The sequence below is a fragment of the Mandrillus leucophaeus genome, unplaced genomic scaffold (assembly GCF_000951045.1).
Source record: "Mandrillus leucophaeus isolate KB7577 unplaced genomic scaffold, Mleu.le_1.0 Scaffold76, whole genome shotgun sequence".
Lineage (NCBI taxonomy): Eukaryota > Metazoa > Chordata > Mammalia > Primates > Cercopithecidae > Mandrillus > Mandrillus leucophaeus.
In genome coordinates, this window is record NW_012108252.1 from 770,588 (window position 1) to 914,766 (window position 144,179).

A 144,179-nucleotide genomic window follows, 5' to 3' on the forward strand; every position below is an offset into this window, starting at 1 on the left:
AGTGTAAGAAAAATAGGTACTGGAAAGTGTGAGGAAGGCCTGAATATATACCTGAATGTTTGTTAGGCATTGGGATTTGGGCTTTACATTATTAAGAGGATGGCTCCGGAGCCAGGTCTGCGGTTTTACTATTTATAAGCTGTATGAGCTGGGGTAGTTTGCTCTGTCTACATTTCTTCATCTGTAAAATAGAGATAACAATTGTACTTCTCTCACAGGAGTATTGTGAGGATTGTGTTTTGTTTTGTTTTGTTTTGTTTTGTTTTGAGACGGAGTTTTGTTCTTGTCGGCCAGGCTGGAGTGCAATGGTGCAATCTCGGCTCACTACAATGTCTGCTTCCTGGGTTCAAGAGATTTTCGTGCCTCAGCCTCCTGAGTAGCTGGAATTACAGGCGTCCCCCACCACACCTGGCTAATTTTTGTATTTTTAGTAGAGATGGGGTTTTACCATGATGGCCAGCTGGTCTCAAACTCCTGACCTCACTCAGGTGATCCGCCTGCCTCAGCCTCACAAAGCGCTGGAATTACAGGCTTGAGCCACCGTGCCTGGTCTAGCGTTCATTTTTAAAAGCCACTTAACAATGCCTAGCATACAAAAATACTGTTTAGCTACTGCTATTAATTTAATAATCCTAACTTCAAATTAACTTTCTTCTTTTAAAATTCAGTGTAGACATTTTTCCTTTTTTTTTTTTTTTGAGATGGAGTCTCCCTCTGTCGCCCAGGCTGGAGTGCAGTGGTGCGATCTCGGCTCACTGCAAGCTCCGCCTCCGGGATTCACGCGATTCTCCTGCCTCAGCCTCCCGAGTAGTTGGGACTACAGGCGCCCGTCACCACGCCCGGCTAGTTTTTTGTATTTTTTAGTAGAGACGGGGTTTCACCGTGTTAGCCAGGATGGTCTCCATCTCCTGACCTCATGATCCCCCTGCCTCGGCCTCCCAAAGTGCTGGGATTACAGGCGTGAGCCACTGCGCCCGGCCCGACATTTTTACTTTTAAAGCATATTTTCTGCTATTATATCTGTAAGAAACGATTCACATGGTGGTGCCAGAGAAGAGTTGTTAGGTGCCAGAGAAGAGTTGTTAAATTCTAATAGGAAGAGGATTGGAAGTTCTGACTCATGCAGGCTGACAATAGAGGTTAACTAGACAGTCTTACAGAAGCTTGATGGTGGCTAGTCAACAAATGAATTAGCTTGACCAGCTGCTTTTTTGTCTGTGAAAATAACTTGGACTTCAGTGTTAATGTTAGCAACAGATGCTCTGTTTGAGTAGAGGAAGAAAACATAATAACCCCGGGTATGTAAGGCATACTGTTGGATACAGAAAACCACAGTATTAACTCCTGGAAATAAATAGAGGGGTTTTGTTTATATCGAGTTTCTGGGACGCTTTTGTGAACAGGATGTGTTATGGATAGGTGGCTTTTGTTTGATACTCAAACCTTTTGATTATGTCTTTAAACGGTTTTAAGATAAAATCCCAAAGGTTTCTTTACCGGATAAAATGTGCACGTTCAAAGAAAACATTGAAACAAATAAGACATTTGTACCTTTTTAGAATCTTGGAGCTTGAAATTTTATAGTTTAAGTTAAATTTTTGTACAGATTATTCACATGCATAGGGATCACTCTTTCTAAGAAAGGTACTTACTGTAGGAATACGAAAGGGTGGAGAGGAAGGGAGATGAGAGCCCAGAGGAAGGAATTCACCAAGAGCATGTATTGTCACTTGTTTGCTTTTCCCCACTATTTTTCCTGCATATTCTTCCTACTTGGAAAGGGGTAGTGAGTGACAGGTGAGGCTTGACTGGACAAAACTAGATTGGGGAGATTGAACTGAGCAGGAGGAGTTTTAAACATGACAACCTGCAACAAGTAGCCTATCTACACTCAGTTTCCTTATGCCAGTTTCCTGCTCCAAGCTATGTGCTATTCTTTGCCTTCCTCTTGTACCTTACGAGTTCCAAGAACCCCACCACACCCATAACCAACCAAGTGTTCCATGTTCCAGAATTACTCCTCAGTTAAAAAAAAATTGTTTCCTGAGGAAAGAGAAATGAAATTTGACTATTGTTCTGCATCCAGTATTGTGTTGAACTGTCACAACAGTTCTTATTCCTATTGCACTGTTAGGGAAAATGAAGCCCAGGGAGGCTAAGTGTCTTGTTCAGAGTCACACAGCTAGCAAATAGTAGTCTGGATTCAAGCGAAGTTTTTCTTTACAACCCAAAGTTTTTTCATTACCACCGTTCTTGCCTGAATTATTTGCATTTCAATGGTGGTATGATTAAAGTAATTAAAACTTAAAATGGAACAGGGATAAGTCCCTATAAAGCAGGGTTCCGTCCCTCTTCCTCTCCCCCCTCCTTCCCTGTCTCCCTCCCTTCCTTCCTTTCTCCCCCCTCTTCCCTACCTCCCTTCCTTCCTTCCCTCCCTCCCTCCCTCCTTCCCTTCCTTCCTTCCTTCATCAGAGTCTCGCTGTCTTCCTCAGGCTGATGGCTCACCACGGCAATCTCTGCCTTTTGCACTCAAGCTATCCTCCCAGCTCAGCGTCCTGAGCATCTGGGACTACAGGTGCATGCCACCATATTGCCTGGCTAATTTTTGTGTTTTCTGTAGAGACAGGGTTTTGCCGTGTTGTCCAGGCCAGTCTTGAACTCTTGTGCTCAAACGATTGGCTCGCCTTGGCCTCCCAAAGTGTTGGGATTACAGGCATGAGCCATCACATCTGACCTAAAGTTGTTGTTGTTTGTTTTTTTTAAGAAGCTAAATAGTTGAAGAATAGTGAAAATAGTTGATAGATGATAAAGAACATGATTTAGGTAAAAACCTGGAATTCGGTCTCTCTTGTTGCCACAAATAAAAATCACTATTTTTTTTTTTGAGACAGAGTCTTGCTCTGTCGCCCAGGCTGGAGTGCGGTGGCGCAATCTTGGCTCACTGCAACCTCTGCTTCCTGGGTTCAAGCGATTCTTGTGTCTCAGCCTCCCTAGTAACTGGGATTATAGGCGCCTACCACCACACCCAACTAATTTTTAAAATTTTTAGTGGAGATGGGGTTTTGCCATGTTGGCCAGGGGGGTCTTGAACTCCTGCCTGACCTCAGATGACTCTCCCAAAGTGCTGGGATTACAGGCATGAGACACCTCGCACAGCCTAAAATCACTATTTTTATTGTGTGTGTGTATGTGTGTATGTGTGTGTCTATACATATCTCTCCCCTTTTTTCAACTCTTTTGAAGGAATGTCTTAGCTATCTAAAGTAGAACTGTGAGCAAGAAAGTAGAAATGGGCTGGGTGTGGTGGCTCATGCCTGTAATCCCAGCACTTTGGGAGGCTGAGGCAGGTGGATCATGAGGTGAGAAGATCGAGACCATCCTAATACGGTGAAACCCCCGTCTCTACTAAAAATACAAAAAATTAGCTGGGCATGGTGGCGGGCACCTGTAGTCCCAGCTACTCGGAAGGCCGAGGCAGGAGAATGGCATGAACCCGGGCAGTGGAGCTTGCAGTGAGCCGAGATCACGCCACTGCACTCCAGCCTGGGCAACAGAGCAAGACTCTGTCTCAAAAAAAAAAAAAAAAAGAGAAATGAACACCATGTTGACATACTTACGACCATTATATGTAATACAGATATCTTCATTTTTCAATTGAACTTGGCAGTTTTTAAAAATTAGAAAGATAGTGAAGCAGACCTTTTTATAAAAAAATTTAACATAGTGCTTGTTTGCAATACTTGGCTAAATGTAAGGAGGATTATTCATGCAGTAAACACATATTGAATGTTTGCCATAGTGATAGATATTCCACTCTAACTTATGGTGGAAAATATTTTAAAGTTGGTGGATTTTATCTCCAGACTTTTAAAAATACGTTTTTCACCCTTTTTTGGCACTTCTTCCCAGCCACAAGGTTCTGATAGAATCTGATTTCAGTTATTGATGCTTGTTAATTGCTATTAATTGCATTTTGAACTAATTTATTTAAAAAGTATTAACATAGCCAGTGTTTGCATTTCTATTGCATTATAAATATAGGTAATATAAGTTTATTGTAGGAAAATAGGAATATAAATAACATGAAAATAAAATAAAAATGACTCAATTCTGCCACCCGGAGATAATCTCTTCAACATTTATATCACCATCTAGTTTTTTGATATGCATATAAAAACTTTTTAAAAATTACGGTATCATGCTATATATGCTGCTCTATAATTTGCATTTCACATAATTATGGATATTTTTCCATATTAATCATTCTACAATACTTTTAATTATTCAACAGAATTCTTTTGTATGCATGTTTTACTTGATTTTATTTAATCAGTACCCTTTTGTTGTGTATTTTTGTTGATCCCAACCTTTTAATGTTATAAATGTCACAGATGAGCATCCTTTTAGCTGAGTCTCTGCTTACACCCTTAATTATTCACTTAGAATAAATTAGAAATAGAATTACTGAGTCAATATATATATACTTCAAAAATTGTATTTGATACGTATTGTCAAGTTGCCCTTGAGAAGAGTTGTTAGTTTATACTAATACTCCCATCTCCACTCCAATGCCACCTTCTTTCATTAAATGGTAGGACCTCTGGTTTCTTTGGCCGACTATGAGCCTCCTTGACTTTACTGGGTAAAACAGCCAGTTCAGAGGCCACTGAACATGGTTAAGGCTTCATTATCCTCTGGTGTGCTTTACATCCCTCAAATTCTAGATGGGAGATTACCTCCTCTTATGCCGTGATATCTTAAACTGGATTCAGGGCAGAAAGGCAGCATTCCCCAGCCAGTTCTTTTACTAGCATTTAGATTTTTTTCTCAGCTGGTAAGCTAGACTAAATCAGAATTGATTGTAGGCTGTCTCAGTTACATCTGTGTACAGGTAGTGTTCTCAACTGTTTCACTGTTACAGAGGGTGTAGCCTTCCATCTTTTAGGTATATTATGATGATTAGATTCCTGAATTTCCCAGTTCTCTTTTTTTCACCTTCTTGCATCACATCTGAGCATGATACTTTTGTCAAAATAACTGGCGAGATTCTGGTTATCTAGCTAACAGCTGGATAGAGCTTTCTGGATTCAGCTCTTATCACTGTATGGTAAACCTACCTAACAGCGATAGTTTAAGCATACTATTAGAATGAGCCTGTATGGCAGACTCACCTGAATGAGTGTTCTGAGTTTCACTGGGCTGTGTAGTTATCTTGTCCAGCTCACTGTCACTGGACCTTTTCTGTATTTAAGGCAGTTCTGCCCAGCCTGCCACCACTGGACTCTCTCCCTTGTATGTAATCCCTCAATAAAACACCATGTCTCATTTGGTGGCTCTCGGTTTCTTCTTCAGCCTCTTGAACCTGGTGCCATCCCATTGGAGTCGATGGAGGGGTTTAGCATGAAGTCACTTAATTCAAAGGACAGGTCTATGTGTGGGATGATGCAAGTGACATCATTTCTGGTGGCAGTTGGGCATTTTCCAGGAATGTTACATGCTGGTTTGATCAATCCCTTTCCTCTGGTTGCAGGAACCCTGTGATTATCTCGTATAGTCCCCAACAGTTTAAACAGCCTAGAGTACAGGCTCTGGAGGCAACCTCCTGGATTTGAAAAGCAGAGGTTCTGGGGACAACCTCCTGGATTTGAATCGTGACTGCCAGTTGATAACTGTGTGACCTAAAACAAGTTTCTTAACATCTTGAATCTTTCCTTTTTCCAACCATAAAGTGTGAAGACTAATACTACTATTTTTTTTTTAATCAGATGTGATGATTAAAAAGATACTGCATGTTAGCAGCACAGAGCCTGGCACGTAGAAGGTGCTTAATGAAATTCTAACTAAATTGGCTATAATAATAGTTTGACCCCCTTAAATTATAGATCTATTTGTGGTATTTGCAGGGGCTCTAGATTTTTGTATCTTGATTTTCTGGAATACTGCTGTAGAATTTGACTCAGAAATCTTCTCCTGGTCAGAGAAGATGCTGGTGGGAAACCCATATGTCAACATTTCTCTAATTATGATCACATGGATGCTGATGCCCTCTGATTTGGGGTTATAACCTGTTGATCAGTTCCAGATTTCTTATCTTGAAGTAAAATCTTAGTCCTTTGGATGCCTTTAGCCATTCTGACCTGTTCATGAACCTCTGATCTCTACTTTATCAGGCAGTACAGTGTAGTCCTTTAAGAGCATAGACTCAGGAATCAAACTGTCTTAATTTGAATCCTGACTATGTGACATATTAGCCTTGATATTCTAGGCAAGCTGCTTAACTTCTCCATGCGTCAGCTTCCTCATTGGAAAACGAGGATAATTATAGTATCTTACTTCATAGGATTCTTGAAAGGATTAAATGAATTAATAATATGTAGAGAGCTTAAGATAGTACTTGGCACTTAAGAGTACCAAAGTGCTCTTTTGCTCAGTCTATTGATTATCCTTTTACTTGATTGATAGTGATTATAAACGTAACTTTAAGCTGTGCTGCATTGAAGGGAGTAGCTCATGTCGTGTACATCTTAGATTACTTTGATTCATTCCATGACGATGACAGTGGTTGTGCTTGTGCTTGGCTAGGGTGTATATAATGCTTTTTCTTGTTGGTGTAGCAGTTGCCTTAGTCTAAATCCATAGTCACATCATTGTATTTTTTTGTTGTTATTATGAGGGTCTGGTAATTGTGTTATATCACCAAAAGACAATTGCTGACATTGCCTGTGCAGACTTCCTATGGAGAGTTATGTCATATATTTTACTATGATTTAGCAGAATTGGCATTTGTCAAAGCATGTCTTCAGACCTGCGTCACCTAGAACTTTTAGTTATCACCACCTGAGTCTTACATAATTTTCTAGATAAGCTTTAGATAATTTATATTGCCTTTATTCATCTATGTTTATCTATTACTTTATCCATCAGTGTTTAGAAGGTAATGGGAGGCTTGAGATCTGATATAAAAATCTGAGAACTTCGCAGGCATCCTTTAAGGTTGATAGAATCCCGTGGGGCAGATGAAAGTTGTCTTTGCCCTCCTTCACCCATAGGCTTTGATGAAAAAAAAAAAAAGAAATGAACATATGTAACATGGGCTCATTCTATAAGTACATTTTTGGAATTTGTTTTGTCAGTACATTGTGTATATGTTTTAGGACAGGGGTTATAGGTAGAGGAACTGATAAATGAGAGGGCTCCTAGGAGGAAGCAAGTCAAATGAGATAAATTCATAGCCAGCTATGCAGCTGGAGTGTAATAAGAGAGAGGAAGTCTGGGGAGATAAAGCAGGTGAGGTAGGCAGTGCACAGATCATTTGAGATCTTATAGGTCATGTTAAAGATTTTCAGTTTTATCCAAGGTACAATGGGAAGCCATTGAAGAATACCGATCAGGAAGCTTGATGCCATCATTACCCTGGCTGAAGTATATAGAGAACTGATTACTGGGGAGAAAGATTATCATCAGAGTCTGATTAAGAAGTTTTGCTACAGTGAAGATTGAGATATAGGTTGAGATATCATGGTAACTTTTACTAAGATAGTAGTAATAATTCTAATGTCACAGGATACTTTGGATGTTTCTTAACCAGCTGGAAACCTCTGTGGCTGGCAGTGTCTCTCCTTGAGTTTCACTCATGCCTGCTGGGCTCGTTCTGCTCACTTGGCCTGGCAGGCTGTGCTCAGCTCATACTACTGGCCTGGATCCCACACCTGCCAAGGGCGATCCAGGCATGGAGCAGTGAGGGATATGTGAGCGAGCAAGTGAGCTTGGGGTACGGCCACTGTGGACAGCCTAGCATGCTGGCTGCTGTGGCCATGCGGGCAGCTCCAGGCACTGGCACAGTCACCAGCTCCATGTGAGGCTGCAGCTGAACCAAGCATACTGCAAGTGGTTTCCTCTGTGGGTGCCTGTGTCTGGATGAGGTGAATGCAGTGGTGCCTGAAAACTCAGAGATGCCAGTAACTGTGGAGCCCCAAGGGGTTGGGGGCAGGGGTGCTACAGCGTTCTTGTTCCTGCCACCCGCAGCTTGGCCAGTGGGAGCAGTGGGGCACTCCTGCCACCTCACCTGGGCCTGTGGCTCCCAGGCTGGCCTAGTCCTGTTGTCACCTCCTGTCATGTGGGGCAGCCGCCTGATGCTGGTGGAAGGTGGGAGGGCTATAGTGTTACAGCTCTGGCTCAGGGAATCCTGAGGTCTAGGCCCTTAGAAGTGTTGCCACTCTTCACTTCTGCAGTTCATGTCACTGCCTGCAGCTTGGTGAGCCGGCCGGGAACATGTTACAGCCCCTTTTGCTCCTGTCTGCAGCTTGGCAAGCGAGCCAGGAAAGTGTTACAGCCCTTTCCGCGCCTGCCTTTCAGTGGTTCCTGACTTCTTGTCCAGAGTCCAGGAAGAATGAGGTGACATGGACGACTGGATGGTGAGCAAGGCAGTGGAGAGTTTTACTGAGTGACAGAATAGCTCTTAGTGGTGAGGAGTCCTGAAATGGGTAGTCCAGATATGTGGCTGAGTCCAGGGTTTTTATGGGCTCAAAATGGGGTAGTTTATGCTGATTGGTCCACGGGCAGGAGGAAGTATGTGCTGATTGGTCCATGGGTGGGCCTGGAAAAAGCACTATTTGTTTGACTGAAAGGCATAAAGGAAATTCTCATTCAGGTTGGTGGATTCCATCAGGAACTGGCAGCCCAGTTTTCAGGCTTCAGGCTGTCTTCAGCCTGAAGGTCAGGTTTCACCAGGGATCCGCCCCATCTACCTAGGACTAGATCTGCCTCCTGCTGCTATCAGTTGAACCATTAAGAAGGTACAATCTATAGAACTTTGTGACTTCATGTAGAGCACAAATTAGAGGAGAGGAGATAGTGATGATGGCCTAGCTTTCTGTCTTTGCTCTTGATTAAATTTGGAAGTCCTGGAGGGATAGACTGGGGTAGAAAACTCATTGCATTATGATGTCTTTTAGATCTTTTCTGCTCTCTTTCTCTGCCTTGGCATATTGCCTACCATATCTAGAAAACACTTTTTAAAAATTGCTGGGTTTGATACCTATTCAGCCAGTCTCCCCTTGTATACCTCCTAGATTAGGCACATACTATCCTTATATACACCTTTTACTTGACTCCTACCACTGTAGAGAAAATTTTAGCTTTATGTCACATATACAAGCTAGGGTCAAGTTTCCGAACTCAGCACATGTAATCTTAATTCTTTAGTTTTCATGTTTTGGTGCTGGTGGTAGTTTTGTCTTAAATATTCTAATTCCGTGTAACTTGTTTTCCAGTTCAACTGAGCACCAAGTTCCTTAGTGCTTTTTATCTTTATGTCATTTCCACTTAGTTCCAGCCAATCCCCATTCTTGTGAGGGTCAGAAAAGCTGAAGCCTTGGCCCTCTCACTGATGAACTTTTACTATTTTAGAATGCTAAATATGAGCTCTGGATTACAGTCTTTTTCATTTGCTCATCCTCTCCACAGCAGTTGCAGATTAAAGGGCAAGTGGATCAGAGCTTCTGGAGCCTTTGTCTCAGTAGTCTGCCCTTGGGGAACTTTGCGGATATTTCCTACCTTTAAGCTTAGAAAAGCTTAACAGAGAGGCAGCATTTTATCTGTATTAGCTAACAAGGTCACATTGGTTGCTGTGACTTTCTCTTTATGATCTGAATGGTTGCTGCTTCTGCAACCATGTTTAGTAATGTATTCGGCAGCTTTGAAAATATAGATGATCTTAAATGCTGGGGTTCCAGAGTCCTCTACAGCTGGCTTGTCCATTCTGACAGCATCTCAGTGTTGTATTGTAGCAAAGGCGCTGAAGCCCTCCCCATCTAAAGATTGGAGTGCATCCCCTCAAAATAATCTAGGCCTTTAGTCTTTGCAGTTTTGGCATTAGGGTAAAGCAACTTTTCTCAGAATGTAGACCCTTTATCTAGGTGTGTATTACAGACTCCCATGCTGTACTGGAACTCCTTGTTAAATTCAAGAGCTGTAGAGTGCTCTCTCTTCAAAGAATGAGACCATGTTTCCCAGAAATACTGTATCAGTCTTTAAAGACCTTTCTTTCTCATCCACTTTCTGGGAAAGTACAGTATTTTTACAGCCTTACGCAATTCATATAGGATATCATTCCCCTAAAGGCTTTAACATAGATTGCAGAGTTTCTTTCCAGAAGTATGGCTATTAATACATCTTAGGCCAATACAGTTGAAAAGGGTCTTTCATCTGTGGTAATAGAATTTTGAATGAATTTAGGGGAATGGTAAAGATAAGATTAACTGTAATCACTGGGCGCAGAGGCTCATGCCTGTAATCCCAGCACTTGGGAAGCCGAAGCAGGTGAATCACAGGGTCAGGAGTTCAAGAACAGCCTGGGCAGCATGGTGAAACCCCATCTCTACTAAAAAATACAAAAAATTAGCCAGGCATGGTAGCTTGCACCTGTAATCCCAGGTACTCGAGAGACTGAGGCAGTAGAATTGCTTGAACCTGGGAGGTGGAGGTTGCAGTGAGCCGAGATTGCACCACTGCACTCTAGCCTGGGTAACAGAGTGAGACTCCATCTCAAAAAAAAAAAAAAATTGTAGTCTAAGGATGATATTTTTTGGAGGTATGGGATAGTATCATAGAAAATGGAGGGCATTATTCTGATGATTCTTTGAATTTGTCTAACCTATATGTCAGTTGTCCTCAGGTGCAGTCTTGTTTTTGTTAGCTGCCAACTGTGACATGGACATTTGTACTTTTTGTGATCCCAAGAAGTCTTCTCTTACCAAAAACATGAGTGAACAGCATAAATTTCACAGGAGAGAGGAGTGTATTTGTTTCTTCTGTTATGGTTTTGGATCCCAAAGTGATGTTACTTATGCACCAATTTATTTTGAGAGTTGGTAATTTTAAAATGTCTTTCACTTTCTAGAGTTAATATTAATGTAAATTAAAAACTGAGAAATTAGCGAAATTCTGATAAAGGAAGTTGGTTGTAATATTTTAACTTATATCCACATATAGTTATTATAATTCAAGAATCTGGCATAACATAAGCACATAAAGAAATTCTGGTCTTCCAAGAAAAAGTTCAGAAAGCTTTTAGGTCGTTTATTTTTAATTGCAAATTAATAAGATTAATAGAGGATCTCTGCCCTATTTCCACTCTTAGAAATATATGGTCTGTTTAGATGACATAGACCTCTTAAGTCTGTATTTTCCAGGATGGTAGCTTCTAGCCATAATGTGGTTTTTGAGCACTTGAAATGTGGCCAGTTTTGAATTGAGATATGCATAAGTGTAAAATACAAACTGAATTTTGAAGACTCAGTATCAAAAAAAAGAAAAACTCATTAATTGTTAAATATTGACTACATGTTGAAATGATGATGTATTTTGAATCTATTAAATAAAATATTAAAATTAATTTCTCCTGTTTTTCCTTTACTTTTTTGATGTGGCTGCTATTGGCTCCTACTATATTTATATTGGACAGTACTGCTTTAAGGAGAATGAAAACGTTACAGTTGGTAAAGCCTGTTTTCTGATCTCTAACGTCACTACTGGACCAGTCTGTTAACTTGCAGCAGGTTGGTAGCTCTTAAAGGAGCAGAGGATTTAACCTGAAGATCTGATTCAAAATTAGAGCATTTAGATGTCTTGGACTGTACTCAGTAAAAAACAGGAACATTAAAAAGGTAGGCTTTAGCTGGGAGCAGGGATCATGCCTGTAACTTCAGGAGGCTGAGGTGAGAGAATTGCTGGAGCCCAGAAGTTTGAGACCAGCCTGGGCAACATAGTGAGACCTCGTCTCTACAAAAAATCAAACAATGAGGCAGGTGGATATGGCTTGAGCCCAAGAGGTTGAGGCTGCAGTGAGCTGCAATTGTGTCACTGCACTCCCACCCGTGTGACAGAGCCTCAAAAAAAAAAAAAAAAAAAAGGTTTCTCATTAAAATCTTTGGAGCTCAGGTCTTACCTAGTTGGGGCCATAAACTACAACTATCTCCAGATTTTTGCTATATAATTTCTGAAATGCAAAGCTTGCTACTAAACTTAGACCAAAAAAAAAAAATACATAGATGGGAAGCTATGCTAAGGATATTTTATTTTTTGCTCTATGTCTGCCTTTTTTTTTTTTTTTTTTGGTACCAATGTTTTATAAGTTTTTTGGTGGAAAGTTTTTTTGAGTTTTTTTTTTTTTGAGACGGAATCTTGCTCTGTCACCCAGGCTGGAATGTAGTGGTGTGATCTCGGCTCACTGCAACCTCTACCTCCCGGGTTCAAGCAATTTTCTTGACTCAGCCTCCTGAGTAGCTGGGATTACAGGCGCCTACCACCACGCCTGCCTAATTTTTGTATTTTTAGTAGAGACAGGGTTTCGCCTTGTTGGCCAGGCTGGTTTCAAACTTCTGACCTCAGGTGATCCACCGGTCTTAGCCTCCCAAAGTGCTGGGGTTACAGGCATGAGCCACTGTGCCTGACAGTTTTTTTTTTTTTTTTTTTGAGACAAAATCTTGCTCTGTTGCCCAGGCTGGAGTGCAGTGGTGTGATCTCGACTCACTGCAGCCTCCACCTCCTGAGTTCAAGTGATTCTCCTGCCTCAGCCTCCTGAGTAGCTGGGATTACAGGTGCACACCACCACACCTGGCTGATTTTTATAATTTTAGTAGAGAGGAGTTTCACTATGTTGGCCAGGCTGGTTTTGAACTCCTTACCTTAAGTGATCTGCCTGCCTTAGCTTCCCAAAGTGTTGGGATTACAGGTGTGAGCCACTGTGCCTGGCCTTTTTTCAGCTTTTATTGAACTCACGTATATCATGGTGATTGAAATTTTGTTACTGGGTTGAATTCATTGGGCCTGGCTCCTCTTTTTCATAGAAGGTGATCTTTTCAGAAGATTATTCTACTCTTGTTCTGGTAGAATGTTATCAACTTTTCTCTGAAGTTCATTAGATGTGCCTCCCAGTGAATCAAGCTGTGATTCTCTACTATGAAAATTCCAGCAGTTCTCTGTTATTGAAAACTCTTGGCAAATAGAATATGTACTGTATTGTATGAGTAGACCATATGATGGGCTAATTGATTGGATTTAGAGGCAGTATCCCAAAGTAGTTAAGACCATGGGCTTTGAACATAGATCATTTTTAACTTACTAGCAGTGTTACTTTGAATCTCCGTTTTCTCATCTGCACAATACGGATGTAACTCTGCCATTTTGAGGGATAGAAGGGGAGGCAGATTCAGTTCATTAGCCAGAAACAGCCCTGTCTTATTAACTGAAACCTACTATAAAGTCTGAGTATTGTACAGACCTGTTTTTACTATTCCATTGTATTGCTTTTAAATATGTATTGAGCTGGGCATGGTGGCTCAAGGCTGTAATCCCAGCACTTTGGGAGGCCAAGGCAGGTGGATCACCTGAGGTCAGGAGTTTGAGACCAGCCTGGCCAACATGGCAAAACCCTGTCTCTACTAAAAATATAAAAATTAGCTGCGCATGGTGGCTCATGTCTATAATCCCAGCTACTCAGGAGGCTGAGACAGGAGAATCACTTGAACCTGTGGGTGGAGGTTGCAGTGAGCCGAGATGGCGCCATTGCACTCCAGCCTGGGCGACCCAGTGAGACTCCATCTCAAAAAATAAATAAATAAATAAATAAAATAATAAATATGTATTGAGGCTGGATGCAGTGGCGCCTGTAATCCCAGCACTTTGGGAAGTTGAGGCAGGCAGATCACTTGAGGCCAGGAGTTCGAGACCAGCCTAGTCAACATGGTGAAACCCTGTCTCTACTAAAAATATAAAAATTAGCTGGGTGTGGTGGCACATGCTTGTAATCCTAGCTACTCAGGAGATGGAGGCAGGAGAATTGCTTGAACCTGGTATGTGAGGTTGCAGTGAACCAAGATTGCGTCACTGCACTCCAGCCTGGTTGACAGTGAGACTGTCTCAAAAAACAAAAAGCAAAAAAAACCAAAAACAAAAACAAAAAAAGAAAGAAAAAAGTACTGAGCCTACCTTGGGTGAGTACTTGGAAGATTTAAGTCCTTTGACCTCTTCTCCATTTCTGTATTACCTCTGTTGCTTCTCCAACTGCGTCCACCCCTCCCCCAAGTCTTGGTGCACCAGTTCTTGGGAAGAGTATTGGCAGGATAAACACTTAATTCTCGGTCTTCATTGGTCTTCTTTCACAGTATAACTTCCTTGTGTTACTATATTAAAATACCAACAGTAGTGACAGTGGGAAGAAATAGTGTAAGTGAATAAAACAGAGAACCCTTAGGCAGCCCCAGAGATGATAATAAAAACCTCCTTATCTCCAGGAATTTTGAGACTCAAAGGAGAACTGTTACTGTTAAATTAAAAATTTTCAGCCGGGTGCAGTGGCTCATGCCTGTAATCCCAGCACTTTGGGAGGCCGAGGCAGGTGGATCACCTGAGGTCAGGAATTCAAAACCAGCCTGGCCAACATGATGAAACCCCGTCTCTACTAAAAATACAAAAATTAGCTGGGCATGGTGGTGCACACCTGTAATCCCAGCTGCTTGGGAGGCTGAGGCAGGAGAATCGCTTGAACCTGAGAGGTGGAGGTTGCAGTGAACCAAGATCCTGCCATTGCACTCCAGCCTGGGCAACAAGAGCGAAACTTAGTCTCAAAGAAAAAAAATTTTTTTTCACTACTAAAATGCTTTGTGAACATTTGTATAAAATGTTGCCAGGTATGGTGGCTTACACGTGCAATCCCAGCACTTTGGGAGGCTGAGGCAGGTGGATCTCCTGAGGTCAAGAGTTTGAGACCAGCCTGGCCAACGTGGTGAAGCCCTGTCTCTACTAAAAATGCAAAAAGTGGCTGAGCCATGGTGGCAGGCACCTGTAATTACAGCTACTCGGGAGGCTGAGGCAGGAGAATTGCTTGAACCCAGGAGGTGGAGGTTGCAGTGAGCCGAGATCACGCCATTGCCCTCCAGCCTGGGAGACAAGAGCAAAAAACTCTTGTCTTGAGAAAAAAAACTTAAAAAAAAAGATGTTACCTCCCTTCAGACTATTTCCTGGGCTCCTTATGTATAACCGTTTATCGATATCTGATTATATTTTTTAGGAGAACCTTTATTTCACAAAGTCTTACAGGCTTTATTAAAACATTTAAGCTCATAGGTACTTACAGAAAAAAGTCCTGTGCTTCTGAGAAAATTACAAAGTATTAAAGTACTTGCATTTGATTTTTTTCTGAGACTATAAATAACCTTGTTTGGTTTTGCTATTGCTACCAATGAGTAGTTACTGCAGCTAGACTTGTGCTGTCCAATATGATAGCATTGGTTACATTTGGCTATATAAACTTAAATTAATTAATTACAGTTGGAAAAATTAAATTTAATTCCTCAGTTCTAGTCACATTTCAAGACTTCATTAACTGTGTGTGGCTGGTGGCTGCCATATTGGGCAGCACATTTATAGGACATTTCCATCGCAGTGGAAAATTTTATTGGATAGCACCGAACCAGAGAGAAAATTAACCAAATGTTTTATTTAAATAGGAAGCATTATCAAAGTCTCAGCTATTTGCTACTAAAATTGCTTGATTTATTATAGTTCTACGGCATCTGTAAACATTGGAATGAATGTTGTCATTCTAAATGCACATTTATTATCTAGTTTCATATCTCTAAAATATGTTTATTTTTGTAAATAAATAAAATGTTGATGAATTTATGTCTCCTTGCTTTTATTCCTTGGATCCTGATGTTGTATTCCGTTTCCATTTGTTTTTACATCATTTAAAGATTTTGCTCTATTCCATTGCCATGGCCGATGACCTAAAATAATTCTATTGGTATTAAGTTAAACTGATCAGTTTCAATCTGAAAAGTATCATGGGGATTAAGTTGTATATTAGGAATAAGAGGGCTTAATACAGTACAAATATATACCCCATCTTTTCTAATTATAAGCCTTTGGAAGTTTTGAACAATGAGAAATTTTACATTGCTCCTATTTGTTGTACTCTTACATAAAGTTTGTTTAGAGAATGCTTGTTAATGAGTTTTATAACTCTTTCATTGAAATATAGTGTTTTAATGTTTTTCTTAATTCTAGGAAGCTCTACAGAGGATCATTTCAACTCTGGCAAATAAAAATGATGAAATTCAGAACTTCATTGATACACTAAATCATACACTAAAAGGAGTTCAGGTATGATTTTTTAATGAAAAATTTTATATAAATACGTCACAACTAATGAGTCAAATCTGAAGTACAAATATACTCTATGAACTTTGGGTTATAAACTAATGGAGGTGAGAGCAGGGTTTTAAAATAGCAGATAAAGTAAAAATGTTTTCATTGCAATTCCTGTTTTGTCCATGGAAAAATCAAAATAGTAAGAGAAAAGGAAAACTCTGGAATAGTAGTTGTTAGGGAATACCAGAGTGCTCACTTTAGTCCTTTTCCATTTGACATTTTTTCTAATATAAAGAGCAATTTGTACTTTTTCAAAAGTACTGGCAAGTAAAACATTTCTTTTGCAGTCAACAATGGAAGAAAAATGTTGGCCACATGTGATGGCTCATGCCTGTAATCCCAGCACTTTGGGAGGCTGATGCAGGTTGATAGGTTGAGCCCAGGAGTTTGAAACCAGCCTGGGCAACATGGCAAGACTCCATCTCTACCGTAAATAAATAAATAAATAAATAGATAAATAAATAAATAAAATTTTAAAAAAATTAACTGGGTGTGGTGGCATACACATGTAGTCCCAGTTACCCAGGAGGCTGAGGTAGGAGGATCGTTTGAGCCTAGGAGGTCCAGGCTGCAGTGAGCAGTGATTGTGCCACTGCACTCCAGCCTGGATGATAGAACGAGACTGTGTCTCAAAAAGAAAAGAAAACGTTATTGGTAAGGGGTCTACTTGTAGAAGCAGATGAAATTAAATAAAAGGTAAAGGGCCCATTGAGGAGGGAGAGGAATACTTAAGAAAATAGTTCCAGGTTTGGGGAGATAATTTATGTTGTAAGTAGTGACATACTGATTGTGGAAGAGAGAACTCAAGATAATCTGGTTGCTAGAAACGTAAAATCTACCAAGACTGAATCAGAAAGAAATAGAAAATATGAATAGGTCAATAATGAATAAGGAAATTGAATCCACAATAAAGTCTTCCATCAAGGAAAAGCCTGCAACCTGGTGGTTTTATCGCTGAATTCTACCAAATATTTAAAGAACTACTATCAGTTCTTCTCAGCCTCTTCCAAAAAAATCAAAGAGGAGGGAGTACTTCCAAATCCATTTTACAAATTCAACATTACCCCAATAATGAAGCCAAACCAGGGATACTACAAAAGGGAGAACTACAGGCCAATATTCCTAATCAACATAGATGCAAAAATTCTCAATAAAATATTAGCAAACTGAATTCAGTAGCACATTAAAAAGATCATTTACCATGATCCAGTAGGTTTCATGCCTGGGATGCAAGGATGGTTCAACAGAAGTCAATAAATGTGATATACCATATTAACAAAACTAAAGACAAAAAAAGTGTATGGTTATCTCAGTAGATGCAGAAAAATAATTTGACAAAATTGAACATCCTTTCATGATAAAAACTCTCAACAAATTGGGTATAGAAGGAATGTACCACAACACTGTAAAGGCCATATGTATAATAGCAGTCTCACGGCTACCATCTTATCAAAGGTGAGAAGTCAAAAGCTTTTTCTGTAAAGTCAGGAACAAGACAAAGATGTTTACTCTCACCACTTTTTTCTTTTTTTTTTTTTGAGACAAAGACTTGTTCTGTCACCCAGGCTGGATTGCAGTGTCGCAGTCTCGACTCACTGCAACTTCTGCTTCCCAGGTTCAAGCGATTCTCCTGCCTTAGTCTTTAGAAAACTCCAAAGACTCTACCAGAAAACTATTAGAACTGATAAATTCGGTAGAGTTACAGAATGCAATATCGATGCACAAAAATCAGTATTCTGTACACGAAAAACAAACTATTTCAAAAAGAAAATAAGAAAACAATCCCATTTACTGTAGCATAAAAAAATAGGAATAAATTTACCTAAGGAAATGGAAGATCTGTATACTGAAAGCTATAAAACAGTGATGAAAGAAATTTAAGAAGACATAAATGAATGGAAAAATATCCCATGTTTGTGGATTAGAAGAATTAACATTGTTAAAATATTTGTACTACCCAAAGTAATCTACAGATTCATTGTAATCTCTATCCAAATACCAGTGTCATTTTCCACAGAAATAGAAAAAATCCTAAAATGTATATAGAAATACAAAAGACCCAGAATAACCAAAATAATCTTTAGCAAAAAGAACATTCATGAGAGGCCGAGTTGGGTGGATCACCTGAAGTTAGGAGTTCAAGATCAGCCTGGCCAACATTGTGAAACCCCATCTCTACTAAAAATAAAAGAATTAGCTGGTTGTGGTGGGCACCTGTAATCTCAGCTAGTTGAGAGGCTGAGGCAGGAGAATCGCTTGTACCCAGGAGGTGGAGGTTGCAGTGAGCCGAGATCGTGCCACTGCACTCCAGCCTGGGTTGATAGAGCAAGACTCTGTCTCAAAAAAAAAAAAAAAAAGAAAAGAAAAAAAGAAAAAAAAATCATTATTTTAGCTGTCTTGAAGGATTTTATTGGAAAATTGGTGAATCAGCTTTCTTTAGATAAGCATAAAGCTAATGACTGTAAAGCTCCTGATCTGTGGACAAGAGAATCATCACATTTGATATCTGGAAAGAGAGATCTTATGTAGATATAGCTCAAACCATTCTTCTGGTTGATAAATTTTTGATTTCTACCTTAATGTTAGAAAAAAAGTAGTGGGGGAATTAAACTACACCCTTGTTGCTGAAGATGGGGGCTTAGTAGTAGGCAAAAGGCAGCAAGATGCCATCTGGTGATTGAGAGGAAAATAGTCTATTTCTTTTTTATGAATTAATAAACTGAGGTCTAGGAATTTAAGTGCCTTGTACAAGGTCATGCTGTTACTGAGTGGCTAGTGTGGGATTAGAGTTAGGTCTTTTCCCTTCCGGACTGCACATTCCACTTCTGTAGTTGTTCTTACCATTGTAAATAGACTAGTAAAATGATTACCACCACCTTTGGTGAGGTGCCAGTGAAATGTCTAGTTTTTATAAACATTATAAGCAAAAGTTTGGACATAATATTATAATAGATTGTATATATTAGTTCTCTTAGTGCCAGTTCGCTTCTCTTAATTGAATGATTCATCCAAGTTGAAAAATGTCTTAAGAGAATTTCTTCTATCTCCTATTTGTTGCAAGTGTGGATATTGCTTATCTAGGGATTTTACAAATAATTTAATTTATTTTTTGTTGAGGTAGCAGCATCTTGCTTATGGACGCAATGGGGAACTCTGAGAAGTCAAGAGACTTGAAATGCCGTATTGACCATGTTTAGTAACATAGTTACTAGTGTGGCTTTGGGCAAGTAACTTACCTGTATTTTAATTAATAAAATACAGGATTTGAATACAAATTCTAGTCATTAGATGATTCAATATTTGATAAATATCTTAGGATCCAATAAATAATTACTTAGTCTTTAAATTTCTGTTTATCTTATATAAATGCAGTGTTTTAGAGACCTTGAAAGATTTTAAAATTTAGACAAAATCTGCCTCATTTCTGTTTGTGCAAAGTGTTCCTCAGAATTACTGAATTAAAATCTCTGGACTATTTTATTAAAATACCTCACCAGTGATTCTGATACGCACCAGAGGTTAAAAACCACTGGCTTAAAGTCTGCCTGAGAGACTGAAGGTCTGGACAAAGTTGGGAATCTTCAAACATCCTTTCATGTTGTCCTGTGGAAACAGTAAAGTGAAGAGCGTATGGGGCTAGTCCATAAAAGGCAACTTAACTGATAATATAGCTGAAACAGTACTGTTAGCATTAGCAGGCAGTTTGTTGCATTTATCTCTTTTGAAAGCCTTAAGTCAAATATTAGAATTATGTTCTTTTTATATTAGGCCAATATAGTTTATAATATAAATTTATTCTCTCTTTTGGGCATACCTATTAATTTTTAAATGTTTGATAGCTCTTCAGTAAAATTGTTTTGTTTTGTTTTTTAAACAGGAAAATTCGTCCAACATACTCTCAGAGTTAGATGAAGAATTTGATAGTTTATACTCTATACTGGATGAAGTAAAAGAAAGTATGATTAACTGTATCAAGCAGGAACAAGCTCGTAAATCCCAAGAGTTACAGGTGAGATCATACAACTGTTAAAATATGGATAATTTTAGTCTATTTAATGCTCGATTTATGGTAAGCAAAGAATAGTGAATTTCTTAGTATACCTTGAAGAATATGGTTTTTTGTTTTGGCCATAAGTATTCTAAAATTATGGTTTAAAAAAAACCAATTTATTCTCTTAACCTTTTTTTTTTTTTTTTTTTGAGACAAAGTCTGGCTCTGTCACCCAGGCCAGAGTGATCTTGGTTCACTGCAACCTCCGCCTCCCAGGTTCAAGTGATTCTCCTGCCTCAGCCTCCCAAGTAGCTGGGATTACAGGTGCCCACCACCACGTCTAGCTAATTTTTGTATTTTTAGTAGAGACGGGGTTTCACCATGTTGGCCAGGCTGGTCTCAAACTCCTGACCTCAGGTGATCCACTTGTCTTGGCCTCCCAAAGTGTTGGGATTACAGGTGTGAGCCACTGTGTCCGGCCAATTCGCTTAACCATTTTAAACTGTACAGTGTACAATTTGATGGTGTTAAATATATTCACATTTTTGTATAACAGATCTCTAGAATTTTTTCATCTTGTGCAAGTGAAACTTTATGTCCCTTGATCAACAACTCATTTCCCTTTCTTACTAGCTCCTGGCAATCATCATATTATTTTCTGTTTCCATGACTACTCTACATGTCTCATAAGTGGAATCATAGCATTTGTCCTTTTGTGACTTATTTCCACTCAGCATAATGTCCTCAAGATTTATTCATATTATAGCATGTCTAGGATTTCCTCCTTTTTTGTGGTTGAATAATATTCTACTCATGTATATGCCACATTTTCTTTATCCATTTATATGTCTATGGACATTTGGGCAGCTTACATGTCTTAGCTATTGTGAATAATGGCGCAATGAACGTGGGAGTTTAAATATCTCTTTGAGATTCTGTTTTCAATTCTTTTGGATATGTATACTTAGAAGTAGGATTGCTGAATCATGTGGTAATTCTCTTTTTAGTTTTCTGAGGACCCTCTATATAATGTTTTCCATAGTGGCTGCACTATTTTACATTCCTACCAGCCCAAGGGTTCCAGTTTCTTCACACGCTTGCCAATGCTTCTTATCTTCTGGGTTTCTTTTGATAGTGGCCCTCATAATGGGTATGACATGCTATTTCATTACGGTTTGGCTTTGCATTTCCCTAGTGACTAGTGATGTTAACCATCTTTTCATGTGTTTGTTGGCCATCAGTGTATTTTCTTTAGAGAAATGTCTATTCAGGTTCTTTGGCCATCTTTTAATTGGGTTACTTGTAGGGTTTTTGTGGTTGTTAAGTTGCAGCAGTTTTCTATACATTCTGGATATTAACTCCTTATCAGGTATATGATTTTCAGTCCCCCCCCCCCCATTTTGTAGGCTGCTTTTTTACTCTGTTGGTTGTTCCATTTGATATGGAGAAGTTTTAAAATTTTACGTCGTCTCATTTGTCTATTTTTGCTTTCATTGTCATATCCAGGAAATCATTGACAAACACAGTGTTATGAAGCTTTTCCTGTATGTCTCCTTCTAGGAGCTTTAGAGCTTATGTTTAGGTCTTCAATCCATTTTTAGTTAATTTTTGCATGTGGTGTTAAGTAAGGGACCTACTTTATTTTTTTGCTTATGGATATTCAGTTTTCCTAGCACCATTTGTTGAAGAGAGTGTCCTGTCCCTATTGTTCAACCTTGGTACCTATGTCAAAGATCATTCGATCATATATGTGAAGGGTAATTTCAGGGCTGTCTGTTTTGTTCCATTGGTCTGTGTATCTGTCTTTATGCCAGTACCACATAGTTTGGGGTCCTATAGTTTTGTAAGATATTTTGAAACCAGGAGTGTTGAGGCATTCAACTTTTTTCTGTTTCAAAATTGTTTGTGCAATTCAGGGTCCCTTGAGATTCTACGTGAATTTTATATGTATTTTTTCTATTCCTACAAAAAAATGTCTTGGGATTTTGACAGTGATTACATTGAATTTATAGATTGTTTTGGGTAGTATGGACAGTTTAACAATATTAAATGTTCCAGTCTATGAACGTGAGTATCTTTCCCTTTATTTTTGTTGTTTATTTCTTTTAGCATTGTTTTGTAGTTTTGGGTGTATAGGTCTCATGCCTCGTTGGTTAAGTTTATTTCAAAGTATGCTGTTCTTTTTGATGCTATTATAAGTGGATTTTTTTCTTATTTTCCTTCTTGGATTGTTCATTATTGGTGTGTAGAAGTGCAAATTTTTGTGTTTTGATTTGAGTTATAGATATCTTTGAGCACCTAAAAGCTATGGAAAAACACGTATGTTCTCTTTCTGTCTTACATACACACTGTACATGCACAGTTTCCAGGGATCAGATACCCTCTGAAGCGTGTCCATACTCCCCAGGTTGAGGTTTGTTGTTCATATTTGGGGGCAAGGGATGTACTACTTAAATAATTCAAGGACAATTTGTTTATTCATAAAGTTTCCATACATTTCAATAAATACTAATAAGAAATGAATTCATTTAAAAAACAAAACACTGTAGAAGAAAGGACAACTCAGCGTCTTCTGAAGATCCAGCCGAAAACTCATCCTGTGCAGAATTCTGTTCTGTTTTGGACCCAGACCCTTCTTTACAGCACCACTCTGGAATGGCCTTTAGGCATCCAGTTGCTTAATCTCCAATCTTCCCTTTTCCCTCCCCTTACTTCTTTACCAGAGCAGCTCTAATGGTCTTCATCTACCACTAGCCAACATTTCTGTCACCCTAACTCGTACCACATATTAAACCTGCCACAAAAATGGCCATGGGTCATGTCTTTTCTCCTGCCTTTCCTTCTTCCCATCAAGTACCAAAAACTCTTGCATATTGATTGTGCGTTATCCATTTCGATCAGCCCCCTAGCCATTCCTGGTGTGAGTGATGTTCCAGTGCTGCTGGTAATATTTTCCCTTTTCACTTACCTCTCAGTTCCTAGTACCTCATTGATATCTGTTGTTTGTCAGGACATTCTTTCTGCTTGAATATATGTGGACAGTTTGTTCTTCTGGCATTGTTACAGGGGAGCTAGGAGCAGCCAATAGAAACATTTTTAAAACTTGCAGTTTGTTAGATAAAATTGAATTGCAAACATTCATCTTTAGAGCAGGAACTTTGCCATTTAGGTTTAGAAAAATACTTCCTACTTGTCCCATATTCTTTATGTATCTTGAATTGCTAGTTTTTAATTAATGCCAGTTGACTAAGCTTCGCTTAGGTCCTTTTTTGTTTTAAAGGATGGGTATATCTTTCCCTGTATGCAGTTAAGCTGTTTTCAATAAATTATGGAAAGAGGTACAAAGTATTAAGATAATTAAAATTTGTTTTTTATATATATATAAAAGAAATATAACAAGTTTTTTATATATATGTAAAACTTGTCTTGATTATCTTGCTACAATAACTCACTGAAATATTTTTCCTCTGTTATTGCTATTAAAATTATTTGTAAGTTCATTATAACAATATGTATTTAAGATTCTGATGGCAATAGGAAACTTCATTTTAATGATTTATTTATTTTTTTCCTAGAGTCAGATTAGTCAATGTAATAACGCCCTGGAGAACTCTGAAGAACTATTAGAATTTGCAACAAGGTCATTAGATATAAAGGAACCTGAAGAATTTTCAAAGGTACACAAAAACTGCATTAATACACTTAACAAGGAAAGTTGTATTTTTAAAAAGGCGTTTTTGTTTTTCTTTAGTTTTGGATGTCTTTACTGATTTCTAATACTAATAAAGGCTTGGGGTTTCTTGATAAGTAAAATGCTAGCTGTTCATTTATTCCAAAGCAAACACTTAGAAGCGTGTATCTTTAGGGTCATCAACAAATATGTTTAAAAAGTGTTTCTGTGTTTCCGTCTATGAGCTGATTGGGAAAGCATTATCACTTTATGCATATGAGCACTGTAACTGTGTAACTTCTTATTGCAGATGAATGCCCCCACTGCTTGATTTAAGTAATTGAATGTTTCATTAAAACATGGAAATGTAGATCCTTACTTAAGGGATATGTTTAGTATAAAAATGTAAAGAGTAGAGCAAGAAGCCTGCTAATGTTTTAACTTAGATCCTGGTGTTTAAGTGATTGTAAATTCTAAATTCTAATTATTCTTTTAAGTAGGGTCGTTTTAAATGATTACCATTTTGTCAAATCAAACCCAGAAATGTAGAATATATTTTAAAATGATGTGAAAAGAGTTGGAAATTAAGCTATATAATTAGCAAAAATTACTATGTAGTTATCAAGATAATTTGAGTTTGATGTTATTTACTTCACCTTTGTGGAGTATATAGTGAGCTGCATTGGTGTTAGAAAGGTAGCTTTATAATTGATTTATGCCTAGTGATTGTTTTCATTTTATGATTTTCTGTGAACTTGAAGGTAGAAAAAACTTCCTTGAGAAGGTAACCTTTGCCACCTTACATCTTTGGATATTAAAATTAAACTTTAACATGGATATCTTCTTTTAAACAAATGAATCCAAACAAAAGTTCTTTTGCTGTAAGCCAATGCATGAATTAATTCTTTAAATTTGGAGGTGAGTTGTAAAGACACTAATGCACATAAGTGGACTTATTATATAAGGAATTATGAGGGAAATGTACCATACTTAAAAGTACTTTAAAAGTATGATATGTTGGCCAGGTGTGGTGGCTCATGCCTGGAACCCCAGCACTATGGGAAGCCAAGGTGGGTGGTTTGCTTGAGCCCAGGAGTTTGAGGCCAGCCTGGGCAACATGGTGAGATCCTGTCTGTGCAAAATACACAAAAAAATTAGCTGGGCATGGTGATGTGCACCTGTACTCCCAGCTATTTGGAGGCTGAGGTGGGAGGATTGTCTGAGCCTAGGAAGTCGAAGCTGCACCAAGCTGTGATTACGCTGCTGCACTCTAGCCTGGGCAACAGAGCGAGACCCTATCTTAAAAAACAAAAAACAGTCCAGGCGCGGTGGCTGACGCCTGTAATCCTAGCACTTTGGGAGGCCGAGACTGGCAGATCATGAGGTCAGGAGATCGAGACCATCCTGGCTAACCCGGTGAAACCCCGTCTCTACTAAAATACAAAAAAAAAAAATTAGCCGGGTGTGGTGTCGGGCACCTGTAGTCCCAGCTACTTGGAGGCTGAGGCAGGAGAATGGCATGACCCCAGGAGGCGGAGCTTGCAGTGAACCGAGATTGTGTCACTGCACTCCAGTCCAGGAGACAGAGCGAGACTCCACCTCAAGAAAAAAAAAAAAAAAAGTACGCTATGTCACTTACTTAGAGGGCATCCATGTGATAACCTTAAATGTCTGGAACATAGCTAAGAAACATGCAGAAAGCAAAAGATGTCTTAGTCATCAAAATCAACATCATAGAGTTCATGACAAGAGTTAATGTCCTCTATTCAAGATCATTTCTCAGAATCTGTTCACTGTTGTACTTGATACTACTATTATTTTCAGTATTTTTCGTTCTATTTTCTACTTGTCAACAAATTACCCTTTTAGTGGAGTAGGGCAATTGTTAATGACAGGCATAGTCATAGCAGTAAGAATTACCAACTGACAGCCTGAGAGTGAGGAAGAAGACAGGAAAACTATAGAATGTGGAGACTAATACTCAAAAATGCCTTGAATCCAGTTGATTTAAGGAGGGACTGAAACTTGGGGAAACTATGATAAAAGTTTATTTCTCCCATGTTTCTCTTTCTGTTGACATTTTCAGAGTTCTTCTGTCTTCTTTCTCCCAAATGCTACCCTTTTCTGTTTCACTGTCCTTTATTCTTTCCAGCTTTGTTTCTGTTATAATTTGTTCCTGACAGATTATAAATTAGAAAGGTTCTGATAAAGTAAGTCACATTGTGGTTTAATATGCCACTTTGCTTATTCTTACTATTTGGGTCTTGTCTTGCAGCAGTTTATAGTACTATTTAGTAGCTTAAACCATTTGGAGATGCGGTGAAATGAATTACAACCATGTGTCGCTTAACGATGAGGATGTCTTCTAAGAAATGTATCATTAGGCGATTTCATCATTGTGGGAACATTAGAGTATAATGGCACAAACCTAGATAGCATAGCCTACTACATACCTCGGCTGTATGGTATAGTTTGTTGCTTCTATGCTGCAAACCTGTGTAGCATGTTACTGTACTGAATACTGTAGGCAGTTGCAATACAGTGGTATTTGTGTATCTCAACATAGAAAGGGTATAATAAAAATACAGCATTATAATTTTATGGGACCACCATTGTGTATGCAGTCCATTATTGACTGAAATGTAGTTATGTGGCACATTACTGTATCTGTCAGTGTTTCCTAGCCAGAAATCTGGGCTTATCATTTAGGAAAAATGCTTAACTGAGAGCTGCTTGCAATTATTTTCTTCATATGTCCAGATAATAATTTGATTTCAAGTAAAAAACTAAGTTCACTTTCCTAGCCAGCTACATGGACTACAGGCCTGCCTCAGACACCTAGTTGCTGAGTGAACAGGGAGAGATGACTTTGGAGATTATTAGTCTAGCAGTATATTGTTAGATGTCTGGAAAAAGAAATTCATTTAAGGTATACTGTTTGTGAATATCCCATATTAAAGTGCTTAAATGAGATTAATGTGAATGGCCCATGAGGAGAAAAAGATAGCATAGGCTAAAATCGAGCGTCTTTTCATACTTCCATTATCTTAAAAAAGTATTTTAAGTTCTGATATTTAAATTATCACATTGCAGTATCTCAGCATGATAACTGAATGTGAAACTATGCTATTTACCAGCATTTTATACTCTCTGAAAGTAAACAAATACAAATAGCACAAATGCAAAAAGATTTTAGAACATACTGTCACTTTTTTTTTTTTTTAACTGCTAGAAGTTTGGTTGTTAGTTAATTTATGCAGAAGCATCACTAGCAAATGGGATCCAGATCTTTAGCTTTATTCCTGGACTTAGCAAATTGGCAACATCCCACCAAATGTGGGTTCTCTGCTAATAGCTGGCCTGCAGAACACTGCTTAGATCCTTTACCAAAATTAGTATTTCTATTCCCACCCTGACTTTAGACCTTGAATTCTCTCTATAGAAAGAGCTGACAATTTCCAAGTCAGTGTAACTAACTTGCCATCACAATCATGCCACATGTACTCCAGTTGTCAGACTAGAAGGGAGAAAATAGTTTCCTACCCATGGGGTCCCTGTAATGGAATAAAAAGTACAGTTAGGTGAAAGGGGAACAGTGTCGTCTGCATTTGACCACAGCTGAAGAGGGAGAATGGGTTTAGTGTATTTCCCACATCTCACTCATAATGAATGATTCGCCTGCAGAATATTGTCCAGTGAGTGTTAGGCTCTGACCACTGGCAAGAGTGAACAAGAAGAGGAGTGGGTAGAAGCTCACTCAGTACTTTCAAGTAAGCAGAAATACTGCCAGAAGCTCCCTCTGTAGGCTGAAGTTAAGAATGTTAGGAGAGAGGAGAGGACCTTCAACAAAAGCATGAATGTTTCAGTTTTGAGGGCAATATAAAAAAACAGATCTAAATATTTGTTAAGCATAGGTCAAATTGTAGTTTTCACCTTAATTTCATTTCTTGGTGTTTGTGTCTTACAGAAATGCAATCTCCTGTACAGATATGTCTAATCATGAAACAGTTGCATGCAGTACTATATTTCAAAGTGTATTTCAAGTTATTCACTGTGGCTTTTGTGACAGATTCTTTCAAATGATCGTTTTTTGAAAAATAGTTCCTTTTATGAACAGATAAATATATGTCTGCCAAATACAAAACTTCTAATGTATGGAATTAACTGGTGTGCAATCTGTTTTTTTTTTTTCCAAAGACTTATTTTTGCCTAAAAGAAAATAATGTTTTGAGGCTCTTTTTCCCTCTCCCTTTCTATAAAAAGAGAAATAATGATATTAAAGAAGAAAGATAGAAACAATAAGATACTTTATCTTCAAAGTGCTTGATAAATTCACAGAAGAAAATAGTTTCTATATTCACCCATTACAGATTAAGAACAAAAGAGACTGGGAAAAGATCTGTTAACTTTTTTCTGTGTGACTGGGAAAATATCTGGTTTGACTTCTTTAAATTTAATTGGCAGTTATGAAGATTGGTTTGCGATTACTTCTACTTGTACTCATATTACAGTTTCTCTGCATTCATATCAGAGATGGTGCCTTCCTTTCTCCCTCTCTGTCTCTCTTCCCTCATTCCCTCCATCTCTTAATTGTTTCTAAACTAAATCTTACAATTCCATTTCTTTAATCAGCCATAGAAAGGTGTCCCCTGAGACCAAACTTCCTTAAGTAGAATTGTAATGCTGAATTTTGTCAAACATCTGTTTAATTAGTACCAGCTGATTCCAAGATTTACCACTGCTCTGTTGCCAACACATTTATTTGAGCCTCCGTAATTCCAGGTAGTGAGTTATGAAGAAGCTGCAATGAATGTTTAGATTTATTTTCAGGTTATGGTACTGTATATTATTGAAAAGCTTCCAAGAAGCTTAGTTATATTACTTTACTCAACATCACTCTTTAGATCTTCTATTGAAATCCTTTCTGCCAATTTTGTAATTGACAAAAGTCACCATTCTTGAAATAGAGGAATAGAAACTTAGAAGCTGTATAGTGTTGTGTATCTTTTGGATACCTTTCTGTTTAGAGAGAAGAATTCTAGAAAAAAAAATTTTCTAATTTAAGACATTTCTTGAAATTGGGCCCTTTCAAAGAAATGTCTTCAGAATTTGAAACTCTGCCTTCTAATCATTGCTCAGAATAACTTCTTAAACCTCTCTTGCATTTATACAATATATATGCAGTACAATTTGAACCTAAATGAAAGTGGAGCCATGGGAGTTTTCAGTTTTACCAGCTGGGTATATTCGATGTAAATGCATGGACAACAGTTTTTCCTACATTATCTGGCTTTTCATTTATTCCTTTCCTGGTTTTTCACAAACAGCATGGTACATGAAGTGATACCATAAAAGCTTTGCATGCATGCATATGTGCACACACACACTAAAAATTTTCACCTTATTAAATTTAGTAACACTTGACACAAAATTGAATCATCGTGGTCAGTTTAAAAAATGGTAATGGTCTTCATATCATTGGGTTATGCGAGGGTGATTTGTAATATTTCTCTGGGTTTGAAACCAATTAGGAAATAAGATAAAACAAAACTGATAAGAGGCCAAATAATAGTAAAAGGATGTTGGAAAAGATGGCTTTTGTTATTGGGCAAGTTTCCTGATACTAAATACCTAGAATTAGACAGACAAATTCACCCAGGCATGATCAGCAGGGGCTGCCTCAGGTGATGGGCAGGGGAAGCCACTTTCAGTGAAAGTTATGGCACAGAGGGAAAGAACAGAATATATGTTCTCTGGGGGCAAGCAAGCTGCCAGAAAAAGCAGAAGGTCCTGAGCTACTCTTTTCTAGTTTCTCCTTTCAAACCCATTATCAGATAAGTGGTATCATTTTCCTAGGAGAAATAAGGGAATGGAGATGCAAAGAGTAATCCTAGTAGTACTTGTTTCATGTCAGGTACAGAGAAGAGTCCTCTCTTTCCTTCCTTTAACACTTACATTAAAATCTTTGTTTTGTAATTCCATCTTTAATGTCAGTAATTTAAAAAATCAATATAATTAACTTTTTAAACATTTTCTCTCTCTGGTACTACAGTAGTTTTGTGACTTAAGATACATACAGATCCTACAGAATTTGTTTGCTGTAGTATGTGGGCCTTGGAAATGATTTTCGGAAACATTAAGGAGCAAAATTCATTAGAAAAGAAATAGAATGATTAATATACAAGGTCTCAACTGATTAATAGTAGTGCTGAAACTGTATAATATGCAGATCTCTTAAATCTCAGTTCTGTGTTGCCTGGGCGCGGTGGCTCACGCCTGTAATCCCAGCACTTTGGGAGGCTGAGGCGGGCGGATCACGAGGTCAGGAGATCAAGACCATTCTGGCTAACATGGTGAAACCCCGTCTCTAATAAAAATACAAAAAAAAATTGCCGGGCGTGGTGGCGGGTCCCGGTAGCTACTCAGGAGGCTGAGGCGGGAGAATGGTGTGAACCCGGGAGGCGGAGTTTGCAGTGAGCTGAGATCACGCCACTGCACTCCAGCCTGGGCGACAGAGGAAGACTCTGTCTCGAAAAGAAAAGATCTGAGTTCTGTGTTTTTGAGTAGAAAGGGTACTCAGACGAGAATGTTTTAGGATGGATATAAAAATGACCAATAATGAATAGGAACAACATTAGAACTGAAGAAGAGAGGCCACAGAAGCATTGCTACATATATCTAATTAACATTCAAATAAATTTAATAATTATTAAGTATTACTATGTCCTAAGCATTTTTGCTAGGCACTGGGGATACAGTGTTGAGCAAAACAGCCTTGTCTATGTCTGATATATTGTTAACTGTACTGGTTACTGTGGGGAAAAAAACTTTTGTTGGATATATTGTATGTAAATGTAAAAAGGACAACAGTTTTTACTTGTTTTTTATCATTTTGTATGACCATGCAACCCCAAGTAAATAGCTGAGTTCCCTTTCTGAACTTGTGCTTTCATTAAAAAAAAAAAGACAAAAGAGATATATTTAGGTTTAAGTTGGTAGCATCTATGAAATCATCATGGAGAAAGACCCAATTGCTGGAAGTATTTCTCTGGTCTCTTTGTGTCTGGATTTCTGCCATTACAACTTTCTTTGGAGTAAAGGTTTGTAGAATTGCAGCCTAGTTGTATTTGTTAGCAGGCAAGCTTTCAGAATTCCTTGCCCTATAGAGGCATATAGAGAAAACTTGGAACAACGATTATGAAGTAGTGAAAGAGATCTCCGAAGAAAAAGTAGAGAGTAAATCTGACATGTACAAGAAAACCATGAAGGAAGTTGTCCCATGAAGGAGGTTGGTTGCTCTAGTTGATGAGTATCAGACTGAATGAAAGTGGAGGTGTGTTTTGATAATATGAAGGTAAGAAAAAAACATTTATAGTCACCTGGAATTTGTTTGAAGTGTTAAATTTTTCTCCTAAAAGTTGATTTTTATGGGGTCTGGATTTTCTACTGTAATTCTACTATAACATCACATGAAAGCTTATGTGAACTATACACATAAATTTTCTATAGTTTGTGTTTTGGTGAATATGAACTAATCTATTGCAGGGTTTATATCCTAACTTTTCTTGCATGTCACTGCCATTGAAACTTGCATGAAAAGCACTAACTTGCCTTCTTTCTCTTCTCCCTGATTGGCTCCAAGGCTGCCAGACAGATCAAGGATAGGTATGGTATAAAACACATTTTTACTTAAGAATCGTTATTGAAGTCAGAAATGAAATTCAGAAATAGTTTTTAAATTAAAATTGTGTTAGTTAAGATAAAAATACCCAATGACCAAGTACAGAATAAAATGTCCCCTGTATATTTTCTTCGAATAACCATTGTATGAATAAGATTTTTTAAAAGCATAGTTGTGGATAATTATGTGCTTCAGAAGAATTTCATTTCTGGTATAGTAATATAGTTAGTTTTAGTTTTAGAACAGTTCTTAATTAGCTGTACTAATGAAGAGGGAACTATTTTAAATAACTTAAAAATATATACTCCTGGAATGTGTTTTTTGTTAAATTTAAATATAAGTGGGTCTTATTTTCTGTGAACTCACTCATTTTAAGTAGTCCTCAAGAACTAAAGCTCTCCTGTTTCACTGCCCTCCTGTTTAACACCTTTGTATTCTCATTCCATCCTGTTCCTGGTGCCATCTCTTTCTATTTCTAATGCCACCACTATCTGGTTTATATTCTATGGGAAGAGAAAATTAAAGATAATTATTAAAGGTTGTGACTTAAAAGGTCTTTCTTATTGATAAAGCCAGGCTTAACAAAAGAAATTTAGTATTTGTAATGAACATAGAGTGCTAAAGGAGTTGCTAGCAACATTTGGATCGCATTAACACAGACGGAACAGTTTGGATCTGCCTGTCTAGTCACTGAGTGTTGTCTGTATTGAGATTATAACAAGTTTTTTCATTTGAGGATCATGAGATTTTCTGAAAGGCACAGCTCTTCAAAGTACCACTCCAAATCCTAGGTTAAATTATTCTTCAGATAATTCACAAAAATTTTCATTATAGATTATGTGAAAAACAGTGCCTCTATTGTTAATCTTGGCTGAAAATTTTACTTCTGTGTTTCTCTCTCTCTTTTTTTTGAGGCAGAGTCTCACTGTAGCACCCAGACTGGAGTGTAGTGGTGCGAACTTGGCTCACCGCAACCTCTTCCTCCTGGGCTCAAGTGATCCTCCGCCTCAGCCTCCTGAGTAGGTGGTACTACAGGCATGTGCCACCACATCCAGCTAATTTTTGTATTTTTTGTAGAGACGGGGTCTTGCTATTTTGCCCAGGCTGGTCTGGAACACCTAAGCTCAAGCGATCTACCCGACTTGGCCTCCCAAAGCGCTGGGATTACAGGCGTGAGCCATTGTGCCTGGTCCTATATTAGTTTTTGTAGTTTTTATATATTTTACATCAGGCAGTAGCTAAACACATGGATCACTCTTATAAATCCTGAATCTAGAAGGATGATTGTGAAAGTTTGAAGGTGAAAAATACTAGCGGTGTGAGGAATGGATGGTAGGTAGGTCAGTTTTGTGGATAAGGTAGATTTGGGTTGTGTCTGGAAATTGCTATGAGTCATCCATCTTCCTCCCTGGGTATATTATACTTACTGTTTAGCTACCTATCCCACTACATCCTGTTTTCGTTCCTAATTAGAAGTTACTTCCTTATCATGACCTTGCAAAATTTCTCCTTTTTTTCAAGATTCTGTATGGCTCTTGGCATCACAGAATTTTGTCTGTATCCTTGAACTGTTTCTCTTTGCCCAGAGTTGTTTATCAGGATTTAATTTTATGACCAATTTCAGTGGCTGTGTTCTTTACTGAAGCTTGGGTTTTTTGCCTCTTCTAAGCCAGCCTCTTGACTTGATTTCATTAGTATCCAGGTGATCTCAGGAATTAGGGTTCAGGCAAACTCCTGTGTGTGTGTGTGTGTGTGTCTGTGTGTGTGTTTGCATGTTTGTGTGTTCAAACCCTATAGCATTTTTGTGGTCCCCTGCAACATTTTTACTTCCTGCCTGAGGAACATTTCTGAGTCTCAACTTAATTTTTTTTTTGAGTCTTGCTCTGTTGCCCAGGCTACGGTGCAGTGGCGCAATATTGGCTCACTGCAGCCTCTGCCTCTTGGGTTCAAGCGATTCTCTTGCCTCAGCCTCCCAAGTAGCTGGGATTACATGCACCTGCCACCACACCCAGCTAATTTGTGTGTGTGTGTGTATGTGTGTGTGTTTGTGTTTGTGGAGATGGGGTTTCACCATGTTGGCCAGACTGGTCTCGAACCCCTGACCTCAAGTGATCTGCCCACTTCTGCCTCCCAAAGTGCTGGGATTATAGGTGTGAGCCACTGTGCCCGGCCCTTCAACTTAATTTTTAAAATTTTGATATTTAGCTTTGTAATGTTCAGGTTTCTCCGATGTAGTTTTTGGTACTCCCCAAAAGTGAGCTTTTAGAATTCCATTACCATTTAAAATATAAAAATAATTTAAACATATAGTCATAATAAAATGACTACTTTAGCTATTTTCACCAAGTAAAGAAAGGATTTTTCTTTTTTTTGGGCGGGGACAGAGTCTTGCTCCATCACCCAAGCTGGAGTGCAGTGGCACAATCACAGCTTACTGCAGCCTGGACCTCCCTGGCTTAAGGGGCCCTCCCTCCTCTGCCACCTGAGCAGCTGGGACTGCAGGCACATGCCACTGTGCCCAGTTAATTTTTTGGTATCTTTTGTAGAGACAGGGTTTTGCCATGTTGCCTAGGCTGGTCTCAAACTCCTGGGCTCAAGCCGTCCTCGCCCCAGCCTTCCGAAGTGCTGGGGTTACAGATATGAGCCACCATGCCTGCCCTAGGATTATCTTTTTATAAGGGCATAGATGGACTTTAAGGGAGAATGTGTAACATATCTGAGCAAGGAATCAAATATAAAAAATGAAAATATCTGTGAAAACTCATTATTTATCATTTGCTACGGTAAAAGTTACGCAGAGGAACAGCAGGATTAAGAGAAAACTGAGGATAGAAATAAGATAATAGCGCATCTCTACAACTTTATAGAATCACTGGCGTGTACTTCTGGGGACTTAATAATATTGGAATATGATTAGTTGAGGTATATTGCAGGAGTTATTGGTTCTTGAAAGAGAGGAGTTATGAAAGAATCAAGTTAATTAGGTAGTTTGAGGAAATTAAAACTATGTTTTGTAGTTATTTTCTCTTTGCAAAAATCAGGAGCAAAGGATCCTTGAATTTACCTTATGCTAGTAGAAATGAACTAAGAAAATCAAGGGGAATTAAAACATACCTAGCCTCAAGGATCCTGTGGTATAGAGAATTATCTAATGAATTTTAGATATTTAGTTTGGGCTTTGAGGCACATGTCTAAATACATGCAGTTAAAGTTTAATCTTCTGAAAGATTGTAGCATTGTTGCCCATCTAAATTGATTCATGGAAACTTAAGTTTTCATTGTCTAGAAAATAAGAGTTGTTCTTGTTTTTTTTTTTTTTTAAAGCTTTGATAAGCCTTTCTAATGCATTTATGGGGCATATTCTTTTTCTTTGATGTCATGGTGATTGAATCAAATCTTACAGGTTTAAGGTTTTAAGTTCTCTAAAATACTTTCAGATTTTTTTCTCAATATTTCTCAGTGAACATTTTAATATTTAGTCAGGTTTTGAATGAACCAAGTAGGTTCTAACCTATTCACTGATTCAGTGAGCATTTATTAAGTACATATCTGACTGTAGCTCTTTCAGATGTCCTTGAATCAAAAAATACTTGGGGCTGTAAAGAATAACATATATAGGACTTAGTATTTGTTCCTTTTTATTGAAGTTGTATTATTTGAGAGACAAACAGCTGAGCATAATATGCATGAAATAATCAGAATTATACTTGGCATATAGTAAGCCTTCAGTCAGTGTGAATTCCCTTTGCTGTAAATTATATTTCAGTATAGCACTTTCTTCTTGATAAACACATCAACTGTTGTTTACTCATTGTTACTATTAAATTATTACTAGTTTTGAAATGAAGTGAAATAAATACACAAACAGTTTGACATTTTTCATCCTAAAATAAGTGAATATAGCAAGTTTGACATCTTTCATTTCATTAACTTCTTGTGTAGATTTGGCAGATCCAATTGATTTGGCAGATCCAATTGACTAGGCCTAGTATTCCCCTTGTCCCACCAGCTCTGTTTCCTTCCCCTTCCAAATTGTGTACTAGGAGGACAGTGTTCACCTGTAGTACTTCTGATCATTCTTGAACCAAAGATAGTAAGGGGCTTACTTTGTGATACTCATGGAAATGTATTGGAATATGAAAAATTGAAATTAGAGATAAAATTACAAATTAATAGGATTAGAGGATTTCTTTTAATCTCCGGTTTTAATGGACTATAGACTCTCTGTACTTTGGATAAAGTGACTTTATTCTTTTTGTTTTTTCCCTCCACATTCATCTAGTAAATGTTTATTGGATTCCTATTATTTCCATGGCATATAGTTTTTCACAGGGCTGTTTCTTATAGTAGGCTTCCCTGTAGCTGATGTTGATAGATCAGAGTGACACCTAGTATGGTATTCATTGATAATGATTTCACTTCTCTCCTTTCTTATCCATGGCCTATCTTTAGCAACTACCAAACTATACAATATTAGGTCAATCTACCTCTACTCTTATTTGAGGGTACATGGAGTAGCTCTTGTTACTAGGGAGAGTGTTTGAATCAGGGTGTGATTCAAATGAATATAAATGAATTTAAGTTCATTATCTGGCATATGAAAAGGAGTAAGGCTGGCATCAGGAAGTCATTAAGATTGAGTGTACAGAGGTTCAGATGAGTGTTGAGTCTGGTAAAGATTATTTTTATTGGATACTTGTTATGTTATTTGTATATATGCAATTTAATAAAAATTGGGAGGAAAGTTGCTAACCAGTTGTCTTAAATGTCTTTAAAAAGACATTTTGTAGTTTTTTATTTAGTTAATTTTGAAGACTAAGAGCAAATTTCTATTTCACTTTTATTAGAGTCTCTGAAATTATTAGTGATATAATTTGTATTTTCATTTTATAAATTAAATATGATTTGATACTTCCTATTCCTTTATTTTAAAAAGTATGTTTGTGTTTACCATAGAGTCACAATGGCTTCAGCCTTTCGCCTTTCTTTGAAACCAAAGGTCAGTGACAACATGACTCATTTAATGGTGGATTTCTCACAGGAAAGACAGATGCTGCAAACTTTGAAGTTTTTGCCAGGTAAATACATGTACTACATGTAAAGTTTTGTATAAAAACTCTTTTTTTCTACAAGATTTTTTTGCAATGAACATTGGTATGTAAATATTAAGGAAGTACAGTGTGATTTTTTTTTTTCACTCAGCTAAGGAATAATTAAATTTGGTAGTTTTTTTTATTTTTAGAGATTTTATTGGTAGTAAAAATTGCATTTTAAGAATCCTATCAAGGGATCTCTTATTGTTAGCTTGGCAGAGGGAAGCAGTATGGTGTGATGGTTAGCAGTGGGTCTCAAGGCCAGACTTCTTAGGTTTGAATCCTGTTGCTTACTTGCCATGTCATCTTGAACAATTTACTTAACTTCCTTCATTTTTAACATCTTTAAAATGTGATGATATTCTTCTAGGGTGTTTATAAGGATTAAATAAATTGATACCTCTAAAATATTTATAATAGTACCTGCACATAGTTAAAATTCAGTGAATGTTAGGTATTATTATTATTATTATTGTTGTGGTTGTGGCTCAGATGGAACTTTATCTTCAGTATATGTTAACATTGTTTTATTAAAGTATTAATACGAGGATATTGCAGTAGCCAAAACTATTTGTGATTGAGTCCCAAAGTATTCACTTATATGAAAGAACCAATTAAGAACCAATCTTAATCTGTTTTGTGTTGCCATAGCAGAAGGCCTGAGACTGGGTAATTTATAAAGAAAAGAGGTTCTCTAGGCTGAGAAGTTCAAGACTGGGCAGCAGTGTCTGGCACCTTCTGGTGATAGCCTCATGCTATGTCAAAACATGATGGAGCACAGAAGGGGAACCAGACACATGCAAAAAAGGCAAAACAAGAGAGGCAACCTCATTTCGTAAGCACCTTTTTTCACGGGAACGAATCCATTTTTATGAGAACTAACCCAGTCTTTTGAGAAAGACATTAATCCATTGTAATGACCTAATCACCTCTTAAAAGCGCCACCTTCCAACACTGCCATATTGGTGATCAAACTTCAACATGAGTTTGCTGGGGACAAGTCAGGAATATGACTTACAACCTTTTGGTTAGGTTTTTTTGTTTTTTTGTTTTGTTTTTTTTGCATCACGTTGCTGATAACTAAAACTATTTAGATATGGTGATTTGAGGGATCAAGGAATTCTTGAAAGTGACATGTTTTTCTTACAAGTACTTTTGTTTTGGAGGCTAGCTATTTTTGAATAGAGAATGTTGATTATATGGAACCATTCTTTTTTTCCTTGAATATATGGTCAGGGACTTTAAAATATGATTGGAAAAACAAGTTAGTAATTCTAACACTATAATGGAACCTAGGAAGGGTAGCACAAGTGAAATACTAATTTGTGTGATACAGATTAGAAGTTCTAGAGGAGTCCATAAAAGGAAAAGATGAGAGAAGGAACTGTAGTTGTAGAGGAAGAAAGTGTACTTGTCATTGGCTATTTACCTAAACACTGGCCTTTCAGAATTTCTATATTTTCATTCACAAGGCTCTACTTGAGAGTGAAACTGATATTAAAGCAGGAATAAACATTTTTAAAAGTTTTTTGATTACCATATAATTTAAAATGGTTTGTTTTTTTCATTCTGACATGTAGAATTTCATTGGTAAGAACCTGGATTTTATTTTAGTTTTGAAAATTTGAGGTGGCACAGGTTACCAGTTAACTGAGGTTTTACTTTTCAGTAGAACACTCTTACGTTCACTTGTGGGAGATAGGGACTTAAATTTCAGACTAGGGAATATATCTCCAAATGTGAGCTTTCTTAAGAAAGGAAAATAGGAAATATGTTTAGAAGTCACATTAACCATATGTCTCTACTTACCACCAGTATGACTCTAAAACTTCAGAATTTCACCCTTCTTCATATAGCTATCAGATGTAGAACATTCTTAATATAATTTCCATCTGAGTGGAGAGCAAAGAAAAATTTCAGCAACCTAGAGAGGAAAGTTGTTCTTTCCCGCTTATCTGTTTACATATTAAAGTTACTTTAGTATTTTTGTTGGAAAAAGGAATATATGCATGTGATAAACAGTTGAAGTCGTACGAAAGAGTATAAAGTAGCCCTCTCATCTCAGACTGCCAGTTTTCTTCCCTTGGAGCTACCACTGTTAACTAGCATGTGCTTATCTTTCTAGAAACAGTCTGTGCCTTTGTAAAAGTATCATCATATAGACAGAATCATGTAATTGGTAACTTTTGGTGATTTCATGTGATTAAAGCTAACATACAATTCACCTCCTTTAAAAAGGTGGAAGCACATAGTACAGCAAGAACTCAAAGGAAGCATACATATACACTGTTATATAATTTTGCTTTGCCACTTAACAGCATGTTGGAGTTCATTCCAGATCACTGTACATCTACTTTATTTTTTTTTTCATGACTAGATAGTAGGAATGTAATTAGTTCTGGATGAGTATTTAGGTTTGTAGTCTTTTTATTAGAAACAATGCTGAAATGATCAAATACTTGTATATATTTACAGAGAGGTGACACTATCTCTTGAGGACAAATTCCTGGAAGTGGAAGTGCATGTTTATTTTAAATTTGAGTAGATTTTAAGTTGTCAAAGAGATTTCACAGTTTATATGTACTAGAAAATATTTGAATGCATGTATTGTTATACTGCTGCAAACACTACTGTCAGGTCTTTTTTTTCCTATTCTAATAGGTGACAAATATATTGTGATTGCTTTAATTTTCATTTCTTTAAGTATGAATGAGTTTTTGCCTTTGTCATATTTTCATAAGCCACTTTAAAAATGAGCTCCCTATTTATGAATTTTGTCAAATTTTCATGGGATTGTTAGTCTTTTTATTAATGAAATATGGGATAGGACCTTTTAATACATTAAGGAAGTCAACCTTTGTCCTATGTGGTATATATCCTTGCTCACCTTGATCATTTGCCTGTTTAATTTATGGTGATTTTTTTTCCTAGCAAAATTTTTAATTTTAGTGCAGTCAAATACATCACACTTTTTTTTTTGTGACTCTTAGATTTTATAAAGGTCTTACTTAGAAAGACTTTCGCTATTGCAAGATTGTAAAAATACACATATTTTCTTATATTTGCAGCTTTTTAAAAATAAACTTTAGTTTTAGAGCGGTTTTAAGTTTACAGTAAAGTTGAATGAAAGGTATGGAGATTTCTCATACACCTTCACACATGCATAGCCTTCTTCACTATCAACGTCTCCCACCAGAGTGGTATATTTATTACAATTGATGAATCTAAACTGACACATCATTATCACCCAAAAATCTATAGTTTACATTGGGGGTTCCCTCCTGGTATTGTACATTTTATGGGTTTGGGCAGATGTATACTGACATGTATCCACCATTGTATTATCATACAGAGTATTTTCACTGCTCAAAAAATCTTCTGTGCCCCACATTTTCATCGTTCCTTACCCCCAATCCATGGCAACCACTGATCTATTTACTCTCTCCATAGTTTTGCCTTTTCCAGAATCTTGTATAGTTGGAATCATATAGTAAATAGCCTTTTCACATTGCTTTCTTTCACTTAGTAATATGCATGTAAGTTTCCTCCATGTATGTTGATGACCTGATAGCTCATTTCTTTTTAGCATGGAATAATAGTCCATTGTCTGAATGCACCATGGTTTATTGGTTTATTCATTCATACACTGAAGCACATCTTGGTTACTTCCAAGTTTGAGCAGTTATGAATAAGGCTACTATAACCATCTGTATGCACATTTTTGTGTAGACATAAGTTTTCAACTCCTTTGGATAAATGCCAGTTACTGAATAGTATGGTAAAAGTTTGTTTAATTTTATAGAAAACTACCAAACTGTCTTCCTAAGTGTCTGTACGATTTTGCATTCCCACAAGCAATGAATAGAATTCTGTTGCTCCACATTTTTACCAATTGGTGGCATTGTGGTATTTTATTGTTTTTTAAAATTTCAGTTTCCCTAATGACATATTATGTGAAGGATCTTTTTATATACTTACTGTTTGTATGTCTTCTTTGGTGAGATGTCTGTAAGGTCTTCGGCCTATTTTTTTTACATTGGGTTGTTTCTTTTCTTATTGTTGAATATTAAGAGTTCTTTGGGCTGGGCGGGTGGCTCATGCCTGTAATCTCAGCACTTTGGGAGGCTGAGGCAGGTGGATCACAAGGTCAGGACATCGAGACCATCCTGGCTAACATGGTGAAACCTCATCTCTACTAAAAATACAAAAAATTAGCTGGGCATGGTAGTGGGTGCTTGTAGTCCCAGCTACTCGGGAGGCTGAGGCAGAAGAATGGGGTGAACCTGGGACGCGAGCTTGTAGTGAGCGGAGATCGCGCCACTGCACTCCAGCCTGGGCGACAGAGCGAGAAAAAGAAAAGGAGTTCTTTGTAGTCCTTATCAGATGTTTCTTTTGCAGATATTGTCTCACCGTCTGGCTTTTTTTCGCCTTGAATGATGTCTTTTACAGAGCAAGATTTTTAATTTTAGTAATAATGTTTAGTCTATCTTAATTCTTTCATGAAGCATGCCTTTGGTTCCTTTGATCTATTTGTCTCTTCTTTAACCCACACCACATCTTGGTGACTAGCTTTTTTTTTTTTTTGAGATGGAGTGTCACTCTGTCACCCAGGCTGGAGTGCAGTGGCGTGATCTTCACTCACTGCAAGCTCCGCCTCCCATAGTATGTCTGAGAATTGACTAGTTTCAGTCTTCTAACTTTGATCTTCTTTTTCAGTATTGTGTTGCCTTTATCTGGATCCTTTGCCTTTCCGTATAAACTTTAGAGCCATCTTATTGATATCCACAAAATAGCTTCCTGGGATTATGATTGGGATTGCATTCAATCTGTAGATCAAGTTGGGAATAAGTGACATCTTAAGAAAATTGAGTATTTCTATCCATAAACATGGAATATCTCTAATTTAGTTCTTTGATTTCTTTCATTATACTTTTGTAGTTTTCTTCATACAAACATGGAACATATTTTGTTAGATCTATATCAAAAGATTTCATTTTAGGGGTGCTGCTGTAAATGGTACTGTGTTTTAATTTCAAATTCCACTGGTTCATTTCTGGTGTACAGGAGAGTGGTGGAATTTTGTATATTAACCTTGTATCCTGCAGCCTTGCTGTAATCACTTATTAGTTTCAGGAGTTTTTTGTTGGTTCTTTTGGATTTTCTACCTAGATGATCATGTCATTTGTTAACAAAGACAGTTTTATTTCTTCCCAATCTGAATACCTTGTATTGTCATACTGCATTACCTAGGACTTCCAGTACTATGTTGGAAGCAGTGGAAATAGGGGGATCCTTGCCTTGTTTCTGAACTTAGTGGAAAAATTTTGAGTTTCTCCCCATTAAGTATGGTGTTAGCTGTAAGTTTTTTTGTAGCTATTTCTTAACAAGTTGAGTTGAGGAAGTTCACTTCTGTTCCTATTTCACTGAGAGGTTTTATTTCGAATGAGTGTTGGAATTTGTGAAATGCATTTTTTGGCATCTATTTATATGATTATGAGATTTTTCTTTTTAAGCCTATTGATGTGATGGGTTACATTGATTTTTCAAATGTTGAACCAGCCTGCATACTTGTAATAAACACCAGTTGGTCAAGGGTGTAATTCTTTTTGTTAATTGTTGGATTTGATTTACTAATATTTTGTTGAGGATTTTTCACATCTAATTTATGAGATATACTAGTTTGTAGTTTTCTTTTGCAGTAATATCTTTGTCAGTTTTGGTATTAGGGTAATGCTGGCCTCATAGAATGAGTTAGGAAGTATTCTCTCTATTTTTCTCTTCCTCAAGAGATTGTAGAGAGTTAGTATACTTTTGTCCTGAGAAGTATGGTAGAATTCACCAGTGAACACTTTTATGCCTGGTGCTTTCTGTTTTGGAAAGTTATTAATATCGATTCAATCTATTCAGATTGTCTATTTTCCTTCTGTGGGTTTTGGCAGATTGTGTCTTTCATAGAATTGTTCCTTTCATTTAGGTTATCACATTTGTGGACATAGAGTTGTTCATAGAATTCCTTGATTAGCTTTTTAATGTCCATGGGATCTGTGGTGATGCCCCCTCTTTCATTTTTGATATTAGTTATTTGTGTCCTTTCTTTTCTTAGTCTGACTGGAGGTTTATTGATTCCATTGATCTTTCAAAGAACCAGGTTTTGCTTTCATGACTTTTTTTCCTTTGATTTCCCTCTTTTCAGTCATTGATTTCTGTTCTTGTTTTTTTGTTTGTTTTTAGAGATAGAGTCTTGCTCTGTTGCCCATGCTGGAGTGCAGTTATGTAATCATAGCTCGCTGCAGCCTTGAACTCCTGGGCTCAAGGGATCTTCCTGCCATAGCCTCCTGAATAGTTAGGACTACAGGCATGTGCTACCATGCCCAGCTAATTTAATTTTTTTTTTGTAGAGAGGGGGTCTTACTGTGTTGCCTAGGCTGGTCTTAAATCCCTGGCCTCAAGTGATCTTCCCACCTGAGGCTTCTAAAGCACTGGGACTACAGGTGTGACTACCACACCCGACCTGATTTTTGTTCTAATTTTCATTATTTCTTTTCTGCTTGCTTTGGCTTTATTATTATTATTATTATTATTATTATTATTATTTTTAGTTTACCGAGATGGAAGCTTAAATTATTGGTTTTAGATCTTCTTTTCTAATATAATCATTTGTCAGTCGTGGGGATACATTCTAAGAAATGTGATGTTTGGCAATTTTGTCATTGTGCAAATATCATAGAGTGTACTTACCCAAACCGAGACGGTATAGTCTACTACACATCTAGACTATGTTATATAGCAGATTGCTCCTAGGCTACAGACCTGTACAGCATGTTACTGTACTGCATACTGTAAGCAGTTGTAACACAATGATAATGATTTGTATATCTAAACATACCTAAACTTAGAAAAAAATACAATCAAAATATGGATTGTAATTTTATGGGACCACTTTTGTATATGTGGTCTGTCATTGACCAAAATGTTGTTTTGTGGCTTATGGCTCATGACCATATGTGCATGCAGTGTTATAATTTCCCTCTAAGCACTATTTTCATTGCATTCAACAAATTTTGATAAGTTGTGTTTTCATTTTCATTTGGTTCAAAATATTTAAAAATTCCTCTTGAGATTTATTATTTGAGTATGTGTTGTTTAGAAGTGTAGTGTTTTTTTTGTTTGGTTGGTTGGTTGTGTTTTTTTTGTTTTTTTTTTTTTTGTTTTTTTTTTGAGACAGTCTTGCTCTGTTGCCCAGGCTAGTGCAGTGGCGTGATCTTGGCTAACTACAACCTCTGCCTGCCAGGTTCAGACAGTTCTTCTGCCTCAGTCTCCGGAGTAGCTGGGACTATAGCATACCCTGCTAATTTTTATATTTTTAGTAGAGGTGGGGTTTCGCCATGTTGGCTAGGCTGGTCTTGAACTCCTCATCTCAGGTGATCCGCCCCCGCCCCAAAGTGCAAAGATTACAGGCATGAGCCACCGCGCCTGGCTAGAAGTGGGTTGTTTAATCTCAAAGTATTTTGGGACTTTCCAGCTATATATCTTTTTCTGTTAAGTGATTTCTAATTTAATCATTGCATGATTTGTATGCTTTTGAATTTGTTAATGTGTGTTTTATGGCCTAGAATGTAGTCTTTATCTTGGCAAATGTTCCATAGGAGCTTGAGAAGAATGTGTATTCTGCCATTGTTGGATGAAGTAGTCTGTAGATATCAATTATATGCAGTTGATTGATGGTTGTTGAGTTCAACTATGTACTTAGTGATTTTCTGCCTCTCTCCCATCACTTGTATCATTGCTGTCATTTATTTCATTTACGCAACAGTGTATATAAGCACATATATATACCACACACATTCAAATAAATAGTTGCTCTTATTGTTTTGAATTGTTACTGGTTAGATCAGTCAAGAATAAGAAAAATACGTTTTTATTTTACCTTCACTTATCCTTCTCCAGTGCTGTTTGTTTCTTTCTCTTTAAAGGACTTTTTAAAAACATTTCTTACACAGCATGTCTATTGGCAACAGATTTCCTCAATTTTTATTTGTCTGAGAGAGTTTTTATTTCTCCTTCACTACGGAAGGATAATTTCAAGGTATACAGAATTGCTCCCCTATAGGTAAGGTCCCCTCCTCCGCCCCCACCTGGCGTCTTTCAAGTGTTTTCCTTGTCTTTGATTTTCTGTGGTCTGAATATATGCCTAGATATGGTTTTTGTTTGTGTATGGCAGGGAGCATTTATTTTCGTTGATGTTCCCTGAGCATCCTAGATCTGTAGTTTGGTGTCTGACATTAATTTGGAAATTTCTCAGTCATTATTGTTTCAAATATATCTTCTGTTCCTTTCTGTCGTCTCCTTCTGTAATTTCCATTATACATATTTACTCCTTTTGTACTTCCACAGTAAATTTTGGATATTATATTCTGTGGGTTTTCTTCCAATCTTTTTTGTCTTTGCTGTTTCATCTTGCAGGTTTCTATTGAGAGAGCCTCAAACTCAAAAGATTCTTTCCAGTCAGCTATTAAGTCCATTAAATTATTCTTAATTTATGGTACAGTGTTTTTTTCTTTGTGTTTGTTTCTTACAATTTCTAACTCTCCACTTATATTGCCTATCTGTTCTTTTATGCTGTTTCCTTTCTCCATTTTATGCTGTCTGCTCTCTCCGTGAGAGCCCTGAGAATATTATAACTGTCTTTAATTATTGGTCTGATAATTCCAGCATCTCTGCCATATCTGAGTCTTATAATTTTTTCTTGATAACCCGACATGTATTGGGTTAAAGAAGCTGATGTAAACAGGCCTTTATTAATGTGGTAGTAAGGTGTGTGGGAGGGGAAGCATTCTGTAGCACTGTAATTAGGTCTCAGTCTTTTGGTGAGCCTGTGCCTCTGGACTGTGAACTTCACAAGGGACTTCTCAGTTTTCCCCACTCCTCACTCCTGGATTTTTCGGTAGAACAGAATGGTTGGAATGGCCTGGGGTTGGTTTGGGTATTTCCCTTTGCCCGCATGGAGTAGCTGATTGGAGTTGGATATTTCCCTTTCCCCAGGTCACTTAGGCTCTGATAAAACCTCGACAGATTAGACTATGATTAAATAGTTTCTCTTAAGGGAACAGAAGCTCTGATGTATTTCAAAATACTTCCTTTTCTTCTCCCCCTGCTGTGGAAGCATAAGGGGATTTTTCTCCGTTAGTTATTCATGGTGGGAACCTGGTAAGCTCCTGGAGGTAAAACTCACAAATGTGTGGGGACACTCCTGTAACTGGTCTCCTTTGAGTTGGACTCTCAGACATCCTGCTGTACTCCTTAAGTAAGTACAATTTCAATTAATATTTAAATAAAAATGTGGCCAAGGGATTATAATCTCAAGCATTTGAGATAGTTTATTTCCCTTTCATTTCCAAATGGAGTTTTATGGAGAAAACTCAGCTTAGTAATATCAGAAAGGCTTTTCTAATAGCCACAACTGACTATGACAAGAACAATTTTAGGAAATAGTAACTTTTCCCATCACTAAAATAATTCAGTAAGAAGCTTGACAATAGCTTGAAGCCAGTGTTGTAAAGGGAATCCATTCATCAGAAGATATTGTCCAGTGCTTCTCAAACTTTAAAGTGCATGCAAATGAACTGCAGATTCTGATTCAAGAGTCTTAGTGTTGGACTTGAGGTAACTTAAGGTTATTTTTACACACATTCAAGGTGAGAAGCACTGTCTTATTTATAAAAGCTCAGCCATGCAATACAATAAAATTGTTTTATGCTGGAATTTTTTTTTTTTTTTTTTTTTTTTTTTTTTTGCTATGGTAGAATCCCTCCAGAGTATAGTAGTTATATGGTAGTTATAACAGTCTATGGTAGTATATGAGTCCTCTTCTTTTTCTATTTGAAATTTTTGAAGTTTTTTTTTTTCAGATTTTACCCAATCTCCTGCTCTGGCTTTCATGAATTCTTTAAAGTGACATTGTTGCTTATTTCTAAAGTTCCCATCATTTACAGTTTTTTATTGTTTGAGACAGGGTATTTCTCTGTCACCCAGGCTGAAGTGCATTGGCATCATCATAGTTCACTGTAGCCTCCAACTCCTGGCTCAAGCAGTCTTTCTGCATCAGCCTCCTGAGTTGCTAGGACTACAGGTGCATGCCACCACACCCAGCTAAGTTTTAATTTTTTTTTTCTTTTTGTAGTGATAGAGGTCTCACTGTGTTGCTCAGGCTGGTCTCGAACTCCTGGCCTCAAGCCATCCTCTAGCCATGGTCTCCCAAAGTGCTGGGATTATAGGTGTGAACCACTGCACCCAGCCATCATTTCCATGTTTATATCTGTGTTCTTTTTACTGGTCATACTTAGGTCCAAAAAAGTTAGTTTACCAAACACAGACTCTACTTTCCAGGTTATCAAATTATCAGTAAGGCAAATTCAGAACTTTTCAGAGATCCTGCCTTTAGGTTCCTTTAGGTTTCCAGGTCAGTAAGGGTCCTATCATTCATCCCTTTGTGTTAGTTTTATAGATCACTCATTTCCACCTGGCCAGATAGTTTAACTTTCATATATGTTATTTTCTTTTCATTATTATTCGGATATCTTTCTGCATGTTACTGCTCTTCGATTTTATATTTTTTTGTATACTAATATATATGGTCTTAGCTTAGAGTGCCTTTCTTTAAGAATAGTAAAGGCTGTTGTCTCTAAGTCAAACTGCTTATATTTAAATCCTTTCTTCTTTAATTGTCTAGCAGTGCAATCTTGGGCAAGTTACTTTGACATCTTTGAGCCCCTAATAAAGATAATGATAATATAAAGTTTATGGTATTGTAATGGTAAGGATTAAAGTGGAAAGCACTCAATAAATCATGGCTATTGTTACTACCATTATTCTTTTTTAGTTTTCTATTTAACTTATGAAGAAAACTTTGTTTGATTGTTGCCTTTGAAATTGTATTTTTCACTTTGTATTTATCTCAAGTTCACTTTTTTACTCACACTTGGAGAATTTACATGTTGACTTACAGCAGTTGAGGCTTTAACTGTTGTTTTCTCCCCCCTTCTCAGTTTTCTCGTGTGAATAACTGATACCAATGATAACATTTTTTCCCATAATGTTTTGTGTTGTAAGTAGAGCTTTTCCCCCTAAAATCCAGTGTATATATCTTCATTTTCTGTATCTAGGTTTCCCATCACTTCTAAATTTTGACAGAGTGAAAATGCACATAGATATTACTACTACTTTGGTTTAAAAAATGACTTAAAACGCAGTCTTCTCACCCTTCCCTTCTGAGCTTTCAATGATGGCTTAACAGACCAAGAGTGTGCTTATTGTACGTCAAGTAGATTGCATGAACAGTTAAGATTTCCCCTTTTGGCAAAATGAAATATGAATTAAAAAAAACCAAGACTCCTTTTTGTGGAGGAGTTTTGTCCAGAAGGAAAACTGCAATAGGATTTTTTTTTTTTTTTTTTTTTAGACAAGGTCTTGCTGTGTCGCCCAGGCTGGAGTACAGTGGCACAACCACTGCAGCCTCAACCTCCTGGGCTTAAGCAACCCTCCTGCCTCAGCCTCCTGAGTAGCTGGAACCACAGACATGCACCACCATACCCAACTAAATTTTTCTGATTTTTTTGTAGAGATGGGGTCTCACTTTGTTGCCCTGGCTGGTCTTGAACTCCTGGGCTCAAGTGATCTTCCTGCCTCAGCCTCCTAAAGTATGAGCCACTGTGCCCAGCAGAAAAATATAATAGGTTTTAAAAATTCATGAAGGATGCATTTAAATCTCTAATTTTTAATATTCTATGGCATAAAAATTTTCTATAAGATGGAATCAAATTAACTTATAAAATGAAGAAATATCTTTATCTCTTAATTCCATAAATGCCACTATAATCTATCCTATAGTACATTATATGTAGTAATATTAGTTATGGATATACCTGAGTCTTAACAGTGGAAGTAATGATGATCAGTGATAATTACAAAGTCATTATCTACTGTTAGCCATTTTTTATGCATTGAAATTTTGACTTTATATCCTTTCTCCTTTCTAGAGCTAAGAAAAGAAATAAGTCTGGCAATGCTGATGCCACTTATCCTTTTACATTCAGATGCAGATAGAACAGTAAATTCTTCAACTAATTTCTACACTATTGCTAGTTAGTCACTGTTGCTTTATGGAAATATGTAGACAAACATGTGGATTGCTTTCCTTTCAAAGAGTTCTGCATTGCCTAAGTAATATTTTTATGTTACAAGTACACTATCTTTCATCTTCCCCTGAATGTGTAAGCCGTATTTGATGAATTGTTTTCTTACTTCTATATAGAATCTAGAGTGAACTTCCCACATGTTAGCTCCAAGTCAAGTCAACCTAAATTTGACATATCACTCTTAAATTATCTAAATATTCTTTGTCCTTCCCACGTGTCACCACTTTCTTAGTTGTTTTTTTTTTTTCTTTTTTTTCTTTTTAACCTCAGTTTTCATTTTGTTACTTGACTTTCTTTTGGGGACCATTATTCACAAGAAAGAAGAATCTGCCTGCCAGTGCAGTCTTGCTAGAATGGCAGCTGAATTGAGATGTAGATAGTAGGGTGCTAACTAGTCCTACTCACTAATTAAGTGACTTTTTTTATACCAGCCTCTCAGGACTTTCAGTTGCAGATTTATGACTCAGCAAAATTTTCACATTGCTACAGGCCATAGGCCTTTACATTTCCTTACATGTAGGCATAGCAGAGCATATTAAATTCATGAATGCCTATAGTCTCTTCTCTTGGCAGTGAATAGTCTACAATTCTTATGTTTCAGTAATAAAGACTAACAGATGTTACGTATCATAAGGACAGAAATCCTACAAGACAGATGAAGGAAACTGATGGTAATGACAAATAATAAATGCTTTTTTGGTTGTCAGTTGTCTTACTAATAAATTATATCCAATTCTAAGTATTTATTGTACAATTACACATGCAGAGTTTAACTTTGGGAAGATTCTAGTTAGTGGAAATGGATCATCCTTTCCAAGTCAAATTTTTTTCATCTTGGTGTTATTTTACTGGATTTGTTAGCGCTCATGTTACTTTGCATCTTAACTTTTATACGTAATTATTTTGTTATTGTTGTGGTTTAAAAAAATATTAGCAAAAGTCATCTCTCAGTATGTGTGGGGGACTGGTTCTAGCACCTTCGTTGAATTACCAAAATCCACAGATGCTCAAGTCCCTTGTGAAAAATGGGTATTTGCATATAACCACATATATGTACATCCTCCCATATACTTTAAGTCATCTCTAGACTACTTATAATACCTAATACAATGTAACCACTATGTCAGTAGTTGTTATATTGTAGTTTTAAACTTTTTTATTGTTGTATTGTTATTTTTATCTTTTCCAAATATTTTTTGATCCAAGGCTGATTGAATCCGTGGACACAGAGGGCCAGCTTTACTTTGTTTTTTAGAACAGGGTTATATTTGTGGAGAATTGAGCATGATAGTACAGAGAGTTACCATAAACCCACTACCTCCTTCATATACAATTTCCCCTGTTATTACTATTCTGCATTAGTGTGATACATTTGATATAATTGATGAATCAACAGTGATACATTATTAAAGTTCATATTTTATATTAGCATTTACTCTTTCTGTTAAACAGTTCTGTGGGTTCTGATAAATTTATAGTGTCTTATATTTACCTTTACGTTACCATATAGAATAATTTCACTGCCCTCACATTCCCTTCTGCTCCACCTATTCATCTCTTGTGTCCTGCAACCCTTCTATTATCACTTGTTAGTTCCAGGAATTTTATTCTTTTTTTTTTTGTTGTTGTTGTTGTTGTTGTTGTTGTTTTGTTTTTGAGACGGAGTCTCGCTCTGTTGCCCGGGCTGGAGTACAGTGGTGCGATCTTGGCTCACTGCAACCTCTGCCTCCTGGGTTCAAGCAATTCTCCTGCCTCAGCCTCATAAGTAGCTGAGATTACTGGTGCATGTCACCACGCCTGGCTAATTTTTGTATTTTTAGTAGAGATGGAGTTTCACTATGTTGGTCAGGCTGATCTTGAACTCCTGACCTCGTGATCTGCCTGCCTTGGCCTCCCAAAGTGCTGGAATTACAGGCATGAGCCAGTACCACACCTGGCCTGTTCTTTGGATTTTCTACATAGACAGTCATGTCATCCACAAAGAGTTTTATTTTTTACTTTATAAATGGTATTTTTCTTTTTTTATTGATACCATTATATAATTTTTCTGCAATTGATGGAATAGAATACATTAATTGATTTCAAATGTTTAACTAGCCTTGCATACCAGGAATAAATCTTTTGAATTCTTTTCTTTAACAATAAAATGTTTAAATCTGATACCTGCTAGACTGCATAGTTTCACCCAGTTCAGACAAGTCCATATCACTGCAGGACCATGTTCTACAGTTGTTATGTCAGTGGATCATGTGTTAATGTTAAAAAGCTATGAAATGTGTCTTTCATGGAAAAGAAATTAATGTTCATACATGTTAAATGTGGCTCATTTACTACAGTTTATTTTAATGAACTGTAGAACTCTTGGGAAAAACATTTAAAAATCCTTAAGTATTTTGCAGGGTTGGGAAACAAGATTTTAAAATACATTCAAGAGTGAAAATATACTCTTGAATTATTTTAATCATTATATTCAAAGCAATTTATTCTATTTGTTAATGTTGATTTAATTTATATGCTACAGCTATTTGAAATGTCAGATTAAAAATATAATGTGTTCAGAAGTAGCAAGTCTTTCTTGATTCCTTATCTTTAGTGTGTGTACTTTGAAAATAGTTATTTTACATTTATGGGGTATCTTTTTGCTTAATATGGTCTACTTTTGAGCAGTTCAAAAGCAGAATGAAAAAGCAGTTTGAATGATATAAATATGTCAATATTTGATTAGTGCTGTAATAAATGAGGAATGAATGAGTCTTTTTTTTTCTTCTTTGCAGTCCCCAAAGCTCCAGAGATAGATCCAGTAGAGTGTTTGGTGGCAGATAACTCTGTAACAGTAGCTTGGAGAATGCTAGAAGAAGATAATAAGATTGACCATTTTATACTGGAACATAGGAAGACTAATTTTGATGGACTTCCACGTGTAAAGGATGAGCGATGCTGGGAGATAATTGATAATATTAAGGGTACTGAATATACACTATCAGGTAACATGTCTGCATTTCAAGAATCTCATTCTCAGAAGATAAATGTATTCTTGAAAAATATTTTGAGTTACTTTAAAGGATAAAGTTTTTAAGTTTCTTTAGTCACACTGACTTTTTAGATATTCATTATGGAAGTGATTTTCTCTTGAAATATCAAGGAAACCCTTTTTTTTTTTTTTTTTTGACACAGGGTCTTGTTCTATTATCGCCCAGGCTGGAGTGCAGTGGCGGGACTTTGGCTCACTGCAACCTCTGCCTCCTGGGTTCAAGTGATTCTCCCACCTCAGCCTCCTGAGAAGCTGGGACTACAGGCACGCGCCACCACACTTAGCTAATTTTTGTATTTTTTGGTAGAGACAGGGTTTCACCATGTTGGCCAGGCTGGAAACCTTTGTTTTTATTACTTTTGGACATTTGTAACATAGTAAAACAGAATATATGTAAAATAAGTATGAAGGGATATTCTGAAAACATTATTGCAGAATAATATTTAATTTTTACCTTGGTTTTCTGACTCTTAAAAAGCTGTTGGTTTTTTAGATGTTCTCAGTAACCATTTCACTGATAATGTAAATACTGTATTTACATTATATGTAATAATGTAAATTACTGTTTTAAGATTACCTTCATGTTAATAATTAAAGAAGACCTGTGACTTGGTATAATATTAGAAATTCGTGTTGACCTTTTGAAAGCCGTTGTAAGGATGTCTCAATATATAGTGGACTTTGGATATTTGAAATGGCAAAATATTGCCTGAGTTGTCAGATGCTTATTATGCATGAGTAGTAATATTAGGAGCACCATTATTGAGCCATACCATTTGTCAGAAGATGGGCTCAAGTGTATTACATATAGTACATCTCATTTAATCAGCATGTTACATCTCATTTATCTTTACAACAACTGTGAAGTTGGCTTTATCATTTCTGTTCTACAACTAGGAAACTGAGGCTCAGTCAAGTTGTTGATGGTCCCATAGCTAGTAATTTCTAAACTACGATTTTAATCTAGACTGTACTTCAAAATGTTTGTTACTAATCTCTGCTTTACTTCCTCTTTAAATTCATTTTCACATAAAAAACAATGTTTCATAAATATAAAAATTATTTAGAGTGTTCACTTTAAATTGAATGTGTTATTATAAATTGTACCATCTCTCTTTGAGTGAAATACTACTTTTAATGAGGCCTGAAAGGGTACTTTTTAATCACTGAGTTAAAATAAAAGTTGATAAACTATATGTGTTTCTTTGAATAAAATAATAATTAAATCATGATTCCTCTTATTTTGAGCATATCACTCTTTTTTTTTTGAGATAGAGTTTCACTCTTGTTGTCCAGGCTAGAGTGCAATTGCACGATCTTGGCTCAGCGCAACCTCTGCCTCCCAGGTTCAAGTGATTCTCTTGCCTCAGCCTCTCGAGTAGCCATGCCGGCTAATTTTATATTTTTAGTAAAGATGGGGTTTCTCCATGTTGGTCAGGCTGGCCTCAAACTCCTGACCTCAGGTTCGGGAGTTAGCCTCCCAAAGTGCTGCGATTACAGGCGTGAGCCACTGTACCCGGCCACATATCACTCTTTTAACAAATTCATACTCTTCCTGAATACAGAGACACGGTACTTAATGTCTGAAGGCTCATACTCATACTTTTGGGAATAGAGTCCTTTACTGTTCATGTCTGAAAACCATGTTTTCATTTTTTCAGGCTTAAAATTTGATTCAAAGTATATGAATTTCCGAGTGCGAGCTTGTAACAAGGCTGTGGCTGGAGAGTATTCTGATCCAGTGACTCTAGAGACTAAAGGTGAGATCAGTAACTCTTTATACAGCATAAAACAAAGCTTAGCAGCTGAAGTTATTCATAACTTTGTAACAGGAAACACTTCATGTTATGCTGAATTCCTTCTCTACTTCCCCTAGCCTAGCTTTCGCAACAGTAACAATTTTAAGAAAGGGAAAATAGGACTACAGTAGTGGTTTTCATTGGGTTTTCCTATATGATTGTATTCATACAAATAAAATAGACTGAGATGATGGTATTGTATTTTCTGGTGGATGCTTGATTTATACATTTCAATATATAAATAGGTAAGTATCACCGAGATTTGCCCAGAGTTTTCCCATAGAATGGATTAGTGGGGAATCAATACTGGGGAAGTATCTGTTTAGTTCAGGTCCTCTCTGTTTTCGTGAATCTTATTGCAGCAGTTAACATTTATATAGTTTATTAATGGTTACAAAACACTTTCAATTCTTTATTAGATAATTAAAGTCATCGAGAGATCAGTATGCTAGATATTATTGATATCCATATTGCAGATGAAAAAATAGTTTTAATATATTAAAATGACTTTCCCATGATCCCTAGACCTAGTTTGGAAAGGTGTGAATAAGTATCCACTTCTGAGTTCTGTGCCATCCCTTACTATGAGCCTGGAACCTAGGTTCTTCTGGTCTCTGAGAGCAATTTGGATTTAATGAAAACTCCCTAGGGTAGCACACTTGAATACAGAGGATATTTTTAGGTATTTACCAATTTGAAGGTTATAATGCTGGAGACTTTCCCAGTTGTGAGATGATTATTGACTGGGTTTAATTCCAGAACCAGACTCTACACATTCTTTTAGGCACTTGGGACTTAAGACATTCCACTGACCTCTAGTTCATATAGCATTTGAATAGGTTTACCTGCCAGAAATTTGATTGGATTTGGAGGATGAAAAAAAATCATATCAGAATAAAACAAAATATGAGGCCTATAATTTGTTGATGAGACAAACTCAGAAAAATGTTTGCTTCACAAAGGTCTAAAATAAAGTCTATCTTGAAGTAATTTGTTTGGATTAGCAAATGTTTTTATTTGAGAACTGAACTATAGGTAACTTAGCTAAGGAATGCAGTTACTCTGTATTATATGTTATCAAACTGAGATGTTACTGTGGTTTCTTAGAGGTTTTTACCATTTTAAAATACAGTCATATATAGGAAGATAATCTTTTCTATATAACTTGAACTGTTTTAGCCCATCAAGTAAAATTCATTACAATTATTATTCTTCCTCAAGAGCATTGTATTTTTAAAATTTCTTTTGTTTCTTTTCATTTATTCTTTATATTTAATGACCAAAGTTAGACCTAAATGTGGTGAATTATACATTTCTATGCAAATTCCATAGATACAGGAAAATTAATGACTGGCTTGTAGTTTTCTTTGAGCTGGGCTGGCTGCTCCTGTTAGCAATGTTTGGATGTTACTGGTCAAACTCTTAATCTTGGGGTTTGTAGAGAGAAACTAAGTTGATTCTAGGCCTTTTCAGCACTTCTTCACTGTTGAGTAAACCCTCTGCGGTAGGAATAGACTGAAACTCAACTCTGAGACTCATGGAACAGTGATTCTGACCTTCAGGGAGTTCCAGAATAAAGTTAGACTCCTACATGGCCATGAGTCACAGATTTATTATTCCATAGCAGTAAGAGCTGCATAGGAAAAATCCACATTTTTACAAATAACACACTGAACAGTTGTTTACCAATTTATTTGGCTTGTTGCAGCCTTTTTCAACCAACCAGTAGAAATTAGTGTATGGACAAAAAACTAGAGAGAAAGGAAGAAAGGTGGAGATTAAGTAGTTGAGCCTACTAAAATTTCATATGCTTCCACTTAAGGTTCTTGATATGGAAAATAGTGATCATTGTTTATTTCTGCCCTCCAACATGTGTAGCACTATTTCTTCTGGCATTGAAATTCTCAGAAGTGAAGAATAATATAAGTTCTTATCACCAGAATATTTAGGGTATAAGTTATTTTCTTGTGAAGGTAAATGATATTAAATTACTAAATCACAAATTATTCTCCAACTTTAATTGATAGTGGCTATGATATAATTTTATAGTACCAAGAAAGCAGCCAGTGGCACAAAGTTAAACATGTGAAGCATATCTGTACTCTGATTTTTGGTACTTTGTTTTCACAGACTCTTAAAGATATGGGAACCAGTATCTAGTTGTATTATAGGACTTAGGACTTATACAAGAGATAGGACCTCACTTTTGAGGCTAGTCTTTTTATTATTATTATTATTATTTTTAACTATAGAATGTTATCTCGGTTACATTAAGGAGCTCTATAACTTAACTGAGGTCCCATAAAGGGGTAGTGTCCAAAAAGAAAGAGAGATATGAAAATGACACTCCTTAGGATTGAAACCCATGCCTTTTTGTTTGGATGCTGCGGTATTTGATAAGTCTGGTTTTAGGTGGTTTTCAATGGCACTATCTCTTTTTTTTTTTTTTTTTTTTTTTACCACCTTTGACATCAGTATTGCTGGTGGCCCTTCTCTCCAGCATAACGAACATTAGGGGACAGCCTTAGGATTTCTTCCTTTTTTAAAAAAACAGCCTTAGGATTTTAGCAAGCAGTTGAGAATTGGTGGTACCTTAGAGTTAAATCCAGTATTCTTTCTCAAAAATGTAGATGCTCTCACATGCATTACCTAATGTCTCACATATAGATGTTAACTTTATTAAGGCAGTTCATTCTTGGAAATGCAGGGTATCAGTGTTACATAATCCTAACCTTTTGATAACCTGTCTATTAAGGAATTCTATTTCTATTTTTACTAAAAAGCTGCATTATTGCTGCATTATCTCTTTTTTCTGTAAGTTCATTTCTGTTTACAGATTTTGAAAGCTGTGAACTTCCTTGTATTGTATGACATTTACTGGAAGTTCTGTGGTCAGTAGAGTTGTATTCAGAATGTTGTTTCATAAATAAAAACAATGAACAATAGCTCCAATACATAGTTGGAATTAAAGTGCTCTTTACAGAACAATAGGGGATAAAAGGATTGTTGATTCATTAGGTAAACAGATATGCATCATCAAACAACAAAATAAACACATAGAGAATCGTAGTTCACAGACACACTGAAGCCTTAGCTAAATTAAGTAATATCTGTAAGTGAAACAGGGTTTTGTAAAGGGATACTGTATTTCTTAATATAAACTAGAAGTTTGAACCTTTGGAGGGAAATAGAACTAACAGGCAGATTAGTTAGTAACTGTGTAATAGCTGATACCTTGCAAGATAAAGATTCCGAGAGTTATATTTTAAGATAAAAGGAATGGTGTGATCAGTCATGAATCAATACATTCTAATGATTTACCCTAAATTTCCAAGGAGGGAAGCGTATACCTTGCTTCACTGATTTCCTAAATTGGCAGTTCTGAGTAAGTCTTGTGAAAAGTATAGGTAATTCCTCAAAATATCAAATAATCTGGGAAGCATAGTTTTATGTTTTTTGGTTTTTTTTTTTTCATTTATGTGGTCCCTTTTCCCTCTGTACACTTGGTCATGTAAATTATCTATCGGCTGGGCCAGTTTCCTTGTTCTGCCATCATGGCCTCAGTTTCTCCATGTTTGTCTTACTTTGAAACTGAGAGTTTAGGTATGAAATTATTAAATATTAGAGTATCAGAGAAAATGTGTATGCCAGGTTCTATAATTTTTTACACTATGTGTAAAATTATCCTTCTCCTTAATTCTTCCAGTTCCCCTTCCTATTTTGTCGTAACAGTCAACTGATACCCTAATAACAGGAGATTTAGGTTACTGTGTACTCACTGAGATTTTAGTAGAATGAACAGCAGAAATGTCAGTGACCATGCAAGTACATTGTATTTGATTGGAGTATAGGATATATTGAGAAGAATAATGGGAAATCAGATAAGAATTATAAATTATAGCCTGATTGTTGAGAATTTTAAGTGCTAGGATTATGAATTTGTACTTTATTTTCTGTATTCAGTATTGAATTGATTGAGTTAAAAATAATGTGATAGCTGTGTTTCAGAAAGTGGAGATATGCTATATTTTAAAAATATATTGAAATATTATCTTGAATAGCACTTAACTTCAATTTGGATAACTCCTCATCCCATTTGAACCTGAAAGTTGAAGATACCTGTGTAGAGTGGGATCCTACTGGAGGAAAAGGTCAAGAAAGTAAAATGAAAGGAAAAGAGAACAAGGGCAGGTAAGCTAGGCCATTAAATCTGCCATATGGACAAATGCTTGTACACTGGTTCTTACTTAACAATAATTTTCATTGAAATTCTTAGTCAATATACCTATGAGATTTACAGTATATTGGTAGCACCAAAGTGAAGAATATAATACTATTTGTCAGTAGTTTAATATGTCATTAACATTTTTTGTTACTTTTGTTTTAGTTTCATCCCTAATCCTCTTACACATTTTCATTTCAGTATTCCATTTCTTTGAAGTTATATATACAGAAACTTGAATTGCTTAGAAGTTTCTAGTTTAATTCCTGAATTTTAGACTTATAGATCACCTATCTTACCTGCAGGTCTGATCTGCACTAAATGACAGCGTTTAGCAGGTACAACCCTAGAGTCTTGCTTCTGATCAGCAACACAATGAACCTAAGAGGCACGTTCGAGGGCCTTTTGTTATTGTCATAACTAACTTATTTAAATAAAGTCAAAGCATGGGAGCCTCTTTCTTTTTTAACAGAAGAAGTTTTTGCTCAAACTGAAGATCAATGCCTTTGTGAGCTACAATAACAAAAATGAACCCCCAAAAATTCCTCAGCAGGCCTTTAATCTGATTTTGTTATAAGCTGTTAAATTTAAGTTGTAAAACAGTTTCTTAACAGTTGCCTGCTTTTATCTGACAGTGTCCATGTTACTTCACTGAAGAAACATACAAGGTGATGATCTATGTCTGTCTAGTTCTAGGACTTAGTATAATCTAGCTTGGCTGATTAAAAAAACTTTAATTTTTTCTTTTAACCAATAAGCAGAAGCCATTGCGGCAGCCTTCATAAGCTAAAATACTGCTCTGTGTAGACTGTATTGGTAGCTTATGTTTTGAATTTACATTGTAGTGTGCTGCATATTATTCGGATTATATTGTATATGGTAACAAAGTAAGCTCTGCTTTAAAGTCTTTCTTGAATTTTTTTTTCCTTATCTGATTTATTTTTACGCTTTTACTCATACCTGGCATCTTTCTTGTTGTACTGAATAATATTCACTAGTCTAACATTATAGCTTCGCTTTTATTTGTATTTGACACACAGCAGGTTTGAAGAGTTCTCTATTTTATAATAATTAGGCAGTTTCAGAATCAACAAGGATAAAAAATAAAGGTCATTGCTAAAATTATCAAGACAGTTCCAGAAAGATGAATTGTTTCAATTTGCATGAGTAATATAATGCTTATTTGAAGATACTACCTATCTTTACTGGAAACCAGAGTGTGTTCTCTTTTCAAAATTATCTTCCTCTTCTTTTCAGTTTATGTACTTGGTATTGGGAAAAGTGATTTTATAGTGTATGATAAATTGGAAAATGCTGAATTTAACAGTCTATGAATACACTACATATTTGTGATTTAAGGTTATATTATTTCTTTCTCCCTTCCTACTTTTTAAGAGTATTTTACATATAGGCTACTTGTGGAATGTTATATGCATTTATATATTCTTTCCATAAATATTTGTTCACTGTAGGATGTCTGCTGGATGTTATAGGATTTATAGGGATAAACACTGTCTGCTTTCAAGAAATTTGCCCTAACTTATGTAGATGAGATGTATGTGCAAGTAGCAATAATGCAAGGTAGACATATGTACAATGGTAAGTGTGAATAAAGGTGTTCAGAGGAAGAAAGATGCCCAGAGCTACCAGATGTTGAGGTGGTTAGGTAGGATAGTCAAACTAAAAGTAATAATCAAACATTTATTGATTTGCTGTGATAGTATAAGCAAGAGGCCACAAAGGAAAGAATACTCACTCCCCCATTGTTCAGTTTTTCCCAACAGAATGGCACTGGGTGAAGGTCACGTAAATCAACACAGATCACAAGTAGTGGATCTTCTCACTGCAGCAAGCCCCAAACAAAAGGCTCCTGCCAGTTTATGGACCTGAGAGCCAAGAAGGTGGGCAGTGAGGGCTAAAATGGGAAAAATACTAAAACAGAGGGGAGAAAAATATTTTCAGACCATCACTCCTCCCCTGACCTCTGCCCTAAAGGAGTTTTATGCAGAGACATCTGAAAAGCAACTCAGCCTAGGGCCTCTCTCCAGGAAGAGGACCCCTGAATAGAGGTGCCTAGGGTAGGATTGCAGATACGGTGTACGATCATGATGGGGAGAAGAGTGGAACTGCAACTCTCTCTCGAAACTACAGTGCACTAGCTGTGCACCAAGTCTGGTGTGAGGAGGGCAGCTCACCCTACCCTGTGCCCCGACCCTGCCTCATGAACGCCTGCCTATGCTTAGGCCTGAAAGATCACACACAGGGCGCATGCATGTCACTAGACGGCACGCCCGCCTTCTTTCCAGGAGAATTTCCCAAGGACTGCTGCCTGGAAGCTTATGGCTAATGTGGAGCTGACTGTAGTTTGCCAAATTAAGAAAATGCCCCAGGCATTCTTAGGAAGAAAGATGTGCCAGATTTGATCTTTAAGATGGCTGAATAGGAACAGCTCCGGTCTGCAGCTCCCAGCAAGATAGATGCAGAAGGCAGGTGATTTCTGCATTTCCAACTGAGGTACCCGGTTCATCTCGTTCGGACTGGTTGGACAGTGGGTGCAGCCCATGGAGGGCGAGCTGAAACAGGGTAGAGCGTGGCCTCACCCAGGAAGTGCAAGTGGTCGGGGATTTTTCTCCCCGACGCAAGGGAAACCGTGAGGGACAGAGCCTGAGGAACCCTGCACTCCAGCTCAGATACTGCACTTTTCCCACAGTCTTCACAACCCGCAGACCAGGAGATCCCCTCCGGCGTCTACCCCACCAGGGCCCTGGGTTTCAGGCACAAAACTGGGTGGCCTTTTTGGCAGACACCAAACTAGCTGCAGAAGTTTTTTTTTTTTTTTCCCCATACCCCAGTGGCACCTGGAATGCCAGTGAGACAGAACCGTTCACTCCCCTGGAAAGGGGGCTGGAACCAGGGAGCCAAGTGGTCTGGCTCGGCGGGTCCCACCCCCTCAGAACCCAGCAAACTAAAATCCACTGGCTTGAAATTCTTGCTGCCAGCACAGCAGCAGTCTGAGATTGACCTGGAATGCTCCAGCTTGGTGGGGGGAGGGGCGTCCGCCATTGCTGAGGCTTGGGTAGGTGGTTTTCCCCTCACAATGTAAACAAAGCTGCTGGGAAGTTCAAACTGGGTGGAGGCCACTGCAGCTCAGCAAGGCCACTGTGGCCAGACTGCCAGATTTCTCCTCTCCGAGCAGGGCATCTCTGAAAAAAAGGCAGCAGCCCCAGTCAGGAACTTATAGATAAAACCCCCATCTCCCTGGGACAGAGCACCTGGGGGAAGGGGCGACTGTGGGCACAGCTTCAGCAGACTTAAATGTCCCTGCCTGATGGCTCTAAAGAAAGCAGTGGACCTCCCAGCACAGCGTTCAAGCTCTGCTAAGGGGCAGACTGCCTCCTCAAGTGGGTCCTTGACCCCCGTGAATCCTGACTGGGAGATACCTCCCAGTAGGGGCTGATAGACACCTCATACAGAAGAGCTCTGGATGGCATCTGGTAGGTGCCCCTCTGGGACGAAGCTTCCAGAGGAAAGAGGCAGCAGTCTTTGCTGTTCTGCAGCCTCCGCTGGTGATACCCAGGCAAACAGGGTCTGGGGTGGACCTCCAGCAAACTCCAGCAGAGGGACCTGACTGTCAGAAGGAAAACTAACAAACAGAAAGGAATAGCACATCCACTCAAAGACCCCATCTGAAGGTCACCAACATCAAAGACAAAAGGTAGATACATCCACAAAGATGGGAGAAATCAGCACAAAAAGGCCGAAAATTCCAAAAGCCAGAATGCCTCTTCTCCTCCAAAGGATCACAACTCCTCGCCAGCAAGGGAACAAACCTGGATGGAGAATGAGTTTGATGAATTGACAGAAGCAGGCTTCAGAAGGTGAGTAATAACAAACTCCTCCGAGCTAAAGGAGCATGTTCTAACCCAATGCAAGGAAGCTAAGAACCTTGAAAAAAGGTTAGAAGAATGACTGACTAGAATAACCAGTTTAGAGAAGAACATAAATGACCTGATGGAGCTGAAAAACACAGCACGAGAACTTCGTGAAGCGTACACAAGTATGAATAGCCGAATCAATCAAGTGGAGGAAAGGATATCAGAGATTGAAGATCAACTTAATGAAATAAAGCAAGAAGACAAGATTAGAGAAAAAAGAATAAAAAGGAATGAACAAAACCTCCAAGAAATATGTGAAAGGACCAAATCTACATTTGATTGGTGTACCTGAAAGTCACAAGGACAATGGAACCAAGTTGGAAAACACTCTTCAGGATATTATCCAGAACTTCCCCAACCTAGCAAGACAGGCCAACATTCAAATTCAGGAAATAAAGAGAACACCACAAACATACTCCTGAAGAAGAGCAACCCCAAGACGCATAATCGTCAGATTCAACAAGGTTGAAATGAAGGAAAAAGTGTTAGGGAAGCCAGAGAGAAAGCTTAGATTACCCAGAAAGGGAAGCCCATCAGACTAACAGCAGATCTTTCTGCAGAAACCCTACAAGCCAGAAGAGAGTGGGGGCCAATATTCAACACTCTTAAAGGAAAGAATTTTCAACCCAGAATTTCATATCCAGCCAAACTAAGCTTCATAAGCGAAGGAGAAATAAAATCCTTTACAGACAAGTAAATGCTGAGAGATTTTGTCAGCACCAGGCCTGCCTTACAAGAGCTCCTGAAGGAAGCACTAAACAGTGAAAGAACAATCAGCACCAACCACTGCAAAAACATACCAAATTGTGCAGACTATCAAGACTATGAAGAAACTGCATCAACTAATGGGCAAAATAACCAGCTAGCATTATAATGACAGGATCAAGTTCACACACAACAATATATTAACCTTAAATGTAAACAGGCTAAGTGCCCCAATTAAAAGACACAGGCTGGCAAACTGGATAAAGAGTCAAGACCCATCAGTGTGCTGTATTCATGAGACCCATCTTACTTGCAAAGACAAACATAGGCTCAAAATAAAGGGATGGAGGAATATTTATGAAGCAAATGAAAGAAAGAAAAAATCAGGAGTTGCAATCCTAATCTCTGATAAAACAGGCTTTAAACCAACAAAGATCAAAAGAGACAAAGAAGGCCATTACATAACGGTAAAGGGATCAATGCAACAAGAAGAGCTAACTCTCTTAAATATATATGCAGCCAACACAGGAGCACCTAGATTCATAAAGCAAGTTCTTAGAGACCTACAAAGAGACTTAGACTCCCACACAGTAATAGTGGGAGACTTTAACACCCCACTGTCAATATTAGACAGATCAATGAGACAGAAAATTAACAAGGATATTCAGGACTTGAACTCGGCTCTGGACCAAGCAGACCTAATAGACATCTACAGAACTCTCCACCCCAAATCAACAGAATATACATTCTTATCAGCACCTCATCACACTTATTCTAAAATTGACCACATAATTGGAAGTAAAACACTCCTCAGAAAATGTAAAAGAATGGAAATCATAACAGTCAGTCTCTCAGACCACAGTGCAATCAAATTAGAACTCAGGATTAAGAAACTCATTTAAAACCACACAACTACATGGAAACTGAACAACCTGCTCCTGAATGACTACTGGGTAAATAGCAAAATGAAGGCAGAAATAAAGATGTTCTTTGAGACCATTGAGAACGAAGACACAATGTACCAGAATCTCTGGGACACATTTAAAGCAGTGTGTAGAGGGAAATTTATAGCACTAAATGCCCACAAGAGAAAGTAGGAAATATCTAAAATTGACACCCTAACGTCACAATTAAAAGAACTAGAGAAGCAACAGCAAACAAATTCAAAAGCCAGCAGAAGACAAGAAATAACTAAGATCAGAACAGAACTGAAGGAGATAGAGACACTAAAATTCCTTCAAAAAATCAATGAATCCAGGAGCTAGTTTTTTGAAAACATCAACAAAATAGATAGACCACTAACCAGACTAATAAAGAAGAAAAGAGAACAATCAAATAGATGCAATAAAAAATGATATAGGATATATCACCATTGATCCCAGAGAAATACAAACTACCATCAAAGAATACTATAAACACCTCTATGCAAATAAACTAGAAAATCTAGAATGGATAAATTCCTGGACACATACACCCTCCCAAGTCTAAACAAGGAAGAAATCGAATCCCTGACTAGACCAATAACAAATTCTGAAATTGAGGCAGTAATTAATAGCCTAGCAACCAAAAAAAGTCCAGGACCAGATGGATTCACAACCGAATTCTACCAGAGGCAAAAGAGGAGCTGGTGCCATTCCTTCTGAAACTATTCCAAACAAAAGAAAAAGACAGACTCCTCCCTAACACATTTTATGAGGCCAGCGTCATCCTGATACCAAAACCTGGCAGATAACAAAAAAAGAAAATTTCAGGCCAATATCCCTGATGAACACAATGCGAAAATCCTCAATAAAATACTGGCAAACTGAATCCAGCAGCCCATCAAAAAGCTTATCCATCATGATCAAGTCGGCTTCATCCCTAGGATGCAAGGCTGGTTCAACATATGCAAATCAATAAACGTAAGCTATCACATAAACAGGTCAAATGACAAAAACCACATGATTATCCTAATAGATGCAGAAAAGGCCTTCAACAAAATTCAACACCCCTTTATGCTAAAAACTCTCAATAAACTGGGTATCGATGGAACGTATCTCAAAATAATAAGAGCTATTTATGACAAAACGACAGCCAGTATCATACTGAATGGGCAAAAACTGGAAGCATTTCCTTTGAAAACTGGCACAAGACAAGGATGCCCTCTCTCACCACTCCTATTCAACACAGTATTGAAAGTTCTGCCTAGGGCAGTCAGGCAAGAGAAAGAAATAAAGCGTATTCAAATAGGAAGAGAGGAAGTCAAATTGTCTCTGTTTGCAGATGACATGATTGTTTATTTAGAAAACCCCATCGTTTCAGCCCCAAATCTCCTTAAGCTGATAAGCAACTTCAGCAAAGTGTCATGATTCAAAATCAATGTGCAAAAATCAAAAGCACTCCTATACACCAGTAACAGACAGAGAGCCAAATCATGAGTGAACTCTCATTCACAATTGCTACAAAGAGAATAAAGTACTTAGGAATACAACTTACAAGGGATATGAAGGATGTCTTTAAGGAGAACTACAAACCACTGCTCAAGGAAATAAGGGAGGACACAAACAAATGGAAAAACATTCCCCGCTCATGGATAGGAAGAATCAACATCGTGTAAATGGCCATACTGCCCAAAGTAATTTATAGATTCAGTGCTATCCCCATCAAGCTACCATTTGACTTGCTTCACAGAATTGGCGAAAGCTACTGTGAACTTCATATGGAACCAAAAAAGAGCCCTCACAGTGAAGACAATCCTAAACAAAAAGAACAAAGCTAGAGGCATTATGCTACCTGACTTCAAACTGTACTACAAGGCTGCAGTAACCAAAACAGCATGGTACTGGTACCAAAACAGATACATAGACCAATGGAGCAGAACAGAGATCTCAGAAATAAAACCACACATCTACAACCATCTCGTCTTTGATAAACCTGACACAAACAAGCAATGGGGAAAAGATTCCCTATTTCATAAATGGTGTTGGGAAAACTGGCTAGCCATATGCAGAAAACTAAAACTGGACCCCTTCCTTACACCTTATACAAAAATTAACTTAAGATGGATTAAAGACTTAAACATAAGACCTAAAACCATAAAAATCCTAGAAGAAAACCTAGGCAATCCCATTCAGGACATAGGCATGGGCAAAGACTTCATGTCCAAAGTACCAAAAGCAATGACAACAAAAGCCAAAATTGACAAATGGAATCTAATTAAACTAAAGAGCCTCTGCACAGCAAAAGAAACTATCATCAGAATGAACAGGCACCGTACAGAATGGGAGAAAAATTTTGCAATCTATCCATCTGACAAAGGGCCAATATCCAGAATCGCCAAAGAGCTTAACCAAGTTTACAAGAAAAAACAGCCCCATCGAAAAGTGGGCAAAGGATATGAACAGACACTTGTCAAACATATGCTAACAAACATATGAAAAAATGCTCAGCATCACTGGTCATTAGAGAAATGCAAATCAAAACCACAATGAGATACCTTCTCATGCCAGTTAGAATGGTGATCATTAAAAAGTCAGGAAACAACAGATACTGGAGAGGATGTGGAGAAATAGGAACTCTTCTACACTGTTGGTGGAAGTGTAAATTAGTTCAGCCATTGTGGAAGACAGTGTGGCAATTCCTCAAGGATCTAGAGCTAGAAATACCATTTGACCCAGCAGTCCCATTACTGGATATATACCCAAAGGATTTATAAATCATGCTGCTATAAAGTCACATTGCACACGTATGTTTATCAGGGCACTATTCACAATAAAAAGACTTGGAACCAATTCAAATGTCCATCAATGGTAGACTGGATAAAGAAAATGTGGCACATATACACCATGGAATACTATGCAGCCATAAAAAAGGATGAGTTCATGTCCTTTGCAGGGACATGGATGAAGCTGGAAACCATCATTCTCAGAAACTATCACAAGAACGGAAAACCAAACACCACATGTTCTCACTCATAAGTGGGAGTTGAACAATGAGAACACATGGACAGAGGGAGGGGAACATCACACCCTGGGGCCTGTCAGGGGGTGGGGGCCTAGGGGCGGAATAGCATTAGGAGAAATACCTAAGGTAGGTGACCGGTTGATGAGTGCAGCAAACCACCATGGCACGTGTATACCTATGTAACAAAACTGCACATTCTGCACATGTACCCCAGAACTTTAAGTATAATAATTTTTAAAAAGAGAAAAAAAAACCACACACGGGATTTGGGCCTGGAGCTGGAGTCCTCCGACAGGTTATTTAGCCTGATAGAATTTGGAGGACTTTCATTAAAGAAGTGGTATTTAGGCTGGTTTTTGAGCAAGTGGGAAAATGTGTGGTTAGACTTGCACTGAAAGGGGGAACCACCATAGCAAAGGCACTGAAGTATATGGTGTGAGTTTAAACAACATTTTGGCTGGTATATTTAGCTATATAGTGATCTCTAGAGGTGAGAAGGCTAGAAAGGCAGATTGGGACTAAATCAAGAACCAGAATGTCATGCTAAGTCGTTTGTGAGTAGTATAGAAGTACATGAAGATTTTTAAATAAAGCAATCAGAGTTAGCTTTATCTTATAATAATGAGCAAGATGAATTGGACAGTAAAGAAATTATTTGGGAAGCTGGTAAAACAACCCAGACTAGAGGTAGCTGAAGAGCCTTACTTAAATTCAGATAGTTAAGTGGCCAGGGTGTCCTTTAGAGAAGTGGGGTGAGGGAGGGGATGGGAGGAGATCATGCTTGACATAAAACTTACTATAAGTTGTTTCTTGAAAAAGTGACTTAGGATTGGAAGTCTGGAATGCTGCAATGGAAGAGTTTTTGTTATTTAACTTTTCTCTGAAATTAAAGTACCAATGTCAATAGTTATGTCTGTTTTTCTTTTCTCCATGCTTCCCTTTATTTCTTTACTACTGGTAAGTTACAAATTTTTAAAAATTGTTTATCTGGTTATCAAAAGAGTTCTTAATACATTTTGAAGCAGTGCCAAGTGACATTTTTCTCTTTATTTATATGACGTTCACTTTCTATTTGTTGCCCTGAGTTACTTGGGAAATATTTTTCAGAATGCATGTTTCCTCTCAGCAGACACTCTGACCCACCAGTTGGAGAGGTAAACTGTCAGTATATTTTGAAAAAGTTTCCTGATTGTTTCTGATTCTGTTGTGCCTTTTCAATTGACAATCATTGATGTATTACAAAATGCCAAAGGCCATTGTTTTTCCAATTTAGTACTTTGGCTCAGGAAGATACAGGTGGTCCTTAATTGATAATATCACATATTCTCTTTACTCAGCTGAGCTCATTCTAGTCAGATATTGTACACTTACTCTGTACTGAGGATACAGAGATGAGATGTGGTTCCTAGCAACAGTTAGTCCCCTTCCCTCGGCTACTCCATAGTCAAGTTCCTCACTTGCCATAGCAAGCACCAAGGGTGCCGTATGATAGATTGTGTAAAACCTGTCTTTTTATCACCCTTTTAATCCCTGCTCCTTGATAGGGGAGTTTTGCTTTGTTTTACCTCAGTGGCTCCTAGCCCAGATGAACAGCAAAATCCTGAAATTCTTAATTTAAAAACACAGACATGTGTTTCTCAAGCCAGCCCTCCAGTATCTGATTTAGTAGTTTATGGTTAAGTCCTGGTAATTTGCATTTTTAAAAGTTCCCCAAGTGGTTCTGATGTGCAGCTGGGTTTGAGAACCACTGGTTTGACTCATTTAATTCCTCCTCACTCCTGACTACACGTTTACTTTAACCTCTCATCTCCTTTCATTTGATTCTTACCTAGTTAGCCAAAACAAAATCTTGTTGATTTTCTTTGCTGTTTCTCAACTGAATAGCAACCATAGTCATGACTATTAATGGTAAGATAGTACTAGCAATACTAAAAAACATTGGAGTTTAAAGTGAAGTTAGATATAATGAAGAGCTAGTGTTCTCAGGTTACTGTATCCCATCTGCCTTCTCTAGTTACAAAAGTAATTTTTCACAAATACTGACATGATTAATTAAAACTGTGTTCATTTTTGTATAGTTACCAATATTTGCAGTTGAATAACTTGAGTGGAGGAAGATTAATATGCAGCCAATTTATGAATTGGTGACTTGATGAACTGGGTAATCTTTGGTGACCTCTGCACTCATTTTTTTAAGGGGAGAATGTACTTTCATTTCAGATAATCTCATATGAACTTTTGGAGAATAACTGTCAACCACATGAAGTTCTTTTATTACATAGGTGTTCTGGAGACCTAAAAGCTTTTTTGTTATAATTTATATACCATGTTGAAACAATTTTACTTTTGCCTTCTTCCTTTTCATGTCTTCTTTTAATGTTGCATCTAAAACATTGTTTTTTCACACCTTTTTCAAAAAAAGCAACAGCATGGTTCTTTCATGAAATATTTCCAGAAGCCTAATCCGAAAAGAGAAAAGTATAGCTGGTTAAAGGAGGGAGGAAGCCCTAAAGCTGGCTTCTTCGCATAATATCTCTGTGGCATCTGTGGATTCCTTTGAGTTCAGCACATGGTTTAAAAAACAATTGATTTCAAGAGTCTTTGCCCTTCACAAGATCAGGAAAATAGAGCTACATGTACTATTTTTTTAAACTTTGAGGCAAATATAATGTTTTCCCCTGAGCTTAAGATAAAGCTTTTGAAAACATACAGACCTTTTGTAATCAGGCTTTTAACATTCTCTATCAGCTTATATAAAATGAATCGGAAAGAAAATTATGATGCAGTTATTTTTTCCTGAGTTACCAGTTGACAATGTTTGCAGTTTTACTTTCTTACTAGTTAATGACTCTTAAAAGTATTGTATACAAGTATCAGCTTAGAATACATGTTCATCCCAAACCTTGAAAAAGTGAAAACAGGTATTTTTGTTATTCAGAATAAAGAGTATAAATGTTTAGTAATTTTTATTTGTTTCTATCCCTCATTTTGGAGATCTCAACAACTATTCTGGAACTTCCCCCCTCACGTTCTGTTTTGCTGTCCCCCTACCCAATAGCAAGAAACTACTGCCTACCTTAGCACAAGTTTCACAGAAATTTTAATCTACCTATCCACATTCAGCTTTGTTCATGCTATCTGTTCAAACAGAACCTATAGTCAGTTTTCAATTGTCTTTTTAAAGAAATATCTTTATACAAAGGACCTTTGAAATCCCTTGGGAAGAATTAAACTAAGTCATGTGAGTGTTACAGTTCTAGACTTACACTTTTGCTACTTAATATTATACACTAAAAAGGAGACAGTTGAAGTGGTCCTGAGTTCTTCAAAATTTGTCTAATAAATCTGCTTTCTGACAGCAAGACAACATTTAAATAATGCAGAACGAAGTCACTGAATCATATGAAATGAATCATATGAAATGACTTTAAGTTTTACCTGTATTCTTGCTTTGCCTTTGTCAGGGATTTCTATTCTAGTATTCATAGCTTATATTAAAATCTACTAAGTTGATTTTAGGAAGAAAATTTCTAGTGCTATGTTAGAAAAAAAGTGTTTTTATTTCTAATTAGTGGTGAGAATATAGTTATCCCCATATCCCCTAAATAATTTTAGGATAATCTTGACCAAAAAATCTTTTGTTAAATGTAGTAATTCAGTATAATTAAAATGTTATTTTGAAAACATCTTTGGGACTTAATCTATTTTGAGTTTTTGAAAGTTAGCAAACATCCCAATACTCTCCAGTTTTCCATATATCATATAATTTGATATAAGAGGAAGTCAAGGTGGATCTTGGCTATTTGAGTAGGAGAAATGCTTGATAATACTTTTTATTATCCTGTGCATGGATTTGGACAATTGCCATTTCCATCTTTTTTTTTTTTTTTTTTTTTTTGAGATGGAGTCTAGCCCTGTCGCCCAGGCTGGAATGCAGTGGCATGATCTGGGCTCACTGCAACCTCCGCCTCCCGGATTCAAGCGATTCTCCTGCCTGAGCCTCCCAAGTAGCTGGGATTACAGGCACCCACCACCATGCCCAGCTAATTTTTGTATTTTTAGTAGATGCTGGGTTTCACTGTGTTGCCCAGGCTGGTCTTGAACTCCTGACTTCGTGCTCCGCCTGTCTCGGCCTCCCAAATTGCTGGGATTAGAATTGTGAGCCACCGCCTGCAGCCCCCCACCCCGCCACCTTTTTTTTAGACGGAGTTTCGCTCTTGTTGCCTAGGCTGGAGTGCAATGGTGCGATCTTGGCTCACGGCAACCTCTGCCTCCTGGGTTCAAGCGGTTCTCCTGCCTTAACCTCCTGAGTAGCTGGGACTACCGGCATGCGCCACCACGCCCTACTAATTTTGTATTTTTAGTAGACATGGGGGTTTCTCCATGTTAGATAGGCTGGTCTCGAACTCCCGGCCTCAGGTGATCTGCCTGCCTTGGCACCTCCCAAAGTGCTGGGATTACAGGTGTGAGCCACCACGCCCGGTCGCCATTTCTATTTTTAAGAAGTTAAGATTCAGAGCAAAAATACTCACTGCTTATAAAAAGAGTTATTTAGTCAGGATTATAAGAAGGAACCTATCTTTGCCTTTATTTACCTGCAAAAAAGGTAAGCTGTAACTCATTATCTTTCTTGAGTCCTTCTTTTTTCTTTAGTAAGTCTTGTCACATTTTAGCATTGTTTATTTCAGCCATGTGTTCTTTGTGTAAGCCTTGCTCAGTCTGCATGCCATTAGTGTTTTCAGCCTGCTTTGTATTGATAGCTTCTTACATTTCAGTGTTTATAATTGACAGCGCTGTTTAATAATAGTTCGGATCAAATTGAATGGTCGTTATTTCTATAACATAATGAGAAATCTTTTCAGAGGCTCCTTCTATGATTTCTAGTTTTAGTTTATGAAACATTTACAATATAAAATATTCGTTTCTCTTTTTTCTTTTTGTTTATATAGAAGTGGTACACCATCCCCAAAACGAACATCTGTAGGCTCCAGGCCACCAGCAGTAAGAGGCAGTAGAGATCGTTTTACTGGAGAATCGTACACGGTGCTGGGTAGGACAAAATATAATTGTTTTTCATTATCTCAGATTAAAGGCATCACAATCACACTGGTGGACTTTCCACTCAAAGTGGCTATCTGTATATTGAATAAATCTTTGCAAGAAGTTCCTCCCAATTGAAACCTAATTACTTTGGGGGGTTTTCAAATTGTCTTATTATTATTGATACTTTTAAAACTCTACTTCAGCTTACATAGTGTTCCCACATCTTTATATATATAAGCCGGGAGGGGGATAGTAAGGAAGAAAACCTCTGAAACATTTTATATTCAGAAGAATATTACTAAACATAAAGGTAAAGTTAGAGCAGGTACTCAGCATTTAGTGTCTGTGTGTTAACATGATTATTCTTACAGGAAAAGTACTTGAATAAAAATTTTTGTGTCATTTTTTTGGGACGAGTGATAGGTAAAACTATGTGACTCATAAGGAAGAGAAAAGAGTCAAATCTACCTTTCTGATCTTTTGTAGGAGACACTGCTATTGAAAGTGGACAACATTATTGGGAGGTCAAGGCCCAGAAGGACTGTAAATCCTACAGTGTGGGAGTAGCATACAAAACGTTGGGGAAATTTGACCAATTGGGAAAGACAAACACTAGTTGGTGTATCCATGTCAACAACTGGCTACAAAACACATTTGCAGCAAAGCATAATAATAAAGTCAAAGCTTTGGATGTTACTGTTCCTGAAAAAATAGGTGTATTTTGTGATTTTGATGGGGGTAAGTTTATTTTCTTATAGGTTATTTCTTCATAGTTGCTTGCATTTCAGTACCTTTCACTGGTGATCATCTATACAGGATTTCCATTAGTATTGTGGTAAGGACATTTTGATCAGGTAGGCTTTTGATCATCATCAAAATCTCAGTTCTAGAATTGACTGGAATGGTATATGTGATGTCTGCCTGGAGCCCTACAAAAGCTCTCATTTATACTATACTAAGTCTGAAAGATTTTGCTAATTTTAGTCTTCAGCACTAACATTTCTTCTGTCCATTTTAATTCCTTCCTTACCATGTTTTATTACCTACCTCTAAAGAGTGATAGTCAGAATTTTCTAGTTGAAGTAGACCTTAGAAATTACCTAACCCAGGATGAATACCCCATTTTACATGACATGATTATTACACATTGCATGCCTATATGAAAACATCTCTTGTACTGTACTGCATAAATATACACACCTACTATGTACCTACAAAAATTAAAAAAATTTCAAGAAGATACCAGAGCCATATTTTCTACTATTCTAGTAAACATAAGCTATACAGCAATTATTTACTGTGCCAAACCACATCAAACTTGAAATGAATGGAATGTTCTTAATTTTCAAGTTGCTATCTTTAAAGGTATTCTTCAGAATGACTTGTAATATCTTTACAGGGGCCAAAGGGGTTTCCCCTCAATATCAGAATTTCTTTACTTACAAAATTATTAACACATTGTAGTCTAATCCAAAAAAGAAAAGACATTACTCGATCTGCTACACAGTATGAAATTCTTACTACACTATCTCTGCAGGTAGTTGCCACTCCTGTGCCCGAAGAACTTTTAATGTGAAGTTTACTGTCTTAGAAAGCAGCCTGTTTCATTGTTGGACAGCTCTTGGTTAGAAGATTTTTCTTAAGTTGACTCACATTGTCTCCCTATAACTTCAGAAACTGTTTCTCTTAATTTTTCCCATCTGAATAAACACAGAATTATGTTTCCTCATTCATATTCACACAATAATCCTTATTTATGAAAAACTACAGGTACTAACATCGCTTTTCTTGCCCTGTTTTTCCAGACCATATATTCCGTTATTAGCTGCCCCTGTTAAAATTTAATTTTTCCAAGTCTTTATAATCTCCTATGGCGGTCTAGTATGTCAGTGTTTTTCTTAAAGGTTGGTTGTTAGAGTGGAACACATGACCTCTGACCAACAAAGGACAGTAATTTGGCTGTGCTATTTGTAATAGTATGACTTAGCACGCTGACCAATATTGAGCTTGTCCAAAAGATCTAATCCATTAGATCTTTTTTCATGGCATTATGTCAAATTGTCTTTTTCTTCTTTTATTAGGCAGTTTGGGATTTTGTTTTGTTGTTGTTGTTGTTGTTAGGTTTTTTGTTTTTTTTTTTTTTGAGACGGAGTCTTACTCTGTTGCTCAGGCTGGAGTGCAGTGGCTCAATCTCAGCTCACTGCAACCTCCGCCTCCCAGGTTCCAGCGATTCTCCTGCCTCAGCCTCCTGAGTAGCTGGGATTACAGGCACGTGCCACCATGCCTGGCTAATATTTGTATTTTTAGTAGAGATGGGGTTTCACCATGCTGGCCAGGCTGGTCTCAAACTCCTGACCTCAAGTGATTCACCTGCCTCAGCCTCCCAAATTGCAGGGATTACTGGCATGAGCCACCGTGCCCAGCCAGTTTAGGGTTTTTAAAAATAACTCAATGTTATATATAATGCAAATGAAGACTATTACATTTATCCTTTTTTAGTTTCATCTTATTGATTTGGCCCAAATTTCCCCTCCTCTTAAAATCATCTAAACTTGATATTTATATTTTGGAAAAATTTTAAAGCTCATTGAATTAGTTATTTCATAAGCATATTCTCTACAGTTATCTAATGTATAATAATTTTGAAGATGACATAATATTGAACTAAAGTAATTCCCTAGATGTTTTTTCTCCAAGTTGACACTTAAGCTAATACTAAATTTTATTATTTTAGTAGTATCATGCCCAAATAATTCTATGAGCTATCAATTAATTTATTCAAAAAAGGAGAAAAAGTAATTTTGGCTTGATTTATTTTTGGTGATGACATGTTAGCTTTGCTGTGTTTTTTGTTTTTTAACTTATTTGCCTTGAATCAGTTAAATCATTTTCCTCAGGATAAATGGCAAATTTATTAGCACACATTTTTTTTTCTTTTTCAACTACCAAGGCAACATTTGCTTATCTTCTTTCTCCTTTCCCATACTCTGTGAGTCCACAAAGGCAGTAGTGAGATTTTAGTCTAGAGCATAACATATGGCAAGAGGAAGTTGTATTGTGGAATAGGATCAGATTCTGAGAGCCTGGAAAAATAATAATGGACTAGTCTTTAGTAGTGGGGAGGGGTGGTTCTGCATGTTTTAGAACACTATAGTCATAAGATAATCTAGTTTTAGAAATATTAGAGAGTCAGTGGTTAAAGATGGAAGAGCTTGAAAGCATAGTGAGCATAAGACTTTTCAGGAAGCAGTCTTCAAGTGGTGTAGAGCAGGACTGAGTCTCTTGTTAGCTATTAAACCCTTATTGCCTGGCTAGTGCTTTTCACATAGAAAGCCCTTAATAAGTGTTGAGTAACTGGCAACAAGCATCTGAGCAGTGGAGAATTAAGAATGGATTTGACAGTAGAATTCATAGGAGTTAGTAACTAAATACAGATCAGCTGAGGAGAGGCAGTTGAAGATGACTTTGAGGTTCCAGCCAGTGTGATCATTAGGATGACCGTGTCAACAGGATAGGGAACATAGAGTTTTGGGGGGAAATGAAATGCCAGCAGGATAACCATGTGGCATGTTTAGCAAGCATTTTGAAATTCAGTGCTAGAATTCAGCAGTTAAGTAGAGCTGACGCTAAATATTTGAGACAGCATTACAGAATTGCTGTGGAAAACTGTATAGGACAATATATTTAAGCATTACTGTTCTGCTATTTACTCACTTTGTGATCATATGTACTGTTCTGCTGTTTACCAACTTTGAGATCAAAGTACTGGGTACTTTACATACATTACCTCAATTAAACAACCTACATAATAGTGTGCATAAATACTAGTTTCCTTTATCTTCCTCTTTGGTGGCAGTTGATTTATTAAGGAAGCATTATATAGAGAAAAGAGCGTGGACAAAGCAGCTACATTTAGAACAGGAAGAAAAGGAGGAGATTGCGAAGTTATCCCCATGGTTATGATACAAAGCAAGGGAATGGTCATCAGAGAAGAGTTTCAAGAAGTGATAACAGTTGTAAGGAGGCCATTTGGTTGTACAGTTTAGGAGGTCAGACAGATAGCTTTTATTAGGGCATGATCCTATTGAAATATATACCGTGAGGTGATTTTAAAAATTAACAAAGCAGGTCAGGCATAGTGGCTTATGCTTGTAATCCTAGCACTTTGGGAGACTGAGGTGGAGAATTGCTTGAGCTCAGGAGTTCAAGACCAGCTTATACAAAAAACAAGACCCCGCCTCTATTAAAAAAATTAACAAAATTGAAGCAATGATAATTATACTGTGATTTCAGAGACTGGAGTATCAGTATGGCATCAGGTAGATAGAAGACAAGGTTTAATAGAGTACACTTTAAATGGTGATTAGGATTTGGGCAGAGAGGCTGGTTACGGGAAAAATAAGGAGGAAGAAATGGTCTTGGTTTACACTGGGCTAATGAAACCATTTGTTAAATACTGATCAAATAAGGAAATAGTTTGTAGTAAATAAGTAGAATAGTGCCAGATTTTAGAGGTATTATGGAGGTCTTGAAAACCAGGGGAAGAAAATTGGATTGGGCTTTTCCTTAAGCATTTGTCCTTATGATTTTCAAGTGGGAATAATTAATCCAGTCCTCCAAGTTTATAACAAAAATTAATGTCAACTTATATATATTTTTTTACATGATTATGCAGTAGAATTAATTAAATGTTACAATTTTTGTATAATAAATTAGGCTTTTTTTCCTTCTTTTTTAGGTCAACTTTCATTCTATGACGCAAATTCAAAACAGTTGCTATATTCCTTTAAGACAAAATTTACTCAGCCAGTACTACCTGGTTTCATGGTTAGTATGTTTTATATTTTATATATATCTAACTTATATTTTACTTGGTTTGGCAACTTTAAGGAGAATATTCTATATCGTATATTTGGAGAAGGAGTATATTTTATTTTTTCTTCATATTCTTCTCCCTTTCCTCAATTCACCCTCTCCCAAATCTGTGATTGTTTTTATATATATTTTGGTATATTTTATTGAAGTTAATGTTAATACATGAAGTACACAAATCATAAATATGTAGTTTGATGATTTTTTTAAGACTGCACTCATGTATGTAACTAGCACCTAGAACATTACGAGAACCTCAGAAGACCCCTCTAGTGCCCATTTCCAGTCCCTAATGGCCCTTCTCCAGTGTCAACACTGTATTAACTTTCAATATCCTAAATTTACTTTTCTTCCTTTTCAGTTTTATATAAACAGAATCATACAGTATCTTTTTGACTCAACATTATGCTTGTGAGATTAATCCATATTCTATGTGGTTATAGTTCATTCATTCTCATAGCTGTATAGTTTTCCATTCTGTGACTATATCAATTGATTTATACATTTTAATTTAGTTGGATATGTGGGTGGTTTCCATTTGCGGGCTTATACATTTGCTATGAATGTTTTTGTTCATATCTTTTGATAAATGTATGTGTATATTTCCATTGAGTATATACCTATGATTGGAGTTGCTAGATCATATGGTGTATGTATAATCAACTGTAAAACTGCCGGTTTTCCAAAATGGTTGGTTATGCTAATTTACAACTAGCAGTATGTGAGAATTTGAGTTCCTTCAAATCCTTGTCAATACTTGGTATTTTAAAAAAATGTATGCCCTTCTAGTGGATGATATATTACATTGTGGTTTTAATTTTCATTTCCTTGATTACTAGTGCTGTTGAGTACCTTTTTATATATTTGTTGACTATTTGGGTATATTCTTTTGTGAACTGGCTATTCAGATCTTTTGCTTGTATTTCTATTAGGTTGTCTTCCTGTTTCTTATGGGTTAATTTGTAGGATCTTCTTCACTCTGGCTTTCCTTTTTCCTTATTGGTATCATTTGATAAAAGTTGATTTTGTTCAGTTTATCAATTTTTTCATTTACAGTTAGCACTTTTTGTGTTCTGTTTAAGAAATCAGTATGCACCCCCAAGGTCATGAAAATATTCTTGTCTTCTAAAAGCTTTACCTTGTACATTTAGATATAGACTGCATTTACAATGCAAGTACAATGTAGGATTGATGTGTTTGGTATGAAGTAAGGATCTAGATACGTTCTTTAATTCCCCGTGGATATCCAGTTATTCCAGGACCATTTACTGACAAGATCATAGTGCACTGTCATCTTTGTACAATATTAGATGACTGTCTTTATGTGCTATGCTGAATATATGTATGCACACCACATAGCAATTACATCCTATATAATTGCAGGTCTACTCAGTTTCAGGCTGAAAGGAAACATTTATGTTTCTCTGCACAAAATGAAACATGGTTTTGAATTTATTTATTTAAGCAAATGTTATTGCTTTTTCCAACTCTTAACCTTCTGCATTTTTTCATAGGTTAGGTTCCTGTGGGGAGTTCTGGGATCCAGTTAAAGTTACCATTACTTTGGCTAGAACTTTCCTTAAATTTGGGGGCTAACCTCTGTAAATCAAGATGGTATATTTCAAATGCAAACTTGGAATATTTTGCATGTATGTTCTTCTGTCATCACCCCTAACTGTAACTTGTCAACTATAAGGAGAAAGTTTTCAGAGTATGAGTGGGTTGAAAATACAGTGCTTTTAAATCTCATTATCCATAATAATTATTCCAGATACTTTAATCTCTTAAGATTAAAACAATGCTAATAACCAGGACACCTATTTTTATATTAAAAGTAAGTTATTAGTGACTAAAGTTATTGCTCATGGAAACATAAAGATATTAGAAGGGTTGTTTCTTTTTCCTTTTTTTTTTTTTAAACTTTGTACAAATCTCTGCCTTATTATGCATTTTTGGCTATTTTTCCAAACTGGTCCGTCAAGGATGAATTGTTTACCATGTGGAATGCAGAAAATTTTTTTCCAAGTCTTAGGTGTGCTTTTATAAAGAGTAGATTTACTTTTAATTTGAATCTATCTCATGTATGTATGTGCTGAGTTTATTGTTTTATATTCCAAATAATACTCTAATTATATTAGTGTCATAAGATACTGCAAGAAATTATTTTAAACTTGTTAAAAAAATTTTTCCTTCATTGAAGGCTTGCTTTTATTAACTACGTTAATGCCTGTTAAATGTTTTGTGTACAAGATTAATTTTTAAGTCAGTTTTATTGAATTTATAATACGGTGCAGTTCTGTGGGTTTTAGCAAATGCCTACAGTTGTATAATCACCACCATAATCAAGATATAGAACATTTCCATCACCCTAGAAAATTCCTTTATGTTCTTTTATAGTGGACCCTTCCACACAACCAGCCCTAGCTATCAGTAACCAGTTTGTAGGCCCTATAGTTGTGCCTTTTCCAGAACATCATCTAAATAGAATTGTTTGGTATGTAGCCTTTTGATTCCGTACCATGCTGCATTTGAAATTCATCCATGTTGTTGTGGTGTCAGTGTTCTCCTCTTTTTCATTGCTGAGTAGTGTTTCATATATGTATGTGTCACAGTTTATTCATTCATTCACCAGTTGAAAGATACTTGGGTTTTTCCCAGTTTTGGGCAGTTATGAATAAAATCACTATAAACATTTACATACGGGATTTTCCCTTGTGTAAATACCTAAGAGCAGTAATACAGTTGCTGTATCACATTGAAAGTCTATGTTTAACTTCATAGGGAACTTCCAAAATGTTTTCCAAAGTGGCTGTACCATTTTTTGCCTTCCTATCAGAGATATGAGAATTGGTCATATCCTTGCCATTATTTGGTATCACCAGATTTTTGTTGTTGTTAAGCCATTTTAATAGGTGTGTAGTGGTATGTCATTGTGTTTTTATTTGTACTTTCCCAATGACAAATGATGTTTCATGTGCTTATTTGCCATTCATATAATTTATTTCAAGTATCTGTTAAAATTTTTTGCTTACTTTTAAGGACTTGTTTTCTTATTTTTTTATATTTTACTTTAAGACAGGGTCGTGCTGTGTCACCCAGGCTAGAGTACAGTGGTGCGATCACAGCTCACTGCAGTCACAACTGCCTGGGCTCAAGTGATCCTCCCACCTTAGCCTGGGATTACAGGTGCCCACCACCACACCCGGCTATTTAAAAAATGTTTCTTGTGCAGATGGAGTTTTGCCATGTTGCCCAGGCTGGTCTCGAAGTCCTGGGCTCAAATGATCTGCCAGCCTTGGCCCCCCAAAGTCCTGGGATTGCAGGCATGAGCCACCGCACCTGGCCTGGTTTTCCTATTTTTAAGAGTTCTTTGTACAGTTTGGATGTGAATCCTTTATCAGATATATGCTTTGCAAATATTTTCTCCTGGTTTATGGTTTGCATTTTCATTTTCTGAACATTTCAAAGAGAAGTTTTTCATTTTGACATGAAGTCCAATTTAGTAATTTTTTTCCCTATTATGGGTAACGCTTTGCCTAACTCAAGGTCACAAAGGTTTTATGTTTTCTTCTTGATTTCCCTTTGCATCTTCATGCTAGATATTTTGAGTAAATATTTTTCTAAATCATTTAAATAATTTCCAAAAAATAATATAGTAGTTTTATAATCAGAAAGTTGCTTTGTATTTTGGGAGTTATCATTACTGAGCCTGATAGTTTTGAAAATTTATAATGTTAATTATATAATTACAAATTTCACAGTTCTGTAGATTCTTTAGTACAATAATCTAGTTACTTAGTAGATACTGAACACTTAAGGATATAATTGAAGGTGATGATACTTAACTTCTGGAATTTCCCTTGCTTTAAGCTTGTGTCTATTATTAATTCATACCTGGTAGTTGATGATAGTGTCAATGATCCATATTTTCATATTTTAATTCTTTTGACTGTGTCCCAAATCTTATTTCTCACTCTATTGAATCATAGCTGCTCTGTTCACAAGCAAAGCAGTTTTAACTTTCACAAAGTCATTCACATTTATGATAAGTAATAGAACATGGGAAGTGCATCTGGATATTGGGATTTGCATTTTTGTCAGGAGTCCTTCTTAATTATAAAAGAGTTCTTACTGTTAACACAGTAGGGAAGAAAACTGGATTTTACTGTTAATAGAGGGGTGTTAGATTTTTATAATATCAGGCCATATCTCATTATCAAAACCAAAAGCATAACTGGGAAGTAAGTTGGTGCTTTGTATGCTTCCCTTGGTTGTGAAAGTTAGCATCAGTAATGATAGGTAATATCTTTTGCCTAGATTAAGCCAATTAAGTTTCTCAATTTCTGCAGCCCTGAGTTCCCTCTCTTGGGTGCAACTTCAGTTGGTTCTGCTACCACCAAGACCTCCTCTGGCCTCTGTGGTTCTAAAATAATTCTGATTTAGTCTTTCCATTTCCCCTCAGCTGAAATATGGTGGTTATCTGTTTGAGAATGATTGATGTTCATATGTGTGACATTTTACCTTTGAAATAGAAATGTAAAAATCACTGAAGTTCTAATCTGATTTGAAATCTGACAGGTTTTTCTTGTCTTTTCTTAGGTATGGTGTGGTGGACTTTCTTTGAGTACTGGGATGCAGGTTCCAAGTGCTGTGAGAACCCTTCAGAAAAGTGAAAATGGAATGACTGGTTCGGCTAGTAGCCTGAACAATGTTGTTACTCAGTAGTGTTTACTCAGAATACGTTTACCCTCCCTCTTGATTGGGTGGCCTTTTCTGTGCAGTTATTAATCACAGGAATTTGTGAGTAGTGAAAATCAGGTTTGCTGTGTTCTGCTTTGAGGCCTGGAATCTGTTATCATTAAACACCTAGTTCGAAGCATTTGCAGGAACCTACTGTACAGTATCATAGAAGCAAGCAGATACTAAGCAAAAAACTGATGATTGAAGAGTAAATGGGGGAAAAGGCAGTGTTTAATTAACATAAAAACTCATTTTTGTATTTCTTGGATTACTTTGACTCTTCTAATGCTGTCTCTTATACACATCTAGATGTGTATAAGAGACAGGACTCTTCTAATGTTTAACTACGTATAGTAACCCTAAGGCCTGGGGAGAAAAGCTTTTAAATCTTGCCTTCTTTCTTCTGTATTTTGTCTTTTTAAAATCTCATTACTATCTGTTATTTAGTTCTAACACAGAAGCTTTAAAAATACATAGTCATCTAAGGTTTTCTAAAAATTGAAATCATATGTTGGGAATGATAAAAAGGTTTTCAAATGGTTTATTTTTCCTCTTTTATAAATAAGTTTTACAAAATTATCCTCTTTTGTTTATTGACTAGGTTGTATATAATTTTCTTTTTTCCAAAATACTGTGATAAGAAATTTCTAGACACAACAGCTTAAAATCACCCAAATTTCAGTTTTTAACCTAGTGCACTAACAATGGCAAGGGGGGTATTCTTTATATGTTGCCTTGTTTAACTACAGTTCTTTTCATTCCATCACTTTACGTGATGGGTAAGATTTTTAAAGCCTTAATATTTTTTGATTTTGTTGTCTAGTTTAATCCTACCTTTAATAGTTGTGCTTGGTAAAATTCCCACTTGAATGTGGCACTGATAATAATTATGCTGATTTTTAACATCTCTAATAGGAATGAAAGTTTATTAAAGTTACATAGAAGACTGAAAAACATATATCACTTAATTTTTATCTAAGAAGGATAGGTTATAAAGGAGGTACCCAAATACTCAAATAATGTATATATTCTTTTTCATAACATATGGAATGCTTTAAGCAATTGTTTTGGAAAAAATCTGAGTATCTTTGACTTAATTGGCACATGAGTTTTTCAAGCAGCCATTCATTCAGAGGTTTGTTTACTCTCAGTCCTTTTGCTACATTCACTTCCTTTTTAAAGAAATGTTAATTATTACAAAAATTGACATAAATGTCTTTCCCAAACTTGGGGTAAAACCCATGGTTAAGTGGAACATAACTGCTCTTAAAAAGTCAATTATAATTTGTAACTCACATCCTTTGAGCTAAACTAAGTTAAAATTACAGTATTTAATAATTTCTTGGGCATTTTTAAGAGGTCTGAATTTGTATTTTTCTTAATTTTTGAAACTTTTCATTTCTCTTGTTGACTTTTTTTCATTCTCATTTAAAATATATTGTGTTATGATAACCAACCTTCTTCCAAGGAGTGACCATTACGGCCTACATTTGAGTTGCTTTCTACATAAAGACCTGTGTAATAGTGTTAATAACAGCTCATTCTCTCTAAAAATTTACTGCTGATAGGATATTTTGTTCCCTTGATAAAACAAATGTAAATGAGGAATTTTATTTGAATTGGAATATTGTTTTTCCAGAGGACGTTCATATCTGCACTATTATCTGATGACATGTTGGTAACTTTAAAGACTGCAAGGCAGTTTAGAGAATGAGTAAGCCAATAGATAGTCTTTTGATTCTCCAAAGAAATATAATTTTGGTTTTTGTTCCTCAGAGAGAGTTTGAAAGAAATTTTCAGATGTTCTGTTCACTACAGAGGGCCTATTCCAGGATCTAAATAAATGGGAATTTATAATTCCCTTCATAGACTCAAACCTGAAAGCAGAAATTTTTAGTAGTTGAGTTGCTTTAAGTGAATTTTAGCAAATATGACACAGAAAAGGTCAGATGCTGTTGTATAAAATTTTTTATTACTGTGTCTTATATAATTCTTTCTTCTTATTAATTCAGTGCCTTTTTCCTCTAAGCATACTCTTGGTCCATGCCCCATGCAGTGTCAACTGATGTTTAAGCTACAGAGCATTTGCTACAGTGGTGAGGGCCCTCTGTTGCAGGGGCATGGGGAAAAGCATATATGAATCAGGGGCTGGAGGAGTGTACATGATTCTCGTGTTCATGTCGTCATTTGAAACTCTTCACATAAAATTTTCTAATATTCATTTGGAAAACCTCTCCGCTGGAGAGGTTTCATCTCTGAGAGGTTTTGTAGTAATAGTGTAAGTTCAGTAAATCCAGAGTACAAATTCTCATCACATGTATTACTTGATATTAAATTTTGCAATTATTACTTCAAAATAAGAATCTGAGGATTTCTTCTTACTGGCCTTCTTAAAGGTCTCTAAAATTAAAGAACAAAATGTGTTTTTTTGTTTAAGATGTTTTTAGTTTATTTGTTGTTAAGTTAAACTGGAGAAAGCATCATCCTCATTTTCAAACTGAAAACTAATCAAATATAGTGCCTATTTAGTCTCAAAATAAGGTAACTATTAACTTGATTATAATATATAATATTCTCATTGACATTTGAATTTTAAAATGTTGAGCTCTTGCTCAATTTAATACATTGGAAAAAGTATTAAATCCTTTGAAACATCTTTTGTTGCTTATTTAGTTTTTGTTTCCACAGGTCAAACATGATTGCTTCCTATAAAAGAAATGCATGAGAGGTTGACTATAATGGATATATCACAGGTGTAGAACAGTTGTTTTATAAAAACATGCATTTAGTATGGATTTCTCTTTTAGCAACTGAATTCCAAACCAGTTTTATTAAGCTGGATATAGAAATGAAGGAGCTGCCTTAAGCACTTTAGAAAAAGAATTTTTTACAATTCATTTTGACTCTCATGGCTGACCATGTCACATTATGTCTTTAAATTTTGGTAAATATGTAGATACTAAGCATTAATAACTAATGCACTCAGAAATTTAATACACAGCAATTCTTTGAATGTTCCAGGTGTAGGTAAACTAATCGAAAGTATTAAGGACATGCCTGTCTATACGTGGGTTTCATTGATGGCATCTGTATCATCTTGACAAATCGTGAACTGCTGCTGTATAGCTAGACTTTGCATATTTACTGTGTTCTGCAAACAGTAATTTTTCCCTATGTTATGAAAAGAGACATATTGGCTTGCTTTAATTTACTTATTTATGAAATTAAAGCATGAATAATATGTGTAATTTGAATTTTTTGTGACTGATCCTTGGCAGTATAAATGATAAAAGTAAATATAATGGAATCTTTTAATTAGGCTAAGATACGCTATTTCATAACTTACGTAGAATGATTAATTTTTATCTATATACTTTGTCCATAAAATTATAATTGCTTCTGTAATTTTATTGTTTCTTATGGAAACAATTGGAAAAGTATATGGAAAATGATTATTTCAAATAATATTTATTTAAAGAGGAAAGTGTAGACATCTTACTATAAAATATGTGATTCCAGGCTTAAGAAATTGATTATATTTTTAAAAAATTATTTTTTTAAAAATGTAATTTGTTTTTAAAAGATCAGTCTCCATTCATTGACTAATTGATACAGCAAATATTTGAGTGTTCTTATGGCAGTAAAAATGTGATTACTTTATATGTACATTAACCAAAACCAGTGAAGTTTGATGGACTGTGCGTATAGTTTTGCAGCTTTTGAGTAGTGTGACAGAGTTTGCCTCTTAAAAATGTTTTGCTAATAAGTCAGAAGTTTAAAATGTGTTGTAGTTTGCTAAAAAAAAAATCAAATTAACTGCATATTAAATGGTTCACTTTTATATAGTCACATGTAATGGGTCTGAAAAAGTTTCTTCTTTGATTTTGTAGTTACTCTAGATACATTCTTTTAGGGAAGTGTATGGTCAACATAAATTTACTCAATATACAGATAACCACAAAGTTGTTATTTTTAACCAAAATATACATTTCATAATGTTGACAGTGGAGTATTATAAGAGATCATGAATGTTTCCTTAATTATCACGGCAAGATTACCTCACGTTCAGTATAGTTTAGTTTTGTGTGTATCTTACAGTATGCATGTTCTGCAATTATTTGTGATCCTGATATGTCACATATAATAGCTTTGTTACCTGAAGTATTTGATTAACCGAAGCAGTCTAAGCACTTCGAATTAGTTGGAGTTTAAATGGATTACATTTGGTGTATGTTGTCTTCATTGAAAAGATATTGTTGGATATGCCATATCAAAGTTAGCATTGACTTATAAATAAATACCAGAATTTGCCAGAGTACACTTTTCTCTTCACATGACTCAATTATTAAATAAAAGAAGATTTGTTATTTCTGGGTCAATATAAGCTACTGACTTCTGATGCATAATCAATTAAGATATGTGAGTTTAAACTGGTATCTTTTCTTAGTGGTACCCATTCAATGTAAGCTGATCCATGGGAATGGACATGTAGAGGATTTCACAGTATGTAGAGCAGAAGGCAGGTGAATGTGTTTGCTTTGGCTTGGAGCTTATTAAGTTTTGACTAGGGTTAAAATAAGTCAAATAGTAAGTGGTAAAACACATTTTTGTTAGTATTGGAACTTTTTGGAGAACATAAGGACTATGAGAATGCATAACTTTTTTTTTTTTTTAACATTTCCTTTATATCTAAGGTACCAAAGCACTGAGTCTAATTTACCTATTAAGGGAGACTCTTTAAAATCAACTTTATAACTAATTCATACTATAAGACAGATAATAGCTAAAATTTTGGAATAATTTATATTAAAAGCCACAAGTCTTAAAAATCCCTGGATATGATATAAAAAGGATCTTGGCTTCTTTTTTGAAGTATGTAAAATTAATCACCTTAGCTCTACCATATACTAGATCTGTGACCGCTACATAAATTGTTTATCATCTTTGGGTCTCTATTGCCTTATTTATAAAATAAGTGTAAGTTGTTCAGCCTACCTCACAGGGCTGTTGTGAGGAAATACAATGAAATGGAGTATATGAACTTGCTTCAGCAACAGCAAAGTGCTATGTAAATGTAAAGTGTTCTTTTTAGCTAATAATGGATTTAAGTGTTTGGATAATTCTAGATGCATTTACTTTGATAAAGCGTGTGCTTAAAGTGGTATCACCAGTGATTTCAAACATGATTTTAAAAAAATCAAAGAAAACCCCAATTAAAATGCTCTTTAATATTCATTTAATTTGTGCATGACTTGTGGCCTTTTTATATTTTCTCAAGCCTATTACTCTAGAGCTGTAAAAGCTCTTTCACAGCATTGGTGTGTCAGTGTAGAATAGTGGCATAAATAAATGAATTAAGCTACATTTCCATGCAGGCATTTGCACTTTGAAGTTTGGGCTGCCCAGTGCCACATGCAAAGAGTGAATTTGGTCTAAACAGTTCTTTCCAAACAACCAAATGACTGGGCAGTTTGTTGTCACTGGATAAATGATATAAAATGTAACCACTGAACATCTGACAACTTTGTTGTATTGTCATTTTTTTAAAAAGATGAAGCATTTCAAAATCTTGTTAACCTGGATATCTCTTGGTATCTCTCCTGTCATACTTGTTTTGCTTTAAATTGGATTAAATGGTTTACAGGTTACCTGAATCTACAGATTTAGTATGTCTATTATCTGGACATGGTTTTGCTATGCAGTTGTGATAATAAAAATTCTAATTCCTCAGGTTTGGCCTTTAAGTTATGGCTGAAGACCTTTAATGAACTACAAACGATGTACTCAGTGCTGCACAATAGTGTTTTAAGAAGCACATGGCCTCATTTTCCTTAGAAACAAGACAGAGCCTTTTTAAAATGTTTTTTTTTTCCACTTTAAAATAGGGTATTCAAAGTGGAGTAACTTGTATTTTGAAATGATTTTGTGTTCTGTATAGAATGTCCCAGTTAAGATTTTACAGAAGCACCTGGAATATATCATTAAAAATTTAAAAACTCTTTTCCTGCTCTCTTTTGCTTCATTGTTTGATTTTATTAACTTTTATTTAAGTATAAATACAATATGCTGTTGGGGAAGAGAATATAAAAAAAGTCATAGTTCCTTTGCCTAAAAAGCTTAACATTTTAGAGCACTACTGTTCAACAGAATTTTATGCAATTATGAAAAGTTATTTGTGCAGTCCAATACAGTAGTGACTGGCCATAGGCAGCTACTGAGCCCTTTATATGTGGCTACATAGAGTTGCATATTGCTAGTAGCCACTGTTTTGAACAGTGTACCTACAGATGGAAAATGAAACATGCTATGTAAGTAAGTATAATGTAACTTAAGAATTTGGTTTCTTTGGATCTTGCCACATGTTGGGTTACATTTTGGTAGATGGTAAGGTAACTAAGAGTCAGAATCAGAACCTAAACCTTTTAAAAATTCTTTTTCTAACTTGAAAACAGTTTAGAAGAAAAAAAATCAGTGAGACTGGAGCTCCTATAACTAAGAAGTTATGTAAGAAGAATGAAAGGAGACTGGATAGTCTTGAGTCACAGGAAGAAGAATGGACTAAGATTGATTGAGAAACCACTGTAGAAGATGGAAAGTGAATGGGTGCAGCATTTCTGGAGAACAGTTTTAGCAATATTAAGATTTTTAAATGCACATACTCCTTAATTTCCTTTATAAGTATTTCTCTTACACATGTACTCACAAAAAAAGCCAATGTTAATTGCAGCATTACCATAGCTAATAGTAGCAACCTAGTTATTAATTGAAGACCTACAAATTTGGATGACCTTGGAGGTAAATTCCTTTTCCTTTTTTGATAGCAAGGTACAGAACTGGTTCAAAAGGCCTAAGTTGCCTCAGCAAAGGAATGTGATAACAATTTTTAAGGCTCCCTTTTCTAACTTGCTGCACCAGCAAACTACCATTATTAAGTAGTGATCTAGCTATTACATATTCTGCACATTCCCCTCCCCAATAAATGTTATAAATATATAGACCATTATGACAATTGGCTTAATTAGAGCCTTTTCCTTGGTATACCAGTTCAATTGTGCCTGGCTGGGAGTTCTGTGGCATAAGAGCTCAGGATATTATGTGCACTCTACTTTTCTGTCCAAGCTTTTCCTTATACACTTACACTGCATGGTATTTGTATTTATTTATTTATTTTTGCACAAGGTCAGCACAACAGCAGATGGTTAGATTGTGGTATTTCCATGTGATCCTACACAGCTGTTAAAGGATATGCTGTTAATGGAAGTGCGTTCATGATATGATTAAACAGAAAAAAGTCATCCAGCAATATATAGAGTACGATATATTATAGAGTACAATATATAGATTTGTATATATAGAGTACAATATATAGAGTACGATATGCATACACGCACCGGTGTGTGCATGCACTTACACTTGGGTAAGAGGGGACCCTGACCTGATACCCACACACTCTTGCTGTGCTTCTCTTCGTGGGATGAAAAATTGAGGAGCCAAGGGATTATGCCTACTTGGAATGCATGTTTCTTTACCCACTTCTATACTACGTTATTGAAACAGTCTTTCATTGTCTGAGATAACACGTGGAGTTCTTGTCCTACCTCCAAGACGATTATGGAGCACGGACAGAGAGGTGAGGTTAGAGCGAAAGGGTGAAAGAAGAAAGCTCTCTGCCAGCAGAGAGGGGATCCCGAATGGTCATACCCACCATGAGCCTGGGGTCCAGGGTTTTTATGGACGAAGGGGAAGGAATGTGCTTATTCCGCGGGCTGTCTTGGAGAATGCGTGACGGCTTGGCCCAGGGCCAGTCAGGAGGTGAAATGATGATTCATAGATGCTGCTTAGCTTGGCCCAGGACCTATCAGAAGCTGAAGTGAAAGTTTGGCCAAGGACCAATTGGGCTAAGGTGGACATCGCAGCTGGACTAATAGTCCTAACAAAGGAAAGTAGAGCGCCCACCGGAACCTATCAGAGCCCACTGTGCCCGTGCCTACAAAAGGAGAAGAAACTTTTCCTGGGAACCTGCTGACTATACAAAGGACAAAGGCATTTCTATGCCGGGCCTTGTTCCCTTATCTGAGTGAACTGGAGGTTTGTGTAAGTTTTTATCCAAATGGGCCGTAGGTTTTTCCATCTGTGCAGTGGTGGGCATGTCTCCAGGCACATCCTGTGCTAGTTCCCTTATTGGTGCCTGCAGCTTTTTTCCCAGGCTGCTTTTTATGTTATCTGGGATGAGGCACTGACCCATGGGCCAGGGGCTCTCCAGGACCCTTCTCTTGTTACCTACCTAAGGCAAGCTAACTAACAGGATCCCCACACTCTTGCTGTGTCTCTGTCTGTGGGATGAAAAATTGAAGAGCCAAGGGATGCCTACTTGGAATCCATGTTCCTTTACCCACAGAATTCTATACTATGTTATCAGCCAGGACCCCAGAATTCCTTGCCTCATCAGCCTGAAGCTTGCCCCCAGGATATGTGCAGCCCTTTTGTTCAAGTCCATCCTGACAAAAGACTACTACAGATGTATATACCCTGATGGCTGGCAGTTTGTGGGAAGTACAGATGAAGCTTGGATGTGCAGACTGAGTTGTCCACATGCATGCCTGATAGGCCCCTCTGGCAGGCTTAAGCTAGAAGTAAAAAGAGACCCAGGGGATCAGGGAAGGGCAGGCCAACCCTAATGTCACTTTCTAGTACCCGTCTGAAGAATCTGTGAATTGCATATTTGAACCTAGATTTCTGTTCCTTGAGAAGAAATACGTGTTAAAGTAGAAGAGTATAACATTTTATTTGTTGGTTAACGCTCAGCTATTTAGACACTGAAAATGTGTCAGGGTTGGCTTTCATTTGTATTCTTGGCCCAGACCCTACAAATGTTAGGAGTGGGCCAGGATCCTTGCTTGTGTGCACAGCTGAGTGGTTTATAGAACATGAATATTTACTTGTAAGAGAGGCTGTTTTTATGCATCCTTGTACCCCCCATCTTTCAACTGTATTTGCTAACCAGGTTAAAGCATACTGACGTTTGCCATGAGCTGAGGGCTCACATCTGACCTTTCAGTATGCTTGATAAGTAACACTGCTACCCATTGAGTTGTATATTTACAATATTTACAACTATATATATATATTTACAATATATACAACAATATTTACAATATTTACAACTCAGTTATGTTTGTTCCGAAACCTGCTTATGCAGGTGGTAGTCACTGTTGTAGTCATATAAGTATGTAAACCAATTATATAAATATATAAACCAATATAAATATGAGTATGAAAAGATACTTATAAGTAGGGGAACCATTAGAGATGAAGAGTTTAAAAAGTTGCCAAATTAGTTGTGGCCAAAATAATTGTGAGTGATAGGGGAAGATCTGTTTTTAAAAAATTCCAGGACTTCAAATTCATATTCCTTCACTTGTATCTTTAAGTTCCTGGTCCATTTTACAGAAACAGAAACTAGAAATGATGGATGATGCATTATTTCTATGGTGTTCTAAGAAAAACAAGTGAGATACTCTAATCAGTTGGTCCATACTTAAAATGAACTTAGTTCAAATCAGAAGATTGGCCGTTGTAATCCTCTACTGAAACTGCCTTTTTAAAAAGGTTTATTCAGAACTAGATTTGTTATACACTTGAAAAATATTCACTTCTAAGAACCTGATAATTTTTCCCTTTTCCTGTTACTTTTAATTATAATTTCCAAATATACAGAAAAGTAGAAAGCCAGTGCTTTGTGCTCATCACCTAATCAATTGTGAACATTTTGCCATGTTTGTGCCATCTATTTTGTTTTAAAATGTCACCTGTAAGTATGCTATATGCATCAATGATGGCTTTTTTAAAAAGAGCCACATTGTGTTAACATTCTTAGCAAAATTAACAGTAATTCTGTACTATTATCTAATGGATCAGTCCATACTAAAATTTCAGTTGTCTCAAAAATAGCTTTTTACAGTTAACTTGTTCAAATCAGGATCCAGACAGGGTCCACACATTGTACTTCTTTATATCTCTTAAATCTTTGATTTTGTAGTAGTTCCCTCTGCTTTTAAATGCCATTGATTAAAAAACTGAGAAATTTGTCTTGTAGAATGTCTCATTTTCTGAATTTAGCTAGTTGCTTCTCTATATCCTGTGTTAGATCGAGAGTCTGAGTAAATGCAGGTTCAATTTTTAGGCAAGAATCCTTCACAGGTGTGGCTGCGTACTTTCTGTCACATCAGGAAGTACATAATCTATGCTTTTCCCAAACTCAGTGAGATGAAGATGAGTGGGTTCAGGTGGTGCCAGTCTATTATTAAAGTTCCCCATCAACCTTTCACCTTAATTTTATCTATTGATGTTGCCCTTTCTATTATTTTATTAGGAGTTGCAAAATCGTGATTGTTTTATCATTCTCCATTTATTAGCTGGAATTCTTACAAGTATTTTGGTTACACTGAAATTCAGTTCGTACAAGAAGGGCAGGATAAATGCTTGATGTTTTCCCTTTATCAAGTTTTAGAATATTTAATCTTCAACCTGGCGACTTTCAATCACGACTGAATTTTATTTTTTAAGGAGTCATTATAAACTCAGGAATTTTTATATTTGATGTGTTTCAATCCATAGCAGGTATGTGATATTCATTTTTTCCCATGTCCCATCACATTAGCACCTGTGTTAATGATGCTATTAAGCTTTGATAACTTCCTTCGTCTTGGTGTAACCTTCCACTTTTTTTTTTTATTAACCTACTGAGTACCTACCAGTTCTGAGTGCGTTGGATAAGAGGACTTCTACAGTAAGCTTGTATGTACGTAGGAAATTTCTGGAAGGAAAACCAAAAAGTTGGTAAAAGTGATAACCTCTATGAAGTGAGGAAGACTTTTTCATCCTTTTCTTTCTGTATTGATAGAATTAAAAACAAAGCTTAGAAAACAAATATATGATAGGGGTATTTTCCATTTTGTAGAAATAAATTATAATTACGGTAACTGGTTTAGTGATTTATGGTTTTCAAAAATTTATAACAAGATTAATATCTGAGCCTTAACAACAATCTTTTGGATTACACCGTTAAAGAACCAAGGTGGGAGGATCGCTTGAGGCCAGGAGTTCGAGACCAGCCTTGGCAAGATGGTGAGGACGCTCCCCTCCCCCCCGCCCCGCCTCGCTAGCCCCCAAAGTCTCTACAAAAAAAGAAAAGAACAAAGTTAAAGAATCAGATCCAAAATTGTATCCAGCCTTAAACTGGAGGGAACAGGCCGCTGGATCTTTAATGTCATAACGGCACCTCAACTTCATGAGCAATAGTGAACGCAGCTGCTAGTTCCCACTCTATCCCCTATCTCTACTAATTGTATCCAAACCAACTTCAGGGAGTTATGCTGAATCCCTCTAGCAAAGCACACGCACTAAAAAATCACTCGTTTATCAGAAGTTCACATTTAATGGGCTTGGAAAACAGCTCAGCTGCTGCTGCCTCCAGTTCATCGTCCGCTTTCGAAAGCGTTTGAGAACTTAAAACTCTCAGACTGCCTCAGTGCGCTGCTGTAGTTGTTAATTAGGCAAGAGATAAAAGAGGGCTTTGGCTAAGTGGCTAGATTATAAAACCGAGGAACCGCTAGGGCTCAGTGAACTTCTGGCTGTGAGGATGCGACAAGAGTCATAGTCACGCCAAGGCTGCTGCTGGACCGCAGGAACCACCCAGCAGGAACCAAGCGAGCCTCCGCGGCTCAGCACTTGACGGCCGCTTTTGCAGCGATTGCTGTGAGTGCCGTAAAGCGGAGCGGCTGCAGGTGCTGTTGAGTGAGGTAAGGTATGGGAGGCTCAGCTCGGTAGCCGGGGATGGTTGCGCGCCTTCAGACAGGTACGGCTGGTGGCCCAGGTGCCCTTACCGGGCATCCTCCAGCATTCTGGGCACCTGCCTACCCCTTGGTGGGGAGGCCGGCCACAGGCTGAGCGCGCTCCAGGCTGGGTACTCCTCAGTCAGTCCACGAGCATCGCGTGGCAGACTTTCACTTGGCCAGTCCTTCCCACGCTTCTGGGCGTGTCATCAGGTAAAATCTTCATCCTGGGACAGGTGAATGTTTGGAGGACGATCGAGACTCTTGTAGTAGCCAGGTTAGGGTAGTGACCCCTGACCTCAGGTGATCTGCCCGCCTTGGCCTCCCACAGTGCTGGGATTACAGGCGTGAGCCACCGCGCCCGGCCTACAATTTACAATTTCTCAGTTAACATGAGGTAAGCCACGTTTCTCTTGGCTTCAGTTTTCTCAGATGTGGGAAAAAAACAAAAACAAAAACAAAAAACCAACCTAGATGATACATCAGATTCTTTATGCTTTTGAAGATAGCACGTTTCCAGTAAGTAAAAATCAATCTGTGAACAAATATAAAAGTGAATGACAGAGTAGTATATTAGAAATTGGGCAGATGGAAGCTAAGTAGAAAAGGCTGTGTTTGAGCTAGACTCTGAGGATGAATAGGGTTTGAACGATTGGAAACCATCCCTGTTGGGCCATGGACAAAGATATCAAATGCAGGAATGAGCATTTATATTTTAGCGATTCTATTTGTGGACATATGTTTAGTGAGGGTAGAGGATTTGGGAAGGCTGGCATTGAATGATGAAAGAACTGTAAGTGGAAAGGAAGTGCAGGGTGTTCTGACAAGGAAGAAAAAAGGAACCGGGGAAATGCCGAAAGAATAATACACAGGACTTGATTTCTTGGATCTGGGTGATGATATTTTTAACCTGGGTTTCTAAAAAAAGTTTAAGTGCTGTTGGCAAAAATGGGAATGCTGTTGAATTCCAGCATGCAATAGTGTACTGGGAATAAAGTGATTTAGATCGTAGAGTGCTGATGTTGCCAATAACTAGCCTCTTGGCTGTCCTTTAATTCTTCTTCTAGAGCCTGTTCTCCATAAGGTGATGTTGGACCAGCTGATCTCTCTTGTCTAAATCCTGTACAACTAGAGACTGTGAGGATGGAGAGCTAGTTACTTTCTTCTGGATGGGGAGAGGAAAATAGCTGACAGAGAATAAAATTGTTAATTTGGGGCCGGACGCGGTGGCTGATGCCTATAATCCCAGCGCTTTGGGAGGCTGAGGCGGGTGGATCACCTGAGGCCAGGAGTTCGAGACCAGCCTGGCCAACATGGTGAAACCCTGTCTCTACTAAAAATACAACAAATTAGCCTGGCTTGATGGCAGACGCCTGTAATCCCAGTTACTTCTGAGGCTGAGGCAGGAGAATTGCTTGAACTCGGGAGGCAGAGGTTGCAGAGAGCCAAGATCAGGCCACTGCACTCCAGCCTGGGCAACAAGAGTGAAACTGTGTCTCAAAAAAGAAAAAAAAATGTTAATTTTGAACATGTTAAATTTGAGGTGAGGTTCAGGAAATAGAATTGAAAATATAGGCAGATAGAGCGCGTAGATTGTAATTTAAATAGTGTTTTCTCTCACAGGTGGTAGTTAAAATCTTGAGCATGGATTTGCTTTCAGGGAGAGATTGTAGAGAGAGTAACTCTAGGCTATTCCCATAGACAGGAGGTTGTAGAAATTATTGAGGAGGCATTTGGATCTCAGAGGTAAGAGCAAGGAAGGAGTTCTTTTTAAAAAAAGTTACATATAGTTGTAGATTCTCAGGGGCCCAGTGTTGTTATTAAACTAATTTAACAGCATTTACAGCAAATAATAAGCACCTACTTCTGGGAATTCTGGCAGAAAATAAATAATGCAAATAGATATAATCTCCACTGCCTAATTGCCTACCCAGAAGTGATATCATTTACATATTTATTTATTCAACAAATACTTATATGTTTCAAGCACTGCTGGTTCTAGGGATATAACGATGAGCAAGGTAGACATTGTTCTTATCCTCCCAGCACATAAAGCCCTTAGCATCCACATCAGTGCTTTTCAGATTTTAATGTACATAGAAATCATCTGAGGATTTTATTAAAATATAGATTATGAATCAGTAGGTGGGTGCTGAAAATTCTGTATTTCTAACAAGTTCCAATGTGATACGGATGTTCTTTGGACCATACTTTTAAGTGACAAGAATCTAGATCCTGTTTAGCAAATATGGCTGTTATTAAGCCACTACCACTACCCCTACCCATCATCTGTTTCTCTTAGGATAAAAGCATTTTACTCCTTATGAAAATAATATATGCTCATACAAATATTGGAACAATGTAGAAAAGTATAAAGAACCGTGTAAAAATCACTCCTAATTCTTCCTACCCAGAGATAACCATTATTAATATTTTTGGGAACATTCATCCAGATTTTATGTACATACATTCACAATTTAAGTGTTGCACTAAGTACATGATACACTCTAAGCCCTGGGTTTGATTCTGTTTGCTGTGTGGTTTTATTAAGATAAATACCCAAGTGTCCAGAACTAAGCAATTAAGTACCTGCATTCTTGAGGGAGTCACTTAAAAATAACTTGGGGGCCAGGTGCAATGGCTCACGCCTATAATCCCAGCACTTTGGGAGGCCGAGGCAGGTGGATTACGAGGTCAAGAGATCGAGACCATCCTGGCTAACATGGTGAAACCGTGTCTCTACTAAAAATACAAAAATTAGCATGGTGGCAGGCACATGTAGTCCCAGCTACTCAGGAGGCTGAGGCAGGAGAATCACTTGAACTTGGGAGGCTGAGGTTACCAGGAGCCAAGATTGCGCCACTGTACTCCAGCCTGGCAACAGAGCGAGACTCCATCTCAAAAACAACAAAACAAACCAAAAAAATACCTTGGGAGCCAGACAGTGTCTCATGCCCAAGAGGCTAAGGTGGGAGGATTGCTTCTGCTTAGCAGTTTGAGGCAGCAGTGAGCTATGATTATGACACTGCACTCCAGCCTGGGTGACAGAGCAAGACCCCATTTCTTAAAAAAATTCTTCTTACTCCAAAAATGGGGAGACATTAACATAATTACATGTGGGCTCTAGTAAATGAATATTTGTCATTTTATTTAGGCTGAGAGAAGAATTTTTAAAGTTTTTAAAAAACAGTAGTTTTTTCTTATTACAAAATCAATTGATGTTCATGTAAGATAAATAAGGAAAAAATAAAAGCACCTACACTCCTCCCAACCCAGAGACAATCCTTGCTGTCTTCACCTCCCTTCTTGCTAACCTGTCTTATCTAGGTCTTTCATTTCAGCTACTCTCTTTCCAAAACCCTCTTACACCATAGTCATTCAGAAAGGAGTCACTATGTATTTAGGATTTTTCTGGAGCATCTACTGGAGAGACTAAATTTCGTTAGCTTTTTATCTTCAAGTGTCAGCATGTTTAGGTAGAGGTTATATTGCAAAGGATTAAGTGCATGAATGGTAAGCAGGTAAAGAAATTTCTTAACCCTTTGCAGTCTAATGTTTACTTCCAAGCTGCTGACAGTTGTGATAAGTTAGCAATGAAAGGAAAAGAAATGGACAATAAGAATGACTAACAGTATTTAGGGAAGATTTGATAGTAGCTGTTGCTACTGGGATATTTTTGGCTTTTGAGAACAGCTGAAAAACATTGATTTTTTTGTTTTGGTCTTACCTCTGAATACATTTTCAGAGGCATTTTCTCTTTATGCCTGCCAATCTGCTACCTCATCTCTCTTACTATGACTTTTCCTAATTACACTACTCTCTTCCCTCTGTAGTTCAGCCTCCTGTTTTGTTTTGTTTTGTTCAGGGCATATTTGAATGTCAGTTCTGTTGTAATCAATTGCCTGTGATCAGTTGCCTTCCTGTCCACTGCACTAACGAAACCAGTTCACTGAGCCCATGGTATTACAGTAAAGAAAGAGCTTAATTAACAATGATGCTGGCCATGCAAAGAAGTTATTACTCAAATCAGTCTCCCCAAAGACTTGGTGGTTAGTTTTTCAAGGATAGTTTTTAGTTTGGTGGGCAGGGGACTAGGGAATGAGGGCTGCTGGTTGGCTGGGGATGCGATCATGAGGGTATGAAAAATGGTCCTTGTGTACTGAGTCCACCTCTGAGTAGGGAGCCACATGACTGGTTGGGTCATGAGTCACTAGTTCACCTCTAGGTAGGGTCAGTGGGTCCAGAATGCAAAGGTTTGAAAAATATCTCAAAAGACCAATCTTAGGTTTTAGCCAGGGAAATTATAAATCCTGTGTCCTCTGGAAAAAAGACTGGTTGTCATTTAACTACATTTTACCAGAATTCAGGTCCCTCTCATAATCCTAATCTTATAGTCTTTCATTAGTTTTACAAAGGCAGTTTAGTTTTGGAAAAGGTTACTATCATCCTTGCTTTAGGTTAAACTGTAAACTAAATTCCTCTCAAAGTTAGCTTGGCCTGTACCCAGAAATGACCAAGGACAGATTGGAGGTTAGAAACAAGATGGAATCAACTATGTCAGATTTCTCTTAGCTGTCATAATTTTGCAAAGGCAGTTTCACTCTCTGATTCATATCATCCATGCCTCTGTCTTACTCCCCGATATCCCCAAATAAGTCGGGGAGCCCACAGCATAAGGATATGGCTAGGCTAGCACATACCATCTTATGAACCTAAGTTAGGTGTCAGGGCAGGTTTTTGATTCCACTTCCCCCCACTCCTGCCTTCTGGATCATCTGTCTTGATATATCATTCATTCATTCAGACATTCATTCAAACAGACCCCTACCTAGGTGATTCTCAAAAGAGGGGTCTGGGGCTGGAGGAGGTGTCAGGGTAAAGCAGTTACCAAAAGTCTTTCATAGTAATACCTTCAAAGTACAGATGCAAATGTAAAAGGAAAGTTGAAGAATATGCAGTGCTGCTCTTCACTGTAGAAAGAGCCTGAGAATTATCGTGAACTCCTCATCCTGTACCTTTTTTCATCACAGTTGTGTATGGGTTTTATCTACTACTAGTTTTTTCCAAGCCTTTTCACATCTTGATACATAGTAAATTTGACCAAAAAAAGATGAAAGTTAAAAGAATGTGTTCTTGGCTGGAGGTGACCTACTCTTGGGGTCTAGCTGCCCCAAAGACTGAGAGGATTGTTAACTCTGACACCTGTAACCCATTCGTGGTTTAATGGTAAGCAGATCTACCCATTTCTTTCTTCTTCATTGCCAGATCTCAGTTCATGCATTAGTTATGCCCTGCTTCCACATCATCTAAGAATAATTCTGTGTCATAATATACCATACTTACATATTAACCTTCTCATATTTGCATTAGAACTTTAAAATAGTTGGGCTACTTAAACTTCATAACACTTCTCATTACATCTTTTTTTTTTCCTGAAAACATTTGCCATTTCTCTCCCAACCCCCACCTCATTTTAATTTACTATCTCTGCAGTACTTTTTGTTTTCTTTTCCATTAGAGATGATATTGTGTCTTCTTTAGGAAACTTTACGTAAGTGTAAGTAAGGAAATGAATGCTATCCTCCCTAGTGTTTTTATTATGATAGCTAAAATGTAACACATAAAAAGAAGTACATATAGAAATAATATTTTTGTTTCAGTTCTATGCCATATCTCTCCATAGGTTATTTTTAATATTTTTAGGCATTTATTTTTTGAAGATTGGAACCAGGCATGAGAGTTTAAGGGCCTTTAAACTCTTTTAAAAATCTTTTTTTTAAATTTCAAATTCTGTTTTATTGTAAAAGTTCTTGCAGAACAGAAAACTTGTATTTAAATAGGTTTCTGTTCTCTTGAGCATTGTGCAGTGTATTTTTAGTATACTTAGCATACTTACTATTACTCGATGTTAATTCAGCCAGTTTTAGGCTGGGTGAGGGAGACGATTCATATACACTAATAGCTATAATGCAAACTAGAAACTAGTAAAAGCCTCAGGGTTAGTTGCCTCTCCTTGTGCTTCCATCGTAACCCGTGCTTATTCTTTCATTGCAACTACACTGTATTGTTATTGCCTCTATATTTATCTCTGAGAGAGTCCATCATAAACTGGAACAGTGGTTCTTAATTGATGTGGGGTTAGTAAGGAATGGGGCTTGTGCATTTTAGAAAAAAATCTTCTCATATTCTTTTTCAGGTATATCACTCTCTCCACCACTATCACTACTGCCCTTCTTCTTTTGAAAACTCCTGTACTCACCTGTAAGCTCTTCAAAGTTAGAGAACTGTATCTTATTTGTCATTTTATCTCTAGGGCTTAGCATTGATTTTTTGGCATCTGTGCCCATTAAGGTAGACAGTAACTATTTATTTCTTGCAGGAAGGTAAAAGTAGATTAGAGGTGGAGGGAGCACTTCTAACCTGGAAGAGTATTGAAGACTTCATTGAAGAAGTGTCATTTGAGAGGATCTATGGAAAGAAAGGTAAACTAGTTTTATGGAAGTAAATGAGAGCATTGCAGACAAGACGTAATGGGCAAAAACACAGAGGCAGGAAAGTGTAGGATGTATTCCAGGAATACTCATGCAAAAACCATGGACTATGTGAAGTATGAGAAAGCTTATAGTAAGTTTGTCTGTATTCAGTCAGATTGTGAATACCCCTTGATACCATTATATGCAATTTGAACTATTTGTAGGTGGTAGGGAACTATTGAAAATTTCTGATTGTGGTGTTACTTGATTTATCTGTCAGCAACTTGATACATCTGTCAGTGTATAGGTAAGATTGTGGATAAAGAGAAAGTGGAGTCAGGGACATCAGTTAAAATTAGGACATTAGGTACAATTAGAGTTTAGAATGACAGTGAAGAAGGAAAGAGTTGATGCAAGAAGTATTTTAAAGGTAAAATTGACATACTATGGTTTCTCTTTTTTAAGTATCACATTATTTTTAAGTGGTTCCTGAATATTCCTAATGAAGAGGTAGTGCTAGTAAAAAGGAACATTTTGATAGGCGAATCTTTCTCTTTTGCAACTGAATTGCCTTGGCATTTATAGAAAATAAATAATGAAGTAAAGTTAATTGGATGTCATCTTGATAATAAAAATATAGTTAAGTTTTTGATGGTATATTTTAGAGGTTTATTTTATGGAAGAATTAGTTGTAAAGTAGAGAAGAAAGAACAAGCTACTAATTTAGATTTTATGCCTGTAGTAGCTTATATAGGCCTATTATGTGTTCTTTCCCATTTATTAATTTGGGCTTAGAAGAAGCTGAGTGATGGCCTACTCTGAATGCCACTTTAGATTTCACTAGGAATCAGCATACAATACATTAATGCACTATTTAATACAAGTACAAGAACTTGAGTTGAAATCTTGAAAATGAAGGGTAGTCTCCTTGTTAATCTTGTGAGCTGCCCTTATCAGAGTATAGGTTGAGCATCCGAAATCTGAAAATTCAAAATCTGAAATGCTCCAAAATCTGCAACTTTTGTGTGCTGATATGATGCTGAAAGGAATGTTCATTTCAGATTTTTGGATTTGGGATGTTCAACTGGTAGTGTAATCCAAATATTCTGGAATCCTAAAAAGTCCAAAATACTTTTGGTCCCAAGTATTTTGGATAAGGAATACTAAACCTCTATTTGATAATTGTATTTCCATGGGTTTTAACTGAGTATAAAAACTAATACCATCATCAATGTTGATTGATACTGTTTTCACAGTTTTGGGAGATAGAAAATAATTATGATTTATTAGGTTATCTTTGCTTAATATACATTATCTATTGATCAGGTGCATTGTTCACATCACTATTGGTGTTATTTCTCTTAAGTAGTTTGTTGACTTTATATATATTTTATAGTATTTGCTTTATATAGGCATCAGCTCTGGAAGCTCATTTGGATTGTTTTAAAACCCCAAACCAAGACTTGATTTTAAGATGGTAAAGACATTTGTCTTCTCTCTGAAATTACCATGAAGCAACAAGGAAAATGAGAGAAAGAGATGTAATTACATCTTTGCTGAGACTGGAAGACCTGTAACTCCAAATTGAAATATTTGAGAAATGGCAGCCATATGTAAGCAGGAAGAGCTTAAAAGAGAATGCTGGTAGAAAGAGATCTCAGATAGAGCTGGCAGAGCAAAGAGTCATCTTCTGTTTACAGTGGGATGGGGAGTCATAGAAAGGCAATGGGAATTTCCTCGGATTGTTTGGCAACATGAACTAGCAAGAAAGGAAGAGTGAATGAGGAAGCGCACAGATACCCTGTCTTTGCAGGAAGCACTGTCTTGCTGAGGCAAAGTAGAAGAGAGATAGTGAGTGGCTCTTTGCTGCCTGTCTCTGACATCTGGAAGAAGTAATGTTTAAATGCTTTTCCCACGTGTTCTCGTACACATTCTCTGCCTTTCTCACATATACACATGTACAAAATACTCTGTCAGAAAGAGTTTTCTTGTATACCAGAGACTACCCTCTAGTCTAGAATATACCCTTACTTCTTTCTTCCATAGTTAAGGAGTAAATTATATTCCCATTTAGAAAAGTAGGTGAGGAGGCCGAGGCTGGTGGATTGCTTGAGGTCAGGAGTTCCAGACCAGCCTGACCAACATAGCAAAACTCCTTCTGTACTAAAAATACAAAAATTAGCTAGGAGTGCTGGCAGGCGCCTGTAATCCCAGTTACTCGGGAGGCTGAGACAGGAGAATTGCTTGAACCCGGGAGGCGAAGGTTGCAGTGAACTGAGATCGTGCCATTGCACTCCATCCAGCCTGAGTGACAGAGAGAGACTCCATCTCAAAAAAAAGGCTTAATTGTAGTTCTGAAATTAGAGAATTCAATGTTATAACAGAAAAAATATTTAAGAAAACCTTCTGCAAAGTAAAGAAATCTTTAGGTCAGTCTCAGTAGTAGCTCGCACCTGTAATTCCAGCACTTTGGGAGGCTGAGGCAGGAGGTTCTCTTAAGGATGAGAGTTTTAAGGACAGCTCAGGCAAAGCAAGACCCCGTCTTTACAAATAAATTTTTAAAAAGTTAGCTGGGCATGGTGGCACATACTTTTACTCCTGGCTACTCAGGAGACTGAGATAGGAAGATCACGTAAGCCTGGGAGTTTCTGGTTACAATGAGCTATGATTGCACCATCATACTTCAGCCTGGATGACAAAGTGAGACCCTGTCTCAAAAAAAAATATTCTACAGATTGAAAGGAAACACGTTGAATGAGGAAAAACTAATATACAGTCATTAACATCCTTGTATAACCTAGTTTTTAAAAAATTGGATTTCAAAGGTAAGGAATGCATTCTTTGCTCATCCCAATAAAAAGATTAAATTACTTACGGGGGATTGGTTTGGGAAATCAGATACTGTCAAGGGAATATTTAGCACTACAGGACAATGGTACAAAGTGTGTAAGTCATTGGGGAAAGACAGTGTAACCTCGCAGCCAGATTGACAACTATTTTTGAACAAGGCAAAAGCTCAAGGTAAGTGGTGCCTCTAAGTTCTTTTTGATAAACTGCAAGAAGATGAATATCAGTCATCCAACAGATGAACAGAGATGATATAGCAAATGGATTGGCAGGGAACATTGTAGGAATAAGACCAAAATAACTATGAGATTTATAGTTATGGAATACAATAGAACTGTAACAAGTAGAAATAACTAATAGAAGTTGAGATTGAAAGAGGAGAGAAGACAGAATGTAGTATAAATTTCTTCTTATTTTATAGCTGGAGAACAAAAGACATATAAACCTTAGATATCAAACGTAATAGAGGTGTCAGTATATTTGAAGGATTGAAGGAATAAATGTAAGCTCTTGAAAAACTAAATGTATTTAACCAAAATCAAACTGGTGACAAGGTAGGAAGAAGTAGTACTGTATTAAATTTCTTATCCTAAAGGAATAATCAGAGATGAGACCTAAGATGAAAGAACAAAATGTTTATTGTGGCATTGTTTACAGTTGAAAAACTGAAAACATACATGGAGTGTTAATAAAAACTGACCACATCCGCATCTGAGATCACACACAAACTCGAAAAGCAACAAAGAGCTGTCTTATAGGCTGTGTTCCTTGATGAAAAATGTTCTCAGTTTCTCCTTTGGAAGTGGTTCTCAGCATTGTCAGCAGCATCAGCATCATTTGGGAACTTGTCAGAAATGCAAATTCTGAGGTCTCATACCAGTTTTTCTTAATCAGAAACTGGAGGAAAAAAGCACCTCTCAAACTTTGTTGCTCAGTTTTTATAAATATCCTATTTATGTTTTCAGTTATTTGCTGTTATAAAAAAAAGCGATGATAAACATTTTTGTTTTTTCATCATTGATCTCATATTTGGTTATTTCTTTAGCATAGAAAATGACCAGATCAAAGAATGCCTGTGGAAATTTAGTTTTTTCTTGGTTCTATTTTTGGTTATTACAGGTAAAAAATTAAAGAGATTTTTGTCTCTTTAAAAATGTCTTTTTTGTTCACAGAAAACAAAATTATCTTCCTTTCCAAATCCAAAAAGATGAAAACGACTGAGATACTTTCAGAAGACAACCAAGTGAGCACCACAGACTAATGAGTAGAATCAATAAGAACGTGGTTTTGGCCCTTTTAACGCTGACAAGTTCTGCATTTCTGCTGTTTCAGTTGTACTACTACAAGCACTATTTATCAACAAAGGTAATTTTATTCCTCTTTTCTTATCATTCCTCCTTTCTTATCATTGTATATTTTCTGATCACACTTCTCTTTGCAATACATAATATTAATCATGGTTATTCAGATTCTTGCATCTTTGTAAGGTGCAGCAAACAATTAAAAATTCAGTTAAATATACTTTAGCACACTAAAGACAGAGTTGCTAAGTTTCAATGATGTTTAATCTATTAAAATTATTATTTTGTTAAACAGATTATCCTTCATTTAAATGAACTCAATGATAAATAATTTTGATAAAATGTCAAAATTAGTTTATTTTAGTACAGCATATATTTTAATTTAGTACCTACTGGAGAAGTATAATGGTATGACTTACCTTATAGATACTGTATGTATAGGAATAAAGTAGAGACAATGATGTGGAAATCAATAGCTTCTGAAGATTCCGTAGAATATACCAGATAAGGAATTCCGAAATTGTGACGGTGTTGTTACATTGTGAAAAGTTGCCAGACACTCTCTCTAGGGTGTATTATAATAATTGCTACCATTATTGAGAATTGTACTAGACGCTTTCCATGCTCAATGTAATCCTAAAAACAATCGTAGGGAAGAAAAATATATCTATTTTTTATGTTTTTATCCTCATTTGTTAGAACTATTCATCAGAATTAATCACTTTGCGCCCCTCCTCAGCTAGAGGGGAGTATACTTCCCTGCCTTTTTTATATTGGGCTTGAACAGTAGAATGTTGACACATGCAGAAGCTTCAAATAGGCTGTTGTGATTTGACTTAGTTTTTATGCTCCCCTGACCTATAGGAGAAGAGAAAAATGTGTGGAGCAGATCAAAGCATAGCTGCCCCTCTGACTCACAGATTTGTGAGGGAGGAAATAGATGCTTATAAGCCATAAGACTGGGGGAAGTTTATTATGCAGCATTGTTACATGGGGTTATTAGACCTAATTTTGACACATGAGAAAACGGAAACTTTCTTTTTTTAAGAGGGAATCTCGCTCTGTCACCCAGGCTGAAGTACAGTGGCATAATCATAGCTCACTGTAACCTTGAACTCTGGGGCTCGAGCAGTACTCCTGCCTCAACCTCCTGAGTAGTTAGGAGGACTACAGGCACATGCCATCACGCCTGACTAATTAAAAAAAAATTTTTTTTTTGTAGAGATGGGGTCTCACTGTGTTGCCCAGGCTGTTCTTGAACTCCTGGCCTCAGGCAGTTCTGTCACCTCAGGCTCCCAGAGTGCTGGGATTACAGGTATGGGCTACTGCAGCTGGCCTGGAAAACCAAAACTGTTAAGAGAGATGTTAAATAATTTACCTACCCAAACCACCCAATATCTGATGTGTAGAGCTGACCTCTACTGTCCCTAGCTCCATTTTTTCCAGGCTATATAATTTTAAAAATAAGGGACTATACTGAATCTACCTATGATCTTGGCTGTTTATCCAATGAATGTCTTTCTGTGACATCTTCAACCCTTTCCTGATTATTTTCTTAGGATAAAGCCCTAGAGTAGAAATTCTAGATCTAATATGCACATTTTAGATTTTTGTTATGTATTACAAAGTTATCCTTCATAAGGATAAGCAGTATGCCTGATTTCTCATATGTTTTCATAAATAGGAATAACAATAATAATGGCATCTGTTTCAGTTAGAGATGGCTGGCTAATAGTAGTTTAAACAAATAGAGGAATTATCTGTCCATATCTGTAAGTCTAGAGCCTCTAAAATTCTCTTGGTATTTCCTGTGTTACAGTCAAGGCTAGAAGAAGTAATAGTGTGATCTAGCAGGCTTCTACTTTTGTGACAGTGGCCAGCAGATTCCCAAATATAAGAGAATCTGGGGTAGTAAGGTTTTACTCTTGTTATTTAGCTTTTCCAGCCTCTATAATAGAGACTGCAAAAGAGGAGGGGTTTGGGAATTGGTGTCAGGTCAGCTTACCTATAGTGTCTGCTATAGCAGCTAACATTTTTTGATGTGCTTGATTGAGTAGGCCCTATGCAAAGCACTTTACCTACATTTAACTCTTAAAACAACAAGTTGAGTAGATCTTGTTCTTCCCATTTTTCCAGCAAAAACACTGAGGTTTGGAGAGATTTACTAATTTTCCCAATATCACATAGTTATTAAGTGTGGGAGATGGAATGTGAACCTGAGGAGTCTACCCCAAAACCTTATTCTTCATTAATTTTTAGTGTTCGTAATATTCAGAAACTGAAAGCTATTCAACTCCATTAGAGGTCATTTCTTTGATTACTAGTGGGGTTAAACATCTTTCCATATGTATATTGGTTCTTTTTAGTTGTATTCTTACTTCTTCTTATTTGTGTCTTTCACATATGTTCCTGATGATGTTGTCTTTTTCTGTAGCTGTTCTTTATAGTTTGAAGGTTATTAAACCTTCATCATATATGTTTCAAATATTATTCCTGACTTGTAATTTGCCTTTTAACTTTATATTCATGATATACTCCCTCAATAAATTAGTACTTAATGTATAAGTAGACAGATGTCAAGATCTTTTTTCCTTAAGGCATCTGTTTTTATGTTATAACTAGCCCAAGATTATGGGAATATTTAACTGTATTTTGTCTATGTAATGTTTAAATTTTTTCACTAAATTGAATTTATTTTAGTAGCAGGTATGAATAAGACATCTAACTTACATTTTCCCCAATGATTAACCAATTGTCCCAATATCCCTTATTGAATTACTCATTGATTAAAAATCCCATCTTAATTATATATTAAATTCTAATAAAGAACTGCTGTCTCGACCCTTTTCCCTTGGTGGCAATGTAACATAGTTGTTGAGAGCATGAACATCAGTTTGAGATTAAACTTCATCTATACTGCTTATTAGCTGTGGGATCTTGAGTTAATTACTTGACTTCTAAATGCCTTTGTTTCCTTATCTACAAAATGGGGGGCAATAACAGGATCACCTCGTAGACTTGTGAAGCTTAAGTGAATTGATATACGTAAACTATTTGGAACAATGCATGTTATACAGAAAGAAAACAGTAAAAATTGGCTGTTATTATTATTTTTAAAAATTTTATAATGAAAATAGTATTTGTTGTATTGTGTCCCTACCATGCAAACTGCCTTAGTAATAATGCCTTATTCATTAAAGAAAATATAATCTTTGAACAGAAGTAGTATGTAACTAAAGTTCAGGTAACCTTTATATACCATTAATTTTGTAAAGTTCGTTATTCACACTAGATTCTTGTTTTTTATGTTTACTTTTGATAATAGGTAGACACTATAACATGTAAGTTCTAAAATATCACAGATTATTTTTATTTTATTGAAATATATGGAGTGGGGGCACCGGCTCACACCTGTAATCCCAGAATTTGGGGACACTGAGGCGTGCAGATTGCTTGAGCCCAAGAGTTTGAAACCAGCCTGGGCACCATGGCGAAACCCCATTTCTACAAAAAATACAGAAATTAGCCCAGCATGGTGGCGTGTGCCTTTAGTCCCAGCTATTCAAGAGGCTGAGGTGAGAGGATCACTTGAGCCTGGGAGCTTGAGGCTTCAGTGAGCTGTCTTTGCGCCACTGCACTCCAGCCTGGGTGACACAGGGATCCCGTGTCTTAAAAAAAATTTTTTTTAATATATGGAAATTATTTTAAACCATTGTAGCCCAGTAATTGTATCCTTTAAAATGGAATTTTTAAATTTACTCATGAATTCAGAAACTGTTATTTAAAAGTCACAATTTGTAGAATATTTTGCCAAGGCAATAGAAACAATGAATGAGGTGGTTTCTTCCTGCCTAATATTTATAATTTAATTTGGGACAGATGCTGATGAGAGTATAGATGCTTCCTGTATGTTTTAGTGTGAAAACAGGATACTATCTGTAAGGAATACAAGCAGTTTCTCTATGCCAGTAGGAAAAAAAAAAAAATGCTTTATTTAAAAATAGTAAGAAGACCAGGTGCCTGCCTGTAATCCTAGCACTTTGGGAAGCTGAGGCGAGAGGATCGCTTGAGCCCATGAATTCAAGACCAGCCTGGGCAACATAGTGAGATCTCATCTCTGCTAAAAAATAAGAAAATTAGCTGGGTTTGGTGGCACATGCCTGTAGTCCTAGCTACTTGGGAGACTGAGGTGGGAGAATCCCTTTGAGCCCAGGAGTTTGAGTTTACAGTGAGCTTGGGCAAGAGAGGGAGACCCTGTCTCAAAAAATAAACAAATATGTACATACATGAAATAAAAATAGTAAGGATAGTTAGACTAATTAGATGCTAAAGATACCAACTTTTAAATTTTTTTCAATGTCATTTTGGAAAAATTTTAAGCTTAAACTAAATCTCACTTATACGCAGCATTTTTGAACTCAAACTTTAGTGAAGTATAGATGCATCCCCAGTTTTCTAATGGTTTTCTTCTGACATAGGAAGAGAACCTGAACTATTGTTAACTTTGTTTACTGATTATATCTAAATTGCATTCCTCTGTTGTTCAATGAGCAGTGTTTTGTGGGATATGCTTAGATAAATAAATTCATGTAAAAATTATTTCTAGTTCAATTAAATGTTTGATTTGGTAGCCAAAGAGTACAGAATCATAGTCTTGATCAGTGTGAAATTATAGGTTAGCGTCATCAACATAAAAACCAAGATTCTAAGTCATCCTTGAACTTAAAGGTGATTTTCAGAGACCCTTAAGATTATGTATTAGAGATAGGGATGAAAAATGGATTTTATCTTTGATTCCAACCCAAATTTAGTAGCAGTAAATGCCTGCAGCACTATAGTAAGAAGGACTGCAAAGCTTTCAGGCTTTTCAGGAAAGAATACTCTAGTATTTGCTACCTTGGAGTTTAAAGCTACTTATTTTATTTTAAAGCTATTTTATTTGCAAAAGATATTTTTACATTCTTTCTTAAGAAGGGCCAATGGCTGGACACGGTGGCTCATGCCTGTAATCCCAGCACTTTTGGAGGCCAAGGCGGGTGGATCACTTGAGATCAGGAGTTTGAGACCAGCCTGGCTAACATGGCAAAACCCTGTCTCTACCAAAAATACAAAAATTAGATGGGTGTGGTGACGTATGCCTGCCTGTAATCCCAGCTATTCAGGAAGCTGAGGCAGGAGAATCGCTTGAACCCGGGAGGAGGAGGTTGCAGTGAGCTGAAATCACGCCACTGCACTCCAGCCTGGGTGACAGAGTGAGACTCCGTCTCAAAACAAAAAAAAAGTGGGGGAGTACTAACAAAATAATATAATCTTCGGGCCCTCTAAAACTGGACCCTCCAATGTCCTTAACCTTGTCCCTTCAAGCTGAGGTAAGTACAAGGTTTACAGGAAAGAGAGACTACTGAATAACATACTTGGGAAGGCGATTACTGAATATTTCCTGGATGAAATAATAATTTGAGTTGGTCTTGTAGGATGAGGAGTTCCTCAAGTGAAAAAGATGGAAAGGTCATTACAAATAGAAGACACAACCTGTTCAAAGAGAATGAGTATTTTGATGTCTAGAGTAGAAGCATACTAAGTAGAAAACAAAGGAAGTACAAAAGCCCTGAGGCAGGAATATGTCTATCAGTTTTGAGAACAGCATAGAGATCAATGTGGCTGTAGACAAATGAGTGATGGGGAGAATAGTAGGTAAGGTTAGAGTTTCCTATTACTTAGGGTCTTGTAAGCCATTATAAGGACTTTGACTTTTATCCTGAGTGAGACTGGGAAACATAGGAAGGTTTTGAGCTATGTGACATGATCTGACTATTGTTTTAAAACAAGTAGTCTGGCCACTCTGATGAGAATAGATTGGGTGTGTCCCCACCCAAATCTCATCTTTAATTGTAGCTCCCGTAATTCCCATGTGCTGGCGGGGGAACCTGGTGGGAGATAGTTGAATCATGGAGGTGGTTTCCCCCATACTGTTCTTGTGGTAACAAATAAGTCTCATGAGAGCTGATGATTTTATAAGGGGAGATCTGATGATTTCCCCTTTTGCATGATTCTGATTCTCTCTTGTCTGCTGCCATGTAAGACGTAGCTTTCACCTTCTGCCATGATTGTGAGGCCTCCCCAGCCACTTGAAACTGTGAGTTCATTAAACTTCTTTTATCAATTGCCTAGTCTCAGGTATGTCTTTATCAGCAGTGTGAAAACAGATTAATACACAGAGAGACCAGTTAGAAGGCTATTCTAGTAATTTACATAAGAGATGATAATGATTTGGACAAGAGAGTTGATGGTAGAGTTGGTGAGAAATGGAAAGTTAGAGTTTTCAGGATTTGTTGATGGGTTAGATGTAGGGTATTAGAGTGACAGAAATGAATCAGGGATAACTCTAGTATTTTTGTCCTAAGTAATTGGAATGGCAAAATTGCTGTTTACTGAGATGGGTAAGACTGGAAAGAGCAAGTTTGAGGAATGGTGAAAATCAGGAGTTTTTTTGTACATGTTAAGTTTAAGGTGCTGTATTCATCTGTTCTTGCATTGCTATAAAGAAATACCTGAGGCAGGGTAATTTATAAAGAAAAGAGGTTTAATTGGCTCATCGTTCTGCAGGTTGTACAGGAAGCATGATGCTAGCATCTGCTCAACTTCTGGGGAGGCCTCAGGAAACTTACAATCATGGCAGCACGTGAAGTGGGAGCCTGTACCTCACATGGCCAGAACAGGAGGAAAAGAGAAAGTGGGGAGATGCTACACACTTTTAAACAGCCAGATCTTAGGGGAACTCACTCACTGCCTATCACAAGAATAGCACCAAGAGGATGGTGCTAAACCATTCATGAGAAACTGTCCCCACAATCCAAATTACCTCCCACTAGGCCCCATTTCCAACACTGGGGATTACAATTTGACGTGAGATTTGGTGGGGACACAGATCTAAACCATATTGTTCTGCCCCTGGCCCCTCAAATCTCATGATCCTCTCACATTGCAAAATATAATCATGCCTTCCCAACAGTCCTTCAAAGTCTTAACTTATTCCAGCATTAACTCAGAAGTTCAAAGTCTCATCTGAAACGACACAAGTCTCTTCCACCTATGAACCTGTAAAATCAAAAACAAGTTAGTTACCCGCAAGACTCAATGGGGGTGCAGTCATTGCGCAAATACTCCTGTTCCTAAAGGCAGAAATTGGCCAAAAGAAAGGGGCTACAGGCCCCATGCAAGTCCAAAACCCAGCAGGTTACTCATTAAGTCTTAAAACCCCAAAATAATCTCTTTGACTCCATGTCTCATGTCCAGGGTACATGGGGGTGGGCTCCCAAGGCCTTGGGCAGCTCTACAACTTGTGCCCTCTGAAGCAGCAGCCTGATCTGTACCTATGCTGCTTTGAGCCAAGGCTAGAGCTAGAGCACCTGGAATGCAGAGAGCAGTGTCCTGAGGCTACTTAGGGTGGCAGGCGCTGGGCCTGGCCCACCAAACTATTCTTCCCTCCTAGGTGTCCAGGCCTGTGATGGGAGGGGCTACCTCAAAGGTCTTTGAAATTCCTTCAAGGCCTTTTCCCCATTGTCTTGGCTAATGCAAATTTCTGCAGCCTGCTTAAATTCCTCCCCTGAAAATGGACTTTTCTTTTCTGTCATATGACCAGGCTGCAAATTTTCCAAACATGTATGCCCTGCTTCCCTATTAAATATAAGTTCCAATTTTATGTCACATAAGCATAGGTTGTTAGAAGCAGCCAGGTCAGATCTTGAACTCTTTGCTGCTTAGAAATTTCTTCTTCTGGGTTGGGCATGGTAGCTCATGCCTATAATCCCAGCACTTTCGGAGGCCAAGGTGGGCAGATCACAAGGTCAGGAGTTCGAGACCAGCCTGGCCAACATGGTGAAACCCTGTCTCTACTAAAAATACAAAAATTAGCTGGACATGGTGGTGGGTGCCTGTAATCCTAGCTACTCAGGAGGCTGAAGCAGGAGAATCACTTGAAACCAGAAGGCAGACATTGCAGTGAGCAAAGATCATGCCACTGCACTCCAGCTTGGGCAACAAGAGTGAAATTCTGTCTCAAAAAAAAAAAAAAAAAATTTCTTCTTCCACGTACCCTAAACTGTCACTCTCGAGTTCAGAGTTTCACAGATCTCTAGGGCCAGGGCACGATGCAGCCAGGTTCTTTGCTAACATATAACAAAAGTGACCTTTGCTTCACCTCCCAATAAGTTCCTGATTTCCATCTGAGACCTCCTCAGCCTGGACTTCATTGTCCATATCCCATAAGCATTTTGATCGCAACCACTCAGCAAGTTTCTAGGAAGTTTCAATTTTTCCATCATCTTCCTGTCTTCTTCTGAGCCCTCCAAACTTTCCCTCTGTCTATTACACTGTTCCAAAGTTACTTCCACATTTACAGATACCTTACAGCAATACTGCTCTCCTGGTACCAATTTTCTGTGGTTAATCGGTTCTTGCATTGCTATAAAGAAATACCTGAGACTGGGTAATTTATAAAGAAAAGTTTAATTGGCTCATGACTCTACAGACTGTACAGGAAGCATGATACTGGCATTGGCTTGGCTTCTGTGGAGGCCTCAGGAAACTTAGAATCATGGCAGAAGGTGAAGGCGGAACCAGCACTTCATATGGCTGGAGCAGGAAGAAGAGAGAGAGGGAGGAGGTGCTACAGTTTTTAAACAGCTAGATCTTGGGATAAATCACTCACTCATTATCACAAGAACAGCACCAAAGGGATTATGCTAAACCAATCATGAGAAACTGTTTACATGATACAGTCACCTCCCACCAGGTACTACCTGCAACACTGGGGATTACAGTTCAATCTGAGATTTGGTGGGGCACAGATCCAAAGCGTATCAGGTGCCTATTTGACCTTTAAATGAAGAAGGTGAATAGACAATTGGCTATATAAGTCTGGGTGGAATGGGTTGGGTGTACAAATTGAGTGTTGTAAGCATATGGATGGTATTTAAAGCCATACAGCTAGATGAGATACCAAGGAAATGAATATAGATTTTTAAAGGGGAAGAGAGGAAGTCTCAACATCTGAGCTTTAGGACCCTCCACATCAGGGAAGTGAGAAGAACCAGCAAGTTAGACTAAAGAAGTAGCCAGAGAGAAATAGAGAAAAAACAGAAATATGGTGATACAGAGAGCTAAGTGAATAAAGTGTTTCAGTAGAAGTGTTTCAGTAGGTAGGGGTTATCAACAATTCTTGGTATATCAAATAAGATAAGTACTGATAATTGACTATTGGATTTAGCAATGTGCAGGTCATTGGTGATCTTCGTGATGCTCAGCAGAGTGAATTTAAAATGAAGTGAGTTCATGGGAGGAGAGGAATTGGCGGCAATGAGAAGAGACAAACCATTAGGAGTTTTGCTGTAATGGGGAACAGAAAGTTGTTCTTTGGGAAAAGAGGAGTTGAGAAGTTTTTGTGTTTTGTTTTAATTATTAGTGTTTTAAGATGGAATAAATCATGTTTGTATACTGATGGGAATGATCCATCAGAGAAAGAAAAATTGCTGGAGCAATGTCTTTGTCCAGTCAAGGGAGGATGGGATTTAGTGCATAAGTGGAGAGGCTGGCTTTAGATAGGAACATAGACAATTCATCTGTTATGACAGAAGGGAAGTTGTATTATATGGATTCAATTCTTGTGCAGTGGGTGGGAAGATGTGGTGAGGGGCTTTTGAAAATTATTTTCAAATTTCTTTTTTCTCGGTGAAATAGAAAGCAATGCCATAAGTTGAAAGATAGGATAGGGAGGTGTTAGAGAAAAGAGGGAGAAAAGTCATCTAAGAGAATGAGACAGTTAATACACAAGGAGGATGTAGTATGATTTCTGAGCAGAATTAAAGCCCCACTTGAGATTAGTAGTCATGAATTTAAAGCGACATCAGCCAGGCATGGTGTCTCACATCTGGAATCCCAGCACTTTGGGAGGCGGAAACAAGTGGATTGCTTGAGACCAGCCAATGCAATAAGGTGAGAACCTGTCTTTACGAAAAATACAAAAATTAGCTGGGTGTGGTAGTGCATGCCTCTATAGTTTCAGCTGCTAGGAAGACTGAGGTAGGAGGATCACTTGTCTGGGACGTTGAGGCTGCAGTGAACTGTGATCACGCCACTGCAACAGCCTGGGCAACAGAGACCCCTGTCTCAATAATAATAGTAATAAAGTGATAACCAGTCAGCAGCCACTTTAGCTGCACAATTGCAGGTGCAGAAGAAGTAGAAAGTTGGGCTTTTGCTGAGCAAGTAAAATTAAGTCAGATGGAGGTAAGTTGTCAGTGTGTACAAGAGAATGATTATGAAACATGAATATTTCTGATTGCATTTTTCATAGTAGCCACCAAAAGCTGGAAATAACCTAAATGTTCATCAATTAATGAATGAATATACAATGGAATGTTAGCCATAAAAGGAAATAAAGTACTGATTTATGCCAAAGCATGAATGAATGAACTTTGAAAACATCGTGCTCAGTGAAAAACCAGATGTAAAAGGCCACATATATGATTCCATTTTTATGTAGTGTCCATAATGGGCAAATCCACAGAGAAGATAATTAGCGTTATGATTGGGACTGAGTGGAGAAAGGGGAGTGGCTGTTAATAGAAACATAGTTTCTTTTTGGAGTGATTAAAATATTCTGGAATTAGACAGTGGTAATAGTTGCACAACTCTAAACATACTAAAAATCACTTTAGAAAGGCAGATTTTATGGTATGTGAATTATATCTCAATAAAGCTATTATAAAAATGACATGCTCGTTCACTAGAAATTTGCTTATCCCAAACTCAACAAATTAAACAGCTCAGAAATATAGTCTAATCAACTAATGTAGGACTAAGGTGAGCAAGTAGCCGTATTACAATGTTTGCAGTTTTTTTTCAGGTTTGAAGATTACGGTTGTTTTTTTCTCAAACATCCCTTAGTATTAAAATGTTATTGGTTAAGTTGCAGAGCTTGTGAGGAGAGACCAGTTCTGGCTCTGTCTTAATTACTTAGTATATTCATTTCTCCATCCCTTCCTCTCTCCTTCCAATTAACAAACCTTTACTAAGCTATACAAATCATCAAGCACTATCCTAGGTACTACTGGTGATACAAAGATGGATTGGACTTGGTCCCTACCCTTGAATATGAGGTTTAATGGGGAAATGAGGTTTAGGAACTTACAGCCCATTTCATTTTTAGGGTGAGGCTACTCTAATTGTTCTTCAGCATCCTCCCATCTATAGCTTATAGATAAAGTATGCACTCAAGGCATAAGAAACTTATTTGGATCTTCTTTAAGCTTGAAACATTCTTCCTGTTGTCTCTAGAACATCAGACATTCTTTCTCCTGTTACTCTAAAGTATTTTGGGGCTATCAGATGGAAACTCATAATAATTTTCTTTCATCTGATGCTCTAGACCTGAAATATCTTTTATAAAAACTTCAACATTCAAAATTATGATGTATGTTAGGTAAAGTGTGCGTACTGGTGCTATCTGCAAAACAAATAATAATGTTTACCTTGCAGGATTGTTGTGAGGGGTCAATGAGTATACATAATTCATATATGGAAGTGTCAAACACACGAGCTCCTCAATAATACTTTATCACTTTGCCAAAGTCTACAAACACTAATTTTATATTTGGAGATACGTTGAGATTGCAGATATAGCCATAGACCTTAACAGACAAACCCTAATTCCAAAGAGTTTGCCATTCATTGATGGAAATTAATTGATTCAGAGATGTTGACCATGTCTACCTTATTATTTAATAACTTAATTAACTTACTACAAATCTATCAATGTTTTCCATCTTGGATTTTCATATCATAAAAATGTAGAATTCTTAGCTCATGACTATGTGAAAAATAGATATTGGATAATGCTTTTTAATGATTATAAGCTAATTGTATTTTGAATCTCATGCCTAACCAAAATGTAATGTTATATGCTGGGCTTTGAATTTACTAAAAAGTTCTTTTGTTATCTTCCTAGAATGGAGCTGGTTTGTCAAAATCCAAAGGAAGCCGAATTGGATTTGATAGCACACAGTGGGTATGTAGAATAAACAAGAAATTTCTCAATTATAATGTTCGTTTAGTTCATTCATTTACTCCGTAAGTATTTGTTGAATGGTGGTAGTAATAATAGCTACCTTGTGTGGTGGGTGACCAGTTGGTAGTGGCAGGTAAGAAACAGGCCCTTTACCGAGTGCTTTATGCAATGTCTTATTTAGTCCTTATAGAAACTTTAAGAAGTGAGTAAATATTGTTACTCTCAATTCACTTAGAGAGATTAAGGTTAGTTGACTAATAATTTGGTAAGACCAGATTCTGTCTGCCTCTAAAACCCTCATTCACTGAGCTATGGTGTTTCTCTAAATGAATGAATATATGAATCAAATATTCAGATGAATATTTGAATAAGGGACAAGTAATGATCAGGAATAAAAATCTATTCAACATAGTTCCTTTATAAGATGAGAGGAAACCAGCAATATACACAATATATCCTTGTTTTGTTTTACAAATTTCAGAACCTATGCATTGATAAAATATATTTTCCTATGTTTTAAAACTAAATTTAGAAAGAAAAACATTGCTGGGTTACTAATAAAACACAACATTTATTCTGTTAGTATACATTATGGGAATGACCAGATATTTCATGATACACTTCAATCTTTGGCTTCTCTATTACCAGAGATGTGGAACTCTTTAAATTAGAGTGGATTTTCAGATCGCCAAGCAGTGGTCATTTTAGGTCATTGCTAACACCAAGTAGATTTTGAACTACTGTTTAAAAGTAAAGTTGGGGATATCCTCTTATCAGGCTTCCCAGCTCTCTAGTCTATAAGTATCAATGTAAACTTTCAATTTATTAAAAAATAGCAATTGTTTTGCTCTGTGAATTTAGGGTATTCTGAGGATAAAGGTAAGCATGATATACTTGGAATTTATACTACCCAGTCACAGTTATAAAGATTTTAGATTAAATTAAAAAGAAGTATTTTGTATGCTTCTCTGTAACCCTTCTCTACATCCATGCCACCCTTAGAAAACACATACATGTAATACTTGGACCAGATTTATCATCCTGTGGTTGAAGCAATTTGCTGAGATTTAAAATTCAGTATTTAACAGCCAAAGGCAATAGTGGTGATCTATCATACATTTTAACATTATAAGATGTGATGATACTTGGAGTAACATAAATTTTTCAGGTTTGCCATTTATTAGGAGTCTTCATCTGTACACTGAAAAGCAATTTCAGAAAAAAATTTAAAGTTGTAGTAGCTTCAGTTGGATAAAAGGTTTTCCTTTATCAGTATTAACCAACAACATTCTGACAACATTCCCAAACCTTTTAGTAAATAGAGCAGTTGGAGAAGGTACAGGTTCACTGATACATTTTTAAATGGAATTTGTGAAAAATTTAAAGCTTAAAATAATAGAAAAAAGTAGCGTGACTCTATCCTTTTCATTCAAGAAGTGATCCTTGAGGTGGGAGAAAATAATGGATTTTTTTCAAAGTCTTTACTTCCATGGTACTCAAGCAAAAAGTTGAAGAGCAGCTTACATTCAGTGAGTTCTCTTTATACTCTTTTACATTGAGGGGACTAAAAAAAATTGTAAATGTGGTCAGTGAATCACTATATTTGCAAAATCACAGGAAAGCAGAAGTACTAATATACTTCTAAACTTTTAGAAGGAATAAAAGGTGAAATCTCATCAATAGTGTGATATTGAGCCCTGGTAAAATTCTAGGGCTCAGTGTTTATTGAGTTATTAAACAGATGACTTGGGAGCACTTAGAAAAGAAAATCATAATAATTAGGAACTAGTCTTTTACTAAGAACAAGTCCTGCCAAGCCTTTTTAGGTTTTAATAAAATTTTAATACACAGGCAGATGAATAGGCTATTGTGGTCTCAGTATAATCTCTTTTCAACAAGATGTTTTTCATTCTTATAAACAAAATGAATTACTGAACATCAGATGATAATAGTGATTTAGAATTAATTGGATTTAGAATCAATTGAACACGTTTCCAGGGAGCATTAATGATTGTATTGATAACAACTTGGAGGATGTGTTTAGAAGGTGAGTTATAGAATCTCTCCTTGACCCTGACCTAATCTGTATTTCTATTAATGATGGTAATGAAGCTATGTGTGTTCATCATATTTGAATTTAACACCAAGCTGAGATCCATTAAACAAACATTAAAGTACCTTTTATGTAGTAGTTCTGTTATCTCATCTTTCTTCCAAAATCATTTCTTTCTTGTTTTTTATCCTAGTGTAAAGCACAGAAAGCAATAACCCTAAAAGACACATACACACAAAAAATAGCTAAATTGGACTATTAAAATTTTAAACTTCTCCTCATCAAAAAACACCATTAAGAAAACGAATAAGCATGCCACAGAGTAGAAAATATTTGTAAAACATTTATCTCACAAAGGAAGGGTATCAGAGATATGTGAAGAACTCCCACACGACTCAGTAATAGATTTTCTGTTCGTGCCTTTCATCAAGTTGAGGATGTATTTTATTCCTGGTTTGCGAAAGTTTTAAGTCATGAATAGATATTGAATGTTGTCAAATGCTTTTTTCTATATTGAAATTATCATAGTTTTTCCCTTTTTTCTGTTGATTTGTCACATTTTATTGATTGATTTTCATATGCTAAAGTAACCTTTCATTCCTAGGATAAATACTATTTGGTCATGATATTTACTTTCCTTTTTTATCTTTTTTTAGTTACTAGAATTGATTTTCTAATATTTTATTAAGTATTTTTGCATCTATGTTCATGAGGGATGGTGGACTATACTTTATTTTTGTAATGTCTTTGTCGGGTTTTGCTTTTTTTTTTTTTTTTTCCGAGATGAAGTTTCTCTCTGTTGCCCAGGCTGGAGTGTGGTGGTGTGATCTCAGCTCACTGCAACCTCCACCTCCTGGGTTCAAGTGATTCTCTTGCCTTAGCCTCCCGAGTTGCTGGGACTACAGGTGCACGCCACCACGCCGGGGTAATTTTTGTATTTTTAGTAGAGACAGTGTTTCACCATGTTGGCCAGCCTGGTCTTGAACTCCTGACCTCAGGTAATCCACCTGCCTTGACCTCCCAAAGTGCTGGGATTACAGGCGAGAGAAGTTTTGCTATTAAGTATTGTACTGGCCTCTTAAAATCAGATAGGAAGTATTTTCTCCTGCTCCATTTTCTGAGAAAGTTTTTGTAGAATTGGTATTCTTCCTTAAAAATGATAGAATTCACCAGTGAACTGTCTTAAGTCTGAAGTTTTTCCTTGCTGTTTTGAGGGCTGTTTTTTTTTTTTTTCCTAACAAATTTAGTTCCCTTAATAGGTATAGGGCAATTCAGATTTTGTTTCATCTTGTGATAGTTTTGTTAAATTGTATTTTTAAAGAAATTTCTGTCATCTAACTTGAATTTTTTGGTGTAACATTGTTTATCCTAACTTTTTACTTAGCTGTTTTCTCACACTGAGGTAATAAACCCCTATAAGGCAGAGATTATTGTATTCTTGGTATTTGCATAATACTATACACTAAAAACAAATAATGACACTGATTCTTAGCTTTATCTCATCCTTTATCCTTAAAATTGATACTTTGTCTATTTATTTATCTTGTATATATTTTTATGAGTTCCTTCAAATTTTCTGAATAAGAATTTATTCTTAATTTCATGAAGCACCTTTTTGATAGGCAAACATTCCTTTAAGTCTTGCTTTCACTGAAGTAGGCTTTTAAGCAATAGTGTATGCCAGATACTCTATTTATCCTTGCTGCTCTTAGGTATTACTTACTCCTAAGTGTGATTTAGTCTGTTTTCATTCTACTGTTGAATTTTTGTTTTTTTCAGTAGGGGACCGTAGTTACTACCCAGCAGAGTTATATTTTGAAATATTGCGATATTAGAAAAGCATATTATACATGGCAGTCATCAAACAGGCAGTGTATTTTGGTCTGAGTCTTTTGAAAGATTATTAAGCAGCATTACACACATGAAGAAAAATGGTACAAACAACTGATTTTTGTTTCTGAAAGATTAACAAGACTGATTTTTAAAAGCTGACAGATAGTTCTCTCAATTTTGCTTGAAAAGATTTAGCTAACATTAAGAGAATAATTTTGTAAGCCCCACATTTTCATGTCAGATACCACTTCCTCTGTGAAATTTCTTCTCCTTTTGATGTACGGCAAATTTGTAGCTTACTGGTCTGTACTTTTATAATATGTTGTATATGTTTTTATTATAGCATATTTCACCTTATATTGAAAATGTTCATCTTTCTTAGAAGACTGCTTATTGAGAGCAGAGACCATATGTGCTATTTAATCATTTGTATTTTTTAGCACAATGATAAGCATAGTATCTATTGGGTAAATACTCTGCATTCTTATGCAATTAATGCATTAAAATGTTATAAAATAGGCTGTTGTGTTGGCTTACTGGAAATACAAGAATTCTTTTTCTCTCAAACAGCGTGCAGTTAAAAAATTTATTATGCTAACATCCAACCAAAATGTACCAGTGTTTCTTATTGATCCTTTGATATTGGAATTGATTAATAAGAACTTTGAAGAAGTCAAAAATACTTCTCAAGGCTCCATTTCACAATGCACATTTTTCTGTGTTCCAAGAGACTTTACTGCATTTGCACTGCAGTATCACCTATGGAAGAATGAGGTAAGTGATTTGCTTTCAGATAATGGAATGTCTCTCTTTTTACAAAATAGTATGGGTTTAGGCTGGTTTAAAATGCAAAACATTAAAAAATTTCCTAAAACACTTTATAAATTGTATCAGGAATATTTTCAGCTATAAATAACAATACAACTAATCACTAAGGCAAACAGGGGATTTCTTTCTCTTATATAATGAGAAGTTAAAAGGTTAGTGGCTATTGATATTAGTTTAGCTAGCCACTGATGTCAGGACTTGTGTCTCTGAAATTCTTTATTCATTTACCTCATTATCACAGGATAGCTGTCATAGCTCCAGATATCACATCCATGTTCACAACAGGAAGCTGAGAGGAAAGATTCTGCTTTTTTGCTGGGGGACGTCTTCTCAATATCAGTATTTTTAGGTCATTTCTGTTGAACTGTTTGGTATCTCATAGAAAAAGCCTACAAGGCTTATTTTTACAAAGAATATTTTATAATGTCCCTTTATTTTCCCCAAATGAAGTTCATAGAAATTATAACCCTCCTATATACATAATTCCCCAAATCAGTATAATGCATTAACTATAATATAACCTAGAAATAAAAGGAAATGGTATGTATTTCAGTGTGCAGATGTTCCAGAATGACTATACTAGAAGACATAATAAAGTAATTCCGATGCTTGTATTTAGAAGTAGGATCACAGAATGTGTTAGCTACAAATATAAACTCATATTATGAATGATATTGTTGGCAATATGATTTTCCAAATTAGCGCACAAGTTTCCAACAACAAAAAAGTAAAATTGTTTCTCCGTTGACGTGACTATTGTATTCCTGAGAAATAAAGGCTCAGACAATTATAAACAAATTTTTCACTACGTGATTATCTGACAGGACATTTGAAATTACATAGTACACAGGATAGATTTTCATATTTTGGATTGCAGGATGTCTAGTGTTCTTGGCCTAGGACTCTAAATGCCAGTTTATTATCATGATAAACCAAAAATATCCCCACAAATTTCTAAAATGTCTGTTGGGTGCAGTCCCACTTGCCTTGAGAATCACTATTTTAGAAGAAGGGGAATATGCCACCATTGGCAAAACTGATACTACCTTAGTCAGAGGAAGAAGCAAAAGCTCAGCCGTACCCAGAATCAGCACATGAGTTCAAGTTTATTCTTTGTTTGTTTGAGACAGAATCTTGCTGTGTCACCCAGGCTGGAGTGCAGTGGTGCAATCTCTGCTCACTGCAACCTCCGTCTCCCGAGCTCAAGGGATTCTCCTGCCTCAGCCTCCTGAGTAGCTGGGATTACAGGTGCGTGCCACCACACCCAGCTAATTTTTGTTTTTGTTTTTTTTTGTTTTTTGTTTTTTTTAGTAGAGACAGGTTTTCACCATATTGGCCAGGCTGGTCTTGAACTCCTGACCTCAAATGATCCACCCGCCTCAGCCTCCCAAAAGTTTATCCTTTTGCACATGTGACATCCTGCTATTCAAGAGATTCAAGAGCCCTAGGATAGTCCCCCCCAAAACTTCCCCCAATGTGGAAATAATCAGATTGTTAGATCTAATAATGAAAGGCTCCATTTGCATGTGAGTTTTCTGTGTTAATGCCATTACCATAAAGTGAGCAGACCTCTGCCAGGGCAACTGGGAGTGGACTTTTGCAGCACAACCTTGACCTAGGCCTTTACACCATTTGGTCAGATCAACTATTTTGTTTTTTACTTATCTTGTTGATAGTTATAAGAAAGCAAACCATATCATAATTCTGCCTATTTTGTCTGTCAGTCTTTCCTCCTATAACCCAAGGTCACATTCCTCTCAAGTTCTGGCCGCCTTTTAAATATTTCCTGAATTTATCAGCTGATAATGCCTTTCTTTTATTTTATTCAGTAGTGTCTTTCTCTGAATTGGCTACCCTCACCCTCAGTCAGTGCTTTCTACTTCTTAGGTGTACCAAGAAAGAAAAGGGAAAAAGGGAATATTACAGTTGGTAATGAAACAATTGATGTTGGAAAATGAAGCTTGTCTTACAGTATGTTTGTTTACTTTCTAATGATTTACATTATGATGATGTTCTATTATGGTAGTATTTTAAGATGCTGGGATGTAAACTCTGAGATGAAAGAACTACTTTTTTGAAGTACTTTTGAAGATAAAGGTTATTAAAAGTTAAATTAAGAATTACAAGTTTAATTTTAAGTGCTGTCCTTAAATCAACATTTACTTTATAGAAACTAACCAGAAAACACTGATATGAGCATTCTCATTCCAAGGAAGGGATTTGTATTAATTTTCATAAAGAGAGTGTTTTTTTTTTTTTTGAGACAGGGTCTCACTCTGTCACCCAGGCTTCAGTGCAGTGGCACGATCTTGGCTCACTGCAGCCTTGACCTCTCAGGTTCAAGCGATCCTTCTAGCTCAGACCCCCAAGTAGCTGGGACTGCAGGTGCATGCCACCACACCCCAGCTAATTTTTTTTGGTATTTTTTGTAGAGACAGAGTTTCACCATGTTGCCCAGGCTGGTCTCAAACTCCTGAGCTCAAGTGATCTGCCTGCCTCAGCCTCCCAAAGCCCTAGGATTACAGGGGCGAGGCACAGAGCCCAACCCATAAAGAGAGTCTTTGGCTGTGTCTTTCCTGCTACATACTTTGTATTTTTGCTACTTTCTTTTTTTCTCCCACCACTACCTTCTGCCCATCACCTTCATTTAAAAATATTCTTACAGAGCAGATTAGCACAAAAATATGGCTCAAGTTCAATGTAAGAATCACTTTTGTTTTGCTACTAGTATTTGGCTTTAAATATTCCATGTTTAAATGTTGTTTCTTGATGTTTGATGCTTCTTTGGTTCTAGGAAGGCTGGTTTCGGATAGCTGAGAATATGGGATTTCAGTGCCTAAAGATTGAGAGTAAAGATCCCCGGCTAGACGGGATAGACTCACTTTCTGGAACGGAAATCCCCCTGCACTATATCTGCAAACTGGCCACTCATGCGATCCACTTGGTAGTCTTCCATGAGAGGAGTGGCAACTACCTCTGGCACGGCCACTTGAGACTTAAAGAACACATTGACAGGAAATTTGTTCCCTTCCGAAAGTTACAGTTTGGTCGTTATCCAGGAGCTTTTGACAGGTAAGTTCAGAGTCAAAAGGTGAAATGTGAAATGAGTGGTGTTCAGTCATAATTCTTGCAGTGTTTTTACATTTGAGTATTGAAATCTAATATATAATTTATATAAGTATTTATAGTAACATTGTTCTTAATGCCTCCAAATTAGAAGCAAACCAAATGTCCTTCAACAATAAAAGGATTGGCTGGGCCCTGTGACTCATGCACATAATCCCAGCACTTTGGGAGGCCGAGGCGGGCGGATTACCTGAGGTCAGGAGTTCCAGACCAGCCTGGCCAATGTGGTGAAACCTCATCTCTACAAAAAATACAAAAATTATCCGTGCATTATGGCAAGTGCCTGTAATCCCAGCTACTGGGGAGGCTGAGGCAGGAGAATTGCTGGAGCCCTGGAGGCGGAGGTTGCAGTGAGCCAAGATTGTGATACCATACTCTAGCCTGGGCAACAAAGCAAGACTCTGTCTCAAAAAAAAAGAAACAAAAAACAACAACTATAAAGGGATAAATAATTTTTGATATATATATATTCATACAATGAAGTATTACACAGCAGGGAAAAATAAACTAGAGGTCTTTGCACATCGTGGATGAATCCTGCAATGCTGAATGACACAAGGCACAAAAGAATCTAAATTCTATTATTACTTTTATAAAAAATTCAAACACCTGCTAAATTATGTTCATAGATGTATACCCTTACAGTAAAAGTATTAAGAAGGCTAAGCAAGAGGTACCAAAAAAGACTAGATAGAGGACACAGAGAACTACAGGGAAGCTGGAAGAATTTTATTTCTGTGGTGGAGACTTTGGTATTTACTTTAAAATTCATTATTTTGTGCCTTTATGTTATGCACTTTCCTGTATATTTTTAAAAACCATATGCAATAATTTATCTTTGGCTATTGCAATAATAAAAATGTTTCTTGTGAGAAACAGTTATTTGAAGGAACTCATGTAAAATTTGATTAGGTTTAGTTTGTAATGTTAACAATTACAGGACTAGAAACATTCTTGAAGTTATACTTGGAGTATGAAGTTTCTAACCTAGAATTGTCCCTTTTATTCTCCTTTTGAAATCAGCAATAATGATATTACAGTCTACTTTGAATAGCAGAATCTGATGTAAAGGTAGCAGTAAATATTTGTAAGGATTTTCACATTAAAAACTCCTTCTTAGCAGCTTCCAGTGAGATAATTCTTATCTGTTATGCTTGAGAAGTATAAGAGTATGTTTATTCTTGCCTTCTTTAAAAAATATATATATATATGTTTTCTCTCTGTCTTTCTATCTGGAATCATGTGAGATTGCCGCCTTGTTAGTACTTAAAGTCACATATTTGAGAATGACTGAAAAAGGTATTCAAAACTGAAGTCTTCTGTATTTTTTTTGTGTATTGAAAGTCAAAATTTTCTTAAGCAAGCCGTATTTTCAAAATGAAATGACCAAAAAAAAAAAAAAAAAAAAGAGTAGAGATGGAGAAAAATACTTTGTTTTTATTATTGACTTCTCTTATTTTAATCAAAAATTTTAGTACTCACTGTTCTCTTACCACTTTTTTGCATGTTTCTTTCTTATTCTGTATTTCGAATAACCTTCTTTAGGGAGACATTATCTTTTAGTTTTTTAAAGCTTTGCAAATTTATTTCAAAGTTTAATAACTCAGTAAGGTTCAAAATTGTCAATTACTTATTAAATATAAATGTGTAGCAATAGATAAAAGCTATCTCTACATTGTACAATTTTATATGAATAGGAATGGAAAACTCTCAAATAATATTTTTAGAGTATGGGATCCGAAATACATAAGATAGATTTGCAGATTAGCATTTTACCCATTAATGAGATTCTCAGGCCATTGTAATTAACTTGTGTGACTTAAGTGTTAAAAACATTTACTTCTCTAAAAGTAAACTGATAATTAAAAATTATGTCATAAAACTTTTGTTTCTGCTTAAAATGCCAAAGTGTATATGAACAAGTACAACTATATTAATACATAAATACATTAACTAAAATAATTAAAACTCAACTGTTTGAGGTCAGATTTTTCAAGGTCTTATTAAAATTGCTAATTGATATCTGATGTAATTGATGAAACTATGCTTGATGTTTAGGTATTTTGCTAATGTTTGATATTTGTAAGAGGCTGCCAGTATTCTGGGTTAAATCCTTTTAATAAATCTTTTAAAAATTATTTATTATTATTATTTTTTTAAATTTTACTTTAGTGGGATACATCTACTGAACGTGCAGGTTTGTTACATAGGTATACATGTGCCATGGTAGTTTGCTGCACGTGTCAACCTGTTATCTAGGTTTTAAGCTCTGCATGCATTAGGTATTTGTCCTAATGGTCTCCTTCCCCTTTTCCCCAACCCCTCATTAATAAATCTTAACTTTTGTTTTCAGGCCAGAGTTACAGCAAGTTACTGTTGATGGACTGGAAGTTCTCATTCCAAAGGATCCAGTGCACTTTGTAGAAGAAGTGCCACACTCTAGGTTTATTGAGTGTAGATATAAAGAAGCTCGAGCATTCTTTCAGGTTAGAGACAACCAAATGTGTACTTTTAAATTAAAGAAAATGTTGGGATTATTTTTAATATTTGAGGGTGGGAAGATGAAGGGGCTTATGGAAAATAGAAAAGTAAACATCCTTTTTTGATATGTCTCTTTTCTTCTAGATTGTTTTCTTTCAGTTTTTTAAAAAGTAGATTAAAAATTAACCTTAAGAAACTATTTCCTAAGTCAATAGGTTGATATTTATTTATTATTTGAATAACTTTAATAGATTTAGCACTGGCTTCTGCCTTGAGTTAAGATAGCCCATTGACTTTGTAAAAAGTGGTGTGTTCTCAGTCCAAGTAGGATAAAGCCACTATAGAAGATGGACTATGTAGATTTAGAAAAGACTTCATGAAAATACAGTTTGTTTCAGCATTGGCATTGAATATGATTTTTTTTTTGCATTTATGAAGGTTTTTGAAGATAAATGCTACACAAAGACCAAGTGCTTTTAAAACTTTATTCTCTTGCTGCAGCTTTCAATTCAATACACATTTATTGTGTTCCCCTGGCTTCTGGCCCTGGGGATATAAAAATGATTTTGAGAGGCATGAAAGTTCAGCGCTAAGAGATGACATGAAACACAGAGATACAGTGAAAACCGGCAAATTTACAGTGGCGTTTTGGTACCCGAATTCTTTCACTTGCCCTTTATTTTCTGGGGTTCCCTGCCAAGAAAGCTGTATCCATGAGGGATATAAAAATGAAGTATGTTACTGTCAAGTGCCCAAGACCCACAAATCTGAGGTTTCTCTAATCCAGTGTACTGGCACCTAAAGCCGAGTGGCACCTATACCCAAGTGGGCCTTCCTAGCCCTGTTTCCTTAAGTCATTGTGGAGCTGTGAAATTTATGCAGCCAGCCTCATGAATAAAAAGCTGAAAAACCACATGCGTGGGTGGGCCTACTCTAGTAGAGAAGTGCTGCCTGACATATGCCTACCATATAATAACAGGTACTAGAAGAGATGGAGTTTTGTGCTTAAACTTGACCGCTCTTCCTGTCCTAAGGGAGTTTGCTGTGGTTGTCATGTCTATTATAGCAATTATCACAGTGAATTATGAATATCTGTCTCATCCTCTTACCAAATTTTATGAACTGCTTGATAACAGGAGTGTTCTTTTATTTACCTGTGTTGGCCCAGTATCTACTGTACCTGGCACAAAGAAAAGCTCCAGTAGGGTCAGTTTTCAAATTAAAGTGAACATGCATGTATTTGAACACTTGATGGCGCCAAACAGTCTTAAATGTAATGCTTTGGTGTAAAACAAGCAATGAATTAATCTAATAGATCTCATAAACCAGCCTCCTGTCTTTTTTTAAAATAATTTTTAAAAAGCACTTTTAAATACATAAAAGCTGCAAGTACAGTCCCAATAGCTTTTTTTTTTTTTCTGAACCCCTTGGGAGTAAGATGTTGACCAGATGTCCCACAACTTCAAAAAATTTAGTATTTTTTAAACAGAGGAACATTCTCTACATGCCCTGATATGAAAGCTAGGAAATTAACATGTACATTTTTACCATTTAATCCCTATTCAAGTTTTGTCAGTTGTCCCAGTAATAACCTTTGTAATAAAAGGATTCAATTCAAAATCACACGTTGTCTTAATTTTCCTGTCTCCTTAGTCTTCTTCAGTCTGGGACAGTTTCTCAGTTCTTTTATTACTTTCATGACTAATACTTCTGAAGGTTACAAGCCAGATGTTTTGTGCAGTGTCCTTCATTTGGGGTTTGTCTGGGGGTTCCTCATGTTAGATTTAGGTTATACTTCTTTAGAAGGTATAGAAGTGGTGCTGTGCTCTCATTACATCTCACTGGGCACTGCATAATTTTGATTTGTCCCATTACTGTTGATATTCACATTGTTCACCTAATTAAAGTGCTATCTGAAACTTCATATCTTTACCACTATGAAGTTTCTGGTTTTTTCCTTTATAATAATAAGCGTCTGGCAAGAAGTTACTTTAAAACTATGTAAATATTGTTTTCCTCATTACATTTTCAATTTACTTGTTCATATCAATATAAATTCATGGTTTCCTATTTTACCCTATAGGTTATAGTCCATTATTTTCTTTATGTATTTTGATCTTCAGATTGTTCCATATTTGGCCAGTAGAAACTCCTTCACAATGCTGTGTCTTTTTACTTGTCTCCATTATTTTTTGAACACTTTATTACTTTTTGGCACTATAAGATATTCTGGGTTCATCTTATAATTTTCCTGCCTCCGCCCTGGGATCAGCCATTTCTTTAAGTCCTGTTTCCTTTTAGAAGCCAAGATCTGGATGCCAGGTGTACCCATTGCTATTTGGGTTTTGCTGCAGAAAGTTTCTCTCAGTGGACGAGGGTAGGGTGTGTATGTCTGTGTGTATTTATTTCTGTATCTATGTATTGAAACCTCTGAATTCACATTGATATCTCCAGTCCAAAGTTCCAATTAAACAGCAGAGTTCATTTCCATATTTGCGACTCCCTTCTCAAATCCTGAGAAACCTGACTCCCATTGTCCTTAATGTTTACTTAGTTGTTCAGTCGCCCTGTATGTAACCAGTCTTCCAACACGTGTCCTCCCCTTCCTGCCCCCACCACGTGGCTGTTCTTACCCTACCTGGGCACTGCTATACCTTGCTGGACTGCACCCAGGTAGAGGCACTCTTCTTACCCTGTTCAGACTCTGACTTCCCACACCTGGCTGCTCTTCTGCAGAGAGGCTCTCCTCACCCTGCTTGGGCTCTGACTCCCCACCCTGGACACTCTCCTACCCTCTTCATGTGGGTGCTCTCATTACCTGCCCAGGCTCTGACACCCCATGTCGGGCTATCCCTTTGCACAAAAACCTTTCTTGCTCTGCCGCATCTAATGGTTTTAGTATCGAATAGTTCAGGAAGAGAGGGAGACTTTATTTACTTTTAATTGTTTTCTCAATCTACCATGAAGTTCAAAAACTAGAATAGTATACATTGTCCTGAATTTGATTTTGTTTTAGCAAAAACCATCACAAGATAATTAATGAGCTCCAGCCTGTTGAATATCAGTGAAAAACCAAAAGGAAAGTTGGAAATACCTGTACATCTGGCCTAGGAATATCTAGTTAGCAACATTCTTGTTTTACTTCTACTAATTTGCTTTAAGATTTTGGGTGATTTTCTGAGCCTTGCTTTCCTCATCTACAATAAAAGTTGGTGCCTTCTGTCATCTTATTCTTTGATATAAGATTTGTGCTTTTGGATTCCAGGATTCTTCTTGGGCTTTGTGTCCCCATTCATTGGCTGAACAGGAAAAATCAAACATGATATTTAAATTAGGATATTAATTTTGTCTTTTTTTTTTAGAGGTATAGTAATCCTGAGATTTGTACTCGGGATTTATTTTTATTGGTTTACTTATTTATTTTATTTTTAACTTTTAAGTTCAGGGGTACAAGTGCAAGTTTGTTACATAGGTAAACTTGTGTTGTGGGGGTTAGTTGTACAGATTATTTCACCACCCAAGTATTAGGCCTAGTACCTATTAGTTATTTTTCCTGATCCTCTCTCTCCTCCCACCCTCCAAAAGGACCTACTGTGTGTTGTTCCCCTCTATGTGTCCATGTGTTCTCATCATTTAGCTCCCACTTATAAGTGAGAATACGAAGTATTTGGTTTTCTGTTCCTGTGTTAGTTTGCTAAAGATAATGGCCTTCAGCTCCATCCATGTCCCTGCAAAGAACATGATCTTGTTTATGGCTGCATAGTATTCCATGGTGTATATATACTACATTTTCTTTATCTAGTCTGTCATTGATGAGCATTTAGATTGATTCCATGCCTTTGCTATTGTGAATAGTGCTGCAGGGAACACATATGTATGTGTCTTTATAATAGAATGCATGATTTATATTCCTTTCAGTATATGCCTGATAATGGAATTGTTGGTTCAAATGGTATTTCTGTCTTTAGGTCATTGAGGAATCATCACACTGTCTTCCACAATGGTTGAACAAATTTACACTCCCACCAACCATGTATAAGTGTTCCTTTTTCTCCACAACCTCATCAATATCTGGGATTTTTTATTTTATTTTATTATTATTATTTTTACTTGTTATAGTAGCCATTCTGATTGGTATTAGATAGTATCTTATTGTTTTTTATTGCATTTTCTAATGATCAGTGATGTTGAACTTTTTTCATATGATTGTTAGCCACATGTATGTCTTTTGAAAAGTGTCTATTCATGTCCTTTGCCCACTTTTTAATGGGGTTGTTTGGTTTTTTTCTTGTAAATTTGTTTAGTTCCTGATAGATGCTGGATATTAGACCTAATATCTATGGTTTGCAAACCATAGTTTGCAAAAATGTTCTCCCATTCCGTAGGTTATCTGTTTACTCTGTTGATAGTTTCTTTTGCTATGCAGAAGCATTTTATTTTAATTAGATCCTATTTGTCAGTTTGCTTTTGTTGCAATTTCTTTTGGCCTGTGCCTATTTTTGCCTGTGCCTATGTCCTAAATGGTATTGCCTAGGTTGTCTTCCAGGGTTTTTATAGTTTTGGGTTTTACACTTAAGTCTTTAATCTATCTTGTGCAGGATATTTTTAAATGAAAAAAAAAGTATGTATACTAAAATGTTTAAATTTTGTAACAGATGTTTAAGGTATATAGCTGTATGCATGTATGCACTTTAACACATACAAGGATCAGTTCTAAGAAATGGAATTTCGGGCCGGGTGCCATGGCTCATGCCTGTAATCCTAGTACTTTGGGAGGCCGAGGTGGCTGGATTGCCTGAGCTCAGGAGTTTGAGACCTCCCTGGACAACATGGCGAAACCCTGGCTCTACAAAAAATAAAAAAATTAGCTGGACATGGTGGTGTGCACTTGTAATCCTGGCTACTTGGGAGGCTGAGGTAGAAGAATCACTTGAACCCACGAGGTGGAGGTTGCAGTGAGCCAAGATCATGCCACTGCATTCCAGCCTGGGCAACAGAGCGAGAAGACTTTGTCTCCAAAAAAAAAAAAAGAGAAATGGAGTTTCTGAGAGTGTCATGTTAGGAAAAGTAGATTGGGGTGGGAATATGTCCATATGGCGGCAGTACCAGCAAGAGGTAACTATCAGACCTGATGTTTTTGTAGAGCACGAATTTTTCATATCTGCTTTTTAATCCTTTCAGTCACTCTGTGTAATAAGGCAAGGATTATCTTAACAGGTAAGAAAATTGATCTTTCAAGATGTCAGTAACACAGTCATCGTTGGTTGAGCATGGACTAAATCCTAGGTCTCCACCTCTTAACTCCAGGCTTTTCCTACTACAACAAGCATTAGAACATGTATCTCTCATTCCAGTCATTTATTGTAAGAGCATTTATGGCTTTGAGGAAAGGGATGTATTCAAAATGAAGGGATCGTGTGTAATTTGTGTATTCTGTAGACAGTGACTTATCTGCAAGAAATTCTTCTTACTGAAGGTAGGGTACTTTTTGCTTAAGTATAGTCCATCAGGAATCTATATTCTTGCCTACTATATTGTAAAAGAATTACAGGATATTTTAGGATGTTGCAGGCCTGGGAGGGGCTTAGTCAATCATTTATTCATTTGCCCATTCATTAGTATGTATTTTTCAGATATTATTTGCCAGGCATCATTCTAAACCTGTAGATATAGTGATGAAGAGATGTAGTACTTGCCCTCAGGGAACCATCTTTACAGTCTAGTGGAGGGAATATCAAATAAAATTGATGATTAAGATTAAATCTGATATGAATTATAGTAAAAGTATTTACAAGTGGTAACTATCATAAGCTTAAGGAAAAAGATAATTCATATGTCTTTGTTTATCTAGAACCAAACATAATTCTTTGTTCTACAAATGTTGAATAGAAACACTTCCTGAATAGGAACATTGGAAGAATAAATACATACGTCTTCCTGGGACAATCAGAGAGTGTTTTGCAGAGGTTGGAGCTGAGACTTGAAAGATTTTATTGGTCAGGGCCATATCAGACAAAGGAAACAATAGGTGTGGAGGCTTGAAAAGTTGTGGTATATTTGAGGAGTTACAAGTTATTGTGGTATATTTGGGGGTTTACAAGTTGTAAAATGAAGTGTGAGGAGAGTGCAGATGAGGCTGGATCCCAGTAGTCAGGAACAAGAACACAGTGTTTATGTCCACCAGGACAAGAAGTTTAGATTTTGTCCCATAGGTAGCGAAGCATCACTGTAGAATTTAGAGTGCTTTCCTCAGCTCCAGAACACTCTAAAAATGAAGAGAATCAGAAAACCAAGATGAGTAAATGGTATCTATGGCCTTACAATTTGCAAGACATTTTTCTCCTTTAATCTTCACAGCTGTCCTACGAAGTATAATAATTATCTTTAAACAAAAATGAGAAAATTAGATATAGGAGAGATTTGTTTATTCTTACATTATTTCATTCATTCAATAAGTATTCAGACAGTACTCTACCCACTGGAGATATAATGATAAAATGAATTCACTTTCCTTATAGAAAGTGAAGATGATGTGCATATGATTACAGCTAAAAAGAAGTATGCTAGATTTGATAATCTGATTCAAAATCTCAGGCTCTTTCTACTATACTACACAGTCTCTAAAGACCAATAGAATCACTGAATGGTGAAAACATTATTAAATTCATTTTGTTTCAGCTCTGTTTGTAGCTCTCATAATTAGCCTTATTTTTATCCTGACTGTCCAGCTACTAAATTGCAATGTAGAGGAGGGAACTGATAAAAGGATGTCTCAGCCTTTGGGAATCCTGGTTCTATTCTTTCCCTTTTAATTTACCTCTCCAAGAATCTACTCTTAACGTGTTCATTTTAATGTGGGACAAACAAGTAACTATAAAATGTGGTTTTTATAATAGAAAAAAGATTATATGGGGTTAGTTTTGTTTTTTTTTCTCTTTTCTTTTTCTTTCTTTTTTTTTTTTTTTTTTTTGAGACAGTCTCATTCTGTCACCCAGGCTGGAGTATAGTGGTGTGATCTTGGCTTGCTGCAACCTCCACCTCCCAGGTTCAAGTGATTCTCTTGCCTCAGCCTCTTGAGTAGCTGGAACTACAGGCACGGTCCACCACTCTCAGCTAATTTTTGTGTTTTTAGTAGAGATGGGCTTTGCCATGTGGGCCAGGCTGGTCTTGAACTCCTGACCCCAAGTGATCCACCTGCCTTGGCCTCTCAAAGTTCTGGGATTACAGGCATGAGCCACTGTACCCAGCCTGGGGTTAATTTTCAAATTTAATTCAGATGCCACAGAAAGATTCCTAGCAATTTAGAAATGGCTGTAATAGCTGACGATTTATTATATCTGTAGCAGTACCTTGATGATAACACTGTGGAAGCCATGGCCTTTCGGAAGAGTGCAAAGGAATTACTGCAACTAGCAGCGAAAACATTAAACAAATTGGGAGTACCATTCTGGCTGAGCAGTGGAACTTGTCTAGGTAAAATTCTTACGACTTTCCATTTGTCTTTTTGTCATTTTTGTCCTCTCGCTTTAGGGATTTCTACTTGAGATGACAAAATATCAGTGATATTTGAAGGGTCATATGTATAGACAGAATAAACATGAGTGCATGCAGCAAGGATCTATTGATTTCCTTAAAGAAATTAATTTGAGAATTATAAAAAAGAATGTTAGAAAGGCCATGTTTGTGTTTACTAAAATTTATAAATAATATGTATAAAATTTATATCAGAACATGTAGACTATACAGTAGTCCCCCCTTATCCATGGGCAATACATTCCAAGACCACCAGTGGATGCCTGAAGTCTTCGATAGTACTGAGCCCTATATATGCTTTTTCCCTATACATACATACCTATGATGATGTTTAATTTATAAATTAGGCACAGTAAGAGATGAACAACAATAAATAATAAAATGGAACAGTTTTAACAATACTATAATAAAAGTTGTGTGAGTGTGATCTCTCTGTCTCTCAGAATATCTTATTTTACTGTGCTCACTGTTCTTCTTATGATAGTGTGAGATGATAAAATGCCTACATGATGAGACGAAGGGAGATGAAGGATGTAGGCATTATGATGTAGTGTTAGTCTACTATTGAAAACTTCCTGGGCAAATCAAGGAATGTTTCGCAGAGGCTAGATCTGAGCCCTGAAAGATTTGATTTAACACTTCTGAATTATTTCTGGAATTTACCATTTAATATCTTCAGACTGTGGTTGACCACAGGTAACTGAAACTGCTAAAAGCGAAACCACGGATATGGGGGGACTACTACAGTTGATTCTCAGATGATCCTTAAATTAGCATTTTATTAGCATTTTATTATTTCTATCCCAAAGATTGTTTATTGCCTTTTTTAATAGTTATAAAAAACCCTCTATTTCGTTACTTCTATACCATACAAACAGCTTGCATTGCACCAAATGTTTCTAATGAGAGGAACATTGAAGGGCGTGTTGTAAGGTCTTCCATCAACCTTTCCTAGGTCGTTGGTAGTATCACTAACTAGACATCACTGTTCATCTGACATGGACATACAGACTTTTCTTAAGTAAGTTGCTATTAGAATCTGTGAATGATTTCTGGGTCTCTGTCCACTGTCCATTAAATCAAACTTCTTTGGAATTTAGAATTATTTAGAATCTTAAATTTTGTTTTGTTTTTATTTGTTGTCTCTTGATTATCATGATAGTTAATTATAGCTGTATTTTCTTTTTCTTTATAATAACCATATCTGTACAAAAGTTAATTCAACTCCTGCCTTTATAGGGATAGGGTTGCCATCCAATTTATTGTTCAATTCAAGAGTCTTAGAGTGAAAGGAAGCACCATTAATAATTGTGTTGGTACAACAGACATAAACTGGAATATATGGTTATCCTATCTATTAGCCTTTGTTGAAAATTTACATAGTTCTTCCTGCCAAGTAGCTTACCACTAGAATAAGCCAAAAAAAAAAAAAAAAAAAGGTACATCTCACACATCTATGTGATATTTGCTTTAAGGTTTAAGTTTTTAGAAACAAGATTGTTTTATAATGTGTGTCATCAAAGACACTTCATAGTCATTTGACATGATTTGTTTTGAGTTTTTAGTCCCATGGTTTTCTTGACTTAAGGGCACTTATGAGGGAGTTGTATTAGATGATATTTAAGAAAACTTCTATTTTTAATTGTGTATAATTCTTTAATAGAATTATTTTAGAATTTCAAGCAATATTAACCAATAGCAATGCCTATAAGGATAATCGTAATCATTTATTTACTTTTGAAAGAATTGGAATGAAATGATTAGAAAGATCATAGGGGAGACCCAGGAGTCCTTAATAATATTAAGGTATATGTTTTATTTCTTCAAAACAATGCTATAGCAATGAATTAAGAGCACGTACATGGTAAACACTTAGAAATAATCATTTGGCAATGTGTTGAAAATTGAAGCTGCTACTGCTTTTTTTTTTCCACATGGCCAATCAGGTAGTCTCTGTTGAGAGCTATTAGGTTCTACAAATTATTCGTCAAGAAAAATATATTGGTTAAGCAAAAGAATTAAATATTTTTTGCATATCTTAACAGCCCCCTCTATCACTAGAGATTAATGATTAAACATTCTCATCAGCAAGTTAGTATTATTAAAGCTAATGGTTTATTCAGAAACTAAAATATATCATGAAAGTTTTTGAAAAAGCTGAGAGTGCTCAGACAGTAAAAACAGATACATAGATAGATAGAAGGTTCAGGTGACTGCTCAAACAAAGTCATTTAGTTTGAGATTTAATTTTTAAAAATAATTTTGGTAAAGCACCTTAAGTCTAATCCTGGGAAATAAAATCCATTCTGTAGCCCCAGCCACTCGAGAGGCCAAGGCAGGAGGGTCATGTGAGCCAGGAGTTTGCGTACAGCCTGGGCAATATAGTGAGGCTCTGTCTCTTTAAAAAAAAAAAAAAAAAAAAAAATCCTTGTTACAAATATAATTTGTTATAATAACTAATTTTTTCCAAACCTAAATTTTGTTAAAAAAAATTTAATCTTCTTTTTAGGATGGTATCGACAATGCAACATTATTCCTTATAGCAAAGATGTCGACCTAGGAATTTTTATACAAGATTACAAATCTGATATTATTTTAGCATTTCAGGATGCAGGACTTCCGCTCAAACACAAATTTGGGAAGGTCAGTAACAAAAGTCGGCTTCATTTCATAAATAACATATCTCAATTGTAAAGTTTATATTAAGCAACTCAGATATGGGTAAGAATGCTACATACATAATTTTATCACTCAGTATTGACTAGAATGAGTTCAGCAGAAGCCTGTTACCACCTGTAATTTCTGCAGTATCTAGGCAAAAGCAAGAAAATCTGGCTTTCTATTGGGTTGGTGCAAAAGTAATTGTGGTTTTTGCCATTACTTTTGCAGCAACTAACAATAATGAGAAAAGAAGGATCTTGAACTCTTATAGGTGAATGTATTGCTATTATATTAGGCAACAATGTAATATAAAATCAATATAATATATAATATACAATTAATATAATAAGTAAAAACCCCACGCACCGTACCTGAAGTTACATTGTTTCTCATGAGTCATTTAATTTATGGATGTCATTATCAGCATAAAATATCCCATTGATTGCTAAGGGATAGAAATATAGAATCATTTCAAATAAGTACTTCAATTTCTTGTTTATCTTATATGTCCTAGGCTATAGCAGTTTGCTCAGACGTCAACCAGGGATAGGTCATTGTGGCCTAGATGAAATCTCCCTCTAGACAATTTGATTCCTATGCCCTAAGCCCATGATCTCTTGCAATCATCTTGTTCTTAATTTGCTTGTCCCCTCGGAGGTGTTATCCTACAAGCAAGTAAAAATATGTTTAGTCACCAGAAAATTATTTTTTCCATCATAAATAATTATTTTATTTCACTAAAAAATATAAATAAAATATTTTACTGAGGTCAAAGTCAAGTAATAGAGCTCTAGTTATTCAGCAAACATTTACCAAACATTCACTATAAGTATGGCACTGTCCTCTGCACCTGGGACACAAAGATGAATAAATGATAGTTCTTACCCTTGAGAAGCTCACTGTCTAATTGAGAGGGGGAAAGACTGCATAAATAATTATTCAGTGATGAGTGCAGTGGCAGACATATGTACCAAGTCCAATGGAACGTGATTATTTGTATGATAAGTTTTCTTTAGGGAAATATTCTCAGAATTATTTACATTTTTTACCTTGACTTTTATTTTTTTCTTTTTTCCATGTGTGTAGTATAATGATCTAAACTATTTATGTATGTGGCTATGAGGAATACCACTTAAGTACTTATTGATTGATTGTTATGAGAGACTTATTTCCTGATAGTTTTATTTGGTTATTAAAGGAAATAATATTTCTTTGGTTCTTTTCCTTTTTTAGTCAGAAATCTGCTCTGGAATAGGATGTTCCTATTTTTTTCTGCAGTGATAATTACCATAAATCATTTACTCTGAGTTATCATCAATTGTAAGAAACAACATTATTTTAGATGCAGTTAAGAAATTAAATGATATGTTACTGATGCATCCCAATTTCAGAGGTGCTTTAACTTGAAAAAATGTGCATCTTAGAATGAATAATCTACATATGTAAAACTTAAGAATCTGTTTCTTTATTTTTCTTTTTAAAAAAAGGTTTTCAAAAATGTATTTCCTTTGTTTCAGTGTGTGAAGGTTTTCATCTTCCCCATAGGTAGAAGACAGCTTGGAACTATCCTTCCAGGGAAAAGACGATGTAAAACTTGACATTTTTTTCTTCTATGAAGAAACTGATCACATGTGGAACGGAGGCACTCAGGCCAAAACAGGAAAAAAATTCAAGTATGAATCAAATAAGTACTTATAAAGGCACTACAGAAATAATTTCAGGAGGTAGAAATAAAGAAGTAACTGAAAATGAAAAGAAAACCAAAAACCTTTTTCAGGACTCCATTATTAGCTAACACTTTTCATACCCATAGAGTCCAGTTATGCCTGTGAAGTGAAAATACCTAGAAGGACGGTTTGTGAGGAGGAAGTGTCCCTGGGTTTGTCAGTCCAAGTTGATGATACAGCTGGTCTATTCTCAGTTCTGAGAGAGAGAATGAGAATGGGAACCTGAAGAGCATGGGTTTTTGAGTCAGGCTGACCTGGGAAAACTTAGCTCCACCCTAATTTGTGGCCTTCAGCTTTTCTGAACAGTGATCATTTTATCTATTACATTGAGTAATTCTACTGTGTGTCAGGCACTATTCTGAACATTTTACATATATTAACCCATCTAATCCTCATAACAACCTTCAGAGGTAGATATTCTGAAGCCAGTGTGATTGCTGTTGAATCTCAGCTCTTTATTTTACCAGCTATATTACTTTGAGCAAGTTATTTAACCACTCTGCCTAAGTTTCCTCAGCTGTAAAATGGAAATTATAGTAGAAATTGCTATATAGAGTGGTTTTAAGGATTAAAAGAATTAATACACAAAAAGAGCTTTGAGGAGTATCAGGATGTCCTGGGTGCTAAGTAATTATTACCTACTGTTACTAATACAACTATAGTGGTGGTAGTAGTAGTAGTAGTAGTAGTAGTAGTAGTAGTAGTAGCAGCAGCAGCAGCAGTAAAGAAAACTATTTCTCTTCTTAGTCTCATGAGAAGTTTACAGATTAGAGACCTGTATAATCATCTCAATATTAAACTGTTATGTCTATTCTTAGAGAACTTCTATGACAGTGTCACCTTTTTTCTAAGAAAAATAATTTCTAGAGCCAGTATTAGAATCCTGTTATTCTTAAATTTCTTTCTAAGGCTTGAATTTTTTCTCTCACTGACATGATCCGAAACCTGCAAACCTCAAAAGAACTGTTCATTTCCAACTACTACATTTCTGGAGAGAAAAAGCTTCTTTCATTCTGCTTTAACAGCTCTTTATAGTAGCAGTGTTTGGGAAGTGTGAAGTGTTCTGATTATTTAACAAGAGAAATGAGCAGTGATAGAACTGTCTGGACAGATGGTGTGAGTCCCAGATTTTCTATCATATTACTGTGACCTTAAAAGGCAGAGAAAAGAACAGGAGATGGCTGAGTAGAGTAGTTTCTTTGGAAGATTCCCCCAGCCATATGCCATTTTTATTCTTTTCAGCACTATTTACTTTAAGAAAATGTAGTATTTTTAACACTACTATTCCTTGAGGATGAAGAAAAAATGTTTAAAGCTAGTCAAAGGGTCTTTTTAATGGATTTTAAATATTTGAATAGATTATATATTACATAGTTAAAATATTCAAAGAATGTAAAGGATATGTGTGATATCCATTCTCCCTCCTCTGCCCCTCCTTTTCCTGTTTCTAGTTGCCCTTTCCAGAGATAAACATAATTACTCATTTCTTATGTATCCTTTCAGAGACAAACATATGCTTGTATACATATAGTATTTATGTTCATCTCTCCCCCTTTACGCAAATAGTATTATAGTATATTACACACTGTCTGTATGTTCTTTTCCTCACATATCTACATATCTTGGAAAATGTTCCAAATGAGTATGTATAGAAATAGCTGCATTTTATTCCATTGTATGGCAATACCATAATTTATTCAACCCATTCCCTATTGATGAATATTTAGGCTATTTCCAGTAGTTTGCTGTGACCCTCAGTTCTGCGATCACTATCTCTGTTCATATGTCTTTATGCACACGTGTGAAACCCTGTGTAGGATAAAGTATTAGACTCAAATTTTGGGGCTAAAGGGAATATAAGCATATTTCAATTTTGATAGATATTGCCAAATTGCCCTCCAAAGATGTTTCCCCAATTTATATTCTCAACAACATAGTTTGAGAATATGGGTTTTTTTTTTTTTTAAAGTGCACCATCTATAAAGAGAGTTAAATTTGCTCAATATTTGCCACTAATCAGTAACTAATCAATTATTTGTAATCAGTAACTAAATCTACCATACACCAAATATAGTTGGGAGCACATTAGAATTACTATTGAAACTAATCAGTGTAATGTATCATCTCACCTTCTCCAAAGGTCTTTTTGTCTCTATAATAACCTATTTTTTATTTTATATATAGTTCATTCTGAGAAAAGCTTAATAATGTAGAATGCTTACTATTTTTTGAAAGGCAGAAGAGGAACTCAAGAAGGAAGAAAAAAGATTTTCTTCTAAACTACTCTGCAGGCCTACCAAATAATATCTTTGGTCCGAAGATTTAAAAATATATTAATAGTAATAATAAAGATATCGCTACCAGGATATCTGCTGGCTATCAGGCACTATGATAAGTAGTTCATATATATATATATATATATATATTTTCTGGTTAATCCTCATACTATCCCTGTGGGTTCGGTATTCTCACCTCCAGTTAGACATTAGGAAACTAAAGCTCAGAGTGAAGTAACTTACTTGAGGCTTTTGGCTGTTAATGGCAAGACCAAGATTTAATGCCAGACCTGTTTGACCCTTAAGCCTAAATGCTTTCTTCTTAGAGTTAATAGGTTAAGTGAATGAGTACATCTAATGCATTTAGAACAGTATCTGGCACATTGTAAGTATTGTGTAAGTAGTAGCTACTGTCAGTACTGTATTATTATGACTATTACCGTTACTATTATTACCACAATGCACTGGCATAAGGTATAGGACCTTCAGCACAGTGGTAAATTGGATTAGTAATTTTCTAGGCAGGCATTTTCTTCCCCCATCTCATGATACTCATTCTGTCTTTAGTTCTCGGTCTTTTCACTTCTTTATAAGGAAGCCCTTCTTTTACCTGAAATCCAAATTCCATTTAAAAATATTGACTGGATTCTTTATTCTGTTTTTCTCCAGCATCCAAATCTGCCAGTAATGAAAGTGATGAATATAATAATTATGCCTCCAGAATGTGAAGTTTTTATTCCTCAACTTCACATTTCCTAAAGATGCTGCCTAGATTTATTTGGTTTTTCTTTCTTTCCCATTTTGAATCAACTGGAATGGGTAGAAACCAGAAGTTTGAAAGGTAATAATAATAGTTAACTGTATTGAATACTTACTGTGAGCCAAGCACTATGCCAAGCTTTTATATGTGTTATTTAATCCTCACAAGAAGTTTATAAAGGAGTTTTTATCATAATCACCTTTATTTTATGGATGAGCAAATTAAGGCAGACCTGGGTCAGACCTAGGTGTGTATCACTTCAGAGCCCATGTTCTTACCAGTACACTATGTAATGTCACCATGAGCTCTATCATGTTGTTAATACCCCCTCCATGAAAACATTATCAGGGTAATATAGCTACTGCTACATCCTCTAATAGGAAATCTACTCCTTGGGCTAGTAGTGGGTTCCTTATACCTTCTGATAGTTGCAGCTTCTGCTTATTGGATAGATCTTCAGAAAATTCAGATTCATCCTCTGTGAACCACACTCCCATCCAAGTGTAGATCCTATGTAATTTATCACTTCATTTCTGTAAAGTGTATTTACTAACTGCTATGTGCTAAGGATACTGATGTGACTCTTAGTTTCTGCTCTTAAGGATCTCATGATCTAGGCCATGAAGCATGTTAAAGTACTCTGATAGCAGTACTGTAATCAAATATGTATAATCTATAGTGTTTTTGTTTGTTTGTTTATTTGTTTGTTTTGAGATGGAGTCTCGCTCTGTCGCACAGGCTGGAGTGCAGTGGCGCGATCTGGGCTCACTGCAAGCTCCGTCTCCTGGGTTCACGCCATTCTCCTGCCCCAGCCTCCCGAGTAGCTGGGACTACAGGCGCCTGCCACCATGCCCAGCGAATTTTTTGTATTTTTAGTAGAGACGGGATTTCACTGTGTTAGCCAGGATGATCTCGATCTCCTGACCTCGTGATCCAGCCGCCTTGGCCTCCCAAAGTGCTGGGATTACAGGCGTGAGCCACCGCGCCCGGCCTAATCTATAGTTGAAGTACCGAATCAGCCATATCTAGAAACAATGGCAAAGAAGTGTGGCTTAAAAGTAGAGAAATTTGTTAGGTAGACTTAGGAGAAATGTGGAAAAAGTCCTAAAAATAGATTTATTTAACTATTTTTAAATTAGTTTATTTTTATTTTTTAATTTAAAAAATTCTGTGGGCATCTGTATACATAAAGTAAAAGCTTTATTAGGGGGTTGTTTCCTTCAATAGATACCCAAAGGTAGAATTATTAAGTCAAAAGATATGAGCCTTTTAAAGAGTTTTGATACATATTACCAGGTTGCATTCCTAAAAAGTTATACAAATTTTTATACAGTCACCAACATAAATGAGCGTGCTTAGTTTGCTATATCATACTGAGTCTTGCATTGTACTCACAGTCATTCATGACTCCCCTGATAGTTTCTTTGAGTAACTTTTTTTTCCACTTTCTTTTTATTATCGCAAGGTATCTTCTATCATAAAACCAGGTCAGTCATTAGTAGCAAGTTACCAACAATTATTAACTTTCTGGCCAGGCACAGTGGCTCATGCCTTTAATCCCAGCACTTTGGGAGGCCAAAATGAGAGAATTGCTTGAGCCCAGGAGTTTGAGACCAGTGTGGGCAACAAAATAAACCCTGGCTTTATATAAAAATTTTTTTAAAATTACCCAGGCATGGTGGCATGTGCCTGTGGTCCCAACTACATGGGAAGCTGAGATGGGAGGATTGCCTGAGCCCAGGAAATCTAGGCTGTAGTGAGCCACATTTGCACCACCGTACTCCAGCCTAGGTGACAGAGCAAAACCAGAAAAAAAAAAAAAAAAAGGAAAGAAAAAAAGGATCATTTCTTTTAACTATTCCTAACATCAACTGCTTTTAGTATACATGTAACCCCCTCCCTGTCATCGCAGTCTCCCTTTCAAAATCCAACTTTAAAATATTACAGTGCATTTTGAATGTCTTATTATAGGTGTTTGTTAGACACTTATTGTGTAGAGACTTTTATATTTAAGCTTTATACAAATGTGATTTTAGCTGAGTGAGCCCAGGAATTAGAAGACCTGAATTCAAATCTGTGTTCTATTTTTTTTGTGTCATATAACCTTCCGAGCTTCAGATTTCTCCTCTGTAAAATGGGAATAACACTGTGTACTTCACAGGGTATAATACTTAGATTAAATAATGTGTAGTTACCCGATTCAGTGCTTGGCATATAATAGATTCACAGCTGTTTGCTAATTCTAAATTAGGCAGGCAGAGCATAGAAGTCTCATTAGGAAGATTCTTTGCTAGGTAGCAATTAGAAAAAAAAATCACATAGTGAATTAAAGCCTACCAAATGTTACAAAGATGAATATAAACTTGTATTACATATAACTGCAGAGAGATATAGTTTATAGGAAAAAAACGTGTAAAGAGTACTGATATTATGGAAGTTTTCTCTGAAAGTGAGGGTTGAGTCAGCACAATTTGAATGAATATTGTTGAATGGGGAATTGCTCTTAAGTTAGATTTGGTTGCCTCTAGGAAAAGAGACTTAGGGCCATGTAAAGATGATATTGGGCAATGTTGGTAAACTGCTTAACTGCCAGAAGGTCTTGTTGTTTGGTGGGGTTTTTGACTGGATGTAATAAAGAATCTCTCTCATAAGGCTTTTGGTGGAGAATGTAGTAAGACATAAGTCCTATTGAGGAATATTGTTCCTCAATATTCCAGCATGGAAAGCTGGTGTAGTGAGGAAGACTTGGGTGGTTGAGGACCTATGCTAAACAGGAGGTGACTGGAAGAAATGGTGAAAGGACTTAGCACCATGCCCGGCTATGAACAGGGGGAGTCCAAGAAAACTAAGTGTCCAAAATAACGTATAAGTTTATAATCTTAGAACTAGAGAAAAATTAGGACATAGTGGATTATTATGTTTTTAATTGAAGTGTAACATACATACAGAAAGCTATACAAAGCAAATGTATACCTCCAAGAATTATCGAATGAACAAATGTGTGACCAGCACCCCAGTAAAAAGAAAAAAATAGGTGTTTGTCAGCACCCCAGAAACCCACATCATTTTCCCTCACGATCATAGCTTCTGTTTCCCACAAGGTAACAGCGATGCTAACTTCTGATATTACAGTTTAGTTTTACCTGATTTTTTATTTGATATAAAATAAATGATATGTTGCTGGCTTCTTTTCATTCAACATTGTATTTATGAGAACCATCCATATTTTTGCATGTTGTAGCTCTTCAG

At 36.6% G+C, this 144,179-nt stretch overlaps 2 protein-coding genes across 4 annotated transcripts in view; both read left to right on the forward strand.

Moving 5' to 3' along the window:
• Positions 1-11,464: 11,464 nt before the first annotated feature.
• FSD1L (fibronectin type III and SPRY domain containing 1-like) lies at positions 11,465-81,418 on the forward strand. Its single transcript, XM_011966359.1, has 14 exons — positions 11,465-11,558; positions 16,069-16,164; positions 20,090-20,221; positions 23,779-23,880; positions 31,516-31,538; positions 36,511-36,632; positions 51,616-51,825; positions 53,534-53,632; positions 57,733-57,862; positions 58,529-58,561; positions 71,428-71,525; positions 72,005-72,256; positions 76,257-76,345; positions 80,990-81,418. The coding sequence occupies exons 3-14, from the start codon at positions 20,171-20,173 to the stop codon at positions 81,113-81,115; spliced, it is 1,335 nt and encodes a 444-aa protein (XP_011821749.1). The 5' UTR covers positions 11,465-11,558; positions 16,069-16,164; positions 20,090-20,170; the 3' UTR covers positions 81,116-81,418.
• An 11,478-nt stretch (positions 81,419-92,896) lies between these two features.
• FKTN (fukutin) overlaps positions 92,897-144,179 on the forward strand; it is a 69,522-nt gene continuing 18,239 nt past the window's right edge. For 2 of the 3 annotated variants that reach the window (XM_011966360.1, XM_011966363.1), the window contains exons 1-10: positions 92,897-92,931; positions 102,172-102,262; positions 103,457-103,649; positions 115,593-115,652; positions 120,109-120,312; positions 123,161-123,438; positions 125,846-125,978; positions 133,317-133,446; positions 136,016-136,149; positions 137,713-137,840. In XM_011966360.1, the coding sequence (XP_011821750.1) occupies positions 103,545-103,649; positions 115,593-115,652; positions 120,109-120,312; positions 123,161-123,438; positions 125,846-125,978; positions 133,317-133,446; positions 136,016-136,149; positions 137,713-137,840 (1,172 nt within the window). In that variant the 5' untranslated portion in view covers positions 92,897-92,931; positions 102,172-102,262; positions 103,457-103,544. The remainder of the gene's footprint in view (positions 92,932-102,171; positions 102,263-103,456; positions 103,650-115,592; positions 115,653-120,108; positions 120,313-123,160; positions 123,439-125,845; positions 125,979-133,316; positions 133,447-136,015; positions 136,150-137,712; positions 137,841-144,179) is intronic. The other variant, XM_011966361.1, reaches the window with a different exon arrangement.

What these genes read in the sequence shown, in the direction of transcription:
- FSD1L (XM_011966359.1), top strand. Translation starts at nt 20,171, where the DNA reads ATGATTAACTGTATCAAGCAGGAACAAGCTCGTAAATCCCAAGAGTTA. An exon ending in AACTTTGAAGTTTTTGCCAG is followed by an intron (nt 36,633 to 51,615) that starts GTAAATACATGT and finishes TCTTCTTTGCAG; the next exon opens with TCCCCAAAGCTCCAGAGATA. An exon ending in TCACTGAAGAAACATACAAG is followed by an intron (nt 58,562 to 71,427) that starts GTGATGATCTAT and finishes TTTATATAGAAG; the next exon opens with TGGTACACCATCCCCAAAAC.